The sequence below is a fragment of the Neopelma chrysocephalum genome, unplaced genomic scaffold (genome assembly GCF_003984885.1).
Source record: "Neopelma chrysocephalum unplaced genomic scaffold, ASM398488v2 Primary Assembly neopelma1_75, whole genome shotgun sequence".
NCBI lineage: Eukaryota > Metazoa > Chordata > Aves > Passeriformes > Pipridae > Neopelma > Neopelma chrysocephalum.
Window position 1 is genome coordinate 15296922 of NW_020897736.1, and position 141477 is coordinate 15438398.

Here is a 141477-nt window from a genome sequence, read left to right on the forward strand (position 1 = left end):
TGCAACAGCTTCTGCTGGCCTCTGGCAGGACAGGATTCTCGAGGATACAAGCTCCAGCTTTCTACACATACCGAGACAGAGTTAGTAATCATTGCATCACACAGGTCTCAGGGCCTGTAGCAGCTAAAGAAAACTTTGTGTTTGTTTCTTTTTCTGTTGACACCTGACACAGCAGACTAATAGAGCTTAGTTGACAGTCTGCTCTGCAGAGTGCACAAAAAACCCTCCATAAATCCTCTGAACTTAAGAAAAAAAAACCAGGAAAAACAAACAAGACAAAACAACCTATCAGCACCTTTCAGTTTGGACATGGGATACAAACAAATGAAACGTAATAAAAGACAGGGAGCAAGAGGGTGAACAAAATGTTTTTCTATGCTACATTCTTAGACAGCCCAATTGTTTAAACAAATGTCCAGTATAAGAGCATCTTAATGCAGTACTGATGAACATTTTGACCTAGACAGGAAAAAGGTAGCACTCTGCAGGGCAAATCCTGCTGACTGTAGCTGCTGTGTCATTGTCATCGTGTCCTATTGCAGCAGTAAGTGCTATTTGAGGTACTGCTACATCCTCTAGGATGCAGAAAGAATAGATGCTCTTTCTGAGCAAGGAAAGGGAAGAGTGAAATTATTTCACTCACTGTTGTATTTATTCAACCTTTTTCCCCTACAGGTAGTCTGAGGTTACTTATAATCTCTCCCAGTTTGCCACAATTCCAATTTATCACTCCATGGCACAGGAGTCAGAGCATTGCCCTTGCTGATTAGAATCCTCTGCCATGAGAGTGCAGACTATACCATAATAAGGTTTCTAAACATTCAAGCTCTTTGCACGTGAAAAGCCTGGGTAAGGGACCATGTTACTCATCAGTTTTCCATCTCATTCCCTATGCCCTTGTGAATGTTTTATTTCCTGCTGAGGTAATTGGCTTAAAAGATTTGGCATTTCCTCCTAATACTAGACCTAGTCTTCCAGATATGGTTTCAAAATTAGACAGAAGTCACACAGGAACAGAAAAAAAGACCATTATTTATTAGACAGCATTTTGGAAAAAGTGTCATTCAAGCATCCCAAGGTTCAAGTCACAGCCTACAAAGCTCTACACCTGTAAAAAAGCAGGTTCTGTAACGTTCTATAGTCACTATTGCATTCTCCTGAACCAAGGTACAGAAAGAAGTCTGGATAAAACATACTTCTTGGATCAGTTGGGGCAAGAGATTTGTAGACTGAAAAAATCTCTTTGGGTGTTGACTTTGTTGTTTGTTTGGGGGTTTTTGCGCAGACAGGGTGCCACAGCCAACAGAACAGACATAAAACAAACCCCAGCTTTTTCCTCCCTTGCATTCACTGCTCAGCAGCCTATTCTACCCTCACACAACCCTCATGTGAGCCCTCTCTAGCACCTAACACTTAAGAAACAGAAATCATCATATGTGTGCCATTTCCACATTTCTTGAAGTCTCTGAATCAAGAATACAGACATCTGCAAATCATAATATTTTGACTAGACAGATCTCCAGACTCCGCTGCCATTTTAACCATTCTCGTTTTTCATATCTTTCTTCCAATTTGCAAATATTGGTCTATTTCGAGAAGAGGTCATTCTCCCATTTCGTAGTGGGGAAAACTCCTCTAACTTGCTGGAGGTCCTACTCCATGTCAGTGACAGAGGAAAGATTGAAATCCAGGTTTACAGCTCCCCAAATAGTTCACTTCTACTCTTAGTAAACTACCAATACTGCTGAAATGGCTCCCTCTCATGCAAATGAAAGAAGTGTTTGCACTTGGCAGAATTTCAGCAGGTTTCTAGTCAGTGAAGGCCAACGGGAGAATTTACTTCTCCTGTGGCAATTACAATTTATGTTGCAAATGGTTTTCTTTTTCCTCTGCAATGGGAATTTCCAGGTTATCAGCATATGACTGCAGAATCCGAGTGACATCCACTAGTTTACAGTCTGATTTGTCACTATTTCAAAGTTTCATAGAATGGATAAGGGTGTAGGTTGGCACATCAGTTCAGGGAAGTGCCAAGTGAAGATGATCACCCTGTTGTGCAGGAAGCAGTAGCCCCTCAAAGAGGGTCTTTCAGAGGCCAAATTGTCATAATCTCATCTACCTCTACTGACTAAAGCCATCCCTTGGAAAAGGCAGGAAACACCCCTCTAGAAGCAGCTAGTAAGTGGCCTGCCAGCAGAGACAGCTGGAAAATATGAAGTAGAGAAATTAGACAAGATCTGACATTTTTACACCCATCCCTCTCTTAAATTGCACTGTCCATCTGTTCCTCAGTACTGCTGATGCTTGAGAGGAAAACAGTCACAGAAGTATCTCTAATAACATAATTTGGCCAACAGTTATGACTTATCCTTGGCATCTTTCAAATCAATGTCCCTTGGAAATGGGGAGCGGGGGGAGAAGTGCACACAGAGACAGAAGGCTGTGACCTTTTTTCTTGAAGATGTACTAACTGCTTATTGGAACAGGGATTCCCTTAAGGTCACGATGTAGATGAGCACCTATCCTTTCTCTTTTTGCTAGAAACTATCAGAAACTGCCACAAAGGAAGAACTACCATCTCACCACCTCCTCCCTTAATTTTAAACAACACTGTATCTAATATACAAAGACTAATTCATTGCTGAGGCCTCTGGGTGCTATCAGGACATGGATAACAAAGGAGCAAAATGTTATGACAGCCCTATCCTGCACTGTGTCACTCCTGAAGCATAGTGTGGCTTGTCCGCCCTTACTCTGGTTCATGCAGTTGCTCTGTAGACAAGGAGAAGCCACATCACAACAGAGCCCTGTTCACAGCTGTCCCTGGCACCACTAATAAAACAGAGACCGAGGGGAAAGAAAACCATGAAATACCTTCCAGCTTTAAGACAATCGAAAACAGCGTTAACTGCGTGTCACTAAAGCAAATAAAGGAATGCTCAGGGGAGAAAAAAATTCTACAGCCGTGTCCTGCCCGGCCGTCCGCAGGTGCGGTCGGGTCGCCGCGTCACGGAGGCGGCCTGCCGCCGCAGAGACCGGGCCCGCATTGCGCCGGGGGCCCGAGCCCCGCCCGACCCCGCGGGGCCTCGCCCGACGCCCGGGCCCCGCCCGACGCCCGCGGCCTCCGCCCCCGGCCCGCGGCCCCAGTAGCGCCTCGACCTTTCCCGCAGCCGCTGCCTGCGAGGCTCCACCCCTGCCGCCATCCCTCCGGGAAGAGCGGGAACGAAGCCCTGCGGCGGGACGGTGGTACCGCAGGGCGGGGAGGGCACCGGCAGCTCCGCCTCGGCCCAGGCGGCAGCGGGAACGGCCGCGGCAGGCGCGCAGCCCCGCGGCGCTCGGGGGCAGGGGCCGCCCCCGCCTCGCTTCGGGCCCTCCGCCGCTGCTCACCGCGCTCCAGGGCCCCGCGCAGCGCGCCCCGCTCCGGCTCCGTCCCGATCTCCCCGATCACGGCGAGCAGCGCGTGCCGCCGCCCTCCCGGCAGCCGCGCCGCCGTGTCCATAGAGACCGGCCCGGCCGCCGTCTCCATGGCAACGCCGCGGCCGCTGCTGCAGCGCGCGCTCACTGGCGCGCGGCTCTTAAAGCGCTCCGAGTCCCTCCCTGATTGGCCGAGCTGGCACGTGGGCCTGAGGTACTGCGGAGAGGGGGCGTGGCCGGTGCCCCGGGCCCCGCCCCCGGGCCCAGCGCCCCGCCCTCTCCCCGCCCCCCGGCCGGCCCCGGAGTCCCGCTGCCGGCCCGGCCCTGTCGCCCCAGCTCTGCCGGTCCGAGGCCGGTCGTGCCAGCACGGCGGCTGCCGGTGAGCTCCCGCCAGCGCTGGGGCGCGGGGTCTTGGTCCCTTCCGTCAGGATGGACAGAGCAGCAGAGCGGCAAGCTCGGATGCTCAGACCTTTGAAAGAAGGTGGAGAGAAGTTGGTTATGTTTTTAGTTTAGTTTAGAATTAAGTTACTTCAATAGAGAAATCCACGGAGATTTTTAAATGCCTGGTGTTGAGTTGCTGCAATACCCACAATAAATCATGAAAGCCATCAGTGCTAGAGATTTCAAGGCTTGGCAGCATCATTCACCTTCTCTCTCCTCCATTGCATGGCAGTGAGAAGGTCAGGACTTCATTGCTTCCTGGTGGTTCTTCCTGTTCAAATAAAGACAAGTGTAATGGTCTCCAGCGATAAGTCATGGGATTTCCTGGATTCCAGATACACAAGATACAAGAACAATATGACCGTCGCTAGCCACCAGTGCAAAACTGGTGAGAGCTGCTCATGGCTCTGCTGACAGGTCACGGTGCAGGCAGTTCTTACTCTCTGGACTGACTGGAGAGGGCCTAACTCAGGGCCCGAGTCTGTGTTGCTCACAATTCTGGCCAGCCAAGCTCCAAAGCAGTTCAATGCAGATGGCTTCAAACTGAGACAGGGGAGATCCAGGCTGGATATCAGAAAACTTTTTTTCACTGTTTGGGTGGTCAGGCATTGAAACAGGTTGCCCAGGGAAGTGGTGGAGTCATCATCCCTGGAGGTGTTCAAGAGCTGTTTGGATCTGGTGCTGGGTGATGTGGTTTTAGTGGCTTAGGGCTTACAGTGGCAGGTAGATGGTTGGACTGGATGATCTTGAAGGTCTCTTACAACCTTGATGATTCTGTGTTTCTATATGCAAAAGCTAAGCAACCCCAACGTATGAGACTTCTGCATGCTGAACAAGGGAGAGGCACCAGAAAGTAGTTTCAGATTAAAAAACCCATGTCTTTTCTGACAGGAAAGCCAGCTATGGTAAAACAAGTCAGCAATAATGTGCAGCATTTCCTAAAACAGTGTCAGGTTCTGCTCCTGCAGTCCACAAGATTTTCAGAACTACAGTTTAGGAACTTGATGGGCAGATAAGTCCTGCCCTGTTTTGCTCCCTCATACACACCAAGCCTGCATTGAGGACATACTTGAAACCTCAGAGGGTTCTGACAGTCGGCATTTTGGCAAGCATATGTGGACCTATAGTGTCACAGGACTCCAACAGAAGATAATCAGGAAATAAGACAACCACAGAAAGGGAGGAAAATACAGAATATTTATCTCTGCAGGCTACAATTGATGTTACTAGCTTAGGGAGTTTTCTCAAACTGAGATCTTAAAAGGTGCTCCAGCTCTCAACATAAATTAGGAGATGATGCAATAGGTCTTTTTCACATTAAATTGTAGTGACACCACTGGCTATGATCTTTATGAAATAGAGAATTAATGTATCAAAAGGGTTTAATTTATTTCTCTGTGTTGTAACCTGCATAGCAGCAACAATTTAGTTTGTCTTGGGGATTGCACTGATCAGGTAGATATGTAAATAAAGCAATAAACCTGCAAATAAATGCCAGCATACATTAAATTCTGTTATGAAAGTAGAATTGTAGATCATGGAAGGAAAACATGACAACAAAACACAAAGATGAAAGATTTTCAGATATTTTGATACCAGCTAGTAGATGTACCTTCTGTTTTCAGGTGATTCAGTCTTGCTGCTTATTTTTGACATGGTAGCTTTCCAGAGCTGCAGCTTTTCACTGCAGTGCAGAGATGCTCCTCCAGCTGGCTTTCTGCCAAGGAGAAATGAAACAGGAGGCATGCAAATTGGAGTGAAAGCTTAAAAAGAATATCCAAACACAGAGACTAGAATCCCCGGGGAAGACTTTCAATTAAAACATGAGTTCTGGTGATGGGATCCATTTGCATTCTTCTACTGTACCATCAGGTCATAGAATGATGGTATTTCTGTTGATTTCTGATGTGGATCAGAGCTGCCCATGGTCACAGTAGAATTGCAGTAGAATAGGCTTGAGTCCTAGTGTGTGTGCGCTGCATAAGGCAGTGAAGTGAGGGATTTCCAGCCTATTAAGTTCCTCCTTTTCCCTGTAAATTCACACTCTGGAACCATATAATAGACCTGTATCGCAATTATGGTGTAAAATTCTGCTTTCATGCACTGCAGCAGTAGCTGGCACACCCGTGAAATACCAAAAGCTGACTGGGCTGATTGCAGATATTAGAGGTCCTGACAAACATCACAGAAGAAGAGTGGCAAAAGGAGACTAAAGAATTACCTCAATCAGGGAAGGATGATGAATCACAGGTAAATGATCTCTATACAAATGGATTTAGAAAGTAGGATCAAAATAGCGTAAAAAGGACTTTCGTATCATGGGAAAAACAATCTACACAATTTCAATTTCTCAGTCCTGTAGCCTGGGACGATGACTTCCTGTCCTCACCAGCTAAAAATATCCATATGAATAAAAGTTCTAAATCATACTTAAATGGCAATTCTTCTTTGAAGCCAAGGTGATTTTTAATCAATTAAATATTAAATACAAAGTGGCCAGAATTCTTACATTTTTGTTTCATCTTTCCTCATAACTAAAGCCAGTCAAAAAAATATAGCTGAAATGGTCAGGCAAAGCACAAGCATAAGAAATGAGCACAAATGGAATATTACTAAGATTTTTTTTGCAGACTAGACTGTGTGGGTTGCCAGCAGCCTTACTGAGCAGTGCAAAGAAATAATAACGCTACACTCTCCACCATAACTGTGTATATGTCTTTCACAACTTCCTCTGTTCAAGTAAAGCCATGCATTTGGCATTAACAAATTTGACCACCTGGACTGAGCTCTCAATTTTGTCCTACCCAGGTTCATGCAAAAGTATTGAATTGCAGAAAAACGAGACCGGAAGGACATCCTGGAGATAATCTAATCCAACTTCCTATTTCAGACTAAGATCCACTATACCCCTTTGCTACTACTTTAAAAAAAAAATCTTAAATGTTAGAGATTGCATAATTTTTAGAACTTCTTTAGCCTTTTAAAATATTTTGTCTTATTTCTGTTTTGTCTTATGTTAATTTAAATCTACTTCAGTTCACAAAACCAAATTCACAGTTGTGCTCTAAACTGTGAATATGAGAAACAAATTATTTGCCATCCCCTTTTTTCTCTCTGACAACTGTTAGGATAGCCACATCCTTTGTAATCTTCTCAGTAGACGCAGGGTTTAGCTTAGGCCTTGCCAGTGCAGAGTACAGGAATTATTTTATGCATGTAATGTATCCATTCTACACACAAGTATAATGCTTGCTGTTTGCACCTTTTCCTGTGGCAGCAGCACGACACTGACTCAGTTTGTCAGGGACTGTGACCACCATTGCTCTGTGTTACAGAAATGCCACATAGTCCAGCAGCCCCATCCTGAATTTGTGCAGTCAGTTATTTCCTTTTGTAGAATATTGTTCTTACCTGCATTGTACTTTGTCCATTTTTCAGACCGTTTAAAAAAACTTTCTTCTACTACTTCTAATCCCTCCCAGTGTCAGACAGCTGTGAATTAATAAGTGTACTCTTTATTTTGTGACCAAGGTGGTAAAAGAAAACAGTGAACTGACCAGGAAAAATACATCGATGTTTGAACCCTCACTCAAATGTATTTGTTTTGACACAGAATTGGTGATTATTACTTTCCAAGGATGGATATTACTGAAATTTCATCACAGCCATGCTTCCCTAGTTTGCTTATGAGAATCTCATACAGATACTGCTAGAAGTCTTACTATGGTAAAGTAGTTATTCTGTCACTTCTGTTCTGTTGCTCTGATATCAGATTGATATTATACACCTTGTCTTTAGAGATCTACGTTGGCCGTTAACTACTCTCCTTGTTATCTTCTAGATACAAAATAGTAATTTGCCTGAGGATTTGTTATCAAAGTTTTCAAGGAATTGAAGGGAATTTTGAGAGAGAGTGACTGGCATATTTGCCACTTCTAGTCTTCAGATACCTCATTATCCTCTGTGAGTTTTGAAAGGTAACTGTTAACACTTCTAAGATAACATTTCAATAATACAGCTCAATATGTGGCAAAGGAGCATCTTCTGGGAGCTGAACAACCAGACGCTAAAGCATCCCTCCTGTGTTGCAATTGTAAATATTGGTAGCCCATTTAATGTTCTTAATGTGCATGCGCAAAGTTGGATTTCACATTACACACAAATCTATAACACAAACTCATATTTACAGTGTTTCACTATGTGGAACTTTTTGTCTATAAAGTTGCATATTAACAGTTTCTTCTAGGCCAGGTACCATTTTTTCAGACTTCTGTGGTTTTGGTTCTAAAACAGGGTTTTAAATAAAATGTATAGAATTCTCATATATAAAATACAGAGAGGTGCAGAAATAAAAAAAGAGAACTTGCAAAAGGGGATTTAAATTAGTCTGTTTGTTGGAGATTATTAATAGCGATTATTGTATTTTAGTGTCTTAAATCTTGCTAAATACTCAGTGAGTTACGTGGAAGTAATCTTAAAAGAAATAGTTAAGATCACTTCCAAAGGGGGGAATTGTTGCAAATGATATAACTTTCCTAAAATTTTTATTAATGGTAGCAGTTAGCTAGATTCCTTTTTTATCCTGCAGACTCTTGTCGGTTTGATCTTTAAATCATCAAAGCTTTGAGTTTCTGTGGACTAGCTCTGATAAGCTTTAGTAAACAAAGCTTGAGGGAGTTGAAGGTCAGACATCTTGGATCTTGAATTTGTGGTCCTTCAAAGACATGTTGGAATAACCAGAAAATATAGCAGGAATTAACAAGGACATTATAGCCTGAAAGTTGGAGACTCTCTGACTAAGGAAGAATTGTAAGAGAACCAAAGAATGTGGACCAAATATTAGCCAATAAGGGATAGAATACAAATTAAGAGAATGGTGTAACTTAGAACCAATGCATGTCAATTTCTTTATTTGCTAAAATGTATAAATACGCGAAAAGTCTTGAAAGGAATATAGGTAGCTGGAATGATTCGCTACGTATCTTTGGCCAGAATAAACTAATGCCTGGCTCACTAACACAAGGGAGTGTTGGAGGGTTTCATTTCTTCTCAGTGATTTTCGGTGACATATTCAAACTCACTATTTTTTAGGCAAGAAGTTGAACTCTGCAAGACAACAACAGTGTCATAATTTGTGCGCCAGGCTTCTTCGATAACCGTTTAGTAATATAAACACAGGGAAATTAATGGGATTTCACTCCCCTGTGATATCCAGAAAAGGGGATACCCGGTGGTGGCTGTCTGGGATACGCGGTGCTCGGTCTATGCCGGAGACCGAGCACGGAGCTATTTCGCACATTTGATGAAAAGGCGGTAGGAAGGGCACCGCGAGGGAACCCCCTGGCCCGCCGTGTGCGCCAGGAGGGCGGCCGCTGCCTTCGCCCTCGAGCGAGCCCCGGCTCGGGCCGGGCGGAGGACACGAGGCCCTTTTGACTGTCCTGGGCTCTCGCGGAGAGGCCGAGAGGGCTGCGCAGCTCCGAGCCCGCCGCCGTTCCCGCTCCGCGGCCGCTGTGCGTCCCGGTGCCCGTGTCAATCCCGGTGTCCGTGTCAATCCCAGCGCCGCTGCCTCCCGCGCGTTTCCTCGGTAACGGCGCGGGGCGGGCGGGTCGCGCGCGCCAATCGGCGCGCGGCAAGATGGCGGCGGCGGGAAGCGGGGCGTAGGGCCGGGCCGGGCTGGGCTCCTGGGCTCCGCCGCCTGCGGTGCCCTGCATGGAGCACGGCGGCGGCGGCAGCAGCAGCGGCAGCGGCAGCCAGCTGGACCCCGGCTTCTCGCAGCAGGTCACGCCCCGCCTCATCGTGGAGGACTCGCAGCCCCAGGGCGCGGGCGCGGAGGCGGACGCGGAGCAGGCCTGGCTCGGCGTGCTGGCCCGCCGGCTGCCGGCCCGGCGGAGCCCGAGCCCCGTGCTGGTGAGTGCCCGGCGCGGCGGCGGCACCGCCCACCCCGGGCCGGCTCTGACGCGGCCCCTGCTTCTGTCTTGCAGGAGATCGTCTGCGATCCCATCGGCAGCCGGGCGCTCAGGGGCGGCGGGGCGGACCGGGAGCGACTCGCAGGTAAGGGCGGGACGCGGGGGTGCGGCGGGCCCTGAGGCCGCGGCGGCGCTGACGGCGCTGACGGCGCTGTGCTTGCAGAACCCATGGAGAGCCCGGCCCGCCTGGGCGCCGTCAGCCCGCGGGGCTCCGTCGCGGAGGAGGCTCCACCGCCCGGCAGGGAGAGCAGGTACGTCGGCGGGGCCGCAGGAGCCGCCATCCCGAGGCTCTCGGCCGCCGCCTCCGGGGCCTCTCCTGAGGACAGGCCAAGAACGCGGTCTCGGTGCTGCTGCGGCCGCGCCCGGCCCCCCCCGGGGCGTGTGGTGCGGAAGGCTGGGAGGGCCCGGTCGGTGCCGAGCGACTCCTCGGAATGCGAGCCGCGAGAAGGCGTCCTGCAGGAACCCCTGCGCGACGTGAGCGAGTCTTTCTGTTGCAGTGTCCTTGGAAAGGCCGGGGAACGAGGTGAAGGTGATGTTGAGGACTGTGCTGCTTCGCCCTGTGCAGAAGGTAACTTCTCCATTTCAGATCTGTTCTTGGGATTTTGAATCAGATCCACCATTTGTGCAGTTTTTCATTTGAGCTACCTCGCTTGTCTCACCAGGAGTAGTTGTGCCAGCAGTAATGGCTTAGGAATTGGCATCTTTTTCTGGAAGTTGATATGTATGCTTTGGTGTTTGAAATAAAAAGTCTTGATCAGTTTTAACTTGGATCTTGGAGACTGGAAATGGTTTAAAATAGGCAGGGATGCATCACAACCGTTAGGAAATGGAGCCTTTTTATGAACTGGCATAGTGGTTGTTGTCATCAGAGGACTTTCAGACACAGCCTGTGTGTTATGAAAATTATTTTCTCATCATGGTATGAAAACCTGCTGCAGTACCTAGTGGCGTTACAAAAGATCTTGCTGATTAATTCCGATTACTGAGTTAATGGCCACTGTCCCTGTTTTGTGACTGTATTTTAATTTGCACAGCTGAGGTCGGAGGCTGTTAGTTTATTCAGAGTTTCAGCAATAGCCTAAATACTTTGCATGTTAGAGGGTATATCTTTTGCCCTTGTAAATGTGATAGATGGCTCTTAAAAATTGTGGGGGTTTTGTATATATATTTGTAATGGATGTTTGGTGTTAGATACAGGCACGTCACAGCTGCAGTTTGGAGCTCTAGAGCTCTCACAGAGCCAGGACTTTGAGAGCAACTTTGTGCCTAATGAAGGAGATGCTAGTCATCAGCTTCACCCTGGAGCTGCAGTCCTTTCTTCCAGACTTGTGGAGAATGAGTCTAAAGATGGTAGGTGGAAATGATTCTAGGTGTCCTTTTGCTGCTCTGTAGATTCTATCTGATCTCTTTAAATTATAAATGTTATGTTGCTTTGACAGGAAATACAGTATTAGTAGTTTTCAAAAATGAGTTCACATATCACTGGTAGTTGCAAAGAATTTTGCCTTCTCTTTTCTAGTTAATCTGTTTTCTTGTAGCTGTGCAAGTGTTATCATTGATTCTTGCACCTCTCTTTCTCGGTTTGTTTCCTGAACATTTAGACAAGCGGATATTGAATTCCCTCCCTGGTAAGAACCTCATCCTGTCTTTTTTTTTCTTTTTTTTTTCTTGTTATCATAGACAATGCAAGATTTTATTTTTTTTTCCTTCATATAAAGCTTGCCTTGGTATTTGTGTAAATTACGAAACTATACTTTCTTGTTTGTAACAAGAGTAACAATTTTTTTTTTAATATCTCTCTTTGTAGAACTGCATAGGGACAGCGTGGAAACTGTCTCCAGCACAGAAGCACATACTGCTTTGAGAAACCAGACAGAGAAGTCTGAAAGGTAAAACAGTCTGTCTTCTTTGTATGTCTCTTATGGACATTCTGGAAGCTGATTTGTGTACTTTTTTTTACTAGATTTTTGGACATAGGAGAGGGTTCAGGGCAAAAGAGAAAGGTGAACGGAAAGATGAAGTACTGCTGAGACCTTTTTGCAGCAGTGGTGACTAAGGAGTGCTCTCAGCATTCATAGCAGAGAAAAGAGGTGATATCAACCTCCTATACACAAAGATATCAATAGGTTTGTTTTTAAGGAAGAGTGCACTGCCTAATAAAATATACTAATAATTTTCTTAAAGTTGTATGACTGGAATATGCTAGAAGCGTTAATTCATTTTAAGTCACAGAAGTTACCTTGAAATAACTTAATCACTGTAGTGTGGGCTTCGCTGCACAGGAGAAATCTGGAGGCTAAGTGGTGTGTATTCCAGGATGATTTTTGAGTATTTGCTCTTGTAAGCTTTATAGTTTAAATTATTTTTAAGTGTGAAACTTCAGTTTGTTGAATACTTTTTATCTGGCATAAAATTTATATAGTATTTATCTTATCTTGTATTATCATATTCTGCCACAAAATAACCTTAAAAAGGAGGTGAAAGAAAATTCCTAGAATCCACGTTGAATAAAAGTCAGTAGAACAATCTGCTTTCCATTTAAGCATCACTTAGGTTGGTAGAAAACTTAAAAAAACAATTCTAAAAGTATAACTCATCAAAGATGAAATCATTATTTTGTCAGGAGAGGTCGGTCGTCCTTCTTTTTTTTCCTGTGTTATACACAAGTGAATACCTTTCACCTGTTCTGATAGGTTTTCTTTGCAATGTTGTAGTCCTACTTAATACTTTGATTTTCTCAGGTCAGTGACTGTGTCTTGCCTTTCTAGAACTCTTCAGGAAGCAGAAGAGCATATCAGGAAGAAAACACCTGTCAGTGACCCCAGTAAAACTGAGAAATCCCTTAATTCTGGTCATGAGGAGTCAGATATCTTGTCAACTCAGGAAGAGATGTTTCCTGAGAATAATGCAACAGGTAACAATAGACAAGCAGAGCCAAAATATCCATCCCAGGGATAGTTGTAAGCATCATACCTACTTGATCTTTATAGGCATGTAGTGTTTTAGGGTGTAGAGTGCTGTATTTTTCACGTAATTTCTGTAAATATTGAGAACACTTTGGAAATGAAAGGCCCCAACCTCTTTCACTACACTATGGAGCAATGTCTAAATGTCACTTCCTGTTAGAACAGTTACACTGGCTTGTTAAGTACATTTAATTTCCTTTCGTTCTGTGCCCCTTGAAGAACAAAACCCAAGCCTGCCTTTTACCCTCTTCTGAAACTGGCAGTAATAATGCTCACTCTTGGTAGTGACACACCATGTAAAGTGTGGGTAAGTAGTGTAGGCAAATTTGTGTCCAGTGATGTCTATATCAGTGTGACCTTGTGCATGAACCCTCTGTATCCAGAAGGTTCAATAACAGCCTTCTCCTCACACTGAGTCAATGTGGTCAATGCAAGATGTCTTTTCTTACTTTTTCATCTGAACTATATTGTCCTTACATTTCACATACTGAACTTCCATGTGCAGTCCTTCACGAACTCTGTGAAGAGTCAGCTTGTCCTTGCCTATCTGAAAAATAACTGTGCAATAGTGTGAATTTAATTCCTCAGAATTTTCTGATCACCTTGGTTATTTGCCATATTTCTAACTTTATTTCCTTTTGTTTGAAATCACTGCAGGGAGTGGCTGTCCAATAACCAGGGTGGAAGAGGGAAGTTCTCTGGTGTGTACCCCTGCCCGCAGTCTGCAAGTCCTGCAGCTTTCTGGACAGGCAGTCCTTGTACAGGAGGGTCATTCCATGTAAGCAAAAAATCTCCAAACTATTGCAATAACTTTATTGCAGTAGTGCATTTCCATCACTCTCTTCTTTATTCAAGGATTTGTGCTTGAATCAGTATGTTAATTTTGCACCATGAAGGGAGCATGGCTTTATTTTGCAATGAAGTGAACTAATGGTGCCCATGTGGTCCATTGACCATTGCTGGTCTTTTGCTAGAGAACACCTGACACTCCTTTCATGAGAAGAGTCCTACTGTGACAAACTGGAGCTTGATAAGGGGAGAACTTAATGCATTGTTTAGTGAGGTATGGTCTTCATTTCCATATTCCCTTTTCTTGGTCTGCAGTTTCTCTTCAGGCCTAGTTATTCCGCCTCCTGTTGCTTTTGGACCCAGTGCTCTTGTCCCCAGCAGTCCTACTGAACAAGAGCAAGGAAAAGGTAAAATGTTGTGCGTACTGTGGTTTGTGTTTCAGCGCTCTGTGGTTTAGTCTGAGCTTGCAGCCTTTTCAAAACTTGCTAAAATTATATTTAAGGAGTAAAGCAGGATTGAGAACGCTGAGGGGGGTAGATGAAGGGAGATCTGTATCTGTGACTGTTGTCTATAATTCTTTATATTCCCTCTCTGCATCACTATCATAATAAAATTAGTACTGTTGGCTAGCTCCCCTTCACTTGAAAGATGGGAAATACTTTGTGTGGGATGCAGAATGCTGCTTGCAATTGTCCTCCTTTCTTAGGGACTAGCAATTCTTGCTATAGGCAGATACTTGTATTAAGTCTATACTGTTAGGGCAATAGGAAGGACAGATAGAGACTGCATCATAACAGTTATTTTACCTTAACATAGATGACTTGCACAATATTTTGAAAAGCTTTCATATGCTATATGTGTGCATTCTAGAACCTCATGTCAAAAGATTGTTCTGTATGTTCCATATGATACATTGGTTCTTAAAAATTTTCTCTAAGTGCCCGTTCACCATCAGGGATAAGATATCTGCATATCCCTGATATGCAGACTTTTAGTATGATACAAAATCAACTATTCCTTTCTGTGAGATTCCTGTCACAGAATGTGACATACTGTTAGCATGGATATTTTGTTAGTTGGGGTCTGAATTTATTTGGATTTTAATAAAGATAGCAAAAGGAAAAAAATCCTCAAGAAAATGCTTTTTATAAATTTCAGATACCTTTTTTAGTTGTATAAGTTCTAGACACGTAGCAAAATAGTCATATGAATTTGTAACAAAACACTTGCTTCCCCCCTTTGAATGTAAGGATATGAATGTTTTTGTTGATCTTTTTTTTCCCTCCAGAAGGAGTTTCCCTGGAGAGAAGATTCTACAAAGTTAAATATGCCACTGAAGATGAATCTTTTAATAGCATGTTGGAAACTTTAGAAACAATGCAAGAATTTGGTCGTAATATCTCTTCTGCTCTTTCAAACTAGATGAACAGATGGATATATCTATCCCTGCAGAAGGAAGAGAACTGATGCAAAGGCAGAGAGGAGATACGCTGGTGGACATGGCCATCCCATGTGTCCCTCCAAGACCGCTTGTCCAGCCACAGGCTTCAACTCCAGTGTCCCAGAGCGCACCAACCTTCTTTCCTGAGTCTGGATCTGTACCTATACCATCACAGCCAGAGTTTTCTCATGTAAGGCTTCACGTAGATCTCTTTTCTGAGGTTTTGATATGGCTGATGCAAAAAGTGTGTTTGAGTCAACCTTTGCTTCTGTGTTGAGCTTCCCTACTAAACTGGTTCTCATGAACTTCCGTGTTCCCACCAGTCACTGTTATATATTGATTGTAGCAGTTTTACCTGCAGAGAAAATGCAGAACAGCTTAAGAGGGCATAGTGAGTTGCTGAACATAGAAGTTGTTATCTTAGACTATGCTAGAAACCTTTTTTGTCGCTTTTTTTTCCTTCTAAAGGAGGAAGGCTGCTCCTTTCTTATGCTGAACTTGGCATCCTGCATCTCAAACTGCATCATAAATTAGACTTTTATTAGGCTAGACCTTAGCATCGTTTGTCGTGGAGAAAGGGAAGCTGTTTTATAATAAAGCATTTATATTCTCCTACAAGGCTAGAATTCATTTAGTGCATTTTTCAAGTTGCTTATTCTTATTATCTGTTGTTTCCTTTGTGCTTTTTGATTCTGGAAGTTATAACTGTTCAAAGGGATTTAGCAGGCAGTTGCTGGGTTTATAGCTTAATATTACAAGTTTCACCAACTTAAGACAGAAAATAAAGGTTGTGCTAGAAACTTCACTAGTTGAAGCAGGGTTTTTCCTTAGCTGAAAACAGTGTTCATGTTAATAGACATAACAGAGAATATTTCCAGAACCCTTGGTGGTTTGACTAGAAATAGCTACTAATCTGCCATACTTGTCCTGTCTTTTGTGATTTGGTAGTGAGAAGTATACAAAAGATTATGTCTGACTTTGCCACAGACATACTAAATAGTAATGTGTGGTGATAATTTTTCTCAGCAAAAACAGGACAATCGTGACTTGTAAATTGGTGAAAAAAAAAGTTTTGTATTTTCATTTGGTTGGTTTTGTTTTTGTTGGTTGGGGTTTTATCTGTAGTTTTGTGCTGAGCTTGCTCTGCCCCATAGTCCAGTGTAATGTCTTAGGAATAATAAATAAACAGTCCTACTTGTGATGCCCTAATACTCCATGTCCACTTCTTTCATTTTAGGATATCTTTGTTCCAACTCAGAGCCCAGAGAAGAAGCATGAAGGAGAAGAAAAAACTGCTGCTTTAACCCCTTTATGCTTACCAGGAGATCTCTCTGGACCCACAGATGCTTTGTCAAAGGTATCTACAGGTGACTCTGCATCAAAGCCTTCTGAGTCCTGTAAGCTGATGCTTTCTGCAAGTGTATGTAGCCAGCCCACGAATACAGACATCAGTTCAGGTTCTCTGAACACAGGCCAAGACAGTGAAACCGCACAGGTAGAGAGGATTTCTGAATGCAAGGCCTCAGACTTGAGACTCTGTTCTGTGGAGAATAACAAAATAAAACTGAAAGTGGATGCAGGTGATCAAGCACTCTCTGAAAACTGTGAAAAAGCCAAAACGGAGGATGTGTGGGCTGCAGGAGCGCCTGTAGGGCAGTTTGTTAGTGCAGGTGTTGCAGGAGATGGGTCATTAGCCCCTACAGCTCATCGGGAGATCGAACGTGTTTCTGGAAATCAGGCTGCTGCAGATCAGTCTGGTCTGCCTGAGATTTTGTCAGATGCTCAGGGTAGAGAAGTACAGTCTGAGGTTTTTCCATTGGAAGAGACTTATGAACCTGAGGCAGTTCCTGAGACGCAATGTGAAGAACGAGAAGAAAAAATGCAAGTAAAGGAGAAACAAGTAAATGAAGATGGGTCTCTTATTGATGTGACACTTTCTCAGAGGTTTATTCTTGAAAGGGAAGGACAGTGTCATGAAGATATGGAAGTGGAATTTGCTGATGATTCTTGTAAAAAGAGAAAAAAATCGTTTGATCAGGCCCAGGACTTGGAAGAGATTGGACCAGAAGGTCAGCGAAAAAAATCTTCAAAAGGTTGTACTTCTGACACTGGCGAGGCAAAGAACCTGGATAAACTGTCCTCTAAGGCTGTTGCAGAAAACATGCCAAAGCTCAATAAAGTTTTAGCTGAGCCTTCTGTAGGAGAGTTACTGGAACAACACAACAATTTGTGTCCTAAGATAAAGAGTGATGTTCAATCGGAAGTGGCGTGTGCCAAAAAACATCCAGGCTGTTCAGAATTGGCACAGATAATGATAATAAGCAATCAGCCACCACTTCAAGAGAGAGGGATTGAAACACGGGTGGTTCAGCACGAGAATCGGGTGCCAAAGAGTAAGGAGGATACTGTTATGACGAGGAATCTGGAGCAAGAAGAGCAGATGCAGCCACAGAAGAAGGCAACTGCTAAATCCCCCAGTCCTTCCAGTGGTAAGTGAATTTAGGTTAGTAGTTCGTAGGTGTGTATTTTGAATAACGTGAGGGACAGCTGTATACAATTCTCAGTGTTTTCAGGGAGCACTGATACTGGATGCAAGTTGAACAGTCTCTCTTAAGAGCAGCACTACAAGTTACTGTGTTATATGCAGAATGTGCCCTTGTTGTTTTCACCTGTGCCACACTAGTGCAGGGCAAGAGTGATAAGGTAATTCTTGTTCCTAAGACTTGTAACTGTTTTATGGTAGAAACACAGAGGAGCTTTAAGAACTCAGGATGTTGCGATCTTGGAAATGTTCAGGGATTTTTGTAATTTCTCCCCCACTCAAGAAGCAGCAACAGCAGTGTCCTTGAAAGGAATAACGGTGTGTGGTAATCAGTACTTTCCCTCTTGTAGGTCTCCTTGCCTTTTTTTTTTTCATTCTCAGAGGAGAATTTTCTTTGTGACGGTGTACAGAGCAACTCTGGGCTAGAAACTAATAGAGCGAGTTTATCTTCACTTGCATGCAAGATGTGGCTCAGCAGGAGTTATGATTCATTGAAATCCCTTTAACTGATGTATGTAGTTATACGAGACATGTGGGATACTATGCCCTGTGTTTTGTGAAGCTTTTTCCTCTTAACTGGCTTCATTTTAAAACACAGTTCTGTAGTCCTTAAGTGAGAATGAACGAAGAACAAGGGAACTTGATTTTAGTGTCAGAAAATGTATTTCCCCTCTAGGAAGTCTGTTAGGGAAGAGGAAAGATTGTAGGATCTCAAATGTTACTTACCGTTAAGTTAAATGATGAAGTTTTAGCTACAATATTCTTAATTTATTATATTAATTTTATTATTATTTTTAATTTCCTTTGACTGAAAAGAAAAAAGCTTTATTATAGAAAATCTATATATGCAATTTAAACACATCACAATTGGCTGCATTTACTTTTCAAAGAAAACTGTAAGCCACTGTTTGGAGAAAATGAACTCAAATTAATGCTGGTGGTTGTGTTTTGTGCTTTTGTATTACACTAAAGGACTGATCAGTGTTAAGAGAGAGTTCAGTTTTTGAAATGTTCTACCTGCTGCCTTCATACTGATGAAGCATGGTGGAAAAGTATGTAGAGTGATATTTGTTCTCTTACCATCGCTCAGTCCTTAAGGCATGAAGACCTGCCGAGCATCCCTCTACTCTTAAAGCAGCTTCATTCTCATAATAATTATTTTCATAATAAATATTTTAGGAGTCTAATCCCTTATCGACAGATTATGAAGCATAAATCAGTAAGCACAAACTTTGGGTGAAGGCTTCTTGGGGATAGGCTTCGTCCCTTCATCCAGTTCACTGATGAATGAGTCAAACGGGACTGGACCCTGCACCGACCCCTGGGGACACCCTGGCTGCAGGCCTCCAACTAATCTGTGCTGCTGATCACAGCCCTCTGAGCTCTTCCAGTCGGCCAGTTCTCAATCCAACCCACACTTCCTGAGCTTACCTATGAGGATGTTCCAGGAGACAGTGTCAAAAACCTTGCTTAAGTCAGTATAGATACCATGCACTGCCCTCTCCTCATCTGCCCAGCCAGTCATTCCATCACCAAAGGCTACTGTTGCCTAACACCGCCAGGTTGGTCGAGCCCCTTGGTCAAGCCATGCTGACTACTCCTGATAACCTTCTCCTCCACGTGCCTGGAGGTGACACCCAGGATGAGTTCTTCCATCATCTTTCCAGGGATGGAGGTGAAATGGACTGGCCTGTAGTTCCTTGGGTCCTCCTTGCCCTTTTTGAAGACTGGAGCGACATTGGCTTTCTTTCAGTCCTCAGGCACCTCATCTGTTCTCCATGACCTTTCAAAGATGATGGAGAGTGGCTTAGCAGTAACATCTGCCAGCTCCCTTAGCACTCGTAGGTGCATCTTATCAGGGCTCATGGATTTGTGGGTATCAGATTTGTTCAAATGATCTCTAACTTTGTCCTCCTTGATCAAGGGAAAGTCTTCCTTTCTCTAGACTTTCTCTCTTGCCTCCAGGGTCTGGGTTTCCTGGGGGCTGACCTTAGTAGTAAAGATGAAGTAAAGCACGTATTCAGTAACCCCACCTTTTCCTTAGGCTTCCTTTAGCTAGTGATGTTCTTGAAGAAACCCTTCTTCTTGTCTTTGACATCCCTTGCCAGATTTAATTCCAAATCGACGGGTTGATGGTCTTCAGAACATAAGAAAAGTTTATTTCTGTTAATAAACTGTTTTCATTGACATGACAGTTGAGCCAGTTATGCGAAAGCATTTAAGCTTTCACGTTTTCTTCAGGTCTTGTGAAAGCTCGTTTGTGTTCTCTCCAGAGGAATCCATTGATTTAGTAATTAGGTTCTCTCTTATTAAAATGCAGGTGATCACTTCATAAATTCTTTTGATCATTTGTAACTATCCTGCCAAATGTGGATTTATAGGCTAGAAGGGACTGTGGTAGCTAGATCAATTAATATTCAGTGGAGTTTGTAAATACTTCAGTTTTTAAATAAAACACTTTTTAAATGGAGGTCTACTCTAGGCCATGATGTGACACGCATTCATAAGCTGTTTGTGAGGAATGGTGGTTGGCCTTCCAATGTGTGAGTACCATTGCACTACGAGGTACCTACCCACTGCAAAAATACTCTGAAGTTCTTGGGTTATCTTCAGGATGTTGCAGTTGCTGCACCATATCTTTAAAGCTTGTGATATACAGGCCAGTGATGGTTTTCAGAGTTTTCAAAGAGATGATAAATAACTTTTTGCTGATAGGGCATTTTTTTGTGAGAGGATTATGAAAATTACTTCTGTATGATGTTGAAAGTTTGCAAATAAATGGCATGGAATGAGGTAAAAGGAAGGAGCATTTTACTAGGTTTTTGATTTATTTAAATATTTTGATTTGTTTAAATCCTGCAAGATCCGCACATCCACCAAGGTGTGGTTTCTCTGATGGGATAGGCCATCTGAGCCATCACTCTGTGTAGATTTTAGGTTATCAATTCAGGCATCACATAGCTCTGCCAATTCATTTCTGTCTTAACCTTCATTTCTGTTTTTGGCCTCATCTCCCTTTTCTGTGGAAAATCTTGAGCATTTCTTAAGCAAACCTGCATTCTGTAAAAGTCCTATTCATGTCAGGATATTTAGTCTCCCTTTTATCTAGCACCTGGGAACATCTGCATCAAGTTGAGCACAGCCCAGATTTTCACTGAGACAGATTTTCCACACAAAATGTGAGGAAGATCAGTTAGAGCAGCTGTCCTGAAACCAGTAACTGTTCAGGGGAGTTTTGTACAGCACCAGTGTTACTCTTTTCCCTGTTTTCACAGCACAGTGAGCCTGTGCTTTTGGTATTTGAACTAAAGTACTCCCCTGAAATTACTAATCCTTGTGCTCTGTGTCTTTTAGGAACCACATTTCATCTTAATTTGCCGAAGGAGAGTGATGTCATTCAGCCCTTGACCAGCATAACGCCACCTCTTACTGACCACCTTAAAATGGGACCCAGAAGACACAGCACACCAATTGGTGAGTTTGACCTGAATGGCTCTGTTCTGCAGTGAAAGCCTGGAAGCTTTTGATTCTTGGTTCAGAAACTGATAGGATAACTCAAACCTACCTTGGCAAAAACCATTGCTGCATTGCTGTTCTATGGGGAGGGTCATCCCTTCCCCACAGTTTCCTTGCCATGTTTTCTCCTGGATCTCTAGTGAAGGTGTTTGCTCCCTGAGTACAGGGCAGTATGGAGCACATCTTCCTTGCACTCACTGCATTCTGCATATGACTCCATAAAAAAAAGTGAAAGAACCTTCTGAGTGGTGAAAGAACTTAGATTAAAAGAAGATTGCTCCCAGTATTCATGATCTTTTATCAGGACTTTCTCTGCTAAGCTCACAAAAAAACATCCTGCTAGTGCTGGATGAAAGGAAATGTGTTTTGCTTGGGTAACGATAAAGTATTCTGTCACAAGCTAAAGATACCTCTGCTACAGACTTTTCATGCTTCGTATCTAAAAAGGAATTTCCACTATTGCACCATTTCACTACTAATAATGCATGCAGTGAAGCGTCTTCAAATAAGAACCAGGACCTGAACCCCAGCAGTGTGAATGACAGTAGCTACTTCTTGTTTTTCTTGTTTTTGTTTTCCTGTTTTCAGTGGATGGTAGTTGCCCAGACAGCACTATAGCAACCAGTGATGTTACAGCAGAGAGCACAATGGGAACCGACAATGTCACTGTGGAAAGTGCAGTGGTGTCAGCAGATGTGTCAGAAGTGTGTGAGAAGGGAGAGTTGGGCGTGGTTCCTGAGTCGGATGCAAAACTTTCTCTGCGAATGAGCCTTGTTACCCCTGTGAACGATGGGAGCGAGGAGTCCTTGCCATTCAGTTTGGAAAGTAAGAGGACGAAACCTGAAATGTGGAGGTCCTGCTGGATCTCAGCCCTAACTCAAAACCTCTCTTTGGCATTCCCCGAGACAGTCTCTGAGTCTCTGTAATTTTTCTCATTTTTATTTTTGGGCAGTGTCACTTAAATTTGTTTCTCTGTTGCTCTAAGCAAGGATGGAGTTGAGAGGAGAGGCCTCTGTTGTGAGGAAAGGTATTTCCGGAAGCCTAAAGATTGTGATGTATAGTGGCAATGTCACTGGACAGGAAGTGGAGTTTGATTGTATTGGGAAAAGATTTTATTTTTTTATATATATATATATATATATATATATATAATCATGGAATGGTTTGAGTCAGAAGGGACCTTAAAGACCATCTAGTCTTAACCTCCCTACCATGGGCAGGGACACCTTCCACTATCCCAGGTTGCTCTAAGACCCATCCAACCTGACCTTGAACACTTCTAGGGATGGGGCAGCCACAGTTTCTCTGGGCAACCTGTGCCAGGACCTCATCACCCTCACAAGGAAGAATTCCTTTCTAGCATCTAATCTGAATCTCTTGCCTTTTAGTTTAAAACTGTTTCCCCTTGTCCTATCGCTATCTACTTGTGTAAAAAGTCTCTCTCCCTCTTTTTTATAAGCCCCCTTTTAAGTACTGAAAGGCTGCAATGAGTTTCCCCAAACCTTTCTCTTCTCCAGACTGAACAACCCTTGCTCTCTCAGCCTGTCTCTGTAGGTGACTCCGAGGTGCTGGAGCCCTCTGATTACCTTTGTGGCCTCCTTGGACCTGTCCATGATCTAGACAAAAAAAAAAGTTTGACAGTATTTTAGTCAGAACAGTGACATTCAGTCTAATAGTCTAAAACTTGTAGAAACTCTGGTCTGTTCTGAGAAGTTGGCTGGGGAAGCCTGGGCATCCTTTGTCCAGTGTTACTCTACCTCTCTTCACTGAATGTGGGGAGCTGGAAAGGGGCAGAAGAGTCTTTTTGGATGACACCAAAATCATCTTTACCTTCCTTCTTGTTTCAGAGCCCATAGCCAGTGACAGGAAAGATGGATCCTCTGCTGCTGCTATGACTGCTGCCAGGTAACTGGGCTTCTTGCTGTGCAGAGTTAATACAAAGGTCTGGGTAGATCCTGTTTCCACACATTACCAGCAGGAGGGAAAAAATATCAGGAGATGCAGAAGCAAGGAACGCTCTTAGCAGTAGCAATGACATGAACTCTTTAGCTCTTGCAGCAGGTTTTAATTACATAGGCAAGGTGGGAACCCCACCTACTTGTTCATTACAGGCTTTTTGCTTCCTAATAATGTCAGCATTTTGCCTCCTTCTGATTGTAGTCAGCCAGAAATTCATATCTCGTGCAGTCCGGAATGCAAGTCTGCCTTATCCACCTCCTAAATTGCAAATATATGGTTTTCTACTTTCTTGTCTTGTGCAATTTTCTGCAAAGAATCTCTGAGAAGTCCCTGAAGAGTATTATCTTTTTGATGTGAAGCTGATAAACACATAATCAGTTCATGGATATATAGAAATCACAATTTAACACGTTGACCAAAACATAAGTTACTCCCTTGGTCTTTTGATTTGTATATATCTTTTAATCTCACATTTAATGCCTAGCATTGCTTTATTTTAGCTTTTGGGAGGTATCATTTGTAAGTACTAATAGGAATCTGACTAGGAAGACAGTTACCTGTGGTCATCTGAGTGAAGCACAGTGGTTTGAAGTAGTGAGAAAACTTCTGAATAAACTCAGTACCTCTTGTCACAGGGTTGCATGCTGGATGGTAATCATGCCTCAATGCTGAGGATGAGTGGTAGTCATTTCTCACTGGTTGAGGATGGGTTGCCTTTGTAGGTATAAGTTGAACATGAACTCTCAGAGTCTGCTTTCATTTGCAGTATTTTTGTGGTGGTGTGAAATTGCTAAAAAAGTAAGCCATAAATGGTCTAACTGTGTCCCCTTGTGGGTACCAGAGGAAGTAGATGCTGAAACTCTGCATGGTGCTGCAGTTTTCCACACTACACTTCCTGGAATTGTTACATTGCTCTTAACTGTTAGAGTGTCTGCAGAAATGACAGAAATGCTTATACAATTGCAGCTTGTTTCTTGACCTTTGAGACAGACCATGTCACTTATTCTGTGTCTATGTAGGTCAACAAGCTCAATACAACAGTTGCTGCTTTCCCAAGGGGCTAGAGAATTCTTTTTTTGCTGGGTAAGGGATTTTCTCGCTCCCTGATGCATTTTTGTTTGTTTGTTTGTTTGTTTTAAATCTGCACTGCTAGCTCCCAGAAAGCATCATCTGTGTTTAGTCGTGTCTGTGAAGTTCGTCGGGAGGATGAGGCCAGAGGTCATGGTCTTTCCACCTCTCCATTTAGGTAACTCCTCACAGTCTTTGCCTGCCAGTCCTGCATGGATTTATATGCACATGTGCATTTTCTGCATCAAAGAAATTGCACTAAGTCATTGTCTTTGGGTGACTTAGAAGGTTGGGGACAAGGGGGTAAGTATACTAAATACTGTATGTTTGTATCTCACATGGTAAGCAGACATACCTTTTGACTGAGCAGCAATGTGATTCCAGACAATTTATATGCTTTGGTAAAACCTGGGGTTTGAGAGAATTGAGATTATACTTAAGACTGTTTAAATACCTTTTCTTTCTCCTCTTCCAAGATCTTCTGACCAATTTTGTTTGTTATTGTTTCTGCTATTGTCTCCCTTCCAAGTCAATCAACTTTTGCTGTCTCTGCTTTGAAAAAGACTGTACAGCTGCATATGTTAGCGTGACAAGGGTGCTTCCTGGAGGATAGAAATCTGCTTCTTCAGTGTTTTCCGTTCTGTCTTTTGATGGGGCGGTAAGGTCTTGGCCTATGTAGAAAGAATAACCTATGTTTCAAGAGCATTGAACAGTTATACTAAAGACTAAAATGAATAGGGAGTTCCAGTGCTGGGTGAGGTACAGACAGAAGAGAAGACAGACACTCCTCAAAGTACCCAAGGGAAGCCAAATATGTACTTCTAGTAGGGCTCAGTATGGAGTCCCATATAGTACCTAGTAACACTTTCGGCAGAGTAGACAAATTTTAATGAAAACTTTAGACAGCAGTTGTGTTTATGCCTCTGGGTCTTCTTGCTAGATGTGATTACCAGTTTCCAACCAATCAAGTGCTGGAGCAGCCTGTAGTAACTTCAGGATGGCACACTTCTGGAAGCAAGTTGCATAGTTGGTGCCTGATGTGTAGAGTGTAGATTGCTATATTAGTATTTGAAAAAGCACCTAGTCTTGTACAGTGTCAGCCATGCTTTTTGCTACCATATGTATCACTTGAGAAGTGTTGAAAGGGTTTTTTTATAATTTGAGACTCACTGAGTTCTGTGCAATCATAAGTTGCAATTGAATGACTGCCAGGGTGGGGGTTTTTTAATATAGCTTGAGTGGCAGCATATTGGTTGTCTTGTTTTCTTAATCAGTAATTTTGATCTGTGTGTTACTGGTTTGTAGGGGAAATCTGTTCATGTTTCCTGGCACAGAAGAAGATGCTACATCACATACAAATCCCCATGATTTGCAGTACCAGCAACACAAGGCAGATGACAGTAGTGGACAGATCCTAATTCCTCAGAGGACGCAGCAGGACTGCCGTCAACAATCTTCTGGTGCAGAGGATGGAGAGTCTATGGAGACTGATGTCATGAGCACTCAGGCAGAAGAAGGGAGAAGAATGCAGAGGAAACAAAGTAAGGCTGTTAAAACTGATCAAAGTCAAGAGAGGTGGGAAAACACCAAGAATAAAGGGATCCAGACTACAGGAGACTGTCTTTTTAACCTAACAACTGTTACAACTTCAACACAAACATCAGAAGAAATCTGTAGACAGGTGGAAATGGGAACCAGTATGTCTGGGCAGAGACCTGGGCGACGAGATGTGAATGTCCAAACTGACAGGAGTGGGGAAAAGCTTGTGAACGCCTCTGGAGACGACACGGACTCTTTGCACAGTCAGGTGGGATGAAGGCTGCCTGTATTTAGTTTTACTGCTTTAGGACACTTAAAGTATCCGATACTTCAGCCAGTAAATTCATTCTATGTTGGAAAAAGCCAAAGGACCACTTTAAAATGTTAATGTTGCAAGCTTTCCTGAATCAACTGTACACAACTGCTAAGGTAGCAGTGCTCACTGGGCAGCATGAGTTTGGGAACTTATTGTCTCCATATTTATTTTCTGGAAAAGTGTGACAGGTTTGATTGGTTGGTTTGTTGGTTTTGTTTGGGGTTCAGTTTTTTGGGTGCAGATATAGTTAACACTGTAAAAAGTTTTTCACTTTTTGTTAACTGGAGATGGGAGTTGCATGAAATTTTGAATGGATGGTTTGATGCCTTCTGTTTTGCTCCAACCAACTTCTGACAGCTTGTTCTAATTACATTCCATCTAATGTCAAGGGGGACACCTCCTCCACAGAAACATTCTAACAAGATGACTAACTTTGAATTAGTATTTCAGAAAGTATTGCAGACTCAAGAAAAATACTGCTTTGCTGTTACAGTTTGTATATTTTCTTGTGAATGGAAAGACTAGAAAAATGATTTTTTTCTCAGCTTGATTTAAGAATAGTGCATCCTGTGGGAAATAGGAGATTAAGAGGGCTATAAAAATGCAGTGTGACATTGATGTGATATGTCTAAGCGTTCATTGAATGAAAGAGTATGAGAAGTCATGCTAAACAAGTTTGCTGTTTCCTTCTTGGACTGCTGTGATTTCCCTTCCTCTACTTGTCAGCGAGTCAGCAAAATGTGTTCAGTTCTCCTTTGTTTGGGGTCTCTTGTGTTGTTGCCTCTAATTTGTAACAAGATGCTGCAAGATTACCTACCCCAGTAGTTAAACATGGTCTGAAGAAACTGTACTGCAGAGATAGCTCTATCCAGAAATAATTTGCTTTTTGTTGAGATCTGTTTTGGTTTTACTGTGTCCTCTTTATTACAGGGAGAAGAGGAGTTTAACCTTCTTCACCCACCGAAGGGTCGGGTTCAGCGTCGCCACATGCGAACCATCCGAGAAGTGCGGACCATTGTTACACGTGTTATAACAGATGTTTACTACATCAATGGTGCAGAGGTGGAACGAAAAGTCGTTGAGGTAAGTTCCTGGTTTTGGGACTAAATGGAATGATATGTTGGCTGAAAAATAGAAGTCATTAAAATGAGAATGTATTATGACTGCAGAAAATGAGTTAAATGAACAAGTCTGCATGCTGTGATGACAAAGCTTTCTTCATGAGCAAACATGCAGACCATTTATTGCATGGCAAAAGCTGTGTATTTGATGGTGGTGTATTTAATGCCTGCTACTGTGTTCTGAAGACACACTGATTTTTCTTCCCAAAGAATTGAACAAAAGATGTGCATCCAACTGTTTTAGAAGTCTTAGAGTTTTGTCAGAATAGAGATATTTCAGAATGGGCAGAAATTCTATTAGTAAGCAAAAATCACTTCTGCCTGTAAAATTGAACCGTGTAAGATAGTTTATCGTGTTTTACAGCTCAGTGTTATTTTCAACTGCAGTCTTTTGCGTCCTGTGAGCCAGATTCTATAAGAGGTCTACCAAAATCAACTTAAAATTAAGAAATAAGCTAGTCTATATTTAGTACACTTGTGTTGTATTATGTCCATTCATTAGTCAGAAAGTCTTTAGGGAATCACAAAAGATAGCTGAAAAATGCTGATTTGATGTGTACAGTAATCACATCAGCCTGCTAGGAACAAAATGTTACTGCTATTCTGCTATAACATAAGTCTTGTGTTGTGTAGTCACAATGAGTAATGACGCAAAAGGATAAATTAGTTCAGTGCAAAGCTTATACTTTTACACCTCATACTATGCATGAAATTGCTTATTGTAACATTAAAATGGAGAATTAAGTTTCCTGAAATGTGCTTACGTAGGTTATGTAATCACAATGATATATCCATTTCCATTTTATCTACCACCATTTGATATCACTATTTTGTACATACGTATTTTGTATCCATAAAGCTTAAATGGCTCCAGATGACAAGCTGTTGAAAATGATCTTGGATTTCAGTAAAGCTTTTGATACTGTCTCCCACAGGATCCTTCTGGACTAAGTGTCCAACCCACAGCTGGATAAACACATCAGGCAGTGGGTGAGCAATTGGCTCACGAGTCAAGCACAAAGGGTAATAGTGACTGGGGTGACATGAGACTGGTGACCTGTCACTGGTGGGGTTCCGCAGGCCTCCCTCTTGGGCCCCGTGCTCTCCAACATCTTCATAAATGACTTGGATGCAGGACTGGAAGGGACACTGAGCAAGTCTGCAGATGACATAAAACTGGGAGGAGCTGTTCACTCCCTCGAGGTCAGAGAGGCGCTGCAGAGAGACCTTGACAGGTCAGAGGGCTGGGCAATCACCAACCATGGGAAGTTCAACAAAGGGAAGTGCCGGATTCTTCCCCTGGGATGGGGCAACCCCGGATGTATGGACAGAATGGGGAATGAGATCCTGGAAAGCAGTGCCAGGAAAGGGACCTGGGTGTCCTGGTCAGTGGTCAGTTGGCCATGAGTCAACAGTGCCCTGGCAGCCAGGAGGGCTGGGCATCAGGCCCAGCGTCGCTGGCTGGGCCAGGGAGGGGATTGTCCTGCTCTGCTCTGCCCTGGGGTGGCCTCACCTGCAACATTGGGGCAGTTTGGGGTGACACAATGTAAGGAAGATATTGAGCCATTAGAGAGTGTCCAAAGGAGGGAACGAAGATGGGAAAGGGCCTTGAGGGGAAGCCGTGTGAGGACACTGAGGGCACTTGGTGTGTTCAGCTGGTGAAGAGGAGACTGAGGAGAGACCTCATTGCAGTTACAACTTCCTTGTGAGAGAAGGAGGAGGGGCAGGCACTGATCTCTTCTCTGTGGTGACCAGTGACAGGTTGGATATTAGAAAGAGGTTCTCCACCCAGAGGGTGGTTGGGCACTGAACAGGCTCTCCAGGGCAGTGGTCACAGCACCAAGGCTGACAGAGCTCAAGAAGCGTTTGGATGATACTTTCAGGCACGTAGTGTAACTTGGGGATGATCTTGTGTTGTGCCAGGAGTTGGACTTGATGGTCTTTGTGGGTCCCTTCCAACTTGGCATATTCTGTGATTCTATGAGCAACCAAAGGCTTCTAGTGTCTTGTGTATTTGTTGCACTCTCACAGTCTGGAAGTGTGGGAATTATTCAATGCCAGACCAGTCTGTTCTGCAGTTAAGGAAACTTTCCTATCTTGACTATCCGGGAGCCACTCTGGCAGTCACAACTGCACTGTTGAGCTGGAACTGAGGCCCCTTTGCCGTGGCAGCTGCAGTGAGCCAACAGGGACCTTGCTTGACTCCGTGAACACCCCATACTCACACAGTCAAACAGGTTTCCTCACCAGCTCAACCCCACGTTTCCCATGGCAGCGTCAGGTACATCAAGATCCTTAAAATAATTTAATCTTGGTGCAGTAACTAAATAACAAAATAACAGCTTAAGCTGGTGCTTCTGAGGAGGGATCCTGAACAAAGGAACCCCTGGGCTTTTATACCCTCACAGTCCAAAGTGGAGTCATTGGCCCCTGCTGTGTCTACAAGTGTCCAGGCCCCTGTGCCCTTTGTTATGCAGTTCATGGCCTCTTGACTGAGGCTTTCGCCCTCTTGAGTTTAACCTGCAGCTCAAACTGCAGCTGCACCCTGAGCTATGAGCTACCAACACTGAATGTGTTCCTGAACAACACTGTTGGCTGAATTCTTAATGTGACCTCTTGATAAAGAGCAGCTGCAGGCCTGTAGTGAGAGATGCACTACCATGGATCAGTCCAGAATCAAGTCTACCTGGTTGTCCTCAGCTTCATGAATGTGGTCTCGGCTTGTCTGCACTTTGGACTGGTGGTTGTAGAGCTTCCATCTGTGGGGTGAAGTTGTAGCCCCACAATTGAAGTTTGAGGTAGTGCAAAAGTTAGGCCATGTTCCATGGGAGCAGTGGAGCTGGTTAGATGGTTTCCATGGACACGGCCTTGGGTTGCAGGGAGTACAAGGTTAAGGCTGTTTAGTAATGTGCAGGTGCTTAAATTCCTGGGTGTTGTTGTGGGAATATGTTTGTGTTTAGAAGTTAGCAAGCTCAATAAAGGCTGCCTGCTGCACTGAGCAGGCAGACATCTCTTTGTCTCACTACCTTTATGTGTCGTGTGTCTTTCTTCCCCCATGGACCAAGACCCCACGACAGACAGTTACCTCACGACATCCATCTAGCATGCTCATCACCTTTGATGAACCTTTTTGTTTCTTTCAAGGAAACTGAGGAGCCTGTGGTGGAGTGCCAGGAATGTGAGACTGATGCATCCTCCTGTAGAACTGCAGTGGGCTCGTCACTGACCTCAGGGGATCTTGGTGATGTCAGTTCCTTCTCATCTAAGGCCTCAAGTCTCCACCGAACATCCAGTGGAGCAAGCAGTGGTCACTCTGCCACACACAGCAGCAGCAGCTCAGGACGAGGAACTGGAACTGTCAAAGGGAAAGCGTGTGGGACAGAAACTGGAGAATTTGCTTTACCCACTGGCAGAGGCATCTTAGGAAAATTAAGGTATGTGCAGAGTCTTGGGAAAAGAAGAACAGATAGTTTGCAGAAGTGGGCTTGTAAGTGTGAAGCAGGGTAGACCTAAATCAAAAGCTTTGTGGGAAAGATCTGGCTTGATGAGCAGAAATAAGGAGATAGTATTTACTTTCACATCTGTTCTTCCTGAAGGAGTAGTTTGCTTCCTTGTGAGGCATTGCTTTGCCTAAGCTCTTGCCAGTTTAGCAGCAATGAGGCAAACTTCTGGATGTGTTGAGAGATGATTGAGAAAAGGGGAGGATCCTGATGAGCTGGCTTCTTGTTTCAGAACAGTTACCTCATAAATTCTCTAGCCCTAGGAAAGGAGCTGGGCAGCCTGCATCTCCACTCAGAGTTAGCCAGACGGGAGCACTGCCTGGTGAGGAAGAGGAGGACTCTATGACTGGCAATCGTCAGTGTGGCAGGGCACCTGTGACACCTCGTGGACGAGGAAGAAGAGGCCGCCCACCATCTCGAACAACAGGAACAAGGTACCCTGGAAAAAGGAGGCTGTAACTTATTGCCAAGAAGAAGAATGGGGAGGTCCTGTCTTAATGAGACAGAGGAAAAGGAGTTAGTTTTTAGTGATACCATGTAGCAGCTGCAAGCATGTCACCCAGCTATTCTGTAGGTAGTAACTTTTTTCAGATCTTTCTGGGAACGCTTTTCTCTTTTCTGCAGAGATTTAGCTGGACTGCCAGGTGTGGAGGATGTCTCAACTATGGCATCACCTGAGAAGAAATCCATTCGCCTGCCAGGTGGAGGGGAGAAATCTGACACTTCTGGCTTCTGTGCATTACGTCGAAGTGACTCTCCAGAAATCCCATTACAAGTGATGACTGGTCCTTTGGACTGTGCAGACTCATCCTCTGGGAGCAGCTTTGTGGGCCTCAGGGTTGTAGCAAAGTGGTCCTCTAATGGGTACTTTTATTCTGGGATGATTACCCAAGATGTTGGGGCTGGAAAGTACAAGCTGCTCTTTGATGATGGATATGAATGTGATGTGCTAGGAAAAGATATTTTACTCTGTGATCCTATTCCACTGGAGACAGAGGTGACTGCACTCTCTGAGGATGAGTACTTCAGTGCAGGTAAGAGCAGTTCTTGAGTTTTATCCTTGGTTTTCTGAGTCACTGAATGCAATTGAAAACGAATGCTTTTCCAGGAGGATGAGAAGCCTGGGTATGGTTGGTTAACAGGTATTATTTGTTGTCATGTCAGGTGTAGTGAAGGGACACCGGAAGGAGTCTGGAGAGCTGTACTACTGCATTGAAAAGGAAGGCCAGAGGAAGTGGTACAAACGAATGGCTGTTATCCTGTCTCTGGAACAAGGAAATAAGCTCCGTGAGCAATTTGGGCTAGGTCCTTATGAACCAGTCACCCCTCTGACCAAAGCAGCTGACATCAGTCTTGGTAAGGGGAGGTGCTGTTGAACTGCTGGCTGTGCTCTTCTGTGTTTTGTGCCTTTGAGATAATTCTAGTACCTGATCTGAATTACCAATGTTTAAATATTTCTGGGTATTCGGTAATGCTTTTGGTACTTCATAGTGAGATCTTTGAGATCCTTTTATTGTTCAGGATCAGAGACTTAGTGGTATTGACTGGCTTGCAGAAAGCGCCCTGCTTCTAAGACAGTGATGCTTGCTGTGCTTATGTACACTTGGTGGATGGCTGCTCTGATACAAACTCTCCAGCAGTACCAGGAGGAAGAGAGTCCGGGCTTGAGAAGAAAGATACACAAGCGAGACACCTTTTTTCTTGCTTTCTTCTGTCTGAGGGTGGTGGCACGTACCTTCTAGGTACTATTGTGTTCAGCCACCTCTGTATAGATAGGTAGGGTGAAAGCTCATGGATTTTGGTGACAGCCTGTGACTAATCTCTGCTTACTGTATTGCAGATAATCTGGTGGAGGGGAAGAGGAAGCGACGTAGTAACTTTGGTTCTCCCAGCACTTCCAGCAGCAGCACAACTCCCACTCGTAAAGGGCAGGAGAGTCCACGCATCCCACCAGGCACACTGTCTGGGAAAAGGAAACTTGTTGCATCTGAAGATGAGCGATCCCCAGCTAAACGTGGCCGCAAGTCAGGAACAATAAAGCCTGGTGAGAACCTTATTATCTGCTCTTAAACTTGCATTCATTTTTTTTTTGTCACCCTGGTAATTTTGTAATTGATCTTTCCACTTCTCATAAGCAAAAAGTAGGTGAGAATGCTTGTTTGCCCTGCATTTTCCCTGGATGCATTCAGCCAGAGGTGTATTTAGCATAGTCTTAGTACTTACCTGCCATCTTTTCAGTTCTGCCTTTTAGAAATGTTCTGACTTTAATGTCGTGATTTGTCTCCCTCCTTTCTTATCTCTTTAATCAGTCCCAAAATGCCTAGCTGTTAAAGGAATCAGTGTTCACAGCAGTCAGTGTTGTTTCAGGATGTTGATAAGACTGGCAAACATTGTCCCATTAGTCATTCAGGTTTTGATTTGAAGATTCTTTGCAACCAGAAGGGTAAGATATCCCTACCTATTCTAGTGTAATCCTAGCCCAATCCTGCCTGTCTCCTCCAGTAAAATATCTGAGTTGAACATATCCACCAGGTGAGATATCTTACCCAGGGTCTTTGTGCAGAACCTGACTTTGAAGACTTACAGTGCTTCTGTCTCTCAGCAGGGGCTGTGAGAGCTGGAGAGCTTGTAAGCACCTGTGAAGGTGTAGATGCTGTAGATCCCCCAGTCCTGGAGGACCATCACGGACCCTTGCCCCTCAATAAGACCCTCTTTTTGGGCTATGCCTTTCTTCTCACCATGGCAACACCGAGTGACAAATTGGTCAGTCACCAGAAGCTATCAGATGGTCCCACAGGGAGTAGCGAGGAGGAAGAAGGTGAGGCAAATCTTGCCCGTTGCATTTTCAAGTGAAATGCTGTGGCTTTAGGAAAAATGCCTGATACTGTCTGATCAGACATTTGTGTAGGTGCTTGTTTACCCTTTTGTTCTTTAATCCTTTGTAGAAAGGACCCAAGACTTGGTCTCTGTTTTAGGTCTTTGGCCTAAGATGTGGCAAACCTCAGTGCTGATCATGGGGCTGTTCAGCAAGCTAAGAAAGGTGTGAAAATTAGCGAGATCAGGGGTGTCAGAATAGTATAATGTAAGAAGGAAGGTTTTGAGAGCTAAGGGGTAGTGCTGGGAAACACAGAACTTGAAAGCATGTATGGGTTGGTCCAGTTTGCCTTTGCTAGTGTTATGTTCCATGCAGTGAACTGCAACATGAAAAAAGTGACAAGGTGCTCACCTGGCCAGTGCTGTACCACCCTTTCTTTTGCCTCTTTTTTTTTTTTTTTTTTTTTTTTTTGACTCTTCCAAGGGTTTTCTCTAGATATTGTTGGGAGAAAGGCTGGGGTCCCTTACTGGAATCAATGAGGACTCTGTAGACTGAGGTGTGGGAATATAAGCAGGTAGATTATAGTCAAAAACTGAACTTTCTGCTGTAGAATTTTTAGACGTGACTCCGTATGACAAACATTACATAGCACAACAGCTGCAAGCGGGAGCTGGCTATGTCCTGGAAGACTTCAATGAAACCCAGGTAATGGTTCACTTACTAATCTAGAATAACAGTCACAGAATAGTTGAGATTGGAAGGAATTTCTATAGCTTATCTTGTCCAACCTCTCTGCTGAAAGCAGGATCAGATAGAGCAGATCACTTAGGTCCTTGTCCAGTTGTGTTTTGAGTATCCTCAAAGATGGAAACACCACAGCCTCTCTGGCACCTTAATCCTGTGTTTGATCACCCCCAATTTAAAAAAAATTAGAGGAAATTCTATTTAATTTTTTTATTTCAATTTGTAACTGTTGCTTCTTGTCCTTTGAGTGGATAAATTGAGAATAGTCTGGCTCCATCTTTTGCACACCCTCTTATCAGTCACGAATGTGCATTAATAAGACCACTCAAGCCTTCCCTTCTTGAGCTTTAACAAGCTCAGCTCTCTCAGCCTCTTCTTGTATGTCAGGTGTTCCAATGCCCAGACCTCTAAGTGGTCTTTGGCTGAGCCTGCTCCAGCATGTCTGGTGTTTTCGGTGTACTGCAGAACCTAGGAGTGGGTGCCGATGTGGTCTCACCACAGGCCTGTGCCTCAGAACACTTAGAGGTAGAGCTCTTCACTTACCAGATCTCCTTGGACAACTAATTTAATTTAGTGTTGCTTTTACTTAAATTTAGAGTGTTTTAATAAAGAGGGTAAATTGTTCTTGGAGTGTCTTGCCTGAGAAAGCAGTCTTCTCTAGTGACTTACTGAGTATCAAACTGATAAATAAATGATCTTATCTGGAAGAGGGTTATGATGCAAAAACTATTAGGCAGAGTTTTTCTCTGTGAACTACAGAGCTTGGAATAGGTGATTATTAAACAGATTCTGAAATCAATAGTACCTTTATCTAATTCATCTTTCACATAACAAGGCTATGAAAATCAGGGTTTCAGTTGTTTTCTTCTTTAAAGTGTTTAGCAGCAGGATCATTTCTGGGTTTTTTTGCAAGTGTTGTCTCCTGTTTACATATCTTTTTATCTCCCTTGAAGTGTAATGCAGCATATCAGTGTCTTTTAATTGCGGACCAGCATTGTCGAACTCGGAAATACTTGCTGTGCCTTGCCAGCGGGATCCCTTGTGTCTCTCATATCTGGGTCCATGATAGCTGTCATGCTAACCAGCTTCAAAATTATCGGAATTACCTTTTACCAGCTGGATATAGCCTCCAGGAGCAAAAATTGCTAGAATGGTAAGTGCCAAAATAACCATGATCTGAGTCTACAGAATCTCCAAGAGAACTGTTACGCTTGGGAGGCTCTTGAATATCTGCAGGTACTGAAGGTGACCCTAGTACTGCTCCCCGTGTTTTTCCTTCCATATAGGAACAGCATTTCCACCTCTTTCTTTGGATTTACTGTGATCTCTAGTGCCAAATACATATGGGTGCTATATACTCAAAAAAGACAGTCTTTTGGGAAGTAAGAAAGGAGTCAGTCTTCTCATGAGGAAGACAGAACTCAGGAAAGGCTTCCCACACATGACTAACTTCTCTAATTGCTCAGAAATGAATAAAGGAGAGCAATACTCGTTTTCCCTTGGTACTTTTTTGAAGCTAGCTTCTGCATTTTCTATGGAGGCTAATCCAGTAGGTCTGTTCTGAGATAATAGTTGTCAGGTCAGACTCCTCAGGCAAGTTGAGGGGCAGACAAAAGTTTGTAAATTGCTGTAGGCTTTTGGGCAGGAGACTGATGTCTTCCTGCTCAGACCTATCAAAGTGGAAGCATTTTGGATTTGTACAAGAAAGGTGGTTCTGGATTAAGAAAGAGCCTAGCTTAACTTAGATTTAGGCTGCTGCAAACACACCCCACCATTGTCTAGCTCTGTTTTACTCTCTATAAATAGGATAATCCATTCAGGAAGGGTAGTAAAAGAGTGGGTCATTGTACACAAGATATTCAAAGAACCAATATGGGAGCCAATCAGGTGACTAGACTACTGGGTATTCTTAGTAGTCTGCATTTCTCTTTACAGGCACCCACGAGAAAACCCGTTTCATAACCTAAAGGTTCTCCTGGTTTCAGACCAGCAACAGAGCTTCCTGGATCTGTGGTCTGAAATTCTCATGACAGGGGGAGCAGCATCTGTTAAACAGCACTACTCAAATGCTCACAGCAAAGGTACTCATTGGCTAGTTTCTCAGGGAACCCTATGCTAGTGGTCTCTAGTATGGTTTAAAACCATTTAGAATGGCTTACAAGGTTGTCTGTAAGCAGAAAGGGAGGCAAAGTGCAAGATATTAGCTCTCTACTTGAATGTAATCTTTATATAGATTATATCTGGGAGACCTGTCTTTGCAGAGAAGATGCTGCAGCAATTCAGAACACAAGCTGTCAGCTTCCAGCCTATGTTGAAAGGGGGAAATAGGCAAGAGTTGCTCCTGGACCTTTTGTGGGCCTCTCAAATTGTACTTCCTTGTCTTTTTCAACTCAGCTGTATCTCCCTCTCTATATGGGCTATAGGTTTTAGTATGCCCAGCCTGAGGTCAGGACTCACTGTCCTGCCTGTAATGTTGGTTACTGGTTTTCTCTTACCTGGACTAAAAAGGATATTTTACTTGCAAGGTGCAGGGTTGCTGTATTAACATGCATGAAGAGAATTCACTGCCTAGGGATGAAAAGACATGTAAGAGAGATTCATAGTGGTAAAACACGTGGATCTGCCAGGTTGGACGGGTGTTGGAGCAATCTGGTCTCTTGGAAGGTGTCCCTGCCCGTGGCAGGGGAGTGGAATGAGATGAGCTTTAGTGTCCCTCTCAAATCATTTAGGATTCAGTGATTCTATGATCTGCTGCTTCAGAGCAGATCCTCTTTCTTCACCTGACAGATGCCTGTCTTTCCTCCTGTGCAGATATTGCTTTGGGTGTTTATGATGTGGTGGTGACTGATTTGTCCTGCCCAGCTGGTGTCTTGAAGTGTGCAGAAGCTTTACGGCTGCCTGTTGTCTCGCAAGAGTGGGTGATCCAGAGCCTTATTGCTGGTGAGAGAGTAGGCTACAAGCAGCATCCAAAATATAAACATGACTATGTCCCCCCCTAAATGAAAACTTTGCCCTGCTGCCCCAACTGTTGTGCAGACTGTGTTTTAATCAGATTTCAAATATTTGTGAAATGGGCAGTATGCATGGATTATTGTATATAGTTTTATCTGCTGGACTTTTATGATTAAATAAATGTTCAATCTCTTGTGGTATCTGCTGGGACTCCTCATTTATCTGAACTTATTCCAGGGCAATGTCTTCAGAAAAGGAGGACAAAGAGAAAAGAAATGCTTACATTTCTCTGAGCTGAATAGCACCAATATTCTGCTTTGGGTAAAGGCTGACCTCAACACAAAGTTGATTATAAAGGAAAGAAAGGGGGCATATTCCATTGGCAGCCTGTATTTACAGAAGTAAATACCACAAAGTTCAGGGCAGCAGCAATTCTGTTTGTTGGAAGAATACCATGTTCTGTACTTCTCCAGTTTGCTGTTGTTCTTTTCCATTGATTTCATTAAGGTGTTGCTAAGTGACTGCTATGAATTTCTAGGACAAAGTGCCATTTTGTTTTGGCTACCTCTCTTTTTTTCCTGTAGTGACTATATAGCTATTAACCTGCCTTAGTGGAGACTGGCACTACCTAAGTAGAGATATAGACTCAAGAACCTTGGACAACTAAACTGCTGGGAGACTTGAGGTTCAAAGATCATGTAAGTGTTGTGTATCTTTAAATGGTAATGGGATAAATCATCTGCTTCTGAGCTTCTGCATTCACAACCAGGCACTTCATCTTAGCGCTCAGGTGGCATAAAGGCAAAAGCTCTTCACTCTAACAGTGCTGTAGGCTGAAGGTGCATCCAGGCCTCCATCCAGCCATATACAGTCTTTAGTCCCCTGCTTCAGAAGTGTAAAGCTTTTCTTAATGTGTATTTTTCTTCTATCATTTCCTAGCTCAGACACCTGAATGTGTTGCTCTGTAAATCCCACATCCAAACTTCAACTTGCTTTCTAGCTTTCTAGCTTTTTCCACAGTCACAGGATTTTAAACTTTGCATTACCTACAGTCCTACCACAAACAGCTGTAGTGCATGGAAGGTGCCAGGTCTTGCTGGCTGTGTTCCTGTGTCTTTCTGAGTGACCAGAGAGGATTTTTTTTTCCCCCTCAGGGACATGAAATTTTAGTGTAGAGCTGCAGCCGCGTGCAAATACAAACCCTTTGAGGGAAGGCTGGTTTCCTGGCAGCCTTCATGTTCAAATTGGAAACCTGATACAACATTCCAGTGATGGACTGGAGGACTCTCTTCTGCCAGTCATTCAAATGGACTTGCAGCAAGATAGTCTGTTTGTTGTAGCAAGGCTACAAAATCTTAGTAACAGGCAAGAAGTTTCTGCAAGAAAACTTCAGCTTTTCACTGACAGAGAATAGCTATGGCACTCTGTTCCCTTTGCACTGGGGTGCAGATATTGACAATATTCCATACAGTTGCATGACAAAATGGTTTTATTTCGGTGCAGTAGGGTAGTCACTAGTAGCATTCTAACTAGTCTGGAATGAAAACAGCCCAGGTGGAGCAGACAGCCAGCCCAGGGAAACGTCTGATGAGGTTCAGTGCGAGTGCTCTTTTCTGCCGGCACAGGGTGCTTGGTACTCAAATAAGGCAAAGCTCCTGCTTTGTCTAGGCTCATGTAGTATCAGCACACAAAATGTATTAAATTGTATAGAGAAAGCATGTGATATCACTGGTGTCTCTTTCACCTGCACAGATATGCTAGAATAGTGCACTGCATGAGAAGAGATTCTTGAAATCTATTCCTTCTTCCCTCCCCCTACACCTCAACTGAAAATTGCCATTGCTTGTTTCACTTACCAGGTAGTATGTATTTGATCAGCAGACATTGTGTATTGTAAATTGGTTTACTGCACAAGTGGAACTTCTGAATACAGCTAAAACTTCATTCATGGTCAAGAACAATAGATTAGTTTCTCCATACTCCAACTTGCAACGGAGCATAGTCCAGCTGAAGAGTCAAGACATTATAATTCTTGGTGCTTTTTCACTTTCTGAAGAGGCACAGACTGCCTCCTTAGAAGCATTTATAAGAATATGTGGGGCTGCAGAAAGCATGTTCTTACTAGTTCAGGAAAAACAGAGTAGCTTCCCACAGTCACTGGGCAGCCTCACATAAGTGGCACTTTGCCAATTCCTTCTGAAACAGTAGTTCACCAGGCAAGAGCCAGCTACAAAGAAGTTGAGTGCAAACTCTCCCAACTGTCCAAGAGCACCAGTCTCCACTGCTTGATGCATCACTAGTCACATCCTGAAGGAAAGGTCTTAGTACTTAGACCCCAAAACTGCAAGAGAAGGGTAAATTATTAATTACATGTTGAAAGTAACTCCCTTTATCAACCCACATCGGCATTTTTCAGCCAATATGAGCTAGCAGCTTGTTCAACTTCCTGCCAAAATAAAGGGGAGAAAGCATATGAAACCCCACAATTAATTCATGCTGGTTTGTTACTTCTCTGTCATAGTATTTAGCAACACTTTGGGTAAGCCAAAATAACTAGAAGCAATCAATAAAAATGGCTTTGTATTTCCAAGTACGTCAGGATAATGCTACAAGCAACCCTGAAGATATTCCTACCTGCCCAAGGTTCCTCCAGCCTGGGTGTAGTATTTGTTATAATCCAAGCGTAGCAGCAGTTGAGCTAAGTCAGAGTTTATCTGATGGTTGCGAACACTAGAGAGAATCTTGAAGAGAAGTGATGACTGACGACTGAATCCCTACAAATTAGAAGAAGTCAGTTCTGGGCCCTCTCAGAAAGCAAGCAAGCCTTTAATCTCTGTTTCTGCCCAACCAGTCCTTTAACAGCCTGACGAAAAGAATCACTGCATGAGAAGTGATCCTTGTGGTCCAGGATAAGGTAAGCTGTGACCCACAAGAACTCCTAGGTGTTAGTTATCCAAAAGATAGAGACACCAACAAATACCTGCCTCATTCTATTCCAATATCTGGCCACATTCCTCCTCTCTGTGCACACAGAATTTCCAGCCTAAGTACGGTTGATTGATTAAAATAATTACAAGTCCTTATATAGAACATCTCAGCTTACACTCTTGTACTACAACTGTTAAAGCCAAGATAACTGCTTAGGCAAATGTTTACATGGAAGAACAACAGATCCACAGAAACACAGATTCACCTTCACCAAAATACTGAGTTGTGCAGCTCCCCGTTCATCTAATGGGCCCAGATTCTGACTGACCAGAGAACAAAAACTATGACAAAGATCCAGAATTTCATTTAAGCAGTGGAAAACCTGCATGGGATAAAAAGCACAAGATAGTAGTTGAAACAGAGTTCAAACACAAGGAAAGCAGTTCTTGGTACCCAAGAAGCTGCAGCACTCATAATCAAGATGTTGTGATACTATATTTTTTAATCAGTAAGGAAGATGTTAAAGTATCTGTAGCATTTTTGTAAGGTTTTCTATCGAGAAAGGGTTTAAATGTTATGCTGTATCTCCCCCCCTGCCCTTCCCCCCTCCCTCCAACCTCCTGCAGACATTACTGGGGAAACAGGATTGGCATGAGCCGTCCACACAGGCAGAGCAGTTGAACACTGGCTTTCCTGTCCAACCAGCAGGTCATTCACTGCAGCTTCAGGATGAAGAAGGAATAAGAAAGACCAGCAAGAGCTATGGTTCAAGGCTTTGATTTCACTGTTCACTAAACTTGGAATTTTTTTTGTATCAATTGGTCAAGGTAACTTGCATTCAGGAGTGTTAGGAAAGCCCAAATGCTTCACAGATGTAGCTACTGGAACACATCAAAATTCCAGACTGGATAATTGGTATTCTGACACCTTTATGCTATAATAGTCTCATAGACTGAGCAAAAAGACACTGTTTCATTGAAACTAACTTTCTTTGGTAATGCTTCTGTGAGGTTAAAGCTTTATAAAAATACTGCAACATTATAACATATTTTTTCTTAAAAGAAAAAAGACCCTTAAAAGTCCACTCCAGAACATCTCAGCTATTTTTATTCTCTTAAGTAGGAGAGAGAATTTTTCCTAGTCTAGTGCATTTCAGCACAAGTCCCTCAGGAATACAGTTCCCAGAATCATGCTAATTAGTACTTCTTGAATGAAATGGCCTGTGATAAAAATATAGTGATAAAATTTAAGTTAGTAAGGTTAACTGAACACTGAAATAATCTTGATTTAAAATTGCCAGGAATGCAGCATTCACGCTCACCAGCTGTAAATTAAGTGATCTTAATTTGATTATCTGTTCCAGTTTAAACCTGCCTCATTCCTAGAATTGTAGTCTGTGCTCTGCAGGAGATTATCGCTGATCTGTTTTAAAAGATATGATTTGTTGTATCTGTTCAAAAAGGTGTGTTTCTTAGGGCAGTTGGAGAATTTGTAGGAAAAGGTGAAAACTAGACCTACTTACAGGTTTTAGGAGGATGAAAGACTGAGCCAACAAATTACTTAAGAAATGATCATGAGCCAATCGTATACTCTCAAAATCTCGTGTGGCATTTATCTGCTGCAGGAGCTGTGAGAACTGAGACTCCAGTACATCCACCTGATGGATATGTAAAGATATCTCGTTAGTATCTTGAGGAATGGGAGTACTTCAGACCACCCAGAAGTTTTGCGTAAGAAACTTGCTTATTGCTACTCGTATGTTAGAGGCTGAGGATCCCCTTCTCTCCACCCAATGAACGGGGAATTATAGACAACAGCAGTACATAATGGGGGGGACAAAGGAATTTTCGATGCCTAAGTAATATCTATGTAGAAAAGGAAATGGTCACTTTCTTTAAGATTAACTATTAAAAAAGTATATAACCAGCATGTAAACAAAGGTATTTGATAGTAGTAATCTCTGAATCTTATACTGGGAGATGCTATCTGGAATCTTAGGGCAAAGGCTGCAGTGCAAAAGCCCAGCCAGAGCTGAGATAATCTGGAAAATCTAGAAAGCCAAGCCCCATCAATTAGCTGTTACAGCTATTAACAAAGTGATAGGTAATTCTCACAATGACATGCTATTAGTAACTGCTGTTTACATTTGAAAAGTCTCTTTTTTGACTTCAAATGGTCAGAATATGGCTTCTTTCAATTCTTTAAAAAACCAACCAACCAACCAAAAAAACCCCAAAACTTAATTCACAGTGGAGTTCAAGTAAGAAGCAAGGGAAGAAACCAGGATGGCATCTTAATGATGATCCTTCAGAGATGTCTGTGGTTTCTCACAAATGTTTAGAAGCACTGGAGCCACTAGAGAACTCCTGCATTTCTAGTAACACTCACTAAATCACAAGTCCAAAAACTTTTTAATTGTAACACTAAGTCTGGGAACTTGGAAGAAGTGTAGACTTGTACAGGAAATTCTGATTTCCTTACAGTAGAAAAAATCTGAAACCTGAAAGACAGGTCTCCAGTGCTCCCTCCATGCATTTTTGCCAGTTCCTGACTAACTGATAGTTTCTCTTACTCTGTAAATACTGACCTGCAGATAATACTGAAGATTGTCCACAAGGAAAGCCATGTGATCCCTCAGACGCCACTTGATGGCATCCGTTCTGTTCGATTTCAAGTGTTTGCGTTGCATCTGGAGAGCCCAGCAGTGCTGTAGCTCAGCCTGGACTCGGCGCACACTCAGCAGGTATTTGAACACAACATTGTACCTACAGTGAAAAAAAAATACAAAGTTGTTTAAGACTAAAATCTTCCTTGGCTGCAGGTATTAGAGAACATAATGAAAGACTGGAAAAAGAAACAGGAGGTGGCTGCCTGTCAATAGATAGGGCAGATCAGGTGATGGCCCATCACAGAGTAAGATTTCTGCTTGTATTGGTTACTGACCTAAAAAATACAAAGTTAATTTTGGTGTAAAGAGGGGAGCTGCCAGTGAAAACATTGTTAAAGTAGCACTGTTTGTAAATTAGTGCAGATCTGTCAGCATCTTGTAGGTCTTACTGTCATTACAAATACTCTCAATATTTGAGTAAGTGAAAAGAGCCATTCTAAGGTTCAGAGAGCAAGATGAAGTATTATAACTCTACCTTTCTCTCCATAGTGAGAAAAAAACCCCATTAGTGAGTGCCTGAGCTCAGGGAACATATAGATGAATATACAAAGACCGTACCTAGTACTTACTTCTCAAGAACAGCAGGAGTAAAGAGAATGTGCAGTGGCCACTGAACTTTGTAAGAAAGGCCCAGAGCTGCCCATCCAGATGTGGGGGCTTCACGAGGAGATAACTCCCGGGAAGGCCCTTCACGAGTCTGAGAAGTGTCTGAAAACAAATGAGGTGCTGGATTACATTATCTTCTTTGTCAATACAACCATGGCAAGGAAGAAAAGGGGAAAGGAAGAGAACAGAATTAAGAAGAGCCAAAGCAGTCTGGGCCATCACACTGGGGTGTAAAGGGAACAAAATTAGTATTTCTTTAACTTTAGAGAAGAGCAACAGGATTTGAAAACAAGGTCATCATCTCCCATCTTAACTCACTATTAAAAATGCAAGTATATATACCTTTATGCTCCTTTCCGTGATACTCAATGGTTAAGTGAAGAAGAGGAAGAAGGTTGTCATCATCTAACAGCACCTTATGAGCAGACTGCTGAAATGCAACGTTGACATCTGACAAGAGAACACACAAATCAACCCAAGATGATGCAGCTAGTGCTAATTTTGCACCCATTAGTTATTTATGCTCGGCCATAAAAGACAACAGTGATGCACTATTGCCACTGGTTTCTTTTAATTCCAGCTTCAAATATGGGGAGAAACCTGCCATCTGAAAGTTTCTGAGAGGTTGTTTTCACTCTGTGAGACATTCTAGTTTACAAATGCTGTTGTCTCAAAACTAATGATATCATCTAGAAGGTAAGACAGAGCTCTCCTGTACTGGACATGGCTCACCATTTCCCTGCTATACCCCAGTGAGGACAGTTTGATAAGTGAATAATCAACACTCACCATGTTCAGTTACAGCCGTAGGTGGCGTCTTTAACATGTGCTGTGCAGTGTCAATGAAAGCCTGAAACAGCTCACCTCTTCCCAAAAGATAAAAGTCTTTTATAATCTGTGAAGATAAACTTTTTGTATCTAAACATACCAAAATAAGCAGAAATTTTACTGCTTGGACAATTTCTGCCATTTCAAAACACAGCTGGAGAGTTCTGAATTTCACTCACTGACCAAAGAGTCTACACTGCCTGTGCTTCAAGATGCAAACCACAAAACCACATACACATACTCCTCTAACTCTTTATTACTCTGTGCTCATTCTTGAGACCTGAAAAATGAAAACTTTATCTAAAAGAAGAAAGCCCAGAGTAGAAGGCAGTAAAGTATTTAATGGGAAACAGCTATTTAAAAAAGAAAGAAATAAGCTGCTTCAGCAAAAACAAGCAGTTGCATTACCTTCAGTTGTCCTAGTAGATCCGATTCCTCCACCATCAGTTTCCAAAGATGCTAGTGAGGAAACAAAAGCCAAACAAAACAAGAGACCTCCCCTCAGAATTATCTTACCCATTCAGAGAGAGTAGTAGCTGTCTTGAAACACTTGCAATGCATACAAAAAAGCACCTATAGCCAATGCTGTATAAAGCACAAGAGAACACAGAGTCCTGTCTAGCAGCCCATGCTACTCGTTAGAACTCTTGATATGTACCAGCAAAAAACTCTGCCTAAGAAACATGAAGACCCTTGAACAAAAAAAGAAGCAAATTTCTATGAAATTAGTTCCACCTCAGCTTTGTTCTCACTTTTCTAACCTCCCCATCTTCTCAGGTTCTCCTCTCCACCGCAACTTAAAAAAAAGATTAAAAATTGCTAAAGCAAAGAATATGTCCAGTGAGATGCCATCTATTATACTAAAAGCACAATGAAAAGTTCTGGAGTCGTTTCAAGTGAAATAAAAAAATACACAAAACCCTCCCTTCTTTCGCCCATGAAAGTGCACAGTATTTGTTAATGTCCTTTTGTCATTAGAAGCTGGGGTTACATGAAGCTCTGAGACGCGTAAGAACACGAAAGCTACCTGCATGCTCACATGCTTGTTCAGTCAGTGGTTCTGAAGAGCCTCCTTCTCCCAGTCACTCACAAAACTTAAATGCTCCTCAGCCTGCACAGCAGTTACCCTTCCCAGGATGCTTACCTCAGCAACAGTGCTCCGTATCCAGTCAACCACTGATTCAAAGTCCACCAAACTAAAGAGCGGTTGCTGCTTGAGTCGATGTAGCTCTGCTGCAAAAGTGTCCTCCTGGTTTTTTAGGATGGAGCCTGGGCAGCAATGAGAAGTGTTTTGGAGAGTAAAAAGGAATGCCATTTGGAGACCTGCAAACCCCTTCCAGCACAGTGAGGCAGAAAGGCTGTCCAGGCAGCACTGCCTCAGGTCTGGCAAGGAACGTGAAGAGGAGGTCTCAAAGTACCAAGGTACAAGATTACTAATACAGGTACAGTTACAGTTACAGTATAGATACTTGCCATGGCAGTGCTGTGGTGTCAGTAAAAACGCCAAATATTTTCTACAATAAATGGTTGTTGCTGACAGCCCTTTTTCTAGGACTGAGATAGATCTTTGAACACAAAACAAAAGTTGGTTTGGTTCTCCCCCTATCCCTGCTTCTTTCAAATCTGTCCTATTGTTTGAACTTGGGGACATTTTTTTTAACAGCTGAGCTAGAAGACCAATTTTTTTTCACCTTGCTGCTGCTAAGGCAAGAAAACAGTCCAGTTGAATTGGTCCTTTGTTCTCTGTAATGTCACTCAAGTAATTTAAGTACTTTTGCTTAGACAAACTCAAGATAGAGCCACCACAGCAGTCCTCCCCAGTTGGTGTAAGAATGTATTTCCCAAACCAGCTCCAATGTAAACTTATCAGGCTCTCAAAGAGAACCATCAGCTGGAATTGCTTCTCCCTTGCTGTCAAGGTTCCATCTTGATAATTTGTCTTCCACAGCAACTTTTGGGACCACCTTGCAAATGAATTTCTCGTGTTTGTGGATGCATGTTAATACTGTGACACCATTCTGCAACATATACACTCACAGCAAGATGTACCATTGTGTCTATCTGCAGCATTTAGGGACAGGGATGCAAACAGAAAAGAAAACAAGACCTTTGCAATTGCTTTAGTTATCCAGAGCAAATCACGTGGTGACTTGCTGCTGGAAATTTGGAGACTGTGTTTGGAAGGTGTTATTTACTCATCCTGTTCTTATACTGCTCCCTTGGAATCAATCAGAAGCAGAACACTGGGACCACTGCTCTGTCCTGGCACAACCATCCATATAGTCTGAAGAATATCAGGCAATCATCAGTGATTGTTGAGGAATTTGTTAATATTGGAAAGCATTTTGGAAACTACTTGTCAGTCAGTCATAACTGAGCAGAGGTTGTAAGAAAGATGTTCATTACCTTTTCTGGTCAGGTTAACATTCTGATTCTCAAACATCTGTACAGATTCTCCCACGAAGAGGATTTTCTCAGCAACCCGCACAGGAATGTATGAAGGCAGCATTTCTACTCGCAGAGAAAACTGTTTTAGAGATGGAGCTAACATGTTCTCCTCCTCAATCAAGCGCTGTCAGAGGCACCAGGGAAAAGAAACCAAGTGGAAACCAGTGTGAGAAAACCAGAGGTGTAGAAGAGGTGTATAAAGGGTGGTGTGTATGTGTGTGTGTGAGGGGGCATCCAAGAATGTTGGAAATAAGCAGAAAGGTAGCAAAACTGATTTGTATCATTTAAGTAAGCCAGTAAACTTCCTTATGCTTCTAGTATGCTAGCAGATATCCCTAGAGATGTTGTTTCCATCAGAGAGTGAAGCAGAAGTGGAAAAAGGAGAAGCTAAACCTTTGTGGAATAGCAGCAAATTGGCTGTGCCAAAGGAAGTTACATCAGCAAAAGGAATTTTTATTGAAACTGAATTACATGAGTCCTTTTGCTGCCATAACAATGTTAACTAGCATTACCAAAAATAATCCTCCCCTACACCCATTCCTATGTTTTAACACTTCTAGAACACTTGTGATACAGGCCAAATGTAAATGCCTCCACTAGTGAGCAAATAAAGATCCAAAGGCTTGCTAGCAAAAATAAGGCAATTTTCTCAGCTCCTGTGAAAGCTGTTTAAAACAATAAAGTAAGTTATTAACTTTTTTCTGAATGTATTAATAAAGCACTCCAAGTACCGAGGCAAGATTTTCCTTCAGAGAAGCAATGCTGATAATTTCATTTGGCTTTCTTGTTATTGGAGAATTAGTTTCAGTAGTCCATAATCCAAAAAAACATCATCCTGAAAAATTTTTGAGAACGTTTGCCATCTACAGACTTTTTCTTTCTAACAGAAACTCTTCTAACAGAAGAGTTCAGTACAAGTTTGTGTATATATCTATATATATATGTTAATGCCAACATTAAGAGGTAGGCAATTCTTTTCTATAGATTCTACTGACACTTTTAGATGAGGCAATACCCAAATACCCAAATATTTTATTGGTCTCTCCCCTCAACACTCAGGATTTCTTATTCTGCTCTTTGACTGAGGAATTGCCAACACCATTAGTTAATAATACTGAAGAAAGGAGGTAATAAGGCTGATGTCTAGGTGTTATCTTCTTAATGTCCACATTTTCCACCATGGCCCTAGAAGACTCACCGATTTTCACAGTCTTCCTTTATCTGATACAGTGAAATAACAGATTTTTCACTAACTGCCTTTTAAAGTTTTCCCTTGGTTTTGCCTGTGTGTAGTCTGTTTTCAGCAGAGACTGTTTGCATAGGGTACTTAATTAGTGTGCAACATGGCGTTTTGAGGGGAATCTTCTGTGCATTCGCAGCCAAGCTGCACACAGCACACTAACACCATAGGTGCCCATGAAATGTTTTCTCTCCATAAACCAGAGCATGAATTAGAGTTGCAGTTGCTCCTCACTGATCTCTATGAGACACTCAAATGCTCAAAGTGTGGAAGATTACTCCATTGAAAAAGCTGCTTTGCACAAGGGCACTCTAACGGTATGGCATCTACAGGGAGAGTTACTGCATTTCACCAGTGTGCCAGCAGGTCGCTCCCTTGCTTAGCAGCCTCTTGACTCTCCAGAGCACATTTTCCACCAGCACTGTCAGTAGCACTAACGTGTTAGGTAACATTTGCACAACTAATGGTTGTGCAAGAAAGGCACTTGACCCAGCTGCCCAGAGAAAGGGTGTGAATCAAGTCAACAGCAAAGCTCCCCACACCCTTTCCTTTGCAATTGCTCACACTACTATAGATCACAGCCTTGACCATAAGGAACGAGAAACCAGTCAGTCAAGAGCAGGGGGTGTGCAGCAGTTCCAATTACTTAACATCAGCATCTACAGAGATTCCATCTGTAGGGCCTTCTGCCCTCAGATTATCCAACTGTGCCAAAAGATGTCTCTGTCCTTTATGCCTAGCAGCAAGCTACTACATTACCTTGATTTACCATCTTGCCAGGCCTCATTATATGTCTAGTCTAGCACAGCTCACACTGAAGCAGAAGACAATAAATTTCTTCTTTAGTTCCCTAAGGACCAAAACATGCCAAGCTATGACTTGTAGTTCTTACCAGGTCCTGCAGTTCTCGTAGCTGTTTTCCTGTAAGTCCCCCAATTCCTAAGTCATCGTCATCTTCTTCGGGTTGGCTAGGGGCATTTCCAGAAGAGGGGCCCTGTTTGATAAAGAACTCTTCATGTTGGTCTAGTAGCAATCCATGAAGCATCCAGGCAGAGAGCTGCTTATACATGACTCCATGACACACAGCCAGAATCCTGAGGTCAAGAGAGAGACAACGGAGCCTTTGAACACAGTAACCAAAACCTCATTGTACATCATTCTGGAAAGTCCAGTCAGTCAGCCTGGCAGTATGGCAAGTGCTAAATGGCTAATGTGGAATTTTATAATTTTTTTTTAAATATAGAAAAGTGGACAAAACTAAAAGGTGCAAAACTAAACTAACATATCCTCTGATTATTTCTTCTCCACAGAAATCTGCTAGCCAGAGGTGTAAGTTTGCAGTGGCTTCCCAGTCCTGCTGTTTCTACTCAATTACATTTCAGCATGAATGCAACTTATATTTTAAGTAGTCTGACTTTCTCCGCAAGGACATACAAACATCACAACACTCACCCAGTCACATTTATCATTTTGAAGTATCAAAATCAGTAACAAGTCTATCATATGCAAAACAGTTCCTGTAGACTTCAAAAGAAAAAAAAACACTGGGTCTTAACTTTTCTGAGCCCTTAGCCCAAAGTATGGAGAAAACTTTAATTCCCACCATAAGCCTGCTTTAGATAAATAATAAATAGATAAAAAATGTGACAGTTTTCCTTGCATGCTACTCCTACTTTTATATCATGCAAGGCTGTTTTGCATGTACTGTTTCAACAAGTAAGATAAATACTTTGACACTAACTCCAGTTCCTACAGAAGAATGAAATAATAGTTTTACTGTATCTACATACTTTTCAAGAGCACTGCGAACAGGAGGCAACCCCCCACAGCTATGTTTGTGGACTGTCTCCAATATCTGACATCCATGAATCTGCAGAATGAAAAGGTTACATTATGTCTGTTATTTGGATCTGTACTGACCTTTTCATACATTTACACTCTACACTTTCTGCTCACAAGAAAATCCCTTAGCAAACTGAACAAGCCTTACAGAAAAAAAGATGTAACATACTCCATGTGTGCTCTACACCCAAGCTTCTGTCAAAACTTTTGCTAAACAAAATGTAAGCATCTTTTTTTTTTTTCCGGTGACAGTCAGAGAATACCGATTCAGAAAAGAAGAAATTCCAACCAACAGCATCTTGTCCTATAAAATGCATTGTGATTATAAAATGCAAGTCATCAAAGATCATACTGATAATGGAAAAAAGTCAAATCCAGTGTAAATAGATTTGCAAAATAGTTATTCAATACTTACAGTAGTACTAGTAATAGGACATCCATTACTCGAACCACATTCTTTGCTAGTATTAACAGTCTGGGATGGGGGCAGCAATAACTTTATCAGTTAAAGAGGAAACTTGTTAAGAGAAACTAGCTGCAATTCTACTGTACCTTCTGAGTTTTGATCTGTTCCACCATGACCATTACAGAGGGGAAGAGTAACTGAAACTGCAGAACAAGGAGCAAAATATTGAATTAGGTTGTTATGCAAGACAGAGAGAAAACACTATAGTTCAGTAAGTCTGGACAGCAGCTGAACACAACAATGTAATGAAACTGTTACATGGCTTTCCCCACAAATGAGAAACATGACATGAAAATCTCTTGGAAGCATGTCCTCCCTCCACTGGAGCAAGATGCACGAAGTTATATTCCAGAAGCGGTTCAGGCTAAACACATGCAGTGAGGAATGTGTGAGAGTCAAGGTGGAGGACCTAAGCTTTGTGTTGAAGTGCAGGTGATCCTCTGAGCATGATTAAGGGACTACAAATGTAGAGGTGTTAGACAGAAATGGCATGACATGACAAACTAACCCTTCTTTATACCATATGCTTTCTTATTAGACCCAGTGAGTGATATGAGTAACCAAAGAACACTACCTGTTTATTAACATGACATACCTGGTCCAAGGAATAATTAACATGTGAGATGGAGAGATGCGGGTCAGTCAGAAACTGTAAGGATAAAGCAATTAATGAAAAGTAATTACGACAACCACTGGATGGTCACAGTACCCAAGATATGACAGCTATTAATCTAGCAGAGATTAAGCAAAACCTTTAAAATTGAAAACAGGAGACAACAGTCTGAGACGGCACTGGACTCTGACACAGATGGAGCACCTACTGAACTGAAGGAAGAGGGGACTTAATACTTATTTGGATGAAGACTAATTTACAATGGCATCCCACAGGAATAATTTGGAAGGCAACCCTCATGTGGAAAGGAAAATACCTTGTCTCATTTTAGGTACTACTACTTAGCATATGCATTGCAGAAATGACAGCTTTCCACCATCTGTCAGCAGCACGACCGCCTCTTGTTCCACGTCTCTCTCCTTTACCTCTTGTTCTAGGTCAAGTAGTGCCTGTCGATATGGCTGCAGCACTGAATCAAGACCTGTGCAGAAGGCTCGCAAATAAATGCCATGTAATCCGCTCTGGTTTTGCTGAGATGGATGATGGTCCTGAAACCAAACAATAAAAACTGCATCAGCACCCTAGTGTAGGTCTGAAGAGTAACAGAGTAGCTGTGCAGTGTCACAGCAGCAGTCAGGGCTCCAAACTTGTTGAAACGCACCTTATCCCACCATAAAGTGATCAAAACCACAAATACAACCTTGTCACAAGGAAAGTTACTTGAGCAGAGTTTTGTGGACCTATGCAAGTGCTGGGAACCAATGGTACCAGTGCTTCTTTTCACTTAAGCATGCCTCTTGGATCTCAAGGCTCTTCACAAACCATGACGAGGACTCATTACAAGGTAGACATGAGCATCCTATTCAGTTCACAAACCTTGGCCAGTCTGCTGTGGCCAGAAATTATTTCAAGACTTCCTTAAGAACGAGATTTTACATTCTGTCCATCTTTCACTGCTCTGTACCCTCCCATAAGTGCACCGCACTGAGCTTTCTGGAGCGCCGCTCCAGTTAGTGCTGGCGCGGGTATGGGCCACGGGCCGCGGGACACTCACGTGTCCGGGGCAGCTTGGCCTTACTGACACCTGCTGCGCTCTTCCCGGGAAATACCGCGGTACCCCACCTGCTGCTGTACGTGTCCCGTGTACTGCTCCACGAATTCGGCGAAGCGGATGTAGTCGGTGCCGAGGCGGCAGAGCCGGTTCAGGACGCTGGTCTCGCTGGGGTGGAGGAATGGCAGCTCCTGAGACACCTGGGGGGGGACAACAGCGGTGAGGGGCGGGCGAGCTTTGGCCGGGGCCGGGCCGGGCCGGGCGGGGCCAGGCAGGGGCAGAGGCAGAGGCAGGGGCAGGGGCCGGGGCCGGGGCAGGGGCCGGGGCCGAGCCCGGGGCAGGGGCCGGGGCCGGGGCCGGGGCAGGGGCAGGGGCCGTGCCGTGCCTGGAGGCCGCCGCGCTTGCTCCAGGTGAAGGCCGCCCCGGGGTATCCGCTCAGCGCCAGCAGCAGCTCGTGGATCATCCTGCGGTGGCACCGCGCGGGCTGCCGGGAGGCGCGCAGGGGCCGCCGGGAAGGGCGCGGCGGGCGAGGGGCGGTGGCGGCGGGGCCGGATCGGGATCCGCTCTCGCCGGGTGACCGAAAAGAGGCACCGGCAGCGGCTGAGCGGAGCCGAGAGGAGTGCGTGCCAGTTTTACCTTTCTCCATTTATTATGTATTGCTTTCCTTAATTTCCTGTCTTAACCCGGGTAGTCTTTTAATCAAAACTGCCCATTTTCAAAATTGTGGAGTTATCTAATAAACTGTTTTCTAGCAACCTGTTTTTCATTCCCCCTCCCCTCCTATTTTTTGATACTGTTTTTCTTCATGTGCGTGTTTACTCTTGTTCATTTAGAAGAAATTAGTGTTTAGTGTTAAATACCATTTAATCTGTATTTGGTTCATGATCAGCTTGCCAAAATAAAGTCTGAAATGCAGGAAGAACTTCTGTTACATTTTTACAGAGATGAACGAGGTCCTAGTCGTTGCTTCATTGTCGAAAGAATTTTTTTCATGCAGTGTCTCTGATACATGGGCAAGTGCTTTCTACAGCTATACAACTTTTTGTGTAACATGGGAGCCGCAACAGTATTGTTTATCATGTATAAGTATAATAAAACTACCCTCTTTCTATTAACAAAACTTCTGTCATCATAATAAAGACTGAGGAGTTTGGCTAGGCAGTTAGTTGTGCATCATTGACATAAATATCACAGCATACAATTGGGTTACAAAAGCTATGTGCCATTCCTGCTTTTAGGATGCATTATCTGAGACTGAGCACTGTTGGCTTCAATCCTGCAGTACTGGAGTTAGTGCCAGTTCTTCCCTTATCTGTAAAAGACTTGGTTCAATCCCATGCTGCTTACCAAGATTTCTGTGCTAACAGGTGGTTTTTGATTCTTGCTGAATTTAAATACTATCTTCAGCAGATTATAAAGCTAAGCAGCCTGTTGATAGCTTATAGGTAATTATATATGTGGTGATGGCTCGGTAACCGACAAAAATGTTTAGTCTGTAAAGACTAAATACGTAATTTAGTGGTATCTTTGTACGGTACTATTAATGTAATGCTTTTATTAGCATAAATAGATTAACATACTACATATTTAATCCGAGAAATCTTGCATGTAAATACAGTCATCTTCTGCAGCCGGAAACTAAGCTTACAGCAGCATTTGTTCACAAAAAGTAGAAAATCTGAAGAGTCTTCCTTGAGAACACAGCAGGAGTATAAACAGTTTAAAATTTATTTGAGTAGAAGGAACTTCCCTTTATCAAATGTGGGGGAGCTATTTTTTGTGGAAGGTAGTGAATTGTTGGAAGTGAATCATTCTAGGGAATAAAAATACAACTGACATGAAGGCAATTTAAATAGAAATCTGATTGCTTTTTCATAATTGGAGGAGTCCTTTGAGGTGAAAATTGGGGATTTAGTGCAGGGTGTTTGGTATGTGGCCAGTATTGCAGAATTGGTCATAGATGTCTTATTGCATCTTTGCTTTACAATCTGTAAATGTGGCTCATCCCCACTCGCTTCCAGCTAAGTGTTGTGGATTGCTCAGGACTTAAATTACTTTATTGGTTCCCCAAGTGTCTTTTTAGGTAGCCTGCATGAGAGCAAGTACAGGGGCAACAAGTCAGCATTACAAAGCAGATAAAAAGACAGGGAGTGTGTATCACAGACAAAATTAATATTGAATTACTCATATTTCTTCTGTTTTTTCAGGTACTTGTGGAGCTTCCTTGGACTCTACAGGTCCTTCAAGAGAAACTGTACCTGGTGCATGGGGACAAGTGCACTGTTTTCCGGTTCAAGAAGCCTTTTTACCAGTACAGAGCTTGCCCATATTCCACTATCATGACAGGGGAAGGAGAGGATTTTATCATGAGCATGCAGAGTGGGGAGCTTGCTAACTTGCCTCTAAGGAGTAAGGACTCCTCTGCTATTCCAGCAGCCTGTTGGTGTGTCCTAGCATCGCATTGTGACTATCAGCAGAACTGGGCAGTATTTGGGTTAGTCACTTGCTCTCAGTCTTCCCTGGGGAATCCTGCAGATAGTGTGCATCCCAGGCAAGCTGTGGGCCATTTGAAGCGAGGTCAGGATGCAAAAGCAGAGTCTGGAAGCAATACCCATTTTGAAAGCCAGACTTCCTTTTTTCCTGCCTGGCTTGTCTGGTGCACTGGAAATGTGGGATGGGTTCACTCTGCATTCTCTTGCCCCAACTGTGCGGCTGGTCCCTTGCATTTTCTCCAGAGCTTCATGCCAAGTTCCCTGCTGCATATATGGGTGGGTCAGGGCTGCGGGAGTGATCTGGGCCAGCACTGAGCACAGCTGTGAACTAGCACTGGGGGATTGTGTGTTGGGATATTTGTATGTATGTATCCCTGCTGTTTCTTTCTTTTAAGATCAGGTCAGTAACTTGTCTCATTTGACCACCATAATTCTGATCTGATGCTGGGAGCCAAAAGGCAACTTTTCCTGTTGGCAATCCATAGCCTAACATGCAACCACATACAAAAAAGCCTCACGAAGTATATGAGAGATAGGAGTCATATGTGGATGTGTGTGTTAATATGTATATACATATATACATATATGCACATACGCACCCCCCCCCTTTTTTTACCCCAATATATATGTTAAATGTATACACCTACTCACTTAAGATAGCTCCTTCTGGATTCTGGGCATTCTGACCCTGTAGAAACAGAACTGGGTCATTAGAGAAGACAGAGAAAAATGTTATTCCAGACATAGAGGGTAAGAGCTAAACTTATTCAGAATTAAGGGGCCCTAAAGGGAAAGGTCATGATTGGCTGTACATGATTGAAGCACAAAAAATAATTAAAAAAATTATTAATAATGATGAGCTGGATCATCAGAATGATGGATGCTAAGATGCAGAGTGGCATTAGACCTATGTTATTCCAGCTGTCAGCTTCATGTGCGCTGAAGAAAGAGTAAGAAATAGCTTGGAATTCTTAATGCTAAATGGGACCTAGGGCAGATCCTACTCAATCTTCAGACTTTGCTTTGCCAGAAATGAGGATACATGTGAACAATTATTCAGTGGACATTTGTATGAATATGCTATTATTATATTTTTTTGGACTACAAGACTCTAGAACTTTGGAAAGGTAGGTATGATAACTGCATATATAATCCTGTTTCAAGGAAGATTTGAAGAAATTAAGAGATTCCTTATGTTTCAGTGGAGGCCTGCGGGTACGGTATCTTTAAGTGACTATAGAATCAGATTCAGAGTCTTCAGATGTTGTAAACATGCTTTTTTTCGGCACCATTCACAAAACTAATTTTTCTCATAAAGGAAGTGGCCCATAAATACAAAAGACAATGAATCAAAAGAACAGATAACAGTAGTTTTTTTAAAGGACTGAATTTTGGCACTCTTTTCCCTTAGGAAGCTTAGTGATTAGTCACTAAGACCAAGAACTTCCAAAGAATTTTTTTAAATAGAATTGATTGCTCCAATTCAAAACTAGATAAAAATAGGTACCTCTGTAATATTATTTGTAAGGCCATCTGGCTAGTGCTTATTCAACATTAAGGAAAAAAAAGAAACAGGAGAGGCAATAAATTAAAGACATAGAAACACAAATCCTAACAGAAAGCAGTTAGAGACAATAACAGAAGAGCAGAAATCTTAAGTAAGGGGAGCTATTATAGGAACCATTAAATATAATCTTGAAGAGGTTCAGCCAGGTTCTTTGATGATGTGCAATAATCATGTTTTATTTTTCTTATCAGAATGAGTCTTACAGGAAAGAGTAAATTTATGAGATTTTTTTGAGGGAAGATTGTGGGACTGCACAAAAATGTTATGACATTTTTAGGGGGAACAAAACCAGTCCTGCACTCCATAGTCTACATATAAATATTATTTTAAATGTCTTCTCATTGCATAACTGCGAAGTGGCCACATGTGAAGTAATACAAATGTTAATTGTTAGACCTATTGCTTCACTATAAAACCTTTTGTTTTGTAATTTATGTCTGGCATTCACTGATTTAGTTATTTCTGTAACTATTGAAATGTGTCTTCCTTTCATACAGACTCTTTAAATAGCACAGAATCACAGAATCAGTTAGGTTGAAAAAGATCTAATCATCGAGTCCAATATGACTGAACACCACCTTGTCAATTAGACCATGGTACTAAGTGCCATGTCCAGTCTTTCCTTAAATACTTCCAAGAACGGTGACTTCACCACCTCCCTGGGCAGCCCATTTCAATATCTAATCACTTTTCTGTGAAGAAATTCCTTCTAATGCCCAACCTAAACCTCCCCTGGCACAGCTTAAGAGTATGTCCTCCTGTCCTATCGCTAGTTGCCTATGTATATATAGTAAATATACTTTTTGATGGGCTCACAGAATCACTGAGGTTGGAAGTGACCTCTGGAAGTCTCTAGTCTGACTTTGCTTCCTCAGCTCAGGGTGAACTTGAGCGGGTTGTCCAGGACCATGCCTACTTAGGTTTGAAGTACGTCCAAGGGCAGAGACTCCACAACTTCTCTGGGCAACTTGTTCCAGTGTTTGATCACCTTCAGAAAACAAGTATTTCTTCTTATGTTTATTTAGGACTTTCATATTTTTCAGTCCATTGCCCATTGCTTCTTGGTCATGTAATCTCTCAGGCTCTCCTCGTATGTGAGATGCTCCAAGCTCGTCATCAGTTGCTCCGTGTTTCACTGAATTTGCTCTATTTTCTCCATGTCTTCCTTGTACTGGGGAGGCTGGAACTCAATCCAGTACTGGGAAGAAGGGAACTCCCTTACCTGTTGGTGATGCTTTTCCTAATAGAGGCTATTTGTCTACCACATTATTTAAGTTGTGCTTAAGTAGTAAACTTATGCCCTGGCAGTGAAATTCATGGGGCTAATGAAAACAGACACATGGTGGCTGGCATCTTCAGTGCTCTGACTCTTGAACAAGAACCAGGCAAAGCAACAGTAATACATGTTGAAGGGAAGGAAACTTTCAGGGCATGATTCTCTCCCGTGGCAGTGCTGCTGAATGTTGCTATTGTTTTGGGGCACCAAAACTTGTGGCTTGCTTAAACTTGTGGCTGACATTTCAGGTGAGTTACCACGGTTTGGTCAGCAAAGCTGTTTAGATGAAAGAGCCGAGCTGCATCCATCAAGGTCAGATTTTACTGCCGAGATTTTACTGCAGCTGGGGAGCCTGGCAGGAGCAGAGCGCCTAGAAAAGCCTTTATCAGGAACGTGTGGAAGGCAGACAGACTGTCGACGCTGAGCTGGTCTGGCTGCACTGCACGCAGTGGGGCTGGCATGGCCCAGCTGTGTGTAAGGAGGCTGGAAAGGCTGAGAGGGTAAGATGTGGGTCGTGGCTGGGTTGATATGGGCTATGTTCCGCCAACAGGGCTTGCAGAGTTTAGGTCAGAGCTTAGCTGGGTGTTACGAATGGGGCTGACGGGAAGGCTCAGGGCCAGGGCGGTGGCCCTGTGAGAGAGACTCCGGGGAGAGACAGGGCGGCCAGGCCGGGGTCCGTCGGGGCCGACCGGCAGGGCAAGGCAAATCGTCGCTTTGCTCCAGCAGCGGACGAAGGCGGCGGAGGCGGCCAGGGCGCGACCGGGTCGGGAAGACGGAGAGAGCGCGGAGCGGCGGCTCCTCCCCCGCCACACCCGGTGCGGCAGGAAGAGGAACAGCCGCGCCCAGCTCGCGCCAGCCCCGGCCCAGCGCAGCACCATGGCGGCGGAGGAGGTGGACGGGCTGGCCGTGTCCCGGCCCCACTATGGCTGTGAGTACCGGGGCGCCCGGAGTCCGGGAATCCGCGTGGCCGCCAAGCGACGCCCAGCCCAGCCCACGTTGCCCGCGCCTTCCAGGGTCCCACGCCGGGAGGGGAGGCTGGGACGCCGCAGGCATGGGGGGAGCCGCGGGGCCCGGGCTCCGGGACTGTCCCGCGGGCGCAATGCGCCCCACCGGCTCTCCTCGCGGGCCCTGGGGCTGGGCGCCTTGTGGCGCGGGAGTTCGTCCAAGTTCGACGGCCCTCCCGGACGCTGGAGATGAGCTCTGGGAGAAGGCGGTGGGCGGAGAGCGCAGGGGCGTCCTACGGCTGTCCCGCCGTCGTCTGCCGCGGGCGGGCCCCGAGCCTCGCCCAAGATGTCCGCCGCGGGCGGGGAGGGGGCGGCCCTGCCTTCTGCCTTCCCGCCGATTTCGGCGACCACACCCGACTTGCCGGGCGAAACACCGCTGCTATCCGACACCTCCACCGCCTTGTCATAGGCTTGCTGTGGAGAGGGAGGCTTTGGCTCTTGCCGTCCGAGATGAGGGCTCACCGGTGCTACGATACCGCGTCAAAGCGGCAGTCGATCCGACCGTGCGGTGCCGCCCGAAGCCGGGGCGGGCAGGGAGGGCCGGTTTAAAGAAGGCAGGATGGACTCTGAGGGTTTGGGAGAGGGAGGAACTTTTCCCTACTGTCAGGCATTGCCCTGTGCATTGTGACACTTTTCAGCTCACGTGACTTTGGGTAGATTGGAGTTATCAGAATGATGCTTTTGCGGTACTCCGTACTGGTTTCCAAAGCCCCTTTGCAGTTTGATCCACGATCTTGTTTGATCCCAAGTGCTGTAGTTGATACCTCATCACTTGCATGTAGTTCACAGAATCACAGGATGATTTGGATTGGAAGGGACCTTAAAGATCATCTCATTCCACCCCCTGCCATGGGCAGGGACACCTTCTGCTAGCCCAGGTTGCTCTGAGCCCTGTCCGACCTGACCTTGGACACTTCCAGCCACACTTCTCTGGGCAACCTGTGCCAGGGCCTCACTATCTTCTTGGTTAAAGAATTCCTTCCTAACATGTAATCTGAATCTCTCCACTTTTAGTTTAAAACTGTTCCCCTTTGTCCTATCACTATCTGCCTGTGTAAAAAGCCTTTCTCCCTCCTTTTTTATAAGCCCTTTTTTAAGTACTGAAAGGCTGCAGTGAGGTATCCATGGAGCTTTCTCTTCTCCAGGCTGAATAACTCCAGCTCTCTCAGTCTTTGTGGGAGAGGTGCTCCAGCACCCTGAGCATCTTCATTGCCCTGCTCTTGATGGGGTGTAACAGGTGTTGTGCTGAGGACCCCGGAGCTGGACACAGTTCTCCTGGTGGGGTCTCAATAAGAGCACAGTAGATAGTTGTTGAAAGCATTTTAGGTATAAGCTAACCTTTAATTAAACGACAGTATGAGACATTTCCTATTTGTCCAGTTGGCCCATAAAACCTAAACAGTTGCGTGTTTAGTTTTTTTTTTTTACATGAGACATATTTAGCTGTAAGTATGGGAAGAGTAGACTTTTTCACTGAGGCTTTAAACACACAGAATCTGAAAGATTTAGGCATATACCCCTGTGTAGGTCCTCAGTTTGATCCAAAGATGACATGCAGGTTGTGGATCTGAAGGATTCCCTTCCAGATGAGGACTGTGAGAAGCATTTCCACCTTCTTTTAGAGGTGGACTATAAAGATACAGAAGGGATTGTATGATGTGAATATATATTTTTGTCCTTCCTTAGTCTTTTGCTGTCAAAATCAGAGGATAGATGGGACATGTGGTCACTGATGTGCCTTTGAGGAAGACAAAGGCGAAGCTAGAAGAAAATAAGAAAATGAAGGATTGTTTCTAAGAAATTGGAAGATGGAAGCAGTCAGATTGTGAAATCAGAAAGAAGGAAGATGGCAAATTTATGTGACGAGGATAAGGAAACAGGGTTTCTTCTGATACTAGTAAAGAACAGATCATCAGATTCTTAATTCTTCTGAATTAGGGGAAAAAATGGATGAGTTTCTGTGGGAGAGGTTGGATCTGATTTTTTTATATGCTCGTTCCGTTATATTTGATCTTCAAGCACCTGAGAAATATGTTTTATCTATTTGCAGCTGTCTTGGATAATGAGAGATTAACAGCAGAGGAAATGGATGAAAGACGACGCCAGAATGTAGCCTATGAATACCTCTGTCATCTGGAGGAAGCAAAGAGGTAAGAATAAGTGGTTTTGAAACTGCTGCTGCTTTAAAAGAAATTGTGACATTTGGTAAGGGGAATAATTTGGATGCGTCTTACCTCTTGTCTCTGTTTCTTAGTGGTTATATAGTTTCACTAAAAAAAAATAACCAACCAAAACCAAAGAACCCCTCCTACCCCCCCAAAAAAACTCCTAACCCCTAATGTGTTTATCTAACATGTTCCTGAAGACTTTGTGACAAGAACTCTGTTACTCTATTGCTCCAGTTTTCCTAGCACTGGATGGGTTCTCCCTGTTGTCTAACTTGTATCTTAGTGCAGTATCCTCTCCTTGCTTAGCGCTGGACATAAAAAACACTTATTCCCTTCCTCTTAACTGCAACTTCTTTAAAACTAAATTGTAACAGTGTATTTCCCTTGCACTTATCTTCTCTTAGACTGACAACACAATTCTTGTGTATTTCTCTGTGTCTTTTTTAATAAGTCTGTAGTACTTTTCCCTGGATTGCCCTGACTTCTCTCCATGCTCTCTGTGTCTTTCTGGAAGTGCACTTCCAAAACAGAAAACTTTTCCTACAGGATCTTAGCATGCATACTTATAAAGAGTGCAGGGATTATTTTGTGTACCCCAGTAGATTTGCTAGTATCGTACACCATTGCATGGCATTTGTGTTTTATGATATTAAGGTGTAATACAGTTTTGCTGAGTTGCCACCTTTTTGGTTGTAGTCGTGCTGGTGAAATTTGTTCCTCATCTTGTGTTTATATGATCTATCATGTTTTCCTGAGTGTGTTACCCTTCACTTGATCCTGCTGGATCTTTCCTGATCTTTGTTTGAAATATTGAAAGAACTTCGATCTTATTCCTGTCTTCCAGCATGTGTGTAGCTTTCGTGTCATCTCCATGTTTAATAAGCATGTAAGCATGCTGTGTATCTTTATTCAGAGACTTAATTGAAAGTATGATCAGAACACAGTAGATGCTGTATATCTGCTGTTAAAGGAAAAAGAACTGATATTAAAAGTGAGTACTTGAAGTTTTACTGTTGGTATTTTTAAAAATCTTCTGCTAACATTAAATCGTATATGCTGTACATGGAGATAGAGTGAGACATACATAAACACGTTTGAAATAGCCAACAGTATGTTTTGTTATGACTCGCTAAACACTTCAGTCTGCCTTTGTCCTTCAAAAGATGATATGGATTAAGAGCTAGAAAACTTTTGACTGGCTGGGTAATGAATTTCATATAAATCTGTGTAGTTCTTCCTCAGCACGACAGACGTGTTCAGCTGTAGCGATTTTAATGAGGAGGAAGTGCTGAGTTTTTACAAGTTCACTTCTGGCAGAGTATAAAGAAGGATTTCATTCCAGGATTTTAATAGTTTATGTTGCCTTGCCAAGAATGTATAGTATATTTTTGAAAGGGCAGGGAACACTCAGTGTATGCTGTAGTCTTTTAAGTGCTTCATAACAATTGTCACTAGTACAAATTCAGAGAGCTGCTTAGTTACTAGTAGATAATAATTTTCCATCTGTATGGACTTGGATGAAGTTTGAAGTAGTGAGAAAGATCTGAATATATTTCAAAATAACTTCTTCTCTTTGAATCCAAAATCATCAGGAGCAAGTCCTGGGCAAACTGGGAGAGAGGAGTTGCACTGTAGTCACTGTCCAAGCTTGAAGGAGCCTCTTCAAGGAGAAGATCCCTCAGTTGTGGACTCTTCCTGTCATTGGCCTCAGAGTAAATGCTTGAGGAGGTGCTGATTCTCTGTTCAATTCCTTGCCCAGATTTGCAAAAAAATTCAGGCAAAAATACCTAACACAGCAACAGCACCTAATTTCATACTGAAATGAACAATTTAGAAAAGTTTGGATTTCTGAACTGTCTGATGTAACAACAAATGTGCAGTAACTTTCAGTATTTCTTGAAGTTGTTTGGAGTACCTGTCTGCTAGGGAGCATACATCAGAAGCATTAGCAGAGGAATAACTTGTTCTTATTTAGTGGTATTCCACCCTGCTGTCTTGTTTTTTTTTTTTCACTGTCACTGTTCTCTTGTTACTTAGCAGTTTTTGACTTCAGTTAATGTGCAACAGTCTTGCGAAACAGGAATTATTCTTGCTAGTTGGAGAAAGGGAGGCAGAGTGCAATTAAGTTGCTCAAGATTATGAAAGACATTGAAATGAAATTTGGAGCTAAAATGAAGATTGTGAATAGAGGGATTCCTGTACTGTGTGTCGACTAGATGCCTCATTCTTGAATAAAATGGCTTTATTTAATAAGTGTTATTTAATACTTCAAGTTTTATGGTTTGTGTTCTATTTTTGTTTGTTTGTTTGTTTGGATTGGTTTGCTTTTTTTCTTTGTCTCCAAATCACAGTAGTCCAATAGAAAAGCTGTGGCAGTGCAGATAAAACTATAAGAGTATATTCTGTTCCGTTGTGACATGGCAGCTCATGCTCACAGAAGGATAAGGGTATATTTATCTGGAATAGAAGCAACTCGAGAGACCTTTTTGTGGTTCTTATCAAGAAGTCAGGGTGGTGCACTATAATATTCTTCATCAGTGTTGTGTGATAGCTTCTTTTCCTATGTGGGGTACTTACTGGGGTATTGTGGCATTTTCATGATGAAATTAGCACTTAGCAATCTGGCAAAGGCTTTTTCAAGCTTTGTCTTTCACGGTGGAATATTTTAGTTCTCCAAGTGCAATGAGAGTATTGTTGGCTCTCTTGTTTCCTCATCTGACTTTGTGGGTGATGGTACCATGTGTTTCCACTGTGATAGTAGGAAATACTTTCATTCTGGATTATGTCCTAGCATAGTGTTAGCATTTTAGTGCCCAGATTATGCTGCTTCCAGTAACTGTTTAACTTGCCTGAGCAGTGTGTTTCTTCTAGAATGCATCAGGATGGAATCTGTCCCTATGGTTTTTTTTCTCATTTTGAGGTTTTCTTGTAGAAAATATTCCCTATTTAGTAAGGAAAGGATGATGATTGTTCTATATTGTGGATCTAATCAATTCAGGATTGAAGTGTACTGTCTATATTCTTGTGGTAATCCCCTTTTTTCTGACAGATTGGAAGATGGCTTAGTGTAAACTGATGAAATCATGGAAAGAAATTAGTACTTTGTGCCTGTGTGATAGAGTCTGAAGGGCTTTTCCTATTGATGCTTTTCTGTAAGAATTACTTTCTCTTCACCCTCATCCATACTTTCTCTTAAGGTACGGAGCACTTTTTTTTTTTTGACTGGGATGACTTGTCTGTCTTGAAGCAAGAAATAAACCTAAATTGTTTACCAGGGAGCTAGATTTCCTACAAGAAAACTAATGTTTAAAGAAAAAATAATCTGGTCTTCATCTTTTTAGGTTTCCCAGATTTAGTTTGAAAGTGTTTGACTGGATATCATTGTCTCTCTCAGAATTTGGCGTAGTCATCCGATATTTGCTTCAAGAGGTTTCTTATTTTCAGAGGTGTAGGGTGCCCAGAAGAATGAAAAGGAAGAATTACAAAGGACACCTCTTTCTAGACAGATTAAACACATCTAGAGTTAGTGCTCTACAAAGCTTATTCTGTGAGTAATCTTGTAAAGCTGGTTCATCAGGGTCTGTAAAGGTGTAGATATCAGTTGCTGTAGGAGCTCTTGTTTGAAGATGCTTAAAATAGTGCAGCTTAAATCTTTTTGTGAAGGAAATGTGATAGTTGCTCTTTTACACAGGATTAATCTCAAGAGGCTTCTTCATTACAAATCAGATTTTTCAAAAAGGGGATAAAGTACACTGATTCCTTTCTCTTATTAATCTGAACTTGGAAGAACTGAGGTAGTTTAGTTAAAATATGTGTCTTATGAGCCTTGGTTATGAACAGGGCTGTGATAGAGAGCTAGGTATTAGAAAGGTAGTTTGAGAAAAGCAGGATTAGGCTTTCTCACTGACTTTTGTATGGTTCTCAGTGTACCTCAGGTAAGTCAGTCACGTGCAAAATATCTTATTTAAATCCTGCTTAAATTATTGTGCAAATTAAACACAGACAGGTCTCCTATGGGTTTTGGAGCTGTAGAGCACTACCTCTCAGAGGATTCTGAGGATGAGGTGGTAGAGCAATCTGTGGCACATAGCCCAGAGTGCCACAGTCCTGATGGTGTGAACCACTGCTGTGGTTTTATTGCTACTTTGTTTTATTGTAAATCTCAAGGCAGCAAGAGTTGTAATGTAACTCAGGAGTCCCTCAAAGAAAAAGAAAGGTGGGGATTGTTTTGGATTTTTCTGAACTCATTCTTTTTACCCATTCCCTCCCCACTGCCCCCAATTTAGGAAAACCTGACTTGGTGGGATGGGATTTCTTTTAGCTTTTAAAGGTATTTCCATTTGCATTCATATTTGAATGTCCAGAGTGTGTTCAGTCCAGCTGCAGTTTTGTGTCTTTCAGTGATTTCTTAGCAATTAATTGTATGACTTCAGAAGCATAGGAAATTACTAGAATTTTGTAAATAACAGAAAAAGATAATGTGGTGGATCTTGAACTGTTCACAGACTAGATGTTCCTCTTGTTGATGAAGTCTTCACATTTAGAAGGGAGACAATCTGACTATTATGAATTATATCTGTTTGGTTTCCTCATGTTTAATTTAAACTTATGACTCCTTTCAGAAATATTTTTTTTTATTTTCTAACTTTAGAATGAGGACTTTTTAAAAAATTTTTGAACCATTTATAATGTTGAAGTACGACTGGATTTTTATGGTTGCAGAGTCAAGAGGCCAATGAGCTCCTTCACAAATGTTTGTATTTGTAAATGTATTTGTGTCTGAGGAGTCCTGATATCTTCACGTATAATCCAAGTCACAGAATTCCAGAAACTGGCATTTGACTGAGTATGACGTACATAATTCCCACCAAAAGTTACCCCTCTAGGTCAGGTGAGTGGGCTAGAAAGTAACTAATTGACATAGCGGAAGTTATTCTTGTTTGGCATAACAGGGTTCCTCTTTTTATTCCAGACTAATCAAGACTTTTTTTTTTATTTCTTCGTCTTTCCACTTGTAAGTTGGGTCAGGTAATGGTTTTTGGGTTGGTTTTGGGTTTTTTGCATGTGTGTGGTTTTGTGGTGGATTTCTTTCTGTTTGTTTTCTGGTTTTGTCAGATACAATGCAAGTCCCCTATTGGATTGAATATCCATGAATATTCATAGATAATATTTTATTATCAGTAGTTATAAGTTGAAGTACCTTCTGTTTAGCTCTCATCACTTTATCTGGTGCTTTTATCGGCTCCTGTTTGCACTTGAGGAGAGATTTCTCTACAGATCCTGTACTGTTTCATTGATGACCTCATGCAGTTGGCAGGGAGTGGCTGTCTGGACTGGAAGTGTCTTGGAATGCACATTCAGAACTGTATTTTTCTGAGAAGTGGGTGGAGAGAGGTAGGGAGAGGACAGTGGTGGCATACCACGATCTTTGCTTCACTTTGCTTTTCTTTAGATACTTTTTAAATGACTCACTGGAAATAGTAATGAAAGGCAGGCGAGGAGGAAAGAAACAACTGTACAGAATTCAGTTTGGATACCAGGGTTTTTCTGTTTGGAGGGTGGTTTCTGAAGGAATATTGTATGTAATGTAAGAAGAGAGCAGCCCCAAATAACCAAAGCAAATAGTTGTAACTAACAGTTCTTGAGTATTGGTACTATGGAGTGCTCCTTAATAACCCTTATTTACTAGAAATTAAGTTAGTCTTAAGGTGCGGTAACTTCATTGATGCTGTAACTTCCAAGCATTTAGGCCTATTTAGTTTCTAATGGTAAGTGATGATGGCAATTAGCTTGAAAGAGGGTTTCGAGTATATGATAATTAAGGTCCTCATGACTGTTGGCTTAGTGCTCATCTGAAAGCTCTCTAGGACAAGTGACAAATCTTTTTGGCAAACATGGCAAATGCGGTAGTATCCTCATCAGCAAGAGCAGCTAAGGCAATTTTTACAGGTTGTTGGCTGTGTTTGCAAGGGAGGAAAGAGGAACCTCATACTTACTTTTAAGAAGGGGGGCTGAGGGTAAAGATTTAAATGCTAGAGTATTAATACAGTCTTTGGTTCAGCTGATTGTTGCCAGGGAGAGTACGTCAATCACTGGAAAAAATCTGCCCTGTGTTACTCATTAATTCTTTGCTTTTTAGTATCTTTGAACTGTGTGCATAATGAGAGTATTCTGGCACCTTTAGCTGTGGGCAGTGCTTGTTTTCTTAGCTCTCCATTTGAGAGACTGTGACTCTTCCTGTACAAACCTTACTGAAAGACATTTAAATAGCCACGTACTTTTCTAGAAGAGAACGCTCCTGATGTGATAAATTTATTTTACTTGGTTGTTATTACTTCTCTGAGAGATCTTTAATAATCTTCTGAGGTGATTCCTTGATTTGTTCAGAGTTGATAGAATAAGTTATTCTAAAGAGAAGTTTTTGTTGGGGATTTTTCCACATGTGTCTAATGTCCTTGCTCAGGTGAACCAGGTGAAGAGCTGAGGCTGTCTCCCAAGTTTTCTCTTTTCATGCTCTGTGAGAATGTCTGCTAAGTCTGCAATTGTAACTGAACTAAAAAGGTTTGAGATAGCGTCTACATATGAATGATCTGCTGGAGCATGAGATTCCTCTTCTTTCAGTAAAATGAGTAGTATGATTTCTCCAAAAAATACCTGTGATGTTGTCAATACTGAGCGGTGAAAAAACCTTTAAGCCATAGCTTTGTACATTCTTTCAGATGGCTTATGCAGACCCTGTTGGGGGGGGGAAAGAAGGTGCTGCCCTTTCTCTCTGGCCACTTTTCCCTCTGCTATGGTGCTACAATGGCCATGCATCTTTTCCTTGGCAAATGTGTGGGGAATTGCAGTAGAAGGGCTAAATGAATGTGAACAGAAGCGTCTGAATGTGCAGGCACCACATGCAACAGATGGAATGACCTGTCTTTAAAAAATGCCTGGATTAGAAGCTGGTCATCCAGACCCCAACTTGTTTGTGTTCAGCACAGTGAACAAATACTGGTAAGTCATGGAGGTGGTACGAGGCAGGGATAATCATCACTGTTTGCTACCAAGGGGTATTAAAAGGCCTGTCTGTAACCTGTAAGTTCTGCATGTGGTTTCCGACTGAGGAAGTGCCCAGGAGATGTGAGGAGAACTTACTGACTGGTATTCCTCGCCTTCCATGTCAAGGCAACAGGTCCTGGACCTCCTGATGCTTGTTGTTGGGCCAGGTGTAATGACCTACTGCTAGAAGGACAGCATGAACATCCTTTTCCTGCTTGACTGATTGCAGGACAGACTTCTTGGGCACCAAATGCTTTCTGGTGCTTTTGAGTATAAGATTGAGTGAAACCTGGGGGTTTTTTTTCCAGTTTTTATGTCAAATACAATCAGCTTCCCCCTTTTGCACGGTCTGTCATATTTTGCTATGCTGTTGATACAAGGGTGTAACTGCATTTTGTGCTTGTCTGCCACATTACGGGTTCAATAGATACTGGCTTTAGACCTAATTGAAGGCAAGAGCTTTTTCTATTCTGGGGAAGGTGACAAAGATTTAAATTTTGAGTTGATATTGAAACTAAGAATGCTGCTTTTCATAGAGAACTAGAGAATTATAAACCAGTGAACAGTCAAAATGTGTTTTAGGAAACAGATCTTGCTCAATAGAATATTTCAAATTACAATCCTGATAGTTTTAGGTAATTACTGGTGTAATTTTAATAGTTTAGGAGGTACCTCACTTAATATGTTATACTGATATCAGCAAAGCCATGTGTGTTTACAGGTGTGATTTCAGGTTTATCTGCTTTGGAAGACTGTAAGTGACTGATCTTGAACACGGTATCTCTTGGTGGTGATCATGTTTCCCAGGATGTTAATTGTTACACCACTGTGAAAGCCTTCCTGTGCTCCTCTCCCCCCCCAAGATTTGAATATGATCTTGGAAGAGTGGAATTCTAAATAAGTATTGTTGGTGCCTTCCTTTAGATTGGACACCTGCTGTCTGGAATGTGCTGGTGTCCCTTAGTCTCCTTTTGTGAGCTTTGTTTCTGTAGGATGAGTTCTCAGGCAAAAGATCATATTTGAAAAGCTGTGTGTCAGTGCAGGGTACTAGCAAGATGCAGTAAAGACATTGGTGTGTTATGCAAATACTGACCCTGAGGGTGAACAAACCTGGTGGGGAGTTAGGGAAAGGGATGCAGTTTTCTTTCTGGAGGTATTGTTGTTCTGAGTGGAATGCTAGGTATTCTGAAAGTCTTCACGTGACATAATTTGTCATTTTTGTAGTAAGAATTGAATGGCAGGCTGGCATTGTTCACTGGCTGGTTTCCAAGTTCTGGCTGGTGGTTATTCTGTGATGACTGAAACTCCATTTGACAGAGAGTTCTGACCTCTTCTTGCCTGTTTTCTGCCATCTGCCAGATTCTTGACAAATTTTCCAGTTGCAGCAGCCACATGAAGAAGATGTTATCACAACTTATTGCTTGAGAAAGATGATATCATTTACTGTATGTCAGAAATCCTGTGAAACAATTAGTTTCCACCTAAATGAAAGTCCTTTTCAACGCAGGGACAAGTTCATTATGTTATAGGTCCTCGTTTTTCAAAATGTAGTTGTTCTGGAAACTAGCTAATGTAAATATTTTTGGGTCTTTACTGCTGCAGTTTTATGTGTTGACTTTGACAGATGAAGAGTAAATTTTCCATTTATTTTCTTATGGACAAAACTTTTGCATCAGCATTATGATATTTAGCAGTTAGACCATAAAGGTATCCAGTGTTGATTTTCTTTATGCTCCAGGCATTTTGGAAGTGCAAAAAGATTACCATGTTTCAAGAAGTTGTACCCACAGTGTGAGTATGTACATGGAAGTGGCCTGTGGTTGTGCAGCTCCCTTTTTTACAGAACACAGCAGCCAGGGAGCAGGTCATCTTTAGAAGAAACTGTAGCTGAGCTTGCAGTATACAGCCTCCAATAGCTTATACAGAAGAAATATCAACGTGTGCCTCTGTTTTGAGGACAGTAATTTTTCAAATTATTTGTTGTATTCTTTATTTTTGTCATGAGGATCCGTGACACCATAAATGAAATGGAAGGCAACAAGATAAAGGAAAATGAGTTGTTATGAGGAGAGGAATGTCTGTTCCATTTTTTCCCCTGTTTTTGAAATGTATAATAGAGTGGGAGAAAATACATAGAAAGATACACTTGATGACAACATCAGCAAACTGAAAGAGTGTAGGTTTAGATGAGATATTAGGAAAAAAATTCTTCACTGTGAGGGGGGTTAGGCACTGGAACAGGTTGCCTAGAGAAGCCCCATCCCTGGAAGTGTTCAAGACGAGGCTGGGTGGAGCTTTGAGTAATCTAGTCTAAGGGAAGGTGTCCCTGCCTGTGGCAGACGGTGGAATGAGATGAGCTTTAAGGTCCTGTCCCATCCAAACTGTTCTTTGATTCTGTGAACACTGTAGGGCCTCTCTGTGACATCAGTTAAAAGAGCTTGAGTAAGTGGCACAAAGTCATGAAATAACTAGGAAATACTTAATGAGAGTAAAGAAATGCTTGTGAGATAAGCCCGTACTCATGAGGAAGGTTTAAGTTAGTTAAAAGGACAGGATGGCTGCTATGTCTAGACCAGTACCAACTAAATCATGGGCTGGAGGAGAAACATGAAGATGAGATCGTGTCTTAATTACTTTTGAAACGCTGGCTGATGGACTCCGTACTTCTCATTAATATTTTGTTTGAAGTGTTACTGACTAGCATTTTAATGACACAGATTCTGTGGTAGTGTTATATCCGTTTTCAACCCTTATTGTTAAATGAATAGTATGCTTGAGTATGACAGCAGTAGCAGCATGAAGCTTGTTTAGCATGGGGTTGTGTTCACAAATTGGAAATACACTCACGTGACCAACTTTGTTGTTCTTGCACTTCCAGATGGATGGAGGCCTGTTTGAATGAGGAGCTGCCTGCCACAACAGAGCTGGAAGAAGGACTGAGAAATGGAGTCTACCTGGCCAAACTTGGAAACTTTTTCTCCCCTAAGGTGGTTTCTGTGAAAAAAATCTATGATAGGGAACAGACTAGATATAAGGTGAGTGCTATTGACCATGGATACTTCTTTAGACAGACATCTAAAGCAGGAATATGTACACATGGAGGTAGCATGAGAAAATAAGCAGAAAGTTAGTTTATATTAGTCTTACCTTAAAAACTCTACTTTCACTCTAGAATAATGATTAAGTGAGGGACTAGGCAGACTCTTAGCTTTGTATCTAAGCTTGCACTTAGGTGAAATAATTTGTCGTAAACAGTCAATATAAGTGTGTGTAGAAGACTTCTGACTTCTTTTCTGTAAAAGTGCTGTTTTCACCATCAGTCTTAATGAACCTCCCTGCTGTTCTTGGCAGCTGTGATATTTTGTTTCTTACTGCTCTCCCTCTTGTTTCTGCCTGTTTTTATTTCAGGCAACCGGTCTCCACTTCCGACACACAGATAATGTAATCCAGTGGCTGAATGCCATGTCTGAGATTGGTCTCCCCAAGGTAACTTCTATGTTGTACATGCAAATAAATAAATAATCTCAGAAAAGCTTTGTGTTCTGGGGAAGCATTTGCTGTTGCACAAAAATCAGCACACTCAATCTGGTTAATTCTAGATTTGTGTCCCTGTAGAAACTCTCTCCTAAAACTTGCTGGAAGATTTCATTCTGCTATGTGTGTGAGAACAATTAGGAGTAAAATAATTAATCCTTCTGTACCATATCCTTATTATGACTAATCTTGCATGACGTCTGCATTACATTGTTCTTGCCTTGCATTCTTTTGAACGGTATCTGAGCTACAGTTTGATTGTGGAAGTTTTTTTAGAAATCTATGCTAAAAATAGGAGCACAACAGAAAATACTATGTTCTTCATTTTTTCAGATTTTGCTGTGAAATTTTCATATCAAGTTGAAATGTTCCTGGTGTAGCTTGATCAAATATGAATAGTTGGCTTGACTAGAGAAATGGCTAGATAAACTTCCCTGAGCTAATAAACACAGTTGCCTGAAAATATATATGGAACTGTGGTAGCGTTGGGCTTATAGCCAAGGTTTTTTGTAAGCCGTGTTATGCTTAGTCTCACCAAAACCAGCATTGCCCAGTTTAATCTGATGTATGTTTTCTTTGCATATGTACTTGAAAATAAAGACTTCATTTTTGGCAAGATTTCTTAAATAACTTGTTATTAACTGGTTGAGCCTTCATGGGATTTATGATGATCTTACAGAAACACATTTGGGATTAGGAAATACTGAAATATGCTGTTAGGGTGGTTAGGTGAAAATAAACGAGGAGGAGTTAGAGATGTTAAGTGCCAGGTATGAGGTAAGAGTATCAGATGTAAGTGGATTTGGGGTCGAAATAAATGTGTGAGAAGATGTTAAAGAAACTGTGCCGGGGTCCAGTAAATTTACAAAAATTACCATTGCTTTAAGTATTTTCCCATGCAGAAGAGCCAGGGTCCTCCAGTTGCTCTTGTCTTTACAGAAAGAGCAATGCTATTTTGTGCTCATAGGCAACAGCAAGGAACCTTCCAATAACTAGAAAATAATGTATCTTTTCAGTACTTCTGAATTAATTGCGACTTCCAATATTAACCCCTTTTGTTAAACTTTGAAGACGTTTGTGTTTGAGACTGTCTGAAAGCTTTTGGGTCCAGGTAACTGAAAATGTAGTATGCAGAGCACCTCAGTGCTGGTCTGGGTTTCCCTTTGAAACTATCTCTTCTCTTGCTTTTCAATGCCATTTAATCCAAACAAAATCCTCTTTTCTCTTTTCTGCTGTAATTATTTTTTTCATCTCTTGGCTTTCACCAAAGTCACGACCCAGTATCTTGGTGCACACACAGAAGAAAGGGTCTACCCATTCACATGTGTAGAACTTGGCAGGAAAAGGGGAGCTCTGGTTTGGGTGTTAGAAACAAAAGGCAGGATTGGCACTTCAGGTAGGAGAAACATTGGTCCAGGGCAGAGAAACTTGAAGAGTTTTGTTTCGTGGGCTGTTTCATTACTGTAGTGCAGAAGAATTGGACTGATATGATTTGGCTGTACAGAGTGAATATCATTCAGGCCGCTAACCTTGTTTTGTTTTTAGATATTCTACCCAGAAACTACAGATATCTATGATCGCAAGAACATGCCACGCTGTATCTATTGTATTCATGCACTCAGGTAAGGCATACCTTACCAGACAGAAAATCTGATTGCTTCTGAAATCTTTCTGCAAAGCTAAAAGATGAGAGGAGAGCTGAACTGAAGGCTAGATGAGGGCAGATTTTATAACAGAACAATGTTGCCAGGTGAGAGCAAAGATCCATGAAACCAGTATTTTGTCTTGGGCAGTGGCCAAATGAGATGCTGAAAGAAAAAGAATCAGTCAAGTATGTTGTGACTTCTACCTTTCCATTCCAGTTCTCACCCTCTCACCCTCTGAGTTAGAGCTAGACATTCTTTAACCAAGAAGATAGTGAGGCACTGGCACAGGTTGCCGGAGAAGCTGTGGGCTGCCTCGTACCTGGAAGTGTTCAAGGCCAGGTCGGATGGAGTTTGGAGCAACTTGGGATAGTGGAAGGTGTCCCTGCCCATGGCAGGGGGCTGGGTTGGAATTAGATGATCTCTAAGGTCCCTTGCAACCCAAGCCTTTATGTGATTCTATGATCCGTGCTGAGCTGGCATGACAGGGAAAAACTGGAGGAGTTGCTTCACTTTTCTCAATCCCATTTGTATTTAGCTGTATGGATTCATCCCTTCTTTGTAACAGTTACATTTCTTGTGAGGCCTAGGTGAATACATTAACCCTATTTTAATAAGCCAAATCAGCTTAGTGAATACTTCCCCCCTACTCGCTATTGATGAGGCCACACCTGCAGTCCTGTGTCCAGTTCTGGACTCCCCAGCGTAAGAGGGACAGGAGCATGCTGGAGAGAGTTGAAAGAAGGCTTGCCTTCAGGAAAGGCTGGGAGAGTTGGGACTATTCAGTGTAGATAACAGATGGGGCCGTGGGAGTCTCAGCTATCTGAAGGGAGGATGCAAAGATGTGAAGCCAGGCTCTTCTCCATGATGTCCCATGACATGACAAGAGGCAGCTGGCACAATCTGAACCACAGAAGAGTTCCTCTCAACATCAGGAAACACTTCGTTTACTGTGAGGGTGACCAAGGAGGGGCACAAATTGCCCTGGAATGTTTGGGGGTCTCCACCGCTGGCGATACTCAAAAGCCATCTGGACGTGATCCTGGGGAACTTGATCCAAGGTGACCTGGTTTGAAAAGGGAGCTCGAACAAGACAAATTTGAGAGTGCCCTTCTGGCCTCAACCATTCTGTAATTCCCTGAAGACTTCAGAGTGGTGGGCCAGTTATGTTCAGCTGAGGGGGGAAGAGGGGAGTCAGCTCACCCACTTGATGATTATCAGCTGTTACATTGGCTTACTTGTCCTTGAATCTGTTCTAAAATTGTATCATTGTCAGAACCACACAGAAACTAGTTCTAATTATTTGCTTATTTTCTTTTCTAGCCTGTACCTTTTCAAACTGGGTCTTGCCCCCCAGATTCAGGATTTATATGGCAAGGTAGACTTCACAGGTAAAAAAAACAAACAAAAAACCCTCAACACTCATGTGCTGCCTTTATCTCATACCCTACTAGATCAGTTGTTGAACTGATTGTTACTGTTGATACCCTAAATGCAAATTAAATTAAACATTAATGGCTATGAGGACTTCTAGTAATTTAGGAAAAAGGTTTGATTTGGATGCTTCTGAGCCAGGCAGCTATAGCCATCAGTTCACTAATCACTACTTTTGCAAATAACAATGTCATAACTTTTTTTGTTGTAACAATGTCACTGTTGTAAGATGCTTAAGCCTTGCATCCATCCTCTTGGGAGTTTTCAGTTTTGAACTTGGTAAGCAGTTCTGATCTCCTGTGACAGTTTAAACTAGAGATGCCATCAGCTGAAGAAGCATTTGCCAGCTGATCGGCTGCAGGAGATGCCAGCACAAAGTCTCGTGTCCACTTGCCTCTTCAAGGTTTCACTTCCTTAATTTTTGCAAAAGTGTCCAATTCTGTGTCTTGCATTAGTGACGTTCTTGCCTGAGGGCATGCATCAGATTTAAAAGGTATATAAACTTCATTTCCTAGTGTATCTTGGTACCCTCCACTCACTTTTCACAGTGTAGTCTCTCTGTGGGGAAAAAGAAAATCCTAAACTACTGCCTGTGCATTTTCCTGCTGGCAACCACAGTTGAGGTACCTCAGAATGGAGTCTGTTTCCAGCTCCTCATGAGAGTCTTGCGTTGTTTTCTAGTGGGAAAGACTATAGAATATTCCCATATGAGTCTCTGGGAAAAAATGTAGATTTTAGGAAAGTGTGCAAAGTGTCTTACTAGTTTTCATTTATTTGTTTCACTTACTGAATGATATTCAAAGTATTATTTAAATGGTAATTGCAGTCTATTGTAGTTATCTTAATTTTTTTTTTTAGCAGCAAATAGTATAGTAATGCTAATGTATTTAAGCCTGTGTAACACTGTTTTAATGTATATTTCAGAGGAGGAAATCAGTAATATGAGACTTGAACTGGAGAAGTATGGTATTCAGATGCCTGCCTTCAGCAAGATTGGAGGAATTCTAGCAAATGAGCTTTCTGTGGATGAAGCAGCATGTAAGGAAAAATAGTGTTTTGTTTGATTATTCGAATCAGCAGATCAATTAAGTGTTGGTTTTAATGCCCCCTGTTTTAAGACTAGTACAGTCCTTTTGATAGGCCTTTTGGAAGACTGGGAAGATGTTTTTGTTCTTTCTCTTCTGTATTTTTTTTCTTCTTTCTGGAACATGATTCAACTACTTAAAGTATCATAACTAGAAAGCAGGCTGTTGGTTTTTTTCCGGCACACAAAGCCATGATGAAATGAGAGGTACTTTGATAATTCTTTTGCTTTCCAGTTAGTTTCCAGGTAATTCTTCTGCTCTTTTCAAATAAGTTCTCGATTTTTAACAAAGCTGATTTGTTTGGTACTAACTGCAGACTGTGATTTGTTTTTCAGTACATGCTGCTGTCATTGCCATTAATGAAGCAATTGACCGTCAGGTTCCAGCTGACACTCTTATGGCAATGAAGAACCCTAATGCCATGCTAATAAATCTCGATGATCAACTGGAATCCACTTACCAAGACACACTCTACAGAGCAAAGCAAGACAAGATGGAGAATGCTAAAAATAGGGTAGCTCAGTTCTTCTTTCAAGCCATCTATTTGCATGCATTGCTATTTTGTATTGCAGTGTAAAATGGGGGGAATTCACAGAGTGCGTGTTACGGTCCTGTATGTATAGTGTTAGGTAGACTTACTCCTGGTGGTATTCTAGTATGTTCCCCAGTAACCTGTCTTCTTATTATAGGAGACAGGCAACAGTTGGCTGTGTTAGAAATATGGGCCGCATAGATACAGATTTCATTTAATCCTTTTTATGCTGGGGATGCACCCCTCTGTTTTCACGCAGTATAGATGTGTTTTCCTAACAAAGAAATGAGCAAAATTGACTGATGCTCTTGGAAGTGAACCATGTTGTTTTAGAACACTGTATAATGCAAGCCTAGCTCTGTATACTGCTTTCCATGTTCTGGAGCTCTACTGTGTGTTCGTATAGAGGCATTACATTGAAATAAGGTGTTTCTAGGCTGTTTGTATCAGAGTTTGACTATAGTTACTTTAGATGTGTTTACATATAGGGCTTTTTTTTTTTTATCACAGCTCTATATAGGTAAATAGTTATCCTCCCTGACTTTTTCAATTAGAAGAGCTGTGAGGGCAAAGGAAGCTGTAGAAACACTGATTAGTTTTTATTTCATCTTCAGATTGCCTCAGAAAGTTCAGATAGAGAGAGAGATGTGTATGAAGAACTTCTGACTCAAGCTGAGATTCAGGGAAACATCAATAAAGTGAACAGTAGGTATCACGTTAAAGTAATAGTCTTAATTAAAATAGTACTTCAAAACAATATCTGTTCTCCTCTTTTTCTGTAATGCTGACCAAATTTAAAGGCAGCTCCCCTGTTTTTGTGGGATATTTTGGGTTTTTTTTGTTTGGTTGTGTGGTTGTTTTTGGTTTTTTTGGGGGGGAGGGTGTTTTTATTTTTGTTTGTTTTTACTCATTATTAGTACATAGTTGTAAGCTTAATTTACTCTGATTTCTGTTACCCTTCCTTTTGGAAATGGATTGTCCATGTTGCTGGCCCCTCCAGTTCTTCATCTTGAATAATGCATGCTATTTCCAACCATCAGACTGTTTTTCAAGTGCTGCTTCGTAATTGACTCTGGAAGTCTTCCATTTGATACCTAACTTGCTATCTTATCAGGTCTAAGGGTGTTTCTTTCTGACCAGTAGGTTACATAAACCACGGGATTTTCTCATTTCACATTTCTCTCAAAACTCTTTTACTGTTGCTAGCACATGCAGCCTTATCAAAGATTGACCTAGCTTTGGAACGAGGAGATGCATTAGCACTGTATGAAGCTTTGGCAACACCGGCCCTGGGACTCCGAGGACTGCTACGAGAAAACTGTGACTGGTATTTCAAGCAGTTTTTGAGTGATAGGCAACAGAAACAGGAGGTATGGAAAAGTGTAGATTACCCTGATTCGTGAAGTTTTTGCCTGCCTCTGCCTTTCACTGTACCACTGTGCACTAATCACGTGCTATATACCTGCATTGCAATTTAGTGTTGGTTAGAAAAAATTAGTGCTGAGAGATGGAAGCATTCAGTAAGCATATCTGTCATTTAGGTTTTATGTCTGCATGTGAAAGGCCAATATAATGTTTGTGTGTGTGTGTACGTATAACTAAAATACTTTGACCAAACCTTAAAATACTAACTTGTGTGCGTATAAAACTGTTATAATTAAGGTGTATCCTCCCTCATTTTACTATTGTCAGTGTCCAAATAATTTGGATGTTTGTGTTTTGTAAACACCTATCAGATAAGCATAAGCTACTTTCACTGTGGAGAATATGACCATACACCACTTGTAGGTGTGGCGCTTAGGGACATGATTTAGCGGTGGACTTGGCAGTGTTAGGTGTACAGTTGGACTCAGTGATTTTAGGGGTCTTTTCCAACCTAAATGATTTTATGATTCTGCCCAAGTTATTCAAGCCCTCCTGCTCCCTGGTGACTCTGTCTCACATTCTTTTTGTACTTGTGTGGTACCATATAATCCAAGAAGCGTGTCTCTATAAGCCAAAGCTGCGTGTTGTCCATTTTGATGTCTTGCTAACTCTTTAGTTGCTCAGAGGTAAAATGGAACATTAGTTAACAGGTCTCTTCGTGGCAAACTACACAAATTTCACATCAGCATGCAGCTCATTTATGGGGAGTCTTTTCCCACAAAATTATGACCTTTGTTTTAAATATTTTATAATTTTGGAAGCTGAGTCTTGCTTTTAGTTGTTATGTTCATGGGACTGCACTTCTAATATAAGAGGGGTCAGGTTGAACACATATGGTCTTTCAGCATCTTAATTGAGAGTCTGGAGAGTAATTTCTGGCTTCCTTACATATGTGGCATTCTTTGTTTGCAGAAGCTATATTGCATTTGAATATTTTAAGTTAAAGCAGAGTATTTTTATTGAGGTATTTGAAGTGAATAAGGTGACATCATTTCAACCTCATGGTTTATATTTCTTTTTTCTTTAGGCTGGTCTTACAGGTCCTCTGCAGAAGGAAGAGTTGCAGTTGGGAGTGGATGCTGCTAACAGGGCAGCACAACAGTACCAGCAAAGTGAGGATCAGCAGGAATTATTGCAGCAAAGTGACCATGGGTGTGATCAAAAGAATGAGACAGCACAGTATTTGGGTCTATTATGAATGGTCAATACAAATGTTCTTTAAGTACTTTACAGCTGCTAAGAACATTGGAGAGATGGTTGCCCTAATGATTTGTAGTATCTTTTATCCAGCTGTTACAATGTGGCTGGAGATAACAGCATATAATTTGAAATGTAAGAAACATGGAATTTTTGCTTCCACCTTAAATAACCTCTTTTTATAGAATACTTGCATGAATTTTTGTGCTGTGGATCAGTGAAGAAAATCTGGATTGCGCCAGGAGGTGTGAAAGCTAGATTATGTGCTGACCATTCACATAAATCTTCCTTGGTTTGAGCTGCAGAACCTTCAACTTGTTTCTGAATATCAGGATGCAAAGAAAATGTAGATCATGATGGCTGACTTATTTTTGATTGATGCTTCTGGGACCATACAGCACTCTGGCTGTGCAGGAGCAATTCAGTCTGTGATAGGTAGAAAGGACTCTAGTAGAGATTTGAGGAGAGAGGGTTTAGAATATAAGAGGAAGATAGTGAATCCTGAATTAAGTAGCTGGCTGCCTTTGAAGTACCTTACTTGTTCAGCATGGAGGTCTGTGTTTGTTTACCTACTGTGCCATTTGAAGTTAGACAGGGTGTACCCACTATGGAGTGCCTCTTACTGCCTTGATCAGGGTAGATGTGAACAGGAAGAGAAGGTTGGTACTATTCACCCATCCAAAAATTTGCAATGGGGCTTCTCACTATCGCGGTACTGAAATGGTAAAACAGTCCTTTGATAACCAGACAAAAAGGTGAACAAGTGTTAAACGTGAGCGTTGTGTATTTAATTGTCTTCAGGAACAGAAGACTAACCAGGGATTAATGGATCAGAAAGCTTGACTCTTTCTCCATGGTTAGGGGTATTATTCTTTTTCTAGTTAAGTATCTGAATAGGATGAAAATGCTGTTACTATGGGGGTCTGAACTGTCTCCCTGCCTTATTCTGTATGCTCTTTGAACTTCTAGAACTGGCAGCAGTAGCCAGAATTAATTCAGCAATTCGAATGGGTGATGCTGAGAAGACTGTGGCAGAAATGATGAATCCAGAGGCCCAGTTACCAGAGGTTTATGCATTTGCTGCAGATCTTTACCAAAGGGAGCTGGCTACCTTACAGCAACAGAGCCCTGAAGTAAGTATCACCTTCTCTGTTATTTCTGGACATTGGCATGGGTCACCAGGTGTACCTTGTCTGTTCTGCTAAGTGCATTCTCTGGAACAAACTTGTCTTGAGTCTTCATGGAACTGCTTTGGTGTTCAGTCTGTTCTGATGTGGTTTAATCCCTAAATCTTGACCTCCTTGGCCCTGTAAGGTTCTGCTTTAATCTCTTACTTGGTGTTCTAGCTTTGTTTATGATACTCACCTTTCTACTTTGTTGTCATAAAGGTTGTCCCTTTGCTTTGTAACATGTCTGTTTTGACAGCTTCTCTATTGTTTTCTATTTGCAGCAATAGTTTGTATAGGGCACAGAGAATTAATTTGCTGTCCTCTTTGTATGCAGGGTAACCTCACCCATCCAGAACTGTCTGTTGCTGTTGAGATGCTGTCTTCTGTGGCCCTGATTAATAGGGCTTTGGATTCAGGGGATGTGAATACAGTGTGGAAACAACTGAGCAGTCCTGTCACAGGGCTTACAAACATTGAGGATGAGAACTCACAGAGGTGGATATTTCAAGGAATCATATCTGTTCTTGATGTTGCTTATATTCTGTGACTTCGTGAATTTTTTTCTCTTCCCTTACATTTTACGTTGTTTCTACATTATTTATTACAGTATTGATTTAATCTCTTGTCTCCTGCATGTTGTTTTTGCAATTACTGTTTCTTACTGGTCTGAGTTCTGTGCTGTCTCTCAATGCTTTCTCATGGATTTCACATGAAAGCCCCATTGCGATACCATTAGGTTGTCACTAATTCTTAGGCCAGCTCACTCACCATTTTCTTTGCCCTGGACTGTTATTCAGTGTTTTAGTGCTTTTCTCTATTTGGCAATTTTGTTTGTTTGAACCTACTTCACATTTGGGCTGAGCATCCTGCACACAGCCTTTCCTCTTTCTCCTCCTTTTCATATTTGTTCTAGTTTCAACCCTCATGTTACCTCTCCCACTTCGTGTACCAATTCTCATGCTGTGTCGTGTGTTCCCTGGCCAGCTTGTTGTGATGTGATGTTTATTGGGTTTGGGTTTTGTTTTTTGACAGATACATCGATGATTTGATGAAGCTGAAGGCTCAAACAAATGCAAAAGGAAATGAATTTATCACATGGAATGATATCCAGTCATGTGTTGATCATGTGAACAAAGTTGTGCATGAAGAACATGAAAGTAAGTTTTTCTGCTCAGTTCATGCTAGACTGATCCTAGCTTATAAGGAGTGCTAAAATTAGGTGGATGTAAATACAAAAAGTTATTGATTGACTTACAGTTGTGTCATAGATGTCTAGGAAGGTCTTATTTCTGAACAAGACTTGGTGGTCTGTAATACAAAAGTCTTGATTGCAGGACTGCAGGCAATCAGGAGTGTTTGTGGTATTGAAGTCAATATCTCAAAACTGTTTATTAATCCTTCCAGTGTAAATTTCAACCCTTTTTTGGATTGAAAATGCATTTTCTGATGTCAGTGTCTAGGATTTGTCTAGAATCTTCTAATTTTGTTTCAATCCCCCAAATTTAGTGAAAGCTAGTGTTACCAAAATCTCTCAGTTAGTTGTGGCCCATGCTACAACTCAGAGTGCTCAATCCTCCTTCCTAATTTAATGCGTTCGGTAGAAGATATTTTTCTTGAAGTCTTATTCTCTCTTTGACTGCAACTTTGCCCTGTTCAGGTTTTCCTCTTCTTCCTTTTATTCCTTCTTTTGAATATGCTTTGGCCTTTTTACCTTCGCAGTTTTTAGTGGAAGTTCCACAACCTCAGTCCAAGATCCTCTACTCTTTATCTGTGGGTAATTTGACCTGGATATGCAAGATAAGCTACTCACCTTTTGTTGATGACTTTCAGGTCTGTAATGATATTAGATGCATTTCTATAGTGGATGAGGAACTTGAATGAACAACAGAAAGATGAGTTTATTTCCAGGTCTTATTCTCAGTCCTTTAACTCCTGGCTGTATTAACACTACTTCCAAATTACAGCTTCTTTGAAGATCAGTATTGCAAATACTACACCAAATAAACAAACTTTTTCAGTTACTTAGATTCAGTGACAAATCAACAGATACCCAAGAAAGTTTATTCTGAAATGCTTTCTGTTCAACAGCTGCTTATTGTTTTTGATTAAAACATTTGATACAGCTTTTTCAAAGAACATATTATCTCATCAGTTTGGTGCCATTCAAATTCTAAGTTCCAAATACTGAGACCTAAATCTCAAGTAAGGGTTGTAATGGGAAATGCTGATCTTTTAATAGGTTAGTTACTTTGTTTACTGTTAGTTCCATCAGAACATTAGAAGCTTTTATCAATACTGGTTTTAACAATATGTATGCCTTCTTTTTGTTATAACCAGTATTATAAAAGCTGAAATGACTGCTAGCTGACATTCTGACTGGTAAAAGAAGAGTATGCTTGCACAGTTGTTGCCTTTTGATACGAAATATTGGTAAAGTGCAAAAGAAAATCCCCTACTGGAAGATGTGCAAAATCCCTCAGAAGTTACAAGTGTCCAACAAGTGTCACTGGTGAGACTCCAGCTCTCTGGGTGTGGGGAGCATTTGAGCTCTCACCAGGAGCATGCTGCCAGAGTTAATCTTTTAGATGTACCGTGTGTGTCATGCACTGCAATTCACACTGCCCAGTACTCCATTGCAGGGCTTATTGACCTGGAGCATGGACACCTGTTTCTTTGCATTTATGTAAACGGTGTGATCCAGGAATCACCACTAATGCATTGCACTCACAGGCATTTAGTCAGTAGCCCTATATTGAAGAGAACAGGAAGAGGTGTAGTGTATACACACATGTACAGTGCCAGGCTGGACCTAGTCTAGCAGAACGTGTCCCTGCCCATGGCAGAAGAGCTTGGAACTGGATGATCTCTAATGTCTGTTCTATGCAGCAAGTGTGAGTACCAAAACTTAAGTACTCATGAAGGAAAAAAATTACTGATGCAAGCTGAAAATTGTGAATGTTAACCCAACTTCTATGCCTCTAGCCCTACATTTTTTAAATTTCTATTTTTCAGTAGTATTTATGTTAATAAATATCTTTTAGCAGTGATAAAAGACTGGGACTTAGCATAATTATGAACATTTCAGCAAAACAGAAAATATGAGTAATTCTTTTTCTAATGCAGTATTAGTTGATTTAAAATCCAGAGCGGAGATAAAGGAGTTCTTGAAAATAGCAGAATTAAACAATTCTTGGGTAGACCCTTCTGAGGTTCTGTTTCAGATGGTTTTAATTTTCTGATTTTTTTCTCAGTTTCATTAAGGGATCTTAACTTTTGTTTATGACCAGTACTGAAAACCTCCTGGATATCACTTGTTTTCAAGCCATCTGTGTAATATTTAGCTCAAAGCCTTGCATCGTAAGGCAGGAGAGATTTGTCACAAGTGTGGAGGTGATGCTAAAGTTTATGTTTTGCACTGAGACAAGCAGGTGTCTTCTGCTGCTCCTTGTTGTATGCTTGGTGACTTGTGTTTCACCTTGGAAAGCTTATACTCTGGAGAGGGTTAAATTTTAAATTAAAAGCCTCCTCTCTTGGTTAACTTGTTTCCTGCTTCTCCAAATAGACACTAGGTTTCCTGTTTTGGTCACATGAGCAGATTTGTTAAAACCACACAAACAGGGACCCACACTGTGAATGCAGACACCGGTGCTATGTTCAAAGTGTGTAAGAGATCACAGTGCAGTTCTAATAGTTTATGCAGTCCCAACATCCTGTTTCTTTTAACACTCTTTATGCTGTAAAAAAAGTGCAGAAAATCCTGTAATGAGATAAATTTTTCTTCTTAATTCCTTGGTCTGTTTCATATATGCCCTTATGCAAAGATACTTTTTATCCCCTCTCTATGAATAAGTTAAATTAGTCTGAGTAGGCCCTCAACATATATGACCATATATATTTTTCATTTCCACTATGCTTGTAAATAGTGTCAAATTAAAAAATGCTTTCCAGTGAAGAGCTGTAACATATTGCTCTTCCATGGAATATGCCATGTCCACATTAGCAAACTAATCAAAGAGATTTACTACTGAGGTTCTATGCCCTTTCCTAAGTTATCATATCTGGTTTTTGGTGGGAACCATGCCATCATTTGAGCGATACGGTTCTTGCAATGTCCTCAACATGTATTTTTCTCTAATCTCTACTCTGTCCAAATATAATCACTTTCCTAAGGTGTTCTGGTTTTTGCATAATCTTCTGTTTTGTGAGTCTTTCTTTCGCAGAAGAGTCACAAATCTTTGAATACAATAACCGAAGCTGGAAATTCTCACACTGAGTCCTTTCTTTTTTCTAAAAGATCTCTCTGTTCTGAGATCAAACCATGATTGGATCCTTCTTTAAGCAGGGAATTGAATTAGATAAATCTAGGATCCATCTCAACCTGAGTTGTTTTGTGGTTTGCAGGAGATTGTTGCTGTAGATAGGACAAGTATGATGTACTGTTTGCATTTAGCTAACTGTAAGATGCATCCACATCTCTGATGATACAGCTAATACTACATACATCCTTAATAAAAGAGTTTTCTAAAATATGAAGTTATTGTGTTTTTAAATGATATTCCATGCAAATTTTAGCTTTCTGTGAAAATTTCTTTCTGGATAAGCCAGAACCTTGGAATATTGTAAACTCTGGCCATTTGGGCTTTGATAATTCTCTTGTAATGGCTTGGAACTGTGTGTCTGAGGACTCAGTTTTGTCCCTGCCTGTGGTCTCCCTGAGTGATTTTTTTCTTTTTAACTTCATTTTTTTAATTACCATGCCCAGGAATTATGACTACTTTAAGGTGGAGAAATAGTCTTGCTTTCTTTGCTAGTAAATAATGTTTTCTGTTAAAAATATTGCGGTTCTTGGCTGATACTTGGTTTAGGAAGGACTAACTGCACTTTTCTTCTGAAGCAATTATTGTTGACCAAAAATGGAACTTTGTCTTTCTCTCCCTATGCCTTCCTCTGTAGGGATTTTGGCAATTGGTCTTATCAATGAAGCTCTGGATGAAGGGGACAGCAAGAAGACTATTCAAGCCTTACAGATTCCTGCAGCAAAACTGGAGGGTGTAGTCCCAAACGTAGCACAGCATTATCAGGATACGCTACTTCGAGCCAAGCGAGAGAAAGCACAGGTGAGTGTAGTTAAATGCACCTCTTGAAAGACCTTTACATATGTGTAATGGGATTTTTACTGGTCTTGAAAGTCAGGAATCACAACTGGCAGTGGAGAGGTGGGCATTCTGCATACCTTCTGCTGATCTTACCTAGTCAGTTTGGATCTTTCTGTATTAGAGAAAGAGATTTGCAGCTAACAGTATGAATCTTCATGAACCCTGGAGATAGGTGTAAGGATATTAAGTGCATGTGGTGGCTTATTACAGCTAATCCTGGGTCCTCAGTGAGATATGTGTTTTGTTTGCAGAAAAATAGTATCATCTGTTTCTGAAAGGAGACCATGTTCATTCCAGGAGTACTGAACTTCTGAATGCAAGTTTCCTGCAAGCTGAAGTATTTTTTTCTAATGTTCTTTATTAAATGTCATAGGCATAGTTATATATGGCAAAAAGAAAGTTTCTGAAAGTGGAAAAATCTGTTAAGTGATAAATTAGAAAAAACACGTGAAGCAACATACATGCTACTAGCAAAATGTATGCTGATGCCTGTGACACTTCAATAGCTTCTGATTTTTTTGAGTGGTAGTTGTTATTAGCCAAGGACTTCTACCTGCTTGTACATAGTTGCAACTTTTACTAAATGAAAGGTGAAGATGGAGAGAGGAAGAGCAAGTTTCATCTTACAGGTTTAAGAAAGGTGATGAGCAGTGTGCCTGTGTGTACCCAACTAATTTTAGAGTAGTAGGGATAGGACACTGAATTTTTTTTCTCCTCTATTTACAAAGAAGTAGCAGACGTCTGTGGTTTCAGTGGCTTGAGAGTGTTTTGTTTTCTTTTTTCTGCTGTGGACCTCTTTGCTCTAATAGCGATGCACAATTTTGTATAGAGACTAAGATCTAGATTGTCCTGAACACTTTCTGTTTGTTTGTTTTTGACTACAGGTAAACCCACGTGATGGCAATAGCTGAAAACTGTATGCATTGCTAATGAAAATCATTAAGCAGCTTTCCTAAGGACCCTGACAGGGTTAATGTTTCTCAGGAACCCATTTTGTGCTGAAGCATTTCCTCCCGCTGAGTCAGAATAAAATAATGAACTCTTTTTAGTGTGTGCTTAAACTTGTGCCAGGGTGTGCTGGTAACTTCTCAGTTGGCATGAAATTACCTTATTTAGACATAAAATAAGTAAAGGGCTTGTCCCAGCAGCATGGCAGAAATTTCCGAAATAGAAAGATCATATTATAAAGTAACAATGTGGGGAAAATAATTACCATCTGAAGCCAACTGTTATGAACTAGTGATTTCTATACCTTGGGGCTGAGAGGGATTGTACTTCACCTCAAGACATGGTTCAGTTGTTTACGTGAGTGGGGAGCGCTGTATGATACATGTTTCTTTTGTGATGAGGAGAGAGAGAAAAAAGCAGTAGACCTTGTACTATGTTACACTCTGTGTACCTTGCAGAAAGCCTTGCAACAGTAAAGCTGTAGACAAGCACCAGATGGTTTTGGTAGTGTTTGGGTTGACTTCTGCTGGTACCCAGTACAGTACAGTTACAGTGATTATTCTCCCCCACTCCCTGGGCAGGACTTTTGCTATTGCTGATACTCTTATGGGACTATCTGGCTTTCAGATGAAATCTACCTGTGAAAGTCATGTTAAGCTCTTGGATGAAGTATCATTTAAACAAGTTAGTTTCAAACTTGCCAAAACAGTGGGAAAAATATGGAGGGCATGTAAGGGAATGTTCATTTTCAGTCCAACCTTAAAGCTCTTGAACATTGTAAGTAGTGGTTCTTTTGTGCAGAGTGATTATTATTCCGTACCAGACCTAAATGTTTCCTGTGTTCTGTTTGTGCGAGGAGAGCTGTCAGAGGGGTGGCAGTTGCATCTTAGCATTTCTTTCAGTAGTTACCTACAGGAAACACCAGTGGGTGGAGAAAAACTTATGCTTGGCAACTGCTAGGTCATTGTTCTTTATATATATTTTGAGACTTGCTAAACACTTGTCTCTTTCCTCTTCTCAAATTTCTTCATGTGACATGAGCTCATTGGGTTTCCCAGCCAAAATACAGGATGCTGTGTGATCACTGCTCCTTGACAAGCAATCTGTTAAAATAAAGACTTAAAACATGGCTTTGACTGCTGTGTGTGTCCAGCCACCCATGATATGTACAATGCTTTTTTGCTCTGCTAGTTTGTACAAGCTTGTGAACTTTTGTGGGCAGGGACAAGAGCAGCCTGATATGACATTACTTACCCAAAAAGTTTTTAGTTTCTGCACACAGATGTGCATTGGCAGCTCTGTGTAGTCGTGTTCTGTTGAAGGACTAACTTCTTGGGAAGTCGTGTCCTCCTAGCTAGTATGGCTTTAGGACTGACCAGTACCGAGTCCCTGGCCTTGTGTTCTCTGCTTATCAGAGTGATTCCATTGATAGAATTTCTTCTTCGTTCTATTTCCTGAAAAGAGTTTTTGACTAGGAGAAAGTATTGAGTTTGGTAATGCCATAGTAGTCTGCTAGTCACAGAGATATCCTGTGATACGAAATGCACACGATATCCTTGTATTGGAGTCAGTTAGGAAGACTTCTTATTCCCTCTGATAGGGGTAACTACTGTATTGGCTATTGTTGAGCATGGATTGTTTTACTTTGCAAAAATAGTGATACTTCTCTCCCCACACTGTGTATATTTTTCTTCTTCTATTCTCTTCAGGACACACAGGATGAAACAGCTGTACTTTGGCTAGATGAAATTCAGGATGGGATTCTTAAGGCTAACAAGGACACAGAGGAGTCCAAGAGATGTAAGTATTATCACACAATATTGCAATTAATCCCCATTACCAACCAAATACCAGTTATTTGAGGTAAAATTGGAGCTAGAAATGTCATGTAAATGTGGCAAAGAAAATCAAATGCACTTAGAGGCTTCTGGTGTAGTAATTTTTTCTTTGAAGAGCAAATGTCAGATTGTTCAAATACTTGATTTCTTTTATTGTGGGGGAATATGCCTTTTTTTTCCAGTTTTGCATGTGACCGTTAGACCATGTTATCTCATTGGACAAATCTGTATCAAATTTTTTGTCATTTGCAACTAATTGTGTATGTCTGTGGGTGGTTAGTTAGCTGTGAGAATGCTCATGTGCATCATTGAAATGTTGTTTTCTGGTGAGCATTGCCTTTTGTTTACATAATGGACTGTTGTCTAGGTTCTCTGAAGTATTACTAGGCAATCTCACATGTTTTTCAAATACAGACAGTGCTACACATCAGTGATACCCACCTTTGCTCCTTAGCACAGTTTGCAGGTGGACTGGCCCACCCTTAGTTTGCATCTGAGTCTTTATAATGATGTCATTTCTGTCTACAGAAAAAATTAAGTAATTACTACTCTTGAACTTGTTGGACTTTTGTTTGTTTGTTGGGTTTTTGTTTGTTTATTTTATTTTGTTCCTGACAAAAGCTTTTTCTTTAACAAAATATGAGATTTTTCAAATCTTGTGATATATTCTAATGGCCTGTTCTCTATGTATGGTGTTTGTTTACCACACGCTTTGGAGAGCTTGTTTTTATACATTTTAAAAATGTGATACTGTTCTCATTTGCATTTACTCTAAATCTCTGATTTTTCATTACATTCAGCATTTACCTGTCAGCTTGTTTAGCTTGATTCATGCAGTATTAGTGCTGATTGGTTTTGCTCTATAAAGAGCAAAAGACTATTTCTTTGTCTCTGGTGTGCTGATGTCTTGCATTCCACTTCCGAAAGTTCTAGTTTGATATTAGGCTGGTACTTAAAGTTATCCAAACATGCACAGTCAGTCCCTCCTGATTTTGTTTTGAATAGGCAACCATATTGGAAACAGAAAAGTTTAGTCAAAGACAGTGTAGAATATCTGTCTTTCAAGATTTTCCGAACTCAGTCAGACAAGGCCCTGAAGATAGTCCAGCTTTGAGAACAGGATTGGGCTAGACTGCCCTCCAGCATGAGCTCTTAATGAATCTGGGTATCAGATATGTAGAGTTTCTGGCCCAGTTGATTCCTCTCATCCTCTCTCTGCAGAAATGAGCTTGTTTTTTTATTTGTGCCTTGTCAGTTTGTATTCTTTATTTATAGATGTTTTAAAAGAGAGAAAAATCATCATGTTCAGTCAAAACTTTTTAGCGAAAGACACAATGAGTTCTTCCAACTCCATGGCCTAGTTAAGTTGTTTTTAATGACATTATTTAGTCAATGAATTCCCCTGTTAACTGCCTTACAAAAAAAAAAATAGGGGAACTAGGGCAGAGCTTTTACCTATTGATATTACTGTTTGTTCCCAGAAGCACCAGTGCAATTTTTTTCCACCATTTTTCCCACCTACCAAGCATTTTGGCAAATCAGCAGGTTAAATGGCATGCCAAGGAGCATTTGGTCAAAAGCAGGATGAGCCTTTAAGCCTGAAAAGATCTTCAGATACCCTTATCTATCCATGTAGGAATAGATGTTTTTGCAGTCTTACCTAGTGTTGAAAATTACTGTATTTTGTGTTTGCTGTATTGGTGGGATTTCTGTGCTCTTGTGATTTTGTCTGTATTTGAGTTGCTGTTCTGGAGTAACCCTGGAGTGACGTGTGATTATTTTTTCTTCCTCTGCTCTTTGTCTTTCCCCAATAAGGTTTTTGATTTATTTACAAACTACGCCATGCTTTTCTCACTAGAGATAGAGGTACTAGTTGTTGAAAAAGCCCCTTTTGAGTTAGGACTGGCTCTGCCAGAAGAAACTGCCTTATCTAAAACAGATATCAGAGGAGAGCTGTTACTTTGTGTGTTGAGAAATTCTGATGGTAAATCAGCACCATACTGGGATTTGGGGCACACAAATTACATGCTTTCAGGTGCAGTACCACATATGATTGGACACTCTGTACTGAAGAGGCCTCTATACTGCAAGTTGTCTGATTGTTTTTTATTTATATTTTGTATTTATATAGACTTATTCGTGTTTCACACAAACACCCCAACTATAAGAGTGTGTTCACATTGCCTTACTCTGTTCTGCCCGTGTGTGTTTGCTGTGAGTCACTGAGCCCGTGAATGCCAAGCTAACCTGCTTCCTGGTGTTATCCAAGTCTCCTTAGGAATTCTGGCCATTAATGAAGCAGTAGATCGTGGTGATGTTAGCCAGACCCTGAGTGCCTTGCGTTCACCTGATGTGGGGCTATATGGAGTCACTCCAGAATGTGCTCAGACGTACCAGCGAGAGCTGTCAGAAGTCAAGAGAAAAAAAATGGCAACAGGTACACCTTTATTTCACTGTTAGTGAAATAAATTCAAGATTATTGTATGCAGAATTGGAACCGGAGGTAAAAAAGCCCCTGGGGAGAAGTCTTGTGTTATAGGTGGCAATTGTGGATGCTTTGTGAACTAAGTTTTTTTTTTTCCAAAAAAGTGTGTGAATAGTATAATGTTCTCCACTTGCAGAATGTGTTGTGTTTGGGTAGTTCTCATATGAGGTCATTAGGGACTCGGAAACATCACTTCTTTTGCTTGGAGAAAGAAGCATCCGTAACGTGGATTTCCTAGTTGTAACATTTATATGCATGAGAGGTAAGACACTTGTCTAGTTTTGAGACTGACACTACAGTTTCTGCTCTTAGGAGGCAATGGCAGTGAATGGGTGAAACACTGGGTGAGAGGAGGCTATCATTATTATCATAACCTGCGGACCAAAGAGGGAGGATGGGATGAACCAGCAGAATTTGTGCAAAATGACATACAGCTGTCACGGGAGGAAATACAGGTAGGATAGATAACAAATGCCCTTTCTCTGAAAAGTTGACATTCTTATCATTCCCACTCTTAATACAGCTCTGAGATAGAATGTTTGAATGCCATAGTCACGTTAACAAGCTTAGTAACTCATTTGATTTGCTGGGCATCGTCAGATTGTGTGTTCAGAACATCTTGTCCCATTTCAGAAAAATTTATCCTGTCACTAAAAGAGTACAGTGTCACTGTTTTTTGAAAGACAGCTTTGAAGTTTCTTATAAGCACAAAGTGGAAAGCTCATGTAACATCTTTCTTCTTGTATCTCCGTTTTCTTTTTCTAACTCTTCTTCCTATCATAACATGAATTCAGAGCACCATATCTGGAGTCACTGCAGCATACAACCGAGAGCAGTTGTGGCTGGCCAATGAGAACCTGATTATGAAACTTCAGGCTTGCTGTCGAGGGTATCTTGTTCGCCAGGAATTCAACTCAAGAATGAATTTTTTGAAGAAACAAGTCCCAGCAATCACTTGCATTCAGGTAATGATATCCTTTAATTATGTTTGAATCTTGTTCTCTGCAGTTGTTTTCTACACAGGCATATTGACAGTTTTTGTTCAATTCAAACAGTTACAGCATACAATTGTCTTTGCCTCATTTTGTAAATTATCTAAAGGCATTTCCTTTCTCAGTGAGCTTTGGTATATTATTTGCTTTTACGTGTCATGTATAGTCAGTAAAATCTTCTCACATAGGATTGGAGAGAGAAAAACTTATTTGAGGAAGCTTTACCTATTATTTTTTTAACAAGTTTCAGTGTTTTGGAAATAGGGCAATATGAAGTGTGTTGCATGTCTTGATAGTGATAATACTATGAGATGTATTGCTGTTGTGATTTGTCATGAATTCAAGAGAAACAGTGGTTTTCAGTATTCAGTAAGATTGTTCTCTTCAAATTTGTCCAGGGATTTGGAGGATTGAGGGCCTGAAAGATATGATGGGATAATTCCATATGAGATTGGGCTCATTTACAGGACAGCAACAAAAACACCTTTTCTGTGGTGTTGTAACTGAAACACATGCAAATGAAATAGTTGCTTTGCACCCTATTACCATTTTATTATTTGAGCAGTGTACGTTTGTTTGTTTCTGCCTAAGTAACACATGCTCTGCCTGTGCTCCAAACCCACTCCTAGCTCATTAAAATAACACTCTGTCCCTTTAAGTGTAGTCCAACCCTTTGCCTACCTTCTCTTCCAAGTGTGGATAGCAGTGATCTGCTCTGAAGGCTTAAAATGTTCTCACCGGCAGCAGCATGTAACACGTGCTCCTCTTGTAGAACAGTTTCTGTCAAATTGACTGTTTTGCTATATCCTTGATCCCTAACTGTTTCAGAAGGCCCAGATCTTCATGGGGTAATTTCAAGTCTCTCGTGATTGCAGTTGGGAAAATAGTTAAATACCTCACAGAATGTATCTCTTGATAAGACAAGCATATCTCCCTCATGTTTTATTTAACCAAAAGGGAAGTCAGAAGCTGAGGAACAGAAAGAAACTCAGATTTGTAACTACTTCTCCTTAATTAGAAAAGTAAAGTGAGTGTACCTGTTTTGTTTTCAGTCTCAGTGGCGTGGCTACAAGCAAAGGAAGGCGTATCAAAACCGTTTGGATTACCTGCGAGCACAAAAGGACCAAGTAGTAAAGGTAGCGCAGGGACCCTGCTGACTTTTTTGGTAAACCTTTTGGGTAGTGAACTTTGTAAGAAAAGTTTCTATCTGAGTGTTTTGGTTACCCTTTAATAGATTCAATCAATGACCAGGATGTATCAAGCCAGAAGACGTTACAGAGATCGTCTGCAGTATTTCAGAAACCATGTAAGAGGCTATCTTGTTAAATGTATTCTGCACCTGACTTTTGTACTCTCTCCAGAATGATGTCAAGTGCTTTTTTGTTTTTTAAATCCTAGATAAATGATGTTGTAAAAATCCAGGCCTTTATCCGAGCAAACAAAGCACGAGAAGACTACAAAACCCTCAGTAAGTATTGCCAAGAGGATAAAACTGATGTGCCTCGAATCTCTGTTTGCGAGGGATCATAGAATCATAAGAGATTCCTCAGCTTTCTCAGCCTGTCTCCATAGGAGAGATGCTCCAGGCCTCTGATCATCTTTGTAGCCCTCCTCCAGACTCGCTCCAGCAGCTCTACATCCTTCTTATGTTGAGGGCCTCAGAGCTGAGCACAGTATTCCAGGTGGGGTCTCACGAGAGCGGAGTAGAGGGAGAGAATCACCTGCCTTGACTTGCTGGCCATGCTGCTTTTGATGCAGCCCAGGATGCAGTTGGCTTTCTAGGCTGCGAGTGCAACATTGCTGGGTCACGTGAAACTTCTCTTCAACTAACATGATGTTGGTTGTGTGATCTATAACATCAAGAGAGTTTTGAGGAGTGATTGGGATGAACCTTTGGTAGGGCAGTGCAGAAAGTAGGTAGTTCTTGAGGCTGAAGGAAAACTTGATTCTAGCTGTTGCTTTTTCTGCTGATATCTAGAAGTATAGGTTTGCAGTTAGCTTTGACAGTGTGGACTTAGCCTATGCTGATACTGACTTTGTTCTTCGCTTCTCTTATGATTTTCTTAAAACAAGAAATGAAAAAATGTCAGAAGCTGTTTAGACTTAGTGGTACTAATTTAATTCTGGATGCTCCTTGATGTGCTGTTTAAACATAGATAAGGCATATATTGACTTCTGTTTGCCATCCCTTGGTGTTTTCTTTTTTCTTGCCTGTTTTTAGTTAATGCTGAAAACCCACCTATGACTGTGGTTCGGAAATTTGTCCATTTGCTCGATCAGAGTGACCAAGATTTTCAGGAGGAGCTTGAGCTAATGAAACTGCGTGAGGAAGTTGTAACCTTGATCCGATCCAATCAGCAGTTGGAAAATGACCTCAATCTCATGGACATCAAAATTGGGCTGCTAGTGAAAAACAAAATTACACTGCAGGTAAGAAGTGTGCTGATGGGAGACCAGCTACAGATTGAATTGAGCCCAGTGATAGTTAGCATGGAGAGCTTCTGGCTGCAGATGTCAGTTGCTCAAACCCAGTAGAAAACATTGCCCCAGACTTGCAGTTTTTACTCCCAATACATTCTTAGTCCATTCCGCTAATTTAGTATGCATCCCTAGAAAAAAAACTGTAGGAGGAGAAGAAACAAGACCTGAAGCTAAAAAAGGCAAACACCAGACTTTCTCAATCTAATAAATGCAACAGATTTTGTTTTGAACGCTTTGATAACTCTGTTTTGTTGCTCCTTTGTGGTTAAACAAGTCACATGCCACAAGCTTGCAGCAAGGGGGGTGACTTTGGAGGCAGGAGATGTGCTCATGCCACTTGGTTGGTTGTGGGTTAAAGAAAACCCCCCTCTATCACTTGGCACCAAAAACCCAAAAAAGTCTCTTGCTGATACAGCATTGCCTCTTCTTCAAGCTGAAGTTCTGGTCAGCTTTCTGTGTGGTCTTGGATTTTGTTACAGTAGGCTTCTCCCCATGCAAAATCTCCATTGGTGTACCAAAATTTATCTTGGAAGGAAACTGCAGCGCTTGACTGATGCTTGCAGTGAAAAATGCCATTGCTGTCTGAGTATGTAGAGGCAGTGAAACAACTAAGTATGGAACAGGGGTTTTAAGTTGTAAGCCCAGAGAAACTGCTGCCTTAGCAAATAATGCTTCACTTTAATAGCCCCAGGCATACCTTGACCCTGCCTTTATGCATCCAAGAGAAGTGGACTCTCAGATGCAACTGTTTTCCAATATTGCCTGTTACAAACTTCTTAGAGTGGAATCTATACCTATTCTTTCTTTCCAGGATGTTGTTTCTCACAGCAAAAAACTTACCAAGAAGAACAAGGAACAGCTCTCTGACATGATGATGCTGAACAAACAAAGAGGAGGTTTGAAAGCATTGAGCAAAGAGAAGAGAGAAAAGCTGGAAGCCTATCAGCATCTGTTCTACCTACTTCAGGTAAGAAACTTCATACGCTGCTCAGCAACCTCTTGTCATAGAGGCTTGTATGTCCTAGCACAGTCTTTGCTTATGCACTGTAGTTTTCATAGAACCGTTAAGGTTGGAAAATACCTTTAAGGTCATGAAGTCCAACTGGCAACTGTTTTGAACTACCTTAGTTTTCGGCAACACTGATGGGGCCGTGCACACTAAGTAATTTTTCTTGTTGTTGTAGACTAACCCAACCTACTTGGCCAAGCTGATTTTTCAGATGCCTCAAAACAAATCCACAAAGTTCATGGATTCTGTCATCTTCACTCTGTATAACTATGCATCCAATCAAAGAGAGGAATACCTGTTGTTGCGACTTTTCCAAACAGCACTGCAGGAAGAGATCAAGTATGTGGTAGCAATATGGCGCATTCTTGCTGTTGAATCAGTTTTGGCAATTTCTCAAATTGAGGCAGTTTTCATGTTAAGTCTCGAGCTAATATGCAGATAATGCTAATCTGTCCCTTCACTGTCCTCTCCCCATTTCATATCTGTTAGTGTAGTCTATATCAGAAGAATCAAGTATGTCCATTGAGCATGAGGGCTTTTTACTTCAGTCAAGACTTCACTGCTCAACATGGCAGCTACTTTTGATCTGATGCAGTCATGCTAAAATTCAGTCTAATCTCACTTCTCCAGTGTCTGATTATAAACACCTCCAACAAACTGCAAACTCAGGCTTTACAAGCAAGGGAGAGAGCTAAATCCAAGCTTTTTGGATTCCCAAAAGCTGATGAGGAGTCTGAAAACAAGAGGCTTTCTTATTTGGCGTTTCTATTTTCTGTCATCGTTAGAAACTCAGGCTCTCTTCAGACATGTTTTGTTAGATTGGTTAGGCCTTAGGAGCTCAGTGTTATATTACTTCAGTTCTTTACAATGCAGAGCAGCATAAGTTGCTGTGAGGAAGAATGCTCAATGAAATTTTTGAGGAACTACTCTTTAAGTATTTTTGGGAATGTTTTTAAAGCATGAAGATGGTAAATACCCTGAAACAAATAACTTCTAAAGAAGATTTTTTTTTTCCCTTAAATTCGTGCTTGGAATAGTAGTCCAGGGAGATGTAGACACTGACAGAGTTATGCATACCTCATATTTCACGTAGATTCTTTCTTCTTCAGATCAAAAGTAGACCAGATACATGAAATTGTGACTGGGAATCCTACTGTTATTAAGATGGTGGTAAGCTTCAACCGTGGTGCTCGCGGTCAGAATGCCTTGAGGCAGATCCTGGGACCGGTTGTGAAGGAAATAATTGATGACAAATCACTTAATATCAAAACTGATCCGGTGGATATTTACAAGTCGTGGGTTAACCAGATGGAGTCTCAAACTGGAGAGGCCAGGTATGGGACCTGCTAATACTGTATTTTTCTAAACATTGCTTAGCTGCTTTGCATTGCTTGGTTAATCATTCAAAACCATCCTTCACTCCGTTGCATGCATCTATCCAACTGATACTGGCTTTTAGTCTCCTCAAGACGACTTTCATCCAAGGATTCTAAAGATCATACTGTGGTGATGGTGCTGTGACGGTATTGAAAGGGAATGTCATTAGGAGATGGAAAAAGAAATGCTCTTTGGTGTTCTCCTGTGTTGACTTGATAGTTAGCTATGAGATGTCCTCTAACCTAAAAGAAGTCATGGTAAGAAAAGGTATTTGAGAATCTCTTCATGTCAGTCCATGTTCATGTCGTATATAGCATTTGGAAACAGGTACGATTTTCAAGCCAACAAAACCTCTTTTGCTGGCAAAAAGCATGACATTGCAATTCTCTTAGTCCTGAAATCTTTCTAGTTAATATTGGCCATTGATGACAATTTTATTGTGCTACATGATTTTGTGTCATTTTGGTTTCTTTTTCTTCCAATGCTTGTGATTTGCTAGAACTGGAGATTTCTATTGTGTTATTGGTTTTTTTTTAACATACTTAAAAAAAAAAAGCAAAAGCCATACGGATGAGTGAGTTTCTCCACTTGAAGCATATCTGCAGTCATATATCTTCGTACACTTTGTGCAAAATTCTGGACGTGTTAAAAATGTAGGCGAAGATGTGTGTTCAGATTCTTCTCTGTACATGAGATTTAGGATATGCTTTTATGAATTATCAGCTTTGTCCATCTGTGTTCACTGGAATTCTATGCAGTAATTTCAACTGATTGAAAAAATGTAACAATTAATTTGGTACAGTTTCCCACCAATCGCATGTTATATTGATTTTATGGATGCTGTTCTAGGTTCTGCTTGTGTCCAAGTTTTTATCATCTTAATACTCAGATGTGTAGCTTTCTTTTTCACCTGTTTGCAGTCTGAAGTACCACTGTGTGTTACGGTTGGTGCTTTTTTTGCCTAGCGTGCATACTGTAAGAAGGATTTAGTTTTAAGTTAGCTGGGCCTTTTCTCGCAGTGACCATTGCAAGGGAAAGTAAAGGAAGTAAAAGGAAAAAATTTCATTTCTCACAGTGCCTAAAAGGTTAATTAAAGGCAATGCACAGCTCTTGTCAGTGAATATAAACTTGTTTCTGTGTCAAGCTATAAATTCTTGAAACATGGTAGCCTGAGTAATATTCGCCTTTATATGTTTGACTTTTTCAAATAGCAAACTGCCCTACGATGTTACGTCCGAACAAGCACTAAGTCATGAAGAGGTGAGGACGCGCCTGGATGCCTCAATCAGAAATATGAGGACAGTGACAGACAAGTTCCTGTCTGCCATAGTCAGTTCAGTGGACAAAATCCCGTGAGTCTGATGTACCCACAGTATTATCCTTGAGTTGTTGGTGAGTTCCTGCTTGCAGCAGTCTGACTTGACCTTTTCTTTCTCTCAAAGTTATGGAATGCGTTTCATTGCTAAGGTCCTAAAAGACTCCCTGCATGAGAAGTTTCCTGATGCTGGCGAGGATGAGCTTCTGAAGGTGAGGATCTGAACACCCTTGTGAATAATTGTCATCCAAATTGGCTGTGGCAAGCGCATCTCATTCTTTTCTCTTCTTGGGTATATGTGTGGAGAGGAGTGCATGTAAACCTGTATAAAGCTCATTTATTTACCTCTACAGATAGAAAATATTTCACATCAGGATATTGATGTTAGCTTCATATACATCACTTGAGATACAGTACTTTGTTTAGAAGGTGGTATCCTGTTGCTTCTGCTTTGCTTTAAACATCTTGGGCATTTGATCCTTTTGGTTTCTTGACTTGGGTTACTGTTGCTCCTAGAAAGTAAACCTTGGCTTTACTAGTATGATCACAGCCAGCTGCTCCTTCCTTAATGAGACAAGTCAAAAAGTCTGTATGCAAAATTCTGATATTCCTAATTCCCCTATCTGTAACACTCTAGGATAGTTTGACAGCAATACGTAGAGAGTCACTTCCCGTGACTCTAGTCAGTTTTGTATTTTGCATTTCAGTTAAGTTTGAGAACTAAAAGGATCCTAATAGAAGGTGCTCTCAGATGAGTATAGCTTTGGGATTTTCATTGAAATTTCTTTGGTTTTATGGCTTTTAGTAGTTGTGAAGGCCTTTGTGCCCATGAATGCTTTACTTTTTAATGAAACAGTTTGGTTCTTAGAATACTTGAAACGTCTCTTTAAACTTCTCTGCCTCTACTTCATTACAAAATAATTACCAATCTGAATGCTGTTTTCTTCTCTCTTCTAGTTCTGTGCTTTCCCATTTTGAGACATCGGTTCTTTCTATGCAGGTGAATTAATTTCTTCCATCTGTAAATTTAGGTGGAAAACTGCGGTTTTTGTTAATCCTCGTGGAAACAATGTAACTGTCCATATGAAAGTCAAAACTGCAGTTTTGTGCAATAACTACTTTTAGATTTTTTTGGCAACCAAAGATACCCATGTAATATACTGTTCTTTTTGCCCTGAAAGTTTGAAAGTTATTAATTCAGTTTCTTTCACAGATGTATTTTCTTATTACTAGTAGTAAACAGCTTTGACTGTTACCATCCCATGGCATAATCTGTGAGAGTACAGCGGAGGCTTGCATGAAACAGTTGTGAAAAACTTGACCTCGCTGAAAGCAGTTGTTAATTTCTGGGACTGCTTAGCAACGGCTGGATTTTTTTTTCTGTGTTTTCAGCTGTTTGTTCAGACCCCAATCTCTTCTGTGCATTTAAGTCACATGGCAAGTAGGTGAAGCCAAGATTCAGTGACCTTCTTCTGCAAATGAGCATGTGATGTGAGAACTATCGCTGTAAATCAGCATGTTGGGTTAATTCCTGTTTCATTGCTGGAATTACTTTTGGCTAAATATCAAATACAGGTTAGAATTATCTTTGTGAGCATATGGATAATGTGATAATCTTTATCTGCAGTTCCTTGAAATTTATTGCTGCTCACATTTGACTAGGTAAATTGGATTTTTGAAGTGTCAAATGCCATTCATTTTCTGTACTTCTGAGTTCCTTACCTCTGGATAAAATGTTTTCTCCGTTACTCTCACTAACTGGGGGTCTGTCCCTGAATATGTTACTGGCTTATAGAAGAATTATTCTGAAAGAGAAAAGGGCTTTGGAGAAGAAATGGAAAGTAATTTCCTCAGTTTAACTTCTTGGTCTGCCATTCTTCCTCAGCCTTTTTTCTTTGTCAGAGATGGCAGCCAGTGCTGCACGCTTCTCTTAAGTATTAGCTCTTGCTCCATATTGCAACTGCATTATCGGATTCCTCTATACTGTGATTGTTCTGCCCTCTGTTTGACTAACTCAATTACATTTAATTCTCCTGACAGACTGTCTCATGCTCTTATCAGTAGTCCATCGGTAACTTTTAATATCTCCTATCCATACATTTTTATAAGTTTAAGTTCTAAACCTTTACGCATAGGAATATCTGCTGCTGTATTGTCCTGCGACTGGCAGTGCTCAGTCTTTCCTTTTTGTGTTGACCGTCCTATTGCATCTTAATGATATTTTTTTTTTTACACTGTAGATTCTTTGGGATGGTATGTGTTTCTATACAGCAGCACAGCTGAACCTTTGTATGGGAAAGGGTCTTCTGGCTTATGAGAAAATAATTTTGTCAAAGCACAGATTAGTTTCACTAAAATCCAGTTGTGTCCTGTACTATTGTTTATTAATGCGTTTCTTCTCTACCAGATTGTTGGCAACTTACTCTATTATCGCTACATGAATCCAGCCATTGTCGCGCCAGATGCATTTGACATCATTGACCTTTCAGCTGGAGGTCAGCTGACCACAGATCAACGTAGAAACCTTGGTTCCATTGCAAAGATGTTGCAACATGCTGCATCCAATAAGATGTTCATGGGAGACAATGCTCATCTAAGCATCATTAATGAATACCTGTTGCAGTCATACCAGAAATTCAGGTAGTAGACCGTAGCTAATTAAGTTGGGAAGTTTGGCAGAGGGTAACATTGGAAGTATAAAGGGAAAATTATAAATTTTGAATATGATAGATTCTATCTCTGTCAAATGTCTGTTGAAAATAAGAGATTTCACTGCCGTAAGCATCATTGACAATGGCAGATAAAACATGTACCTGAAATTTATGAACAATACATTGTAAGTTAATGGGATTGCAAAGTCCAGTGTTTCGATTTAAGAGCTTCCAGAATAAAGGTTGCTTTTGCACTTACTTATTGTGGTACCTTGGACATGGGCAACCAGCATGGACATACATTCTTACGTCCCATGCGAACCCTGGTTCCACATTAAAATCTAGTGGTGCATTTATCTGTTCATGTAGTTGAAGTAATCTTTTGTTCAAGAGTTGTCATCTTATACCTCTCGTGTTTTGGAAGAAAAGTAACCAGAGGTTGCTAAGGGCAAGGGGTGATGATACGGTGGGAGCACGAGGGTGTGTGAACAAGGTGACTGAAGCCATAGACCAGCCCTGTCAATACAGAAAATGTGCAAATGTCAACATGGCCAATATCAATAATTAAATTTGCTAGGTTGGTTCTAATGTGTTAAACTAAAGCTGACAAACTGTAGTGTGTCCTAATGTGCCATAGTTCAAAGAGGAGAGACTATACTTGGGATGGTTGTGGGGAGTTAATGCTCTTGATACATCACCTCACGCTTAGTGTCATGCTGTTCTTCTCTCCTTTGTTTTGAAGACGTCTTTTTCAGGCTGCCTGTGAGGTTCCTGAATTGCAGGATAAATTTAATATTGATGAATATTCTGACCTGGTGACTCTCACTAAACCGGTTATTTATATTTCTATTGGTGAAATCATCAATACACACACTGTAAGTATACATTAGTCACAAGTTGCTCTTTATAAGCAGTGCTTACAAAAAAAATATTACTTCTGGCTGAAGCACAAAGTTACTGAATACAAGGCTGAAAGTTGTCTTGATTTGTAGTGGTGAAAGCTTGTTGATTTATAGAATCAAGTAATTTATTATGGCTTCACTAAGTTTCTTTTGAAATCCTTTAAGTGTGTGATATTGGCACAGCTTTGAATGTTGATGTTGATGCTTTGGAGTTTAGTGAAATAAGATCTTTTTTCTAAAAGATATTAGCTTAGAGTAATGAAATTTTACTGTCTAGAAGAGGGTGTACTGTTAACAACATAATTGTTTTTTCTGTTCATCTAGTTGCTCTTAGACCATCAAGATGCAATTGCTCCTGAGCACAATGATCCCATTCACGAGCTGCTGGACGATCTCGGAGAGGTTCCTACAATTGAGTCCTTAATAGGTGGTGTAGTTTATTTTGCTTAAGAAATACATGTTATTACCTTAAATGACTTAAAGTGCAGTAAAGAAACTGTATAAGCAATCATTACAAGTCGTTTGGGAGGACACGCTCTAAAAATCAGCAGCAGATTTGTTGCAGCATATTCTCTCAGCAGAATTTATTGCCCTGAAAAAAACAGGGTTCTTTCTGTTCTCCCCACCCCCCTCACCTCACCTTGATTACTACGTTGCAGCTTTTTGAAGTTTGAAATCTAGTAGGGAGGAGGGAGACAAACAGGCATAGTTTTTGGAGAGGATGCTTTGACAGCAAACACTTTGAAGTCGCTTGATGAAAAAGGTTGGAGCCTTTTAAAGGAGTGATTGCTAGCACATTTTCTTCCAAGCACTGGCAAAGAACAGAACATAACAAGTGTTATCTGAGCAAACCTAGACCTTGGGTTTAGCTAGAACTTACCCTCCTTCCCCATTTAATTTCTCCTGTGTGCATTCTATCGCTGTGATTAATATGTCAGAGTTTAACCTTTCTACAGCCTTTTAAGAAACAGGGGTAAACTTCCTAATAACTGTTCTGGTGCAAGTTCAGACATCATTAGAGCAGGAAAATTTCTTTTTGACAGGATAGCTTACTTGGTTTAGTAGAAGATTACAAGCTTAGTTACCAACAAGGGCTTTGCTCTTAGCTTGGAAGATTCATTCTAATGAGGACATGGACATAGGCGTGTCACCATGTTTTTATTTCGAAAGGATTTTTGGCAGTTCAGCTACTCTTCTCAGTAATGTTCTTTCAGATTTGTTGAGAAAAAGTCTGTAACGTGTTCAAGATGATGTCTTAAAAAGTTAGTTTTGGCTTTTATAGTGTCCTTTTGATAGTACAGGAAGCAGTCTAGTTTTTCTCTAATCTGTAATATAGGGAAAAATTACAAAGCCCTAGCAGTCAAGAACGTAAAGAATGTGATTTAATCTATAAACTCTTTCTGCCTGGCAGGGGAAGGGTCTGGCAATGTTAATGACCCCAGCAGGGAAATGCTAGCAAAGACTGAGGTTTCTCTCACACTCACTAACAAATTTGATGTCCCTGGTGATGAGAATGCAGAGGTGGATGCAAGGACAATTCTGTTGAAGTAAGTAAGGGTTAACTACCTGGTATGTTTCTCAAAAGATGGAGGAACCTGAACTTTCACAGTTAATCTGCACATTTAAAGAAGATAAATGAGGCATAATTTAAACAAAAGCGGGACTGTTACTCCAAATACACTGAGCTTGTAGCCATATCCTTTTCAATGCTGTGGCACGACTTAATAGATGAAGACTAATAGCCTTTTTGAGAAATATAGGTGTTATTAGTCTAATGGAAAGAGAGCAATGGACTGTCAGGGATTTAATAATTGCCAGACTCTTTATTCTGGAGAACTTTGTACTAATATTGACTCTTGGCAAATTTTAAGCAAATCCCTGTTGCTGAGATGTATAGAGCAGTGACCTGACATTCAGATGCATATTTACTCACTCTGATGCATTCCTGCTCAGATGCTAGATAGTTTAATTGAAAATTCTTCAGGTCAGCTTGCACTTGACCTAGACAGAATAATGATCTCCCAGAAGAAAATTTTGTCTCCAAAAATAACTTTAACTGGGCTTCTTAAAAGATACATCAGTATTTTCCTACCCACTGGAAGAAGGTGACATTGATTTCAAAAGTGAAGATTTACCAGAGGCACTGGTAGTCATCTAAGTTGTGGATGATGAGAAAGGCATGTGTGTGACGCACTTTGTGTGATGTCAGAAACAATTCCAGCCTGATGGCAAAGTACTGAAGAAGCTATTTGATTTCATTGTGTGGCTCAAGGACAGAAGTGCCTCAGAGTATCCACTGACTGTGATTATATACCAGCTGAGATCAAGGAATGACCCTGTCTATCGCCAGATTGGAGTCAGGGATCTGCTTTGTCTCTGCTACCATGCATATAAGAAAATAACCCTTTTGTGTTTTTTGACACCTGTTATAAAGCACTGAAGTGCACTTCTGCATGGATAATAGTATAGACCTTTTCTGGTTGCACAAATTTGCCGTGGCTGCTACCTCCTTTGTCTTTCACCTTGATGCAGCTTCTGCAGTCCACATGGCAGTACTGGGGCTACCTTGGAATATATGGGGTAACGTCCTTTCTGTTCATGGGCGTACCTAAGAGCAAACTTTATGTATTACATAGAGGAACCTTTCAGGCTTCCAGTGATTCACTGTCAAAAAAGTGAAGTGGTCTGATCTAGCCTAAGACTACCTGAATGCTCATCCAGTGTTAATCTGACTTTAGGTAAATCAATAATATCGATATTGTTGCAGAATAGAACAGTATTGAAGGTCTTTCAGTTTTAAGTTTTTTCTCCTATTCTTGATTTCTTTGCAGCACAAAACGTTTAATTGTTGATGTAATACGCTTCCAACCAGGGGAGACGCTGACTGAAATCTTGGAAACTTCAGCTACGCCAGAGCAAGTATGAAGTTGTTTATCTGCATTAGTTTTAGACTAGAAAATTGCCATCTGTCTAGATATATGTGGGTATACATAGGAATCTCCATTTATGTGTTGCAGTGAAGCTGTCTCCACTGATGGTAGAGCAGGGTGTAACAACAATAAGGAGGGTATATAATGGAAGTAAACTGTATGTGTGAATCTTACTCCTCCAGTAGTTATCTAGAAGTTTTTGTCTCCTAGTGTTTATCTAGAAGACTGTTTTAGATGGCAGGTAGGCTTCTGCTGGTTCCCATGTGTGGAATATGTTCATCAAAATGCATTCATTGGAGTCAGTACAGGAGTCACAGAGCAAAACTCTTTGTCCTATGTTATGCTAGAGGTCAGACAATCTGTTTCTGCTTCTTTGTTACCTTAAAATTGATCTGCTTATGAACTTTGTAATTTTCTGGGGTTTTTTTCTAGGAAGCAGACCATCATAGAGCTATGCAGAAACGGGCCATTCGTGATGCTAAGACTCCTGATAAGATGAAAAAATCTGTCTCTGTAAAGGAAGATGGCAACTTGACTCTTCAAGAAAAAAAAGATAAAATCAAGGCAGGCCTGAAGAAGTTGACAGAACTGGGGACAGTGAATGCCGAAAATAAATACCAGGAACTAATCAATGACATTGCAAAGGTAGTATACCATTTGGTAGTTTCCTAGTAATCATAATGGAATTTCCCCACAGTTTGCAGCACAGTTGTGAAACTGGCCTGAGTTTACAGGAGGAGTAAAGTTTGTAGTAGCTAATTCAAACCTACCTTTTGTTGCAGCGTTTCCACCTCTTTGGCTTCTGAGAAGTCCTTTATAGGACGTTTCTGTTCTCTCAAATGCCAGGTTCTCAGGTACTTTAAGGAAAAGCTTAATAGCCTGGAGGGGAAGTCCTGATGGGTGGTCTTTTTCTCTGCTATTTGAAGTAGTACCTTTACAAACTTGTTCACCTAAGGAAGTTTTGCCCATAACTTTAAGACATCCTATCTGTTATTTTTATTTAAATGTGCCCATTCAGGAATACCTGAATGCTAAGTAGGGGGGAACTAAGGAAAAATCCAATACTGTTGTACGTTGCTACAGTGACAATATATTTTATATCACATGTTTACTGGAAAACTATTTGGGAAATGATACGTAAGTAAACCAACTAAATAATTGCCTTTCGGGATCTGATTAGAATTAATCATGCTATGGATAATATATATCAAAAATTAAAATAGGAGTCGACAAATACATGGTATTTTTTGTTCAGGTATTAAGGCAACTGATGCTTAGTGGCTGACTAACAAAAAAAAAATAACCAAGTCTGTGTGCTGCTATGGTTATAGTCATGATTTGTAAGATAATTTCCCTACCCAGTGGTGACAAAAATGCTGCTTTCCTTTACATCATGTGCTGTCGGTGCCCACTCTAGACATTGCAACTAGGACAGCACTGAAGTTTGAGAAAGCAACAAAAGGTTCAAATGTACTACCATGTTGTGCTACTAGTTGGTTAGTTCCACAAATAGTCATCACAGAGAAGAAGCTGTGACTCCTAAAATGAGGCTTGCAGCATGAAGCAAGACTAAGCAAAATCAAACGGTGTGTTTCAAATACTCTGTGCTCTGGGCCTGAGCAACTGGAGAGCTCAAATGAGTGTTAAAGTCTCTGCCTGTCTTTTTCTGTGGTGTAGGATATCAGAAATCAGCGTAGATACCGTCAGAGAAGAAAGGCGGAGCTGGTGAAGCTGCAGCAGACATACAGTGCCTTGAACTCCAAAGCTACATTTTATGGGGAACAAGTAGATTATTACAAAAGTTACATAAAAACCTGCTTGGATAACCTGGCCAGCAAGGGCAAGTAAGTATCTGGGAACCATATAATCACAGGATGGTTTGGGTTGGAAGGGACCTTAAGACCACCTCATTCTAACTCCCCCGCTATGGACAGGGACAACTTCCACTAGCCCAGGTTGCCCCAAGCCCTGTCCAACCTGGTCTTGAACACTTCCAAGTATGGGGCAGCCGCAGCTTCTCTGGGCAGCCTGTGCCAAGGCCTCACCACCCTCACAGGGAAGTTGTTGACTGCAATTCTTTGAGTGCAACTATCCAGTCGAGTCCTTATCCATCAAGTGGTGCATCCATCAGATCCACGTCTCTCCAATCTAGAGACAAGGATGTCATGTGGCAGAGTGTCAAATGCTTTTCACAAATCCAGACAGATGGTGTCAGTCACTCTTCCCTCATCCACAAATGCTGTAACCTGTCATAGAAGGCCACCAAATTTGCCGAACACCTGAGTGAAGGCATAGTGGCTGTCATCAGTCACCTCCTTGTTTTCCATGTGTCTTAGCATAGTTTCCAGGAGAATCTACCAGTCACAGAGGTGAGGCAGACTGGCCTGAAGTGCACTGGGTGTTCCTTATTTGCCTTCTCCAGTCAGTGGGAACTTCACTGGACTGCCACGTTTTCTCAAATATGATGCACATTGGCTTATCCACTTCCTCTGCCAGTTCCCTCAGGACTCACGGGTACATCTCATCAGGGCCCATGGACTTGTGCGCCTTCAGGTTCCTTAGATGGTCTCGAACCTGATGATTTACAGTGGGTGGTTCATGGCCCTAGAAGTGCTTCTTTCAGAAAGTACGTGTTGCTAAGAAGAATCGTAATGGCATCTGCTCAAAGGTCGTCAGCCAAGCTCTTTTACCACAGTGATAGTTTTAGGGAAAGGGTCTCAGCAGCAGTAGGAAAATACAGGGAGAGGTCAGTGCCATGAATGGCATCAAAAAGACAAACTTGAAAGACTTTTTGGTCCATCTGGGAGAAGGGAGTGTAGAGAGTCCAGTGGCTATGAAGCAGGTTGCCCAGATAATGCACATGCTGCTCAGCCAGCCTGTCCTTTTTAGGAACAGGGAATGAAAATAACGTAGTTACGTACAAATAAACCATTGATTGCAGATTGTCCTCTCTTTTATGCCAAATGCAATCAGTTGTTATAGTGCTAGACAATTCAGATTTTCTGGGGAAAAAAAGGAAAGTGCTGTGAAATGTGGGAATGTGAAAAGAGTAATTGCCAGTGACAACTGAGGCAAGATAGTTGTTGAGTAATCTCAGCTTTCTCCATGTCAGTTGTCACTAGATCCCCTTTTGCCTAATGATAGATGGTACTGCTTTTTATGAATTACCATGTGGTTATATTTTTGAAGGATTTTGGTTTTTTTAATATTACTTTTTGTCTCCTATAGCATATTATTGGTTAATAGTAGAAAATCAAAGGTCTGATCTGTGCTACAAGTGCTTTGTAAATAAACTCACTAGTATAAATACATAATCATCTATCATCTGCATTAGTCACAGTTCATTAGCTATACTGATTCTATCCCCTCCTTCAAATAGGATTAAATGTTTGTTGTTCAGAATCTCTTTACTTGTTTGATCTTCTTATTTGGTTGTTTTATTTTTTTCTTTTTCCCTCAGAGTCTCCAAGAAACCTCGTGAGATTAAAGGCAAAAACAGTAAAAAGATTTCTCTAAAATATACAGCAGCTAGACTTCATGAGAAGGGAGTGCTTTTAGAGATTGAGGACCTGCAAGGTAACCAGTGAGTATCTTTTTAAAACTCTTTAGAGCTAAATAACCTTTCTTGGAGGAAGAGGAAAATAGGTATGTTGAATTCTTATCTGTTTCTTAGAACTATGTGCTCATAGCTGAGAAACAGAGATTGGGGATCTGTTTGAGATTGTGTCAGATTGTCTTGCAGTTTTGTTGTTGGAATTTTAGCATTGTTGCTGAAGAAATTGTTCCGATGATCTAGGCTGGCATCCATAGGGCCAAGAAACCTTGCATAATGATCACTTTTCTTTTTCTGGCTGAAGCGAAGCAGTTCGTTGATTGAGAAATATAATGGGATTTAAACATGACATCCTCTTCCCACCCACCCCTTCTCAGTCACCCCCACGGTCATGGAAGGTTACCTTCTTAGGGGAATTGCTACTATCGCTACTAGCTTTCACTGTTGAAAAATCAGCTGAAATGCTGGCTTGAGTTTCTCCAGCTGTGGTTCGCTAGCCTTTGGAAGTTGGTATATCTTCTATGGAAAATAGAGAAGCTGTCTGTTACTAGAATTTTTTCAACCCAAATTGAAAATTTTTAAAATTTTTTTATAATGTACTCTGTGTACTAAATGAGGCATGGATATATGCAGCACTAAAGTAGACTGTTTAGACTACACAAGCTAAATACTAAATCCTGCTACGTTTGTGTGAAGATGTGATCTAGCAGACATAGAATCTGTTAGGCTTCCATTCATTGTTGTATTGAGTCTGGTTGGCTTTTACAGTCTCATTCCAAATGGGAATATAGAATAAAGAGTTAAGAGTAGAATTGTTAGGAATTTATCTTCAGATTTCATCTCATATAATCTCTCCCTGTGATTTTTCATTTCTCAAATTTTATAGGTTTAAAAATGTGATCTTTGAAATCAGCCCGACAGAAGAAGTAGGAGATTTTGAGGTCAAAGCAAAATTCATGGGGGTACAAATGGAAACCTTTATGTTACATTATCAGGTAAGGACTGTCCTGTTTAATACTAGCATGTAAGTTCCCCTTGCCAGACTCTTCATGAAAATAGCAATGACATGTTTCTACCTGAACAGTCTGAAAAATGCTTCCAAGAATAACCCATTTGTTGCAGGCGAAACAGATGCAACACATATGGGGGACTCAAGCTGTTTTTTGTTTCTTTCACTAATGAAAGCCTGATGTCAGACTGTATTCTTAGTTACATTTACATGTACACACACAAAACAAACACTTTAATTTTCAACTTTTTCCTGCTACAGTAGAAAGATTGGGAGTCTGTGGCAGCGGTCAGCTGGGCTTGGGTGTGATGGCTTCAGCCAGTCATCATGTATTGGTATTCTTTCTGGCTACCCTACACATATCAGATACTTTACAGTTCTTAGGTGTCCTCAACTGTTACTTAGGCCAGGCTACTAGAACAGGTATGCCAACTGACCTTTTCCCAAATGGTTCCTCATTCTTTCTCTCATGCCAGTATGTTATGCCTGGTGTCTTTGTCCCCTTCTTTCTATCTTCACCCATCCCCTACCCATCTTGGTTGTTATTAGGTTTATTAATTGTGGATGCCTCAGGTGTTTCGAAACACCTTGTGCGGAAACACCTTGCATTGCAGTTAGTTTGTGTCACCTGACTGGCTGCTGGGACAGAGAGCTGCCTCTCACCTGTTGTGTGCTTTGAGGATTCCCCTGGTTCATTCCAGTTCCTAATTTGTCAGAGCTGGTCGTGAACTTCTTGGTTCATGGGGCTACCTACCTAAGGTCACTCACCTTTGGGGCACGTGGTTTACTATACCACTATGCCTTTGTAGCACTGCTTTGCAGATAAATTAGATGTTCCGAGAGGACAGCAATGAGGGATTTGACATCACACGCATATCCACACCCTACCCACCATGTTTCCCTGCAAGATTGGGATTGCTGAAAGAAATTAATTGCTGAGGTAAATCAGTGCAGGTGCATTGCTGACAAAGCAAAGTGTAACTAGAAATACTGCCTACATAAACACCTGAGAGATTGAATCGGCATCGTATACATAGTGACAGAGATGCCATTTCTTTTGCTGCTCTAGACTGAAGTGCTCTAAGCCACCTCCCTGAGATCTCTGGCAACTAAAACTTTTAGAAAGTGACACTGTGGAATGTTATATTGTTTCATGGGTACATGATACAACTAGGCACATGGAAAACCCTTTCCAAATGTTACAACAACTTTATGGCTACTGTGCAAATGAAAAGGCTGGAGATGGCTATATGTGAAGTTTGGCTTTCTTAGAATGGTCTTCTATTTCTGCTGTCTTTCATAATTTTTTTTTTAACAAACACAGCTTAAAAAAATGAAGATCTTAAATGCCTTAGAATGACTTTATTTTTACCCACTAAGAGTGAATCTTTAATGAATCTCTTGTTTTTCTATCTTATGCCATGTACTTTTTGATAGATACTCCCCAAGATCCTACAGTACTACAGGGTCTTTTTTATTCTCTACAAGCTCTTGAGGATTCCTCACTCATTAAGATATTCCCTTTGGCAGGATCTTTTGCAGCTGCAGTATGAAGGTGTTGCTGTCATGAAGTTGTTTGACAGAGCAAAAGTGAATGTCAATCTTCTTATCTTTCTTCTGAATAAGAAATTTTATGGGAAGTAACCGACTTCTGCTGGCAACTCCTCTGCGAAAGGGGAGATGAATAGAAACCTGCACGTACAACTTTTAATGATGTAGCTACATATCAGTATATGCCCACGCTGTGCTATAAATATATCAAATGTATCGTGAAGGAGGACTAAGAACCTCTTGTGAATTGACAGCCCTGATTGAGTCTGCAGGGAGTTGATTTCCTTTTTATTTATAATCTTTATCTTCAACTTTGAAGATCCCCTTTAAAGAGGTTATTCTAGAATGTATTTTTACATGGGGTTGGGGATTAAACTAATACTAGAATATACTTAGGGTATTTGTATACTTTATTTGACTAATTGTGTGCTTTGTGAAAGTTGAATTCTTAGTGCCTGTGAAAAGAAAAAACTGGCACTGTATAGTGGTCTGTTTGCCTCTTCCTGAAGGCAAAAAAAGTGTTGCAGGTTGTATTTGGGCTCCAATTATTCTCAAGCAGCAATGACCAAAATAAAACATGCTTGAGGTTCAGGTTACTCATTTGTTTGTGAGCTGGCATTGGTAGAGATGGCAGTGGCCACTTGCCAAGATAAAACTACTGCGATTGGGGGAATCAGTAGGTGTCATAAATAGTTACTGAACTAGTCCTGATTATGTACTACAGCCACATAGAACAGCTTCAGTGTCTCATTTTTCTTGATTTGCTTCTGTTATCACACTGTAATAATTTACAAGAGACCGCTTAAGTGGAGGTATCGTGGAATGTATTTACTAGTGCTTACAGATAAAAAGAAGCTTCTTGGGGAAGGGAAGGAAGCTTAAAAAATTCCTTGAGACATGTTAGCTTTTAATGTTGCTTGCAAAGCATTTGAAATGTAAAAATAACTTGTTTTCCAGTTTAGAGCAATGTTCTATATATCTGTGTCTGATGCAATAAACATTAGGCTCTACCTGCAGACTTGTCGAAGAAAGACTATCTCAAATAGGTTAGCCTTTAAAAAAGTTAATTTTTTCCAACTGTACTGAAGTTCCTGTTTCTTTTATTACTTTGCGGGGGTTTTGTTTGTTTTTTTTCACCATGGTGGTGGTGCTGACTGTTCTGCTATATCCAATAAAAATGCAGAGACTCTTAAAAAAAACCATCTGATCTTTAAATTCATCATTTGCTTTAGCTCTTCCCCCAGTTTATTTCTCAGCTTTTGTTTTTAAGGGACATATTTCTCAATTGCAAATTTAAAGTTATTCATAGGTCACTTACATTACTTGTTCAGATTAGTAACACTGAACCAGTTGTTTCAGCTTAGATCTTCTTTTTTCTTGTGAAAGACACTCCTAGTATTTGGAATGGCTGTATCACTGAGTATAACTCTTCTGCAGTCCTCTGGGAAGGAAATATTTATTTTAATTTGATGGTGTTTAGACTGTATTTAAACATATTCTAGTGTTGGTGCATATGTGGTCCAACCCTATAACAAAAATTACTTGCCATACCCGAGAAAGATCTTTATGGTCCAGATCATCTGAAACAGAGATAGGTCAGAAGTGGATTTCCACTGAAATCTGACAAAGAGGTTTAAAATGGGATAAAGTTCTTGCTTTGTTTTGGGGGGGAAGGGCTTTTTGCTTGTTTGCTTCTGTTTGGTTTTGGTTCCCTCTTTCGTCCCTGTTTTCCTGCTGGCCGAGCTCTCCTTGCTGCCCTTTCCTGGGCAGGAGCAGCTGGAGGGCAACTCCTGGAGGTGTTCAGCATGCAGGGATGAGAGGCAGCCCCTGTGTCTGAGCGCTTATGGCTCTTTCTCCAAGTGGGTGTCCCATGGGTACAGCAGTGAGGGCTGGCTGAGGGGAGAGCCCAGGGTCAACAGGGACTGGGGATAGAGGGGGAACATGGTGGAGCGGAAGCCTGACCGGGAGATGATGCCCCAAACGAGTGAGGTGAGTAGGGGATGAGGGGCTCATGTGGGATTCTCCCAAAAAAGGGAGGTTACAGGCCAAAAATGCTTGAAGATTCATGGAGATGTGTGTGCAGAAAATATTAAAAATTGTAATGTTTCTCATGCTTCCCCTGAAAATCCCCCCGGGTGGTCACTGGTCTGAATTCCACAGAGCAGTTGCCTTGGCCAGGAGCATCCCGGCAGTCCTGCGGGAAGTGCGTTTGCCCACGCTGTAGTTTCCATTGGATGCTGGCAAAGCCCCTCTGGGTGAGCCCCAGTGCCTGGAATGAGCAGAGCGGGCTTCCAGGGCACTAATTGCAGGCGTTGTGTTGAAGGGAAGAGCAGGGGAGCCTTTCCCTGGCCCAGAGGAGCTGCAGTGTTTCCCTCTCTGGAAGAATAGGAAATAAAAAAATAAAAACCAAACGAGAAATAAAAGAAAATGAAAAAAAGAGAGAATAAAAAAAATAAACGAAATAAAGAAGGAAAAAAAATACAAAAGAGAGCGAAGCCAGGTGGTGGGGGGGCAGTCAAGGTGGCGACGGTGGCGCATGCGCAGTCGTTAGCAAGACGACGGCGATCACGTGGTCATTAAGGGCGGCCGGGAGCGGGACCGGCGACGCATGCGCAGTGGTTCCTGTGCCGCTGCGGCGCTCCCTGGGCAGAGCTGAAATCAGTCTAGTGCTGGGTTTGTAACTCTGGAATGGGGATAGGGTTTGTGGGGCTGGAGGAGTACCTGGGGGACTGGGATTGGGAGTGGGAGGTTGGAGCTGGAAAGTCACAGAGCTGGAGGCAAGAAGAAGATCCTGCAGTGAGAAGCTGGAGCAGTTTCCCGTGGCGGCAATGGCAAGATGCAGAGCTGCTGCTGAGAGAGCAGAGCTGGCAGTGAAATAAAGCTTGTGGGTCTCGAGCTGAAATCAGTAAGGGGCTGGGATAGAGATGGGGGCTAGAATATGGACTGGATGCTTTGGTCAGGGACTGTTGGTTTTGAGTAGAAATTACTGTGGGATCGGGATTGTATTTTTGGACCACTCTGGGGAGTCTAGTAATTCTATTGTGAGCCATTGGAGGGAACTGGGAGTACTGGGTAGAGTCAGCTGTTCTATGGAGAAGGCCCAGGTGTGAACAATGAGGGGGAGGAGGGGCCAGCGCTGGGGCCAAGGCCCCTCAGCTGTTGTTCGGGCTCAGGAGCTGGAGCAGGACTTCTTAGACAGTGACTCAGGTGACTCTGTTTTAATTTCACCTTTCCAGTCCCTTCCCACTGTCCCCAGTCCATCCCAGTTTCTCCCAAGTGCCCCAAACCCCATCCCAGCACAGCCAGTCCCATCCCTGTTCCTTCTCCAGTGCCTCCACTCCTTCCCAATTGCCCCCACTGCACCCCAGTCCCATCCCACTCCATCTCCAGTACCCTCAGTCCCATCCCATTCCCATCCCAGTCCATCCCTAGTACCTTCAGTCCCAACCCAGCTCCCTGCGCAGTTCCTTCCAGAACCTCCCCAGTGCTCCCAGTCCTTCCAAAGTTGCCTCAAACCCATTGCAGTCCCTCCCCAGTGCCCCCAGTCCCATCCCAGTCCCTCCCCAGTGCCTTCAGTGCTCCCGGTCCCACCCCAGTACCCTCAGTCCCGTCCCAGTTCCCTCTCCAGTGATCCCACTTGCTCCCAAGTGCCCCCAGTGCAGCCCAGTCCCAACTCAGTGCCCCTGGTACCTCCCCAATGCCCTCAGTGCCATCCTAGTTCTCTCAGTCCCATCCAAGTGCCTCCACTCCTTCCCCACTGCATCCCAGTGCTCCTAGGCCCTCCCAAGTGCATTCCAGTGCCACCATTGGTGCCCCCAGACTCATCCCAGTCCCTCCCCAGTCCCATCCCAGTCCCTCCTAAATGATTCCTAGTCCCTCCCCAGTGCTTCCAGTCGAATCCCTGTCCCTCTCCAGTCCCTTCCCAGTATATCTGCGTCCCAACCCAGTGACAGCACTCCCATCCCAGTGGTCCCAGTCCCTCCCCAGAGATTCTCAGGCCCATCCCAGGCACACTCCCCAGTCCTGTCACAGTCCCCTTGCAGTCTCTCCCCAGTCCTATCCCAGTCCCTGTAGTCCCTTTCCCAGTGCTCCCAGTCCCATCCCAGTTCCCTCCCCAGTGACCTCAGTCCCATCCCTGTGCCCACCCAGAGCATCTCAGTCCCATCCCAGTGCCCGTAGTCCCACTGTCCCCAATCCCTCCCCAATGACCCCTGTCCCATCCCAGTTCCCCCAGTCCCTCCCCTGAGAATCCCAGTCGCAGTCCATTGCCCCCAGTACCAGCCCAGTTCTCCCCAGTCCCTCTCCAGTGCCCTCAGTCCCATCCCAGTCCCTCCCCAGTGCCCCTAGTCTCATCCCAGTGCCCCTGTCCTGCAGGCAGACCTGATTGCTTTTCTAAGAAAAAAAATTTGGAAGCATAAAAACCCATCCAGTAGCCAGGTGCTTCTGAGCCCACACCTCCCAGGTAAAAGATCAGAGGAGAAGCCGCACAGAACGATCCAAAGGTGCCCAAGGCAGCTTAAAATTGACTGTGTTTGGTAGGAATACTTGAAAACAAAGTGCTCTGCAGCCGTCTCAAGCCTGGAGCTCACAGAAATGAAAAGAGCTCCCCCTCCTGCTCCATTTTATGCCTTCTCTGATCAAGGGAGAATCACATAATGCAAAAGGTAAGAGAGAAGACGGTAACACCTGTCCAATGCCCTAAAAATTCTCCGAGTGAGCCCGGTCCTGAGCCCCCAAAACGCAGCACTGGGTGTCTGCTTGTGAGCCTCAAATCACGGGACTTGGGCTCAGTTCCAAGCCCTGCAAATGCAGCACTGGATTTCTCCCTGTGACCCCAAAAACTGATCAAGTGACACCACCCCACCCACTCCTTTTATGGCCACAGCCCCACCCATTCCCACCCCTCCCTGCTGTCACTCCTCAGACCCCACGCCTCACCTCACCCACAATTTTAACATCATAAATCCAAAATTTAATCCAGAGCACCACAAGCTCCCAGTGCAGGGATTTCCATATTCCTGTTATTTTCTCTGTGTCCAGTCCTGGACATTCAGGGACTAAGGGAGGCGCTGGCTGCCTGTGCTGGCACACCACAGCTCCAGGGGAAAGCCAAGTGAAGGGAGAAAAGAGCTGGGAAGAGGGAAAATCATGGTCCTGGTGGAGCAGGACCTGCTCCAACAGCATTTCCCACTTTTCCATCCATTGCCTTTGGAGCACAGGGAACACCAAGCTTTGGCCTGGTCTGGCGTTATCTGTCCACATCTGCAGGGAGACGGGAACTGCAGCGGGAACTCTCCTGTTCCCACAGATGCCTCTCTTCCTACAAGCCCTTGCACTGAACCAGCATGTTTTCCGTCTCCTTTGTCCCAGAGAGGGAAATACAGGTGTTGGGCACTACCTGCAGAGAAGTCAACTCACGCTCAGGAGCCAGAGCGGAAAGGGAGCAACGGAGTGGAAGAAGGGTGCTGTGAGAGCAGCCTGGTTTTGTGGCTGAGTTGCTCAGGCTGCAGAGGTGGAGTACGGCCTGTTTAACTGGGACAGGAAGGGGGCTGTCTCAAGGGAGATTTGCTGTCAGCTTGCTCCACATGTCCATCTGGCTCTTGGGATGCCTAGAAAACAATAACAAGACTACCATGCTTTTCCATGTGCTCCTGAGACCCAAGCACAGAGCTGCAGCACCTAGAGACAGTGGTTCCACCATAGAAATGTCACAACTTCTGAAGGGAGGGTCTGAACTAAATCTGTCAAAGTCAGCTAAATAGATTTCACCATGCACCCTTCTGGGGGCCTTTTTGGAGTCAACAGTGGTTCAGTCAGCACCTGAGAAATGTTGTGGGCCCTGGCCCCTGGGAAGTGGTTAACATGTGTTCGAAAGCAAGGGGAGATTTGTCTTGAGTAGCCTGATAGAGTCAGTGTGTTTTAACCACAGCATCCTGTCAGCTTGCAGCTCGTGAGACAGAAGTTAGTGTTGGGTTTTTGTGACTGCCAGCCAACAGTTGGGTGATTTATCAGAACATCCCAGTGTTTCCTGTTGGCCCCTTCCTGGTATTGGTGCGTGGAAAATCAGCAGCTTGTTCTCTCACCTTTTCTCTTTAGACCTGTCTCTCTTATTGTTATAATCCACAATTTTGAGCCTGATTATTTGAAAGGGCCACAAATAATTAAAATTCATTTAAACCCAATAGGGCCAGAATTCATACGTGTCCTGAAATCTTTTAAATTGGCCAGGGAGTCTTTCTCTTTCCCCATGGAAAGCCTAAGGAAGACAAATTTAATGAAAAGGTAATCTAGAATGTTATAAGTAATTTTCTAGTTCTCAGTGGTCACTGGATAGGGCAGTGGAATTTCAAAGTTTTTCATCCAACTTTCAGAAGAAATGGCACAGGGCAAATCAGGCATAATAAATCTTTATTTTGGTGCATATTAAGGAAACCTAAAATGCAGGTACCATATACTTTAAAAAAAAGAGAAAAAATGCTCAAAAGAAGAAACGGAAATGAAAATGGTAATGGAAATGAAAACACTACACCTGTCTGAAGTGAATTCCTTTAGGTCCAAATGATATCTGGACCTACCCTGGAAAATTGCCACTGATAATATCCTCTAAAAATCGAAATTATACAGTACACCCTCTGTGCCTGGGATCCCTGAGCAGAAGAAAATTATTTCCGTAGACAACAAAGTAATATGACCAGAGGTGGTATTTTTAAAGTATACTGAGTATACAGTTAAATTTTAAGTTTTCAAAACTATCTAAGCAATTTGGATGCATCAGCACAATGGATCCAGGAGTAGGAGAGCTTACTGTTCCTCCTCAACAGAGGGATGAGGGAAATAAGAAACACCAGAAATTGTTCTATTAATGATTCTAAGGTAGACAAGAGCTCAGCATTATACAGCATTATACAGCATTAGCTGTCTAAGAAGGATTCTAGATGGTGTTCACTAAAGAGCACCTTGATGAAGAGACTCATAAATCTACAGAAATGGGGGAGTTTGTTGACTCTTCAGATGCTTTAGGGTAGCAAAGCTGACACACAGTGTTACCCTGTTGTGTGTTCTTTCCTGCTCTTATTCAGCCCATTGCTGTCTCACCCAGTACCTGAAAGAGCAAACAATGCTTGTTTTAAGTTCTTATTCACATTTAATGCAGTGGTGCTGAGTTCCTGTTAATCTGCAATATAGTGGCCAAATACTTTTTGGTCGTTTGGCTACCTGATCTTTATAATTTTCCTTCCTTCTTTTCTTGCCCCTCTTTTTGCCTTTGTTGGCTTTTGGGATTCTCCCTTTATATTCTTTCTGATTTTGACATTTACCCAGACTTTGTGCTTTGCTACTTGAAACAACCAGCAGATTTCTAATAGAACTGAGATGCTCTGGATTAGTCTGATTTGGGGATAAGGTGCAATTTGGAGGATAAATTAACTCATCCAGTAGAAACAGGAACAGCTGAACAGATGTCACTCCTTGTGGGGTTACAGAAGGATGCAAATGGCCACTCTTTGATCTTGCCTCCCATGTTCCCAGGGACTGAATGATGTGTTTCCTACCTCAGAAGAGGAACAGCTTGATACTCATGAGTGCATTGAAGACGATGCTTTTTGCCAGCAGGACTCTCAAACCCAAAACAGCCATGAAGAGTGTGTTCGTTTTGACATTTGCTTTAAAAAGAAGAAGAGGGAAGAAAGTGTCATCTTGATATTAACCCCACCCTGCCCCACTCACCCCCAAAAAAGAAGGAAAATCCACACATCATAGCCAGATGAGGGATGCAGCACCTGGGGAAAATATAGGAGAGGAATGTAGCAAGTGCAGGGAAGAGAGGAGAATGGACTTCCCATTGCTGTTTTATCCCATGGAAATTTGTCCACTATCTAGTCTGTTAACCTGAAGGAGCAGGTAATTTCTCAAGAAGTATTTCCAATTCTGACATTTCTGCACAGGAGAAAGCAGTTATTCATGTTTTGATATTGAGTCTGCAGAAAGTGCAGCTTATTGCTTACTAAGTATCTCCAATTCAGGCATTTCTCTACCAAAGGCAGTGCACGTTCCTGCATTGTTACTGAATCCTCAATAAAGTAACTGTACTCTAATGTTCCTTCAGGCAACTCACCTCTTTTAGAAGCATCTGTAATGCTGCAACCATTAACCGTTCCAAATTCTTCAGTTTTCTCTTCTGTCAAATGATAGACAGACTGTATAATTTGTATCCAAACTATACAAAACAAGAGTTGCACAAAACATACCTATAGCTCTTTTCCCAGCAGTAGTTAACCAGTCTTGGAGAATCAGGTGGCAGGTCATTAATTAATTATTAACTTGAAAAATTAGCTTTCTATATGTGATTGCAGAAAACCCTCCCTCAGGATTGTTGAGTTTTACTTTTCTCTCCCTTTTGAAGGAAAACAACAATTTAAAAAACAATAAAAAGGTAACCAAAATATCTGGGGAACAATCATATGTCCTTTTTAATTTTGCGTTTTCAAAGAAGTTATTTCAAGCTTTCTTCTAGCAGGCATGTGTACCCATGTCCCTTCAACTATTTTGTCTGAGATAAAGTTAGACTCACAAATATTAGAGGGTTGTTTTTATTCTTTTTTGGAATGGGAGAAGTTTAGGTTGGTTTAGTTGTTTGTCATGCTTTAATAGTTGAATTAAGGTCACATATGTTATGTGCTTTTAAATATCTTGTCTTCACCTAACTAAGTGCCTAAATATCTTTCTGACTGCACTTTTCCTTGCTGGATCCTCAAAGGGCAGGAAAAAATCATGGAAGATGCATCTTCCAGAGTCAGGTGGCATTTGGACAACAGCACTGTACCTGGCAGAGTTGTGCTGGCTTTACTCCCGTTCCCTTTGTGCGTAGCCCTGCAGGTCACCTCTGCATCTGGCTCCACTCCCACGACCTTCATGGTGCTGTACATCCCCCCAGACGTGACCAGAGGTGCCTTCAGGTCATACAAAACAACACTCTCAGGCACATCAAGGCTGACGTTCTCAGGGTAGAAAGACCTCGCCAAACAAGCCATGTTCAGTTTGTTGTCATGTTGTTTAGGCTTCTTTGATTTGAGCACAATGACTTCTGGGGCAGATTCTTTTTGACTCTCTGAAAGAAAAGAAGCATTGTTTTGTGTTGACTACATTTTTCTGCGTGCTTTTCTGAGAGCTAAATCATGGATAGTTCAAATACAGTCCAGCCACATCTGTCCCCTGACAGCTGAGTGTCTTTCTATGTTTATTTCTTCCTTCTGTTCACCATAGAGGAGATCAAAGATGGAAAGGGAGTATAAGGGTGGGATTTTCATTGGAGCTTCTAATCTCTCAGACTCCTAAACTTGTCCTCATATACATATATATACACACACACACACACACATATATATATATTTAACTGAGGGACCTTGAAATGAGGGAGGGAAGTTTTTGAGAATATAACATTAATTATCATATTAATTTCTAATTAAAAAAATTAAATACTAAGAAGACTATTTACTTCAAGAGTAGCTTAATATGATTGATATGTATGATACACATTAAAAGTTTTTTGTGTTCTTTTTTAATTACCCAAAAATGCTTCACTTGATGAGGCTGAGAGGCTTAACCATAACACACAGGGAGAGAAGGCTTTAGAAATAGGTTATTAGTAAAACAAGTGGAACTTACTTGGCTCAACTGAAAAAGTGGTTCCCGTTCCAAATACGAGCTTGTCTGTTGCCACACTGTTTGCACATAGTCAAATAAACCCACCTTCCTCACCACGCTCTAAAGGTGTATAAAACCAGACAATAAAATGCCAGACTTTGTCCAAAGGATCCATATATCATACAGCCATGAAAATGCTTGAAAATCAGCAAAATCTTGAGGGCAGAAAGCAATAATTTCATTGTAGAGTGATTTTAAACGACTTGATCCAAGCCAAAGCTTTTAAACCCCTTCTCTCTTCTATTACCTCAATAAGCAATATACTTCCAGAATAAGTACTCCTAGGAATTCTGCAGTTCTCTTCTTCAATATATTTCCTTTTCCCATTCTTTCTTCAAAATGTATTGCTCCTTTGGCAATCTCAGGTTTTTAAATGAGACCTTATGGCATTTGTGCCACTGTGAGCTACCCCAAGTTCTCAGCACGGTGATATACTGAGTTACAAAAAGTGTTGCTTCCTTCCCTTTTCCTGTACAGTGTTTCATGTGAGACTTGGAGTCATGTGCCCTATATACCACATAAGAAATCACATGGACTTTAAAATAGGGACCTGAATGTGGAAAGAAAAGAGGCGATTTGAACCTGCTTGACACCTGTATGATTATAATGAAGGATTATAATGTTGGTCTGGTAAGGCTCAGATTTTAGTCTCATGACAAAAGTCTGAGTATTATTCTACAGCAATTAGCAAACAGAGTTACAGACATGGTGGTTTTTTTGATGTTGTTTTTGTATTCTCTCTGCTCTGATTTTGTTGCCCAGGAAGAAAAGGAATACACTCAATCTGGGGTTTTTGAGTTGTCATCTTTCTGGATGGGCCAGTGTGAGGATCATTTACTGCCTCAGGAAGTCTTTATCCTGCTTTTGGTATTTTTAAAAATGAAAAAGAAATGATTGCTCTTTATTAGGCAGAGGTACATTGTTCCATGGGAGGAGTTATTAAATAAGGATTTTACTCTGGATGGTGCAAAGAGGATTGCATGAGCAATGGGAAAGTTCTGCACAATGAAAGAACTGCACAATGGCCAAGTTCTGCATCCTTAGTGCCACCTGAAACTAAGGACTTGAGTGAAACATTAAACGCAAGCAAAGATAAATCCAGCCTCATATGTATGCTGGACAGCAAAGCAGCTGCCACTTCAGTGATAGAAGGGAGGTTGTGGTGGTGAAATCTTTCCTGACTGTTATTGAAGATGCTATAAAAGGTAACTTTGGAATGCAAAGATGTAAACACAGCCACATGATACAAGCAAATTACATTTAATTGAAACACGAATCACGTCGTATTTGCAGTAGGGTAAGTGCATGGGTACCTCTTCCCCCACCCCAGACAGTGCTTAAAAGGACATGTTGTAGTTCTCTTACCCTGAGGTAGCAGCTCTAAGCTAAACTCATACTAACAGCTTTATAAGGAAAAACAAAACCTGGGTACAGGTGGTATATCAAGGAAATACAATAACTTAGATAGAAACTTCTAAACTGTGTCAAGTAAAAACATGAATCTGCTGAACTGGAGTTTGTAAGAGTATGTTCAAAATCAAATGATCTGGAAACCAGTATCTGTATTTAAGTGTGAGAAAAACTGGCATGGCATATAGTGATTGTCCCATAGCTTGAACCCCAGTCAGAATCAGATGTGTTCTTCAGGATGCGGCTGTCTGGGAGAAGGTGATGCTGTGAGGAAGTGGGGTAAGTTGCACCTTCAGGCTTTTCCAGAAGTCAGTTTGTGCTGGGTGGTTCAGTCTCCTTTAACCACTGTGTCACCGAGACCACACAGTGGTGAATAGTCATACAAAAACTGTCTTTTCATTTCAATGTCAGGTGACACTTCTTCTTTGATGTCTTTTGAATGCTGCATTTTTTCTTCCTCTGCCCTTTTGTTGCTGGAAAATCAAACCATAATTACAGTTAATAATAATAGCATTGCCAGCATCACCTTTTTGGTAGATTAAGGTAATAATACAACTCTTACTGAAATATTGCCCACAGTTGGTGATACTGAATATGGATCAATTTGGATTGTAAGAGACCTTTTAACTCAAATTACTTGATTCCAGATATATTTTTAATAAAATTCTAGAGATTTAAGGGAGGATACTTTCTTAAGAGTGTCAAGAACCAGACGCAGTCAGATTATTTTCTTATGTACTAAGATTATTCTGTACCTAAAATTATTTGTATCCCTAATATTTCCATGCTCTAGGAAAAAAAGTCTCTGATAAAAAAATTCTTCAGAGGTTAATTTTCATTGGTATCATTGCCTCCTTTTCTGTGTGGATTCTGGGTGGGGGGCAAGTGGTTGTGGTGGAAAGGGGTGGTGATATTTGACCCAGAAACAGAGAATTAAAGAATAGATGAGAATGGAAGGGATGTTACAAGACTGTTAACTCCCACCCCCCTGCTCAAAGTAAGGTCAGATAAAGCAGGTCACTAAGGACTATGTCTAGCTGAGTTTTGCATACAAAGACTCCACAACCTCTCTTGGCAAATTGTCCAGGTCCAGGATGTGAAAAATCTTTTGCTTTGTTTAAGTGGAATTTCCTGCATTTCACTTTGTGCCCATTTGCTCTTGTCTGTTCCCTGGGTACCACTCAGAAGAGTTTGGCTTAATCCTCTTTACTTCCCTCTGTCAGGTATTTATATAGAGAAGATCCCCTGGTTTCCAATCAACCTTTCCTCCAGGCTGAACCCTCTGGTTCTCCCATCCTCTCCTCACCATGATAGACACTACAATTCCTTAGTGATTCCTTAGAGAGTGGTGGTGAACAGTTGGTGGTCGGTCACTAGTGGTGTCCCCCAGGGATCAGTGTTGGTCCCAGTTCTGTTTAATATCTTTACTGATGATCTGGATGAGGGGATCAAGTGTACCATTAGCAAATTTGCAGATGACACCAAGTTGGGGGGGAGTGTTGACCTGCTGGAAGGCAGGAGGGCTCTGCAGAGGGACCTGGACAAGCTGGAGAGATGGTCTGAATCCAACGGGATGAGGTTCAACTAGGCCAAGTGTTGGGTCCTCCACTTTGGCCACAACAACCCCCGGCAGCACTACAGGCTGGGCACAGAGTGGCTGGAGAGCAGCCGGACAGAGAGGGACCTGGGAGTTTGGATGGACAGGAAGCTGAACATGAGCCAGCAGTGTGCCCAGATGGCCAAGAAAGCCAATGGCATCCTGGCCTGGATCAGGAACAGTGTGGCCAGCAGGACCAGGGAAGTGATTCTTCCCCTGTACTCAGCGCTGGTGAGGCCACATCTATCGATCCCAAGTCTCAGTGATATTTCCCAGAGCAAGTCCAGTCAACCGTCATTGTGAGAAAGGGCCCTGCCACCACTGCAGTCCCTCCCCCTTTCTGTGCTTCCTCTCCCTGCAGTGGCATCACTGTGTGCTGCCTGGCACAGAAGTATGTGGCTGTGTCCGAGGCTGTAAGGGAATGCAGCTGCAGGGAGACCTTGCTTTTGGTTTTATCTGCAGAAAGGGTAACTCGGCCTTGGAAGGGTAGGGCATAGCCTGTGTTATTCCCAAAAGGGTAGATCCAGCCTACAAATTGCAGGTGCCCTCCTGGGGTCTGACGGACACAATTCCAGTCATATCGAGGGCTGTCCAGAGCTGCTCCCTCTACAGTGCAGGTGAGTGAGAATGAGCCGGAGACCTTCCCCGCCTTAGGACCAGATGCCACCATCTTTATGTTGGAAAGGGTACCTGGAAAGACATAGGGCAAGTGTGAGATCTGAGTGTCTGTGAGAGAGCTCATGGGTGCAGTAGTCCATCCTGGGGTTGTAGGGTCCACAAAACCAGAATTTTGGCCTTTAGTTCCAGAACTTCTGCCTGGAGGCAGTGGCTTGTCCAGACACCACAGACCAAAGAGCTGCTGAGGTAGGAGACTCACAAGACCCTGTGTAACTGCTCATTAACGCTGTATCTTTAAATATGAATCCAGAAGCTTGGTAGAAGGAGAGCATGGAGTTCCCAGCCCTTCCTAGTTCACCTGCTCCTTTCACCAGCTATGCTTGAACACATATCCCCATGCACAGAGGGTGCAGAGAACAGGCTGGACGTGGATACACAGGGAATTGGTTTGTTAGTTGCCCATGAGCACCAGAGGGACAAAAAGCTTTTTGACCTTCTATTGGGGCTCTTAAATCTTCCCAAGAAATGCCCTGACCTTAGAAAATACCAAGTCTGCTCAGAGTGAGACTGTGCAGCTCCTTGGAGTCCTGAGGGTGCAGGATGCACAAAACTAGAGATGTGCTCTGGGAGCTGCTCCTAGGGGTGGTGGCCTGTGCATCCACAGCAGCCCCACACTGCAGTGTGGAAGAACTGTGGCTGATGTAGGAGACACATGGCACAGGAGAGGTGCAATGAGCCCCTGGGTGCTGTCAGCCCCTCTCCACCTGTCACCAACCAAACCTGAGAGCTTACACCTGCCAAGGCACATGGCCACAGCCACAGCAACAAGAGGATAGGTGCAGGGTGCTCAAAGGCCCCCCCATCACTTTCACCTGTTGTGTCACGCTCTCAGGATTGCTCCCCACCACCACAGACAGCACATTCAGCAGGGACAGGGTGTTTGGTCGGGGGAAAGGAGAATGCTGGGGTGCTACAACCTGCTCCTCTCCCTTTTACAGAGAAAAGTTAAAGCTCCAAAGATGTCCCCATTCCCTGACACAACCTTTCTCTGTCCACGGGCTGGATACTTCAAAATAACCCTGTGTTCCTGAGACCCCTCTTGGGACCTGCCTTACCTCCTGCAGTTGCTGCCAAGAGAAGACATGACAACATCAGAACCACCTCCTGCTCCTTCTCCTCCAGCTACAGCCTGGTTCTCCCCAGTTCCCACCTCCAGCAGGACAGTGCATTCTCTGAGGGTCTGCAGAGATGGGTTGGGTTACCATGGCAGGGCAGAGCTTAGATCTGCCTAAGTCACAAAGACCCAGCCTGGCTCCCATCCCTTCTAGCCCTGGGACTGGTGGACTTCTCTTCTATGCCTGGCAGTGGGGTACTGCAGACATCCATCCTCCAACCTCCACACATCCTATGGGAGGGCAGGAAAGGACAAAGTATTTTCGGAATTATATATGTGCCAGGCAGGGGAAAACACACCCCGCCCCCCCACACACTTGTCTACGTACTCTTCCCAAGAAAGGGAGAGCTCTCACCTTTAGGGAGTGCAGAAAAGGTGATGACCAGCATCCAGAGGAGCATTGCAGGCTTCCCCAGAGGAATTTGCATGGTGCACCGAGAATTAGGAAAGTAATATTGTGGGGCTGAGAAGGGCTCACACATTCCTCTCTTTGGGTCAGCAGAGAAATGGCCTGTCCTTCCAGCACTGAAGGACAGCTCAGAGTTCCTCGCAACTCCAGGCAGATTTGCAGCCTTTTCTGGGCACTTTGTAGCTGCAGGTACTTTGTACATGGGGGAGTTGGGTACACACGTCACTGCTGCCCTGGGTGGGGCAGGAAACCACCACACTTGCTTTTTTGTACTGCTCAGCCTGCACTGGAAATGCAGGGACTTCTCTTGCCTCCCCAGGGCCCCTCACCCTTGTGTCTCTAAACCTCCTATAAGGGGCTGTGGCCCTGCAGATGACTGCGGTCATGCAGTGGCTGGGAGGGGACAGCTCCACACTGTGGAGAGGATCTTCTCCTCCAGAGTGGTATCTTCCCTCCCTCAGTTGCCTTACGTGAGGGGATACGACCCCTGCCTGTCACTTCTGAGGTGTCCTGCCTGGCAATATGTCAGGGATAGGAGCTGAGGTAGGGGAAAATGCCCTTCTCCCAAAGACTACTGTGTTCTGGAGAACAAATCACTCTTACAAATGCAGTGTCTCCAATGTTCAGAGAGGAACATTCAGTAAATATGTCAGTCTGCTTCAACCTACATACCCCAGGGGGGACCCTGCAGCATTCCAGGAGCTGTCAGCCCTGGAGCTTCGAGAACATCTCAAGAGAGGCTGGTGCTCTGCTGTTGAGCTGGGACAGGCTCCTGGGTCTGAGGGAGCTCCTGGAGCCTCTGCCCAGGAGCAAAAGAGCTGAGGACATTACTTGCAGGCTCCAAGATGAATAAGGTAGAGAGGCTTAAAAATCTGGTGTGGGAGGACAGAGGAAATCCCACTGCTGGAGAAAGTTTCTCAGACCTTTACATGGTCAGTCTCTGGCTGCAGTGCAATGCAGATGAGTAGCCTGGAAGTATTTCTTAGAATTGGCACATACCATGGTTTATGTAGAGAAGGAGAAAGTGCTCCTGAGCAGGCTTTCCCTGCGGTACTGTCAAAGGACAGGACACAACATCTTCCTTCTGCCAGGAACGTCTGCAGGGGTGCTCAGCCATGTGTACACCCAGGGGTGGCTGGGGCTGTCCTTCAGAGCAGGGTCCCAGTGCCCCAGGAAGCTGTGTGCCAGGGCAGGGACTCCTGCCTGCCAGGGTCAGGGTCAGCACCCAGCTCGCCTGGACAGCTTCCCATGGCACCGCAGGAAGAAGCTCTAGGGGGAAGGAGAAACCGCTTTCAGGGCAGGTCCTGCTTTTGGGAGGGTGCTGTGTGAGGCAGGTCTGCTCACACATCCAGACAGGACATCTCCAGCAGAGACTTTTCAAGAGGAAACTCAATGCAGGGATTAGTTTAAAGTTAAGAACCTTTCTTGTGTTTTCATTTTCCTACTCTGAGGGTAGTAAGGTGAGGGGAGAGGGAAAAGGAGCCCTCCAGTTTGAACAAGTCACTTAGATGCCTGATCTATAACTTTAAAAGGCCAGCAGATCTGCTGGGAGCCTTGTAAAATGTTTTCCGCTACTCCTCTGCCTGTGGACAGCATTAGCATCAGCTTTGGATGCTAACAGACCCTTCAGGTTGTTTTGACCTGCCCTTCTCCATCTGCAAACATGAACGTGTGACCAGCCAGTGCCCTGCAGAGACGGGTGAGTGCACAAAGTTTGGGATGCAGCCTGTGAGCACTGACAGGGAAAAAACTAGGGAAGGGGAAACATCTCCCAAGAGGAAAATCTCCAGGCAGCAGGAATATGATCAGAGTATGAGAGGAAAGTAAAAGCAGGAATGTGGGAGGGAAAATTCAGAAACTACGATCCCATTCAAAGCACACAGCTTCCTCTGAGCAAGCTCCTTTGTCTCCTCACCAACCTTTGCCCTCAGGATTGTGTGTTCCAACCCCTGAAACATCTCCTCTGCAGCCAGACCTTCCCTCCCTGCTATTAGGGCTACTTCCAGTGTTAGGGTTTTCTCCTAAGCAAGCTGAATCTATCTGAGGTGACCTGGGGATTCTGTGGTGCACCAGCTCTGAATGAGGATGGCTGACCATGACCTGCTCTGCCCTTGTGAGCCATGTGCTGCAATTGTGGCAGATGACTTTGATATCTGAATTAGGACTAAAGGCCTTTATTTGACTAATAAATTCAGCAGCTGGACTGGATTAGGTGAAGCAAAGTAAGGATGTTCATGCGACTACTGCCTTTATAGTCACTGGACATCTAGTAAATAGAGCTGATGGGGAAGAGAGAGGCTGAACACACTCTCTCTATCAGTGGCACATGACTCAATTTGATCAGAGAAATACCTCTATCATAACAATTCTGAACATAACAATTGTGTTCAGAATAAGCACAAGGGACAGGTTTGCTTGTACTAAAATTTACTCTTTAATCTACATCATTGTGTTTATATCTAACATTTCCTATTTCTCGTTCAAAAAAAGTTGTTGTTCCACTGTCCCTTGTGGACATCACTACACGCAGCTTGGACTTAGCATACAGTTAAGGAGTGTTTTCCTGTTCATTAAATTGTATTTTGTGTAACTTTTGTTTGTTTACAATGAAGAGAAATCCTCCTGTCCCTGTGTGCAGTTAGTTCTCTGAGGAAAGCAGGTGGGAGTTGGTGCAAAGGAGCTGTAACATCCCACTGAAGCTGCAGATTTCAGTGGAGAACTCTGATGCAAGGAAAAGTGATGGAAGTCCCACAGGGCAGATAAAAGGAGAGTGATGAGGAAGTTTGTTGTTATAGTGTCTGGGCTCAAGGAGACTGCTTTTCCTGCCCACCCAGATCTCCTTAGGACATCCTCTGGATCAATGTCAGTTGGAGCATGCTACTATCACTTCTTCTGTAAAGTGAAAAATTATTAAAATATTCTTAAAAAGCAAAAATCCTTTCTTTTTAAATGGTCATTGAAATCTTTATCATTCACTACTCCCCTGAAACCTCTCCAATTATCTGTACAATTCTCAAAGACTTGAAGAAAATTCCAGAATTTTAATGAGCCCCAGGGTGTATTTGGTTCTAAATTACTTACTGAGAGGAGATTAAACAAATTGCTCAAGAAGGCAAAGTCAGAAGGAAATTCTGAAGTTTCTTGGAGTATTAATTGGCCCCACTGAGGGCCTTTACTGACAAAGCCTCTCCACGGACCCATTAATGCTGAAAACTGTAGGCAGTGATGAGAGTCAAGCAGAGGCACCATGCAGGTGGTTCTGATGCTGTGTAAGGCCTTGGTGTATTTACCAAGGCAAATGCCAAGCCCTGACTATCACTCTCCTCCCCCCCAACATGGCTCAAGGCTCTTCCTGGGGCAATGGGATATGAGCTTTGTGATCCCAAGTGAAGGACAAAGGTATGACACCCAGCCTCCATGGGGGATTCAACGAGCTGCTCTGCTGAGGCTCCAGCATCACGAGGACATAGAATCATGTAATCATAGAATGGTTTGGGTTGGAATGGAACCTTAAAGACCACCTTGTTCCAACCCCCCTGATGTGAGCAGGGACACCAACCACTAGAACACGTGGCTCCAAGCCCTGTCCAACCTGGCCTTGAACACCGCCAGGGTTGGGGCAGCTGGCAATCCACCAGAAAATGAGGACTGACAGATTAACTCTGATCTGCAACAGCATGAATGAGGATTAATTGCATAGCTCGGACAAATAGGTAGAAAAGAATGCTTTATGACTAATGCTGGTAAGACAACTAGATAAAAGAATCAGCTAACTTAGCCTGATTAAAACAAACAGAAGCCAACAAAGCATAATAAAAATGTGGCAAGCGTTGAACAGTTTATTGACAAGTGGTGTTAGAGAAATGAAAGCTTTTGAGAGGAGGTACTCAAATTCTGAAATGTTAATAAGTTAATAAGTTTGGACTCTCGACAAGAAAGGAAGTAATTTACTAGCAATTTATTAATATAATTAATTAATTTATAATTAATAATACTAATATAATTATATCTATTTGATCAATAATTTAATATATAATAATTTGATTAATAATTAATTATATATTTATATATAATTAATAATTTATAATGATGCTTTAACCCCTCACAGACAAAAATTAGCACCTCCCAATTAATTAACATTAAAATTATCTGATGCCATCTACTGGCCATCCAGTAGATGACCCTCTACTGGAACAGTGTGGAAAAGAGAAGGTGCATACTTTTCATCCTTAGAGTGTCTAGGTTTGCATCTAGGTCTATGTGTTTCCATCAGAAGCTCCTGGAATGGATAATAACAAGAGCAGAAGTCATGTTCATAGAATCACAGAATCACAGAATGACTTGTGTTGGAGGGGACTTTAAAGATCACCCAGTTCCAAACCCTTTGCCATGGGCAGGGACACTAGACCAGGTTGCTCCATGCCCTGTCCGATCTGGCCTTGAACACTTCCAGTGTTCCAGTGTTCCAGTGCCCCAGATGGGGCAGCCACAATTTCTCTGGAGCGCTTGTGGCAGGGCTTCACCATCCTCACAGTAAAGAATTTCTAATTGAAGTCTCCCCTCTTTCAGTTTAAAATTATATGTTCTTTAGACCCTGTTTCTTTGTCTTTGTCTTGACCCTTCAGCACTGCCCCACGTGCAGCTGCAGCACACCGTGGAAGTGCATATCCACATAGTAAGCAAACTCTTTGGGCATGCTGTGAATGCTCTTTTTGGGAAGCACGTTGTCATAGTAATGATGGGGCAGGGAATGGCCATCTGGATGCAAAGAGAATGGCCAGAATCCATAGAGTGTAATGTGTTGGCACAACTCCAGGGCAGCATTCACTAGCATGAAACCAGAGGAGAGGCGATAGACATGAAAGCCATGATCACGCCAGTACTTGCTTAGAGCACTCAGGTACTGAGGGTGGAAGAAAATGACGTGGGACTGGGAGCCAGAGTCCTCTAAGGCATAGAATGCTCGGTAAGAAACATCACTAAGTCCAGGGAAGGAGAAAGCTGGGATGAGAAACCAAGTCTTTCCATAGGAAGATGCTGCCTTCACAAACGGCAGGCGTCGACCAACCAGACCACGAAACCTGTGAGGCAAGAGATGTGGGACTGTCATCATCCTCATTCCCTCCTGTCTTCTTATGCTATTCAGCCCCAAAGCAGTGAAATAACAGTTGTACTCTTCACCTCCATTTTCTCTTACTACGTGCCTTTTGGGTGATCTGAGTTCCAGATCCTCAGGTGCACCTAACACAGACCAGAGGAGCTGCTTGAAAATACCCAGGAAGTTTGATAGTGAGCTGCTGGTTAAAATGCTGGAAAGAGATCTTCAAATTTAAAACCTTCACGGTCCCACAGCTCAAAATTCATGGAGAACGATGTCCCATACTGGTGGAGCAGAGGGCTGGGAGAGAGTTGATGCCACCTGCTTTTAGACATCTACTACACAGATATCTACATCTGAGCTAATTGCCTAAATGTCTTTTTTAGTCACTGGAGGGAAAGAAGTACAGCTGGACCACATCCTGATATAAAACAATCAGTCTTGATCAAACTCTGCTCCAAATAACTCCAAGGCTTGCAGTATTCCTCTGTATACCTCTGCACAGAGGGGAGAATCTCATGTCAGTAAATGTCAACAGCTTTTTTTTGGACAGGCCTTGCATGGTAGCAAAGGCCAGTCTGTTTTCTGGGACCCAGAGCAGAGGCAAAAGACATTGCCTTTTCAAGACCATAGTATATGGGGGAAAAGAAAGTTAGGAGTCCTGTCCTCTGTTTTCATTACCACACCTATTACCTTGTGTTAAGGATACTTGGGTTCACAGTGGCAATATTTGTCTTTCTGCCAACATCATCAGGGAAGTCCATAGAAGGCAGGTTAAACCTGATTGCAGTGATAAACAAAGTAAGGAAATGAGAAATAATGCTCTATGATATCCTGAGATCTTACCCGTCCCTCTGTGATACTATCCACAATTTCCCCAGCCCCTCACCCTCAACCCCACTCAGAACATTTCCTCTGTCTCCATTTTCTCTACCAACACCCTATTCCCATGGAAGCTCCCTCCTCTGGCCAGTGTCTCATGGACAGGCTGGCAGCAATTACCTGATTACAAATTCGTGCTCATCAATTTTAGAGCCACAGCTACTATTCCTGAGGATTCCTCCATTTCCCACTACAGCACAAGTTTTGTAGAGACCATCCTGAAAGGGGGATTTCTGTAAAGAATATCATGTAAAAATGCACTCATCCTTAGAGAATTACAGTAAAGACCTACCACAGATCCTCCAACTGGACACACTCCGGGGTGTACAGGAGGAAAGCATGCAGACTGTGAGTCGTAGTCTCCACCATAAAGCACTCCTACCTTTGGCAGGATCTCCAGCAACCCACTGCTAACTTTTAAGCTCTTGGAGCTGCTCGCATCATAGACCAGTTTGGAGTCCAGGGGTGCATTTTCCTGTGTCACAGCCAGCCAGGCTGAGGCATTGCAGCAGTGCCCCAGCTCTGCCCTGTAAGAGGAGAGAGTGGAAGAGAGTAAGCAGAAGTCTGGGGCAAGAATGAAGGAGGACTGCCACAGGATAAAGAAGGAGAGAGGGTTGAGAATGAGAACAGAGGGCTAGGCAAGGTGCTACAGTAGAAGAAGTAGAGGATTAGGTGAACAAGTAGCACAGTATAAAGGGGCAGCAAGCTCTGCAAAGTACAGGGAACCCAAAGGAGGCATTATGTCAAGTTAGAACAACTTCTGTCATACACTCTCTGTTCATCCACCTCCACACATCCTTCATTTTCTTCCTTCTCATCCACACACATTTCCAGAGTATTCTCTCTCCGTTTTCCACTCTGCAGCCCAGTCACAATTCCAAAGCCTTTCCTGCTTGCTTCAGCCTCAGCTTCACTTTTGACCCATGCTTGCATTCAAGCCCTCTCCTCATAGCTCAGATGTGTGAGATAAAAGGCCAGCATATGGGATGCGACAGGGTAACAGGTGTTATGCAAGGAGGGTGTGTCTGCATTTTCCATCCTGACAATGTGACCTGGAGATTAACATCTCTTTAGATACAATTGTAGGTGTAGGCAGTCGTGAGAGGATCAATCTAATAAACCTGGGCAGGCATTCACCCAAAACTCACGCAAAAGAAGATGACCAGGAGACTGTTCAAGTAAAGAAGGAGTAACCTGAAACAAAATATGAATGAAACATGACCATTTTTCATGAGGGCCAAAAAAGAGCAGCAGCCAAAACTTGATCTGACTGTGTCAGAAGTTGCCTCATCAGCACAACATCTGCCAAGGCCAGGCAGAGCAGCTTCACGGTCAAATGTTGTGCAGAGCCTGCATCCAGCCTGTCAGCACTGGGTGCAGCAAGCAGGGACCCACTGCATGGACAGTGTGCATATGTGGATTCAAGTTTGTGTATTGGAGAGAAAAAGGGGTTCCCACAAATCTAGAGCACACAGACACACCGTGAGGAGGATTTGCTGTAAGTGTGTCAATAAGTGTGGCTCTGTGTGATTAGAATTTCTTGGGTGTTTAGAAATTTGTAGTTGTATGCTGACAATTTTCTAAGTGTCTTAACATTTTGGTTTATGTGCTTTCTTATTGATATTTGATCCTGAATTTCTAGTTCACCCATTTTGGGTTAAGCATGTGTCATCATTAAATTAATAAAGCACTTTGGTCATGATTTTATTGAAGTAGGTGAACTGAGTAGCTTTTCTCTGTGACTGGTGGGAATCACCTGTATTTGGCCAAGGCAGTAGCGTTGAACTTCCAGCGGCAGCTCTGCATTAATTTCAGGTGTTCCAGGCTCCAAACCTCATTCACCCTAGGGCAGAAAGAGCTTGTAAGAAAGCAACTTGAACGCTCTCACAAAGGCTTGCTGAAAACAAATGACTCTCTGTTGCATTCTTTCCTACACCCTGGGCCTTCACTGAGGCCACCAGGTGACCCTGTCAATATAGTTGCCCGTCTGCCACTGCCCAGGACACTTGCAGTCATGACTCTCACTTCTGAGGCTGTGTTATGTTGCTCAACAGTCCTTGACATGCTTCTGCTTCTGGAGCATCGATGTCAGGTCTGTGAAAAAAAACAAAGGGTTAAACTGAGCCAGAAAACCATGTCCTCACACAGCTTTCCTCCATTGCTCCACCCCAACAGTCCTGTATCCTGATGTCTCCCCTTGGCCATCTCCTGGCACTGCCTGCCACCACCCCAACCCTGAGATATTCACCTGAAAAAAGCATAATTGCATCCTTTTGCTATGCCTATCTCCTCTCCTACCCTATTGATTCCTTCACTGGAGGCCTCCTGGAGACACTCTCCATGTTCCCACTTCCTTTCCAGGGCAGGGGGGAACACAGTTTCTCTACTCTCTCCCTCACTTACATGCTTTGCAACACCAGAAATCCCATGGAGGCAAATGAGACTAGAGCTGCAGCCAGCAACAGGACCCATAACTTGTGCATCTTCAGCAGTTCTGGCTTGCCATACACCTCCCTGGTGATGCTGTTTGTCATTTGGAGGGGGGAATGAAGCACAGGAAGGATGTCAGCTTGTTGGAGTGACTCCAGAAGAGGCTATGAAGTTGATGAGAGGGCTGGAGCACCTCTGCTGTGAGGAAAGGCTGGGAGAATTCAGATTTTTCTGGACTTCCAGTATCTGTAGGGAGCCTGCAAGACAGATGGATACAGACTATTTGCAAGGGCCTGGAGTGACAGAACAAGGGGGAATGGTTTCAAACTGACAGAGAGTAGAAATTAGATATTAGAAGAAAATCTTCCCTGTGACGGAGGCCCTGGCACAGGTTGCCCAGAGAATCTGTAGCTGTCCCATCCCTGGAAGTGTTCAAGGCCAGGTTGGACAGGGCTTGGAGCAACCTGGGATAGTGAAAGGTGTCCCTGCCCATGGCAGGGGGGGTGAAACGAGGTGATCTTTAAGGTCCCTTCCAACCCAAACCATTCTGTGATTCTATGATTCAGTGTATTGAGAGCAGACCAGTGGTAAAGTATTTGGGGATACTGGTGGGTGAAAAATTGGACTTGAACTATCAATGTGCGCTTGTAATTGTGTGCTGGGTTGCATAAACAGAAGCATGGCCAGCAGGTCGATGGACATGATTCTCTCTGCTCTTGTGAGAGTCCAGCTGCAGTACTGAATACAGCTCTGGGATGCCAGCACGAGAAAGACATGGACCTCTTAGAAGGTCCAGAGGAAGCCACAAAAATCAGAGGGCTGAAATACCTCTTCTATGAAGAAAAGTTGAGAGAGTTACAGTTTTGCAGACTGGTGAGGACAACTCACTAGGGAGACATTAATGCAGTATTTTAAAAGTGTAAGATGAGTTGTAAGAAAAATGGAGAAAGATTTTTTACCAGGGTCTGTAGTGACAAGAGTGGTGGCAATGGTTTATAACTAAAAAAGTTATACTGGATGTAAAAACGAAATATTTTTGATGAGGGTGATGAGACACTGGAATAGGTAGCTCAAAAAAGTTGTGGTTAACCCAGTCACTGGAAGCATTCAAGGCCATGTGGACAACAAGGCTTTGGACAAGTTGATCTAGTGAAATACATCCTGCCCATGGCACGGGGATTGAAATAGATTATCTTTGACAGTAACTTCCAACCCAAACCATTCTGTAATCCTGCGAATCTTTCATCGTATGATTCTATTAAGATGGAAACTGTAGATTTATGAGGATTGTAATATGATCAGGAGTGACCTGTTCACAGAGAAAATAAACTTCTTTTTGCCACTATTGCTCAACTGTGAAGTCTATTTCCTGAAACTGGGATCCAACTAGAACAGCCAAGCAAAATAAATGCAATCACAATGTTGGTTTTAATGCTGCCAGTGCACTGCCTGTTTCCTGGTTTTGTTTTTTGGGGGGATTTTATCGAGTTAGTCTTGTTCAGGGTAGGTTTGGGCTTCTTTTTTTTTTTTCTTTTCCCGAGTAACAGCTTTTTTCAGATGAGAGTAATATTCTCTTTAGGGTCCTTGATCTGGGTAAGGATATTGTCGGCTCCCTGAATTCGGAAAAGTTGAGAGGATGTAATGCCTGCCTGTCTCCCCTGCACCTGGAATGGGCAAATGAAAATTTGTGTAACCCTGAGGCTGTGGTTAAATGGGTAAATGTAGTGTTAAGTGAACAAAAGTTATGAAAGGGGAAAGGTAATGCAGTTTTATGAGCAATTTTGGGAGTGGCTTTAATCACTGCCCAAAATGAGAGATATGCCAACAAACGGGCAGAAGGAGAAATTATCAAACCTCTGCAGCATTTGGGGAAAGGATTGCAGGATCAGTTAAATGAGGAGAGAGAAAGACACCTTTGGGAGAAAGAGTTGCTTCTTGTTGGGAACAATCAGTAAAAAAGAAGAGAGGCTGCAGACAGAGGAGCTGCTCGCTGATGAGCACAGTCATGAGAGGGAGAGCATGTTGCAGGCAGAGGCATTGCTTGTTGCAATCTCAGGAGAAGCTTGAGGATGTGGCGTGAGGGAAAATCTTACGGGGGAATTGCAGGGTTTAAAGTTTGAACCATTTGCAGAAACACCCTCTTGTAACTGTAACTTTATATCCAATTAAGGAGTTGGAAGACTGTAAAGAGGTTTATGACACTGACAAAAAGGTATAATATTTGCACAGTCTTATGATGATGAGGAAGTAACATTACAACCCCCAACTAAAACTGAACACACAGGTGATGGTCAGCAAATTGCTGCTAAAGTGGTGTAGTATATGGAATACCAAAGATATCAAAGATATCAGAGTTGCAGGAAAAGTATAGCAGACTTCCACGAGATGGAAACATATGGGTGATCCAGACAACAGAGAACTAGGGAATGATGATTCCTTATCTCCTTCAACTCCCCCTGGATCTACTACACTTTGAAGTGAAGTAGGAAATCACACAAGAAAAACGACTCCATTCAATCCAATTCTGGTGGCTGATTTGCAAGATAATTATGTCCATAAATGAGGATATATTAAAATCCAGTGAGTGGTATCCTATCAATGTATACATAATAATTCTAATTCCAGTTAGTTCTCATCAGCAGTTAATTAAATTTCTAATAGATACAAGAGCACATTCAATACTGACACAGTTGGATGTCAAGGAGCTCGTTGTACAACCCGGTCGGCAAAGACTGGAGTAAACGGAGCAAATGTTATCTGCCAAGATGCTAATATTAATATATGGCTCCTGGGTAAGAAGCAGATGTCAACTACTCACTTTGCAGTTGAAGTCCATATTGCAAACTTTTTGTGTTTCAATGTTCTCAACAATGGAAGGCATTAACCTTGAAAGAAACCCAGAGACATCTATGTGCTCACCTAACATGATGCCTGAACTCCCTGATTCAAGGACTGCTGGTGTACCACAGTGCTGGACTTTTGCTGTGGCTCAAGGTGGAACTTCTGAAGTTCTAATTGATTTGGCCCCACTATATCAGCACTGGTATCCAACACTGCAGACCCAACAGCCACAATGCAAGCAGCTGCCATCCTGAGCGTTGGTTAGGTGGTGACACATTTGGAGAAAAAAGGTATGATCACTCACATCCCCCTTCCAATTCCATGTCTGGTTCAGTGAAAGAGCCGAAGAGACAGACGTGGCTTACGGTTTACTGCAGGCAACTGAGTATCAACACTGCACCTTTAAGTACTGCTGTGCTGAATTTTGTGCAATTGGTAACTCAAACTCAGAGAGTGTCCTGCTAGTGGAGGGCAACTCTAATTGCGGGAGACCCCTTCCCCCCCTCCCCCAAAAAAAAGGTGGGGGAAGAAGCAGCAGCAGTGCAGCAAGTACTTCGTTAAGTAGAAGTTGAGATTCACCTGAGAAATACTAAGGCCAAACTGGTCCTGGCAGACTAAAGAGATCTTTACTATTCAACTCAACTGCATTTCAAGAGACAGAACAGAGATATTCTGAGTGGGAAAAAGGACTTTTGTCATTACTCCAAGCTGTTAAACAGTTTGAGCCATCAAGGGGTAACCTGTCTGGACAAACCCCACCAAGACTTTAGTTGTTTTGTCTTTCCAGAAATGACACCAGCACACCTTCACTGAAGATCAAGTTAACCAACCATCAGAGGACAGCTCGTCGTTCTTGCAGGAGCAATCATTACCAGCACAAACTAAATTTGGTTTGCACATCAACAAGCTCGATCCATAGGGTGGAGACCCCTCCCTTCTTTTATTTATTCTAATCAATATGGTAACTGTAGCATATTCTGCACCACACATGCTTCTCAGTTGTGGATGCAATTTACTGTGACATTAACTATTAAAGAAGGAGAGGAAAGCAATTTGCCCACTTAAATTCGAAAGGTATCCTGGGATAATGCAAATAAATTGGAAAGGGAATTCCGCTCTTGGTGGCAACTAGTTTATTTCCCTTATGACCCCACCAACAGTAAAGACACAGATTTTGTTTTAACAGTACATAATGCTTTGATATTTACTATATACCCATTTATTTTGTCAGTAAATCATAATATAGCTGTACTCTATGCCCTGGAGCACGGAGTCATACCTGTGCTCTGGTGGAATGGATGTGCCTCTATGAGAACCCCTTGTGATTTTGTACTTGTAGACAACATTACTGTAGCTACAAGTTTGTGTCTGTTACTTCGTTGAAATTATGGATGTAGTTTTTGTTATTCAGCTCTTTTTTGTTTGTTTCTTTCTTTCTTTCTCTCTTTTTTTATTTTTTCTTTCCCTGTTTAACTAATTTCTTTTTTTTCCCTCTTCCTTTTCTTCTTAGGTTCCCGCTCCAAATCCATAGGGTTAAAAAAACCAGTTTCAGTAAAATAAAAATATATGGAATCTAAACCCAAGAAAGCTAAAGCTCACATACCTTTTACACCAAGAAGGTTCTGAGGTACATTTCTTTGTTCCTGTAGCTGGGTTCAAATACAGTAACACCTGGGCTGGTAGAGTTTTCCTGCAGCTCAAACCTCCAAACAATCTGGAACTGCCCTTTCAGGGGGAGGAGATACGATGGTTTCCTTCTGCTGGAGTGACTCATACATTTCTTCAAAATCAGAACTAACTGATGAGAAGTCCTTCTCCTGACAGCAAGTGCTTGGTGCAATTATGTCCAGATCAAAAGCCCTTCTGGATCAGGTTTTCCACAATCTTATGAAGTTTAACAAAGGGAAGTGCATGAGTCCGGGCAACCCTGCATATAAGGACACACTTGGAAAAAAGAGACTGGAGAGCAGTGCCGTGGAGAGGGACCTGGGGGTCCTGGTCAATGCAAATTGAATATGAGTCAGCAGTGCCCTGGCAGCCAGGAGGGCCAATCGTGTCCGAGGGGGCATCAGGCAAAGCACCACTGGCTGGGTGAGGGAGGGGATTGTCCCGCTCTGCTCTGCACTGGGGCGGCCTCACCTCGAGTGCTGGGGGCAGTTTTGGGTGCTACAATATAAGAAAGGATCAGAGCTATTGGAGAACATGCAGAGGAGGGACACGGAGATGGTGAAGGATCTAGAGAGGCCATACGAGGCGCAGCTGAGGTTGCTTTTCTTGTTATATCACATTAACTTCTTACAAACTATTGTGAAGTAACAATAAAAATGTGGGTTTGAGATATGTTTTCCTCATAAAAGGCATACACATTTTTTCTATTCTATATCACTAGACTGCTTTCATGTGCCCCAAGTGATGTATGAGGAAAACAGAATGACATTTATTCTGAATAAGTGAATTTAAAAAAGAAACAACAACAACAAAAAAAACCTCAAATCCAAACAAGCAACCTCTCCCCCCCAAAAAACAAAATCAAGGCAAATCAAGACAAAAAGTCACAAACAAAGAGTCAGTATTGAGGAGTTCCCAAATTATGAAGGATGAAGGCGATGGTGCCTGAAGAGTGTTTTTTCCAAGGCCTTCTGGAACACCTTGTTTCTCAAGCTGTAGATGACTGGGTTCAGAAGGGGTGTGACCACAGTGTAGAGAACAGCAACAGCTTTATTGGGGTCTGAGGAGAGGGTGTAGGTGGGACGGACATACATGAAAATCGCTGTACCATAGTATATAGTCACCACCATGAGGTGTGAGCTGCAGGTGGAGAAGGTTACTCTTTTTCCAGAAGCGGAGGGTATCTTCAGGATGGTAAGGATTATGAGGAGGTATGAAACTACAGTCAAAAGAAAGCAGGTGGGAAGGACCAGGAGAGAGATCATGAAGATGACAGCCTCTGTGACAGTGGTGTCTGAGCATGAGAGCATCAACAGTGGAGAGATATCGCAGAAGAAGTGATCAATGAGGTTGTAGCTGCAAAAATGCAACCTACAGATCATCAGGCAGGGCAGAACACCAGTGAAAACACCAGTGACCCAGGAGCCCACAGCCAGACGTGTGTAAGACTCATCAGTCATGACCACACTGTACTGCAGGGGCTGACAGACTGCGAGGAATCGGTCATATGCCATCGCTGCCAAGAGGTAGCATTCAGTAGCTCCCAAGGAAATGAAATAGTAAAGCTGTGCCATGCATCCTGAGAAAGAGATGCTCTTCCTCTTTGCCAGCAGATTCGACAGCATCTTAGGTACAATTGTGGTGGTGTAACAGACTTCCAGGAAAGAGAGGTTCTGGAGAAATCTGAACATGGGTGAATGAAGTTTTGGCTCCAGTGTCACCACCAATATAATAATGATGTTTCCTAAGATGGTGAGAATATAAATCACCATAACCACCATGAATAGCAAGATCTGACAGTAGGGGTTGCTGCTGAAGCCCAGTAGCTTGAATTCCAGCACTGCTGTAACATTTGTCATCTCTCAGAAAGAGTTAGGATTTGTCTGCTAAGGAAAATATCAGTATCAGAATATGATAACTTTCAGTGGTTAAAATTTATAAAGATTAGGATTCTCAAATAAATCTTTGAGAACAGCATCAAAATCACTACCAGTTCTGTCCTTTTTACCCTGTACTTTCCTGGACTCTTTCTCTTGTGAAATGTAAGTTTTAACAAGTATTTCATAAGCTTGACACTGACAATTATAGAATGCATTGCAAATAGTCCAGTTGCAAAGAATTGCACAGAAATATATGTATAAGAAAGTGCACAAATATAGAGATATCATTTATACTAATCAATATAATAAAATTATATACTTATATTATAAACTTACAGTTTATGAACTTAGACACACACACACACCAAGGATCTGCTTTTTGTTGAAAGAAATAAAAAAACTTATATACATAATCAACAATGATTATTGCATTGAATATTCCACTTGTTAATGCACACATGATTTTTTAAATAAAAATGTAGGTAATTATTTGCATAGTACATACACATATAAGAGTACAAATAAGAATCCTCTCAGAATGTTCTCTCATGAAGGACCACAAACTTTCACAAGGATTAATCAGCAAACTATTATTTCTTGTTAAATGCTTTGAGTGAAGATATAATTTCCACCTCAAGAACAGAAACAATAGAGAATAATCTTTTACCAGCCATTGATTAAAAGCATTGATTAAGAACTCCATTCTCCACATTCAAAATAATGCTGATACACATGGCAGTGGTATCTGGTTACTTACAGATGAAACAATGCACACAATATTCAGTGTGTGTCCAATTTTTCCAGAGCTGTTTTCCAAGCTATGAATGCATTAGGTGCGAGTAGGTTTCAATCTGCATTCAGGCCCTTGTCTAAGGATGTATACATCAGTAACTTTGTTATTTTGGGGGGTTAAGGCACAATTAATGTCAGTATCAGAAATATTAATTATCTGGTACTCTGTAGTTTGAGTCTTATTACTAAACCCTTACACTGACTAAAACATCATCTTGGATAGAAACCCTTTCAGAGTGAACTCCCTCTTGGTCAATCTCGGCTTTCACAGAGACACACAGACAGAGATAAAAGCTGAACTGTACCAAGCATGGATTTCAAACCTTGTTAATGATCTCTGGGGATTGATGCCATGGGTGGAGACGCTCCATGGGGCACAATAGCGACAAGGGACTGATGATACATCTGCAAGGAAGACCTTGTTAGCAAGAGAAGGGGAAAAAATCAGTGAAGTGATGAAACCGAACCTCTTTGGTCTCTTTTCTTGCTGTAGAATATCTTTTGTTGCTGTAACGATATCCACAACCCACTCACACTTTTGTTACTACAGCAAAAATACTAGCAGTGTTACTGAGAGGAAACGATTCTTAAGTGATAAAAACCCTATTGTTTCCTGTTTACCACAATTTCAGTGTACATGACCCGTTCCAAGCACCCTTCTTGAGACCAGGGTAGGGGAATCTACCCAGTTTGCAGTGGATATCATGAAGACAAGTTTAGCTAGAAGGTAAATTCCCCGTGAAGGTAGTAGGGATGTGACCCTGTTGACCATCAACATGTCTGTGGTCCAGTTCAGCAAAAGTGATCAGTGTTAAGGTTGTATTACATTGTTATAACACTGCCAACACCAGTAGTCTCTGGGACCTTAGATTTGTCCTTCCTGGCTACTGGAGGTGAGTCTGATGGGCCCTAAGGCCAAGAGATCTGTTCCAGGCCAACAGATCCAGTGCAGCTACTGCTGTGTCATTCATATGCTCATCCAGCAGTGAGCACACACTAGTTGTGGATGGAAATGCATTCAGTGGGACATAGACCACATGCAGGAAGTAGTTTCTCTTTCTGGGCTGTGAAGACCTGGTTTATCAAGGTGAGATGGAGTTATTCCTCTCTTGTGTAATTCTTTCTCTGCAGTAGGTGCGCATGTATCTCAGTACATCTCGACTCTCATAGCCCAGGCCACCAGGTCAAAGGCAAAAATCCTGTGTCCTGTGGCCTCCAGTAGCTGCTTGTAGGATTGTAAACATGCTGGTGGCTGGAAAAAAAATCTTACTCCTGTGAGACTTCTGTTTGAGTAGTGAGAGCTGGCAAGAGAAGGGACAGAGGAACAGGCAGGACTTGGTTGTTTAGTACAGTAATTCAGCTGCAAGTGATGAGGATGAGAATGAGAATGAGAAGAATAGTGACTGTGCCTGCCATGAGTGATTCTGTCT

The 141477-nt window shown here is 42.3% G+C and overlaps 6 protein-coding genes and 1 gene segment (V, D, J or C); 2 read left to right on the top strand and 5 right to left on the bottom strand.

Moving 5' to 3' along the window:
- The window catches only part of MAP1A (microtubule associated protein 1A), a 56708-nt gene extending 53194 nt beyond the window's left edge, over positions 1-3514 (bottom strand). For both annotated transcript variants that reach the window (XM_027688205.1, XM_027688208.1), the window contains exon 1: positions 3388-3514. In XM_027688205.1, the coding sequence (XP_027544006.1) occupies positions 3388-3499 (112 nt within the window). In that variant the 5' untranslated portion in view covers positions 3500-3514. The remainder of the gene's footprint in view (positions 1-3387) is intronic.
- A 6060-nt stretch (positions 3515-9574) lies between these two features.
- TP53BP1 (tumor protein p53 binding protein 1) lies at positions 9575-37777 on the top strand. 3 transcript variants are annotated; one of them, XM_027688358.1, is made up of 27 exons: positions 9575-9762; positions 9837-9906; positions 9985-10072; positions 10319-10389; positions 11013-11171; positions 11629-11710; positions 12590-12735; positions 13445-13565; positions 13892-13983; positions 14999-15207; positions 16255-17506; positions 20914-21033; positions 21664-21900; positions 22923-22980; positions 24188-24280; positions 25408-25909; positions 26888-27040; positions 30223-30512; positions 30836-31012; positions 31203-31612; positions 31743-31934; positions 32419-32622; positions 33184-33396; positions 34004-34098; positions 35091-35290; positions 36073-36218; positions 36949-37289. In XM_027688358.1, exons 3-27 carry the CDS (start codon positions 9990-9992, stop codon positions 37134-37136), a joined length of 5493 nt encoding a protein of 1830 aa, XP_027544159.1. In that variant the 5' UTR covers positions 9575-9762; positions 9837-9906; positions 9985-9989; the 3' UTR covers positions 37137-37289. The 3 variants fall into 3 exon arrangements, with proteins under 3 accessions (XP_027544159.1, XP_027544158.1, XP_027544157.1); XM_027688357.1 differs by lacking the exon at positions 36949-37289 and adding an exon at positions 37674-37777 and having other exon boundaries at positions 9747-9762; XM_027688356.1 differs by having other exon boundaries at positions 9747-9762; positions 15029-15207.
- A 778-nt stretch (positions 37778-38555) lies between these two features.
- Positions 38556-52267, bottom strand: TUBGCP4 (tubulin gamma complex associated protein 4). Of its 2 annotated transcripts, XM_027688749.1 has the most exons (18): positions 52165-52267; positions 51851-51979; positions 51154-51276; positions 50711-50764; positions 50202-50258; positions 49598-49677; positions 48700-48901; positions 46526-46691; positions 45264-45388; positions 44528-44578; positions 44081-44186; positions 43634-43741; positions 43255-43393; positions 42605-42782; positions 41540-41674; positions 40283-40399; positions 39724-39863; positions 38556-39430 (listed from the first exon to the last, which is right to left on the bottom strand). In XM_027688749.1, the coding sequence occupies exons 1-18, from the start codon at positions 52240-52242 to the stop codon at positions 39418-39420; spliced, it is 2001 nt and encodes a 666-aa protein (XP_027544550.1). In that variant the 5' UTR covers positions 52243-52267; the 3' UTR covers positions 38556-39417. The 2 variants fall into 2 exon arrangements, with proteins under 2 accessions (XP_027544550.1, XP_027544551.1); XM_027688750.1 differs by lacking the exon at positions 50711-50764.
- Positions 52268-57916: 5649 nt separating this feature from the next.
- IQGAP1 (IQ motif containing GTPase activating protein 1) lies at positions 57917-110562 on the top strand. The gene is made up of 38 exons (XM_027688748.1): positions 57917-58042; positions 60169-60268; positions 70209-70365; positions 70739-70816; positions 72410-72486; positions 73831-73898; positions 74866-74979; positions 75362-75540; positions 76173-76263; positions 76765-76928; positions 78011-78095; positions 79150-79313; positions 79684-79844; positions 80382-80506; positions 84303-84466; positions 87163-87253; positions 89561-89728; positions 90089-90231; positions 90571-90741; positions 91821-91904; positions 92003-92074; positions 92167-92236; positions 92990-93198; positions 94061-94216; positions 94434-94597; positions 95368-95592; positions 96847-96987; positions 97078-97162; positions 99358-99590; positions 100344-100476; positions 100828-100930; positions 101915-102050; positions 103335-103422; positions 103866-104078; positions 105111-105277; positions 106894-107016; positions 107873-107981; positions 109526-110562. Exons 1-38 carry the CDS (start codon positions 57991-57993, stop codon positions 109637-109639), a joined length of 4977 nt encoding a protein of 1658 aa, XP_027544549.1. The 5' UTR covers positions 57917-57990; the 3' UTR covers positions 109640-110562.
- Positions 110563-116034: 5472 nt separating this feature from the next.
- On the bottom strand, positions 116035-119319 carry LOC113970158. The segment is given in 5 exon segments: positions 116035-116648; positions 117097-117207; positions 117660-117722; positions 118368-118652; positions 119210-119319. Coding segments are annotated over 3 exon segments (381 nt in total).
- A 9758-nt stretch (positions 119320-129077) lies between these two features.
- Positions 129078-131264, bottom strand: LOC113970052 (alpha-2,8-sialyltransferase 8F-like). Its single transcript, XM_027688536.1, has 5 exons — positions 131206-131264; positions 130819-130963; positions 130557-130669; positions 130248-130334; positions 129078-129537 (listed from the first exon to the last, which is right to left on the bottom strand). The coding sequence occupies exons 1-5, from the start codon at positions 131262-131264 to the stop codon at positions 129078-129080; spliced, it is 864 nt and encodes a 287-aa protein (XP_027544337.1).
- A 7031-nt stretch (positions 131265-138295) lies between these two features.
- Positions 138296-139234, bottom strand: LOC113970053 (olfactory receptor 11L1-like). Its single transcript, XM_027688537.1, has one exon. It carries the CDS (start codon positions 139232-139234, stop codon positions 138296-138298), a length of 939 nt encoding a protein of 312 aa, XP_027544338.1.
- Between the last annotated feature and the right edge of the window lie 2243 nt (positions 139235-141477).

Coding starts and splice junctions, on each gene's coding strand:
- IQGAP1 (XM_027688748.1), top strand. CDS start 57,991: ATGGCGGCGGAGGAGGTGGACGGGCTGGCCGTGTCCCGGCCCCACTAT. Junction 58,043..60,168: donor GTCCCGGCCCCACTATGGCT/GTGAGTACCGGG, acceptor ATCTATTTGCAG/CTGTCTTGGATAATGAGAGA. Junction 107,017..107,872: donor GAGGACCTGCAAGGTAACCA/GTGAGTATCTTT, acceptor CAAATTTTATAG/GTTTAAAAATGTGATCTTTG.
- TP53BP1 (XM_027688358.1), top strand. CDS start 9,990: ATGGAGAGCCCGGCCCGCCTGGGCGCCGTCAGCCCGCGGGGCTCCGTC. Junction 10,390..11,012: donor TGCTTCGCCCTGTGCAGAAG/GTAACTTCTCCA, acceptor GTTTGGTGTTAG/ATACAGGCACGTCACAGCTG. Junction 21,901..22,922: donor CTTGCCATTCAGTTTGGAAA/GTAAGAGGACGA, acceptor TTCTTGTTTCAG/AGCCCATAGCCAGTGACAGG.
- LOC113970053 (XM_027688537.1), bottom strand. CDS start 139,234: ATGACAAATGTTACAGCAGTGCTGGAATTCAAGCTACTGGGCTTCAGC.
- LOC113970052 (XM_027688536.1), bottom strand. CDS start 131,264: ATGTGTGTGGATGAGAAGGAAGAAAATGAAGGATGTGTGGAGGTGGAT. Junction 130,670..130,818: donor TGCTGGAGATCCTGCCAAAG/GTAGGAGTGCTT, acceptor TATTCTTTACAG/AAATCCCCCTTTCAGGATGG. Junction 130,335..130,556: donor GAGCACGAATTTGTAATCAG/GTAATTGCTGCC, acceptor CACTGCAATCAG/GTTTAACCTGCCTTCTATGG.
- TUBGCP4 (XM_027688749.1), bottom strand. CDS start 52,242: ATGATCCACGAGCTGCTGCTGGCGCTGAGCGGATACCCCGGGGCGGCC. Junction 50,259..50,710: donor TTAATTATTCCTTGGACCAG/GTATGTCATGTT, acceptor CTTGTTCTGCAG/TTTCAGTTACTCTTCCCCTC. Junction 43,394..43,633: donor TCACGGAAAGGAGCATAAAG/GTATATATACTT, acceptor ATTTGTTTTCAG/ACACTTCTCAGACTCGTGAA.